General features: G+C 47.6%; 2 protein-coding genes across 5 annotated transcripts in view; both read right to left on the reverse strand.

Moving 5' to 3' along the window:
* Disp (RND transporter family member dispatched) overlaps window positions 1-44,710 on the reverse strand; it is a 260,112-nt gene extending 215,402 nt beyond the window's left edge. For both annotated transcript variants that reach the window (XM_077674488.1, XM_077674487.1), the window contains exon 1: window positions 44,590-44,710. The gene's annotated coding sequence lies outside the window, so the exon portion shown is untranslated. The remainder of the gene's footprint in view (window positions 1-44,589) is intronic.
* A 5,461-nt stretch (window positions 44,711-50,171) lies between these two features.
* Window positions 50,172-120,886, reverse strand: LOC144142775 (uncharacterized). Of its 3 annotated transcripts, none has more exons than XM_077674490.1 (35): window positions 120,121-120,886; window positions 117,822-117,931; window positions 114,450-114,560; window positions 112,726-112,941; window positions 110,563-110,653; window positions 108,828-108,925; window positions 104,555-104,887; window positions 103,992-104,085; window positions 102,861-103,084; window positions 96,533-96,655; window positions 94,145-94,300; window positions 92,989-93,245; window positions 90,638-90,812; window positions 89,423-89,611; window positions 88,443-88,856; window positions 85,683-85,883; window positions 83,148-83,404; window positions 80,150-80,271; window positions 79,820-79,918; window positions 78,196-78,318; window positions 75,458-75,650; window positions 74,420-74,666; window positions 73,536-73,721; window positions 68,015-68,242; window positions 66,865-67,022; window positions 66,013-66,133; window positions 64,023-64,201; window positions 62,722-62,796; window positions 60,547-60,654; window positions 58,350-58,619; window positions 55,858-55,959; window positions 52,624-52,663; window positions 52,466-52,528; window positions 51,174-51,291; window positions 50,172-50,287 (listed from the first exon to the last, which is right to left on the reverse strand). In XM_077674490.1, exons 1-35 carry the CDS (start codon window positions 120,737-120,739, stop codon window positions 50,232-50,234), a joined length of 6,156 nt encoding a protein of 2,051 aa, XP_077530616.1. In that variant the 5' UTR covers window positions 120,740-120,886; the 3' UTR covers window positions 50,172-50,231. The 3 variants fall into 3 exon arrangements, with proteins under 3 accessions (XP_077530616.1, XP_077530617.1, XP_077530615.1); XM_077674491.1 differs by having other exon boundaries at window positions 62,722-62,793; window positions 112,726-112,944; XM_077674489.1 differs by having other exon boundaries at window positions 112,726-112,944.
* Window positions 120,887-121,896: the final 1,010 nt, after the last annotated feature.

Consider the following 121,896-nt stretch of genomic DNA (forward strand, 5'->3'; position numbering starts at 1 on the left):
GTTCCTTGTACAACGATACCACAGAAAATGTTTCCTTGTTCTGTTGACCGAGCGACGGGCAGCTGTGTGAGAAATGGAGGGGTGCCATTCCAAGGCAAGCAACGGGAGATTTCAGCTTCGATTATAAGTGTGCGACAGTGTGTGGAAATGCACTGTGTGTGAGAATGGAAAAAGCAATGTACCCTTTTGAGTGCATCGTGGGCCTAGAATTGTACAAGGCTAACTTAAAGCCGGATTTTTGTCATATCAGTCAGGTTGTAGCGGTGCTACCTGTTTGCAAACTTGTATTACCTTGCGCTCAGGCTCGCGTGTAAAAAAGCTTTGGGACATCTTTGTGCTTTTACTTTTCATATTTATATTTCCGCGAATTATCCCTTAGGGTTCGTTTTGTTTGTTTTGTAACCGCGCGTGGCCGATTCCGGTTTCTTATCTGGCGTTTCAACCGGAGCGCCCGTTTGCTCTTTTTGTCGTACGTCCCATCGGGCAATATTGTTTGATATGGAAAGGGTGCCACCTTGTCGCTAACTTGATTTTTTGTTTCTTCGACAATGTTCTCGATCCTATTTCCATGAATCTGAAATTAATAACGTTCCAAGAGTAATGCATGCATAGGAAACGCCGCGCAACTCACTTTATCAACGTTCATCTGTTCACGTCACACTGCGGACTGCTTCTTAGACGTTTGTGTTTCATTCTAGTCTTTTGTAGTGCAGGAGATCGCTAGCTCGCTGCGTTCAGAAAAGCTTTGCGTCGTTCTTGGCTACGTGGGAATATTCTGTTTCCTCCGTGTGCTGCACATCGCAGCGCGAAAAAATAAATTTTTGTACGCTGGACCACGCTCTTTTGTCTCCCTTCGTAACATAGAAATTTTTTGTTGCGTGTGATAAAATCAGTGTCATTGTCCTTTTTTCGCTTCCTGTTTTTGCAAGGATTGCAAAGCGTGGAAGCAGAAAGACACATGGAGTAACATATATCTCTTCATGTTTTGATCCTTCGCGTTTCTGCAGCGTTTTTAGATGTTCTCAAGTATGTACCCACTCACCGAAACGACAATACTATTGGGCTATCTCTTTTAGCGTTCTGTGCATTACAGAGCAATCAACGGATTCATTAAGCGTAGTCTGAACGACGCGTACTCGGTTTCTTTCAGTTTTTTATTGTATTATCGATAGGCCCGCAGCAGTCCGTCACTACACAGCTACCGTATGCGTGGTATTTACAACTTTGCTTTAAGAAAAGAAGCAATATAGATTTCAAAATCCGTAAACACGACGGCGCAGCGCTTGTGCCAGAGCACGCAGAAGCCGTTGCCGTTCGCGGACGACGTCTACGGTAACTTACTTCGAAAAATAAAACCCCATTGAAGGCAGGTGATAAACACAATTACTGGACTATTCATCGCTAACTACTACGAAAAAAAAACACACTTAATCAGCGCGCAGATACCAAAAGCAGCGAGCGTTTGCACGGCAAGAGCAGGCAAATACGCCGCACGCGCGGCGGCTGGATGACCTTCGTGCGGCGGTGGTGCCTGTAGTGGCGCGCGCGGTCCCTATATGAAGCGAGCGCCGAAGTTTCGTGACCAGTAAAGCATTGAAGGACTCTGGTCATAGCCACGGTCGTTCCAGCACCGGCCAAAGAAATAAAGAATACATCATACGCGTTCCTCAGACGTTTCACGCAATTAGAGAATCAACCCAACGGAAACACCAAGTGAACCCCCAAGATGCGTCGCATCTCCACAGGGTTCCCCTCGCGGGAAGGTGGGGTAATTTGTCTAATGAAAGGGGCTTTGATTTTTTTTATTCGTCTCCGAATTTGCTGATTTCAACCTACCATGGAATCTGCCTTTAATCCTAAGCCCCTCTCCTAGTAAGCACTCTTTTACCCTGATGCTCTCCAGCTCGTCAGTTCCCCGCAAATGCACGCTAGCTTCACTGCAAATGACGTCGAAAAACGACAGCGTTCCGGCCACCACTGGCTTTGTAGCACCATTTTATTCCCGAACTCGGTTGTCGATCTCGCGTTCCAGCGGCACGGTATTTAAAGGAGCCATGAAGACAAAATACAAGTTGGGTTTATTAGAAAGACTGCTTAGTCCCGATAACAATGATACCAATATCATCGCAATCTTCGAAAAAATAACGGAGAAATGGAAGAAAACGTGTGAAGCACTCGCGACCCCCAAGCCAATGTACCGAAAGTTTTCTATGACGTCACGGAACTTTGTTAGTGCGATTGGCGGCCGCCTAATTGACTTGTCGCGACGACACATGACTGGACGTCTATGGGGCCTCTAGTTCCATTTGACCGCATCACTTGAATGCTAACGTGCAGTTCACGCACTGAAAATTATGTGTTATTGTTGGCCCGTATGACGTCATTCTTGCTTTTTTTTGTTAAAAAACATCTTTTGTGGCTGTAATGGAGCTGAGCGAGATATTGAATCCTAGTTCTTTCAAATTAAACGAAGTTGTATTTTCTCTTCATGGCTCCTTTAAAGGGACAGACAACCATTTTTTGTGGAGTTCACGGTCTCTATCCCAAGTGAAAGGGTATCATCGCTTGAAACATCTTGAACCGACACGGTTTTCCTGATAGGGCTGTAGAACGTTTAAAAGCGGAATTTTTAGATCTGACAGCTTTGCATATGCTGCCAAAGCGACTGCTGGCAACCATGAGAACGAGCCATGCGGAAACATTTTTTTAACTGCACGTGAGATGAAAAGAGGTAGTTGAAAAATCCCGGGCCACCTTAACTAACGTGAAACCTCGGGAGGGGACGAAGCATGCAGTGTGCGCCGGTGTTTCCCACAGCAAAACCACTACTATTGGGCAATTCCACGCCCATCACGCGCCGGTGGGAGGAGCAATCGCGCACTTGTTGAGGCGGTGGCGCCCTCTTTTGCGTTGAATCGGATTTAAGCAATTAAATAAGAGACAGACTGGCCGTAAGTTGTCTTCGTGTCACACGCCGCAGCATGCTAAGAAGTATGCCTTACAGGAGAAAACCTGGCGTTCAAAACCAATTCCAAGACGGAATTAAAAAAAATTATGTTATAATTGCAAATAAATCCACCACCTTTAAGACTTCCGAAAGTTTAGCGCCAAATTAAAATTATCTCCGCCAATTCATTAAGAATTTCAAGCGCCAAATGTTTAGACAGGGGACGCAAAGGACAGAGACATGCGGTATCACGGATTACAAACTAGCTGGAATCCGAACGTTGGTAAGTTTATCAAGAGGTTTCTTGTCGTTACCCCCCCTGTCCCATGTATATAAACAGCTGGCTTCCATACGAGCTAGATGAGATGGACTCCGCAAAAATTGGTCGTCTGACCCTTTAGAATTCCGATTTTGTTTCTATTTGATGACCTCATTGACAACGGTTGAGTGGTACTGCAACTGCTGCGGCGAAGTTGGAGAAGTGTGGGTGCCGCAAGTTGGCTGGCGGGGCCTTTACTTCTGTACAGCGTTCACCAGAGGCCCCGCTCATAATGAACAAGTGATTGGGTCTTCCATCGTTTGGTTATCACTGGTGACCACCAAGTGATGTCCCGCGGGTGAACCACTGGGTCACTAGCGGGTGGCAATCCAGTGGGCACCCAGTGAGTCAATAGTGGATAGTGACCCACTGGGCGCGGTGGTTCCCAGTGGGTCACTTGCAATGTGAGGGTGAATAGGTTTCTAGCGGGTCTGTTTGAATATCACTGGTCACCCACGAGTTATGACTGAAATGTTGGTCAACGCTGGTGCCCTAAAGAACACAGCACGCGTCATATAGGACTACTAGAGAACCCCACGTTGTCAGTGGACCACCAGCGAGCAGGCCTGCCAGTATCCCGCCAGTAACGGTTGAATTTTTTCTGGCTGATTCGGGGTTGACGGCCGGACGGACAGAAACCACATTTTTCTTGCGTCTACCTTGTCCAAGAAAAACCGTCGTCTTTAAAGCTTTACTTTTGAGGCTACATGCCTTATAAACGAAAACCGTTTCCCAATCATTCGCCCTCTTTTCGTGTCGCTAAGCAACAAAATGCCGTGTGGAAGACATACTAGCTTTAAAGAGACCATTAATCCAAAATGCAAATATACAATCATGCTATTTTGAGCGTAAGCTTTAAACATTAATAGCAACAGCGCAAACAACACGAGATGAAAAGACGGCAAAAGCATAGCGCTGACTAACAACCGATTTTTATTGCTTATGCCAGCGTGTAACGCGTAAGCACCCCTTCTATTGCCCTCTCAGACATGAGTGTCGATTCTTGGCGCAGAAAACCCCACCCTGTTTATCAATGTTTGGTTTCCAAACAGCTCATGCGGTTTTTATAAGGGATTGTGTGTTGTGTCGATTGTACGTCTTGCCCCGTAAGTAGATTAACGCGCAAATAAAATGTCAAGACATTAACACGCGACGCTCACACCCTCTCAAGTGTCCACGTGCTAGATTAGTGTTTCGTTCATTTTCGTTTTTGCTGTTTTTGCCCATGTGTATATAAAACCACTGGAATAAGCAATAAAAATAAGTTGTTACCCAGCGGCGCGTTTGCGCCTTTTTTTTTTTTTTTGTCTCGGGTTGTTCGCGCTGTTACTATGAATATGTACCAACTCTCCCAATCGCCCGTTTAAACTTCGAACAGTTAAGACAGACGGTAAAAAAAGCAGACGACAGAATGGCGCCTGACCAGGCATTTTCTCGCAAGCCTCCTACGACGTCAGTGGGACTCATTTGCGTAACTTACGACAAAAGCTATCTCCAATAAACATGGTAGGATCAATTGTAGCGGCGCCTCTGGTTTGTCTATCCGCCGGCTCAACGCTAGCGTGGGTCAAAACAGTGCCTCTTCGATTTAGTCTCCGACTCACCGCGGATTCCCCGAGAAGCAGTCCGGCATTCGACTTTCCCGTGTATCCCTATGGCTTCGGGGAATCCTCGGACTACCCGCGGGCTACCCGCGGGCTACCCACGGTGAGTCCGGGACTGTAAATCGAAGCGCCGCAGTGATTACGCTGTTTTTGGAACATTCCCGGGGACAGAACTGCGGACGTTGCGCGGCGGGAAATCTGAAAGTTTGTTGATATGAATGATTTTGTCGGGAAAGCAATGTTCTCGGCCGAAACGGAGCTAGCGAGTCATCACAGGCTACTCCTTCCAAGCGAAACAAGAATGTGTTTTGTCTTCATGGCTCTTAAGGGCCAACTGCACTCAAATTTTCGACAACGTAATAAAATTAATATCGTCTAATAGTACGCACAAAAAGAGTACGAAATCGAAAATACTGCGTTTCAAACATGAATGCGCGCGACGCAAACGGATGGTGATGTTTGGCGTTTTCGGAACCGAAACTGAAAAGAGGAGGCGGCCATTAAGGGCGGCCGGACGTGACGTAGGTGATAGAACAAAAGTAGGCACGCGCGTACCGGCGGCAGCTCGGAGCAGCCTACAAGTGCGCGTGGTATGGTCGCGTTTCGATTTGTTATTCCCATTGAAGAACTTGCACTAACGTTTGCCCAGGCTAGAGTTGGGCGCAATTCCGACATCGCATTGCTATCAATCGATATGAAGTAGACCGCCCGGCAGTTATTTTTGTGTCGGAATAACTGCCGGAGTAGCAATCCCTCGCATTGCGAGTAAAAAAATAGGGTACATATTTACAAAGCTATACTTGCTCGTACCATATCGAAAAGCAGCGTTCGTTAGAGGGCGCCTCGGCTGACATATCGCTCTCTTTGAAGGAAACAAACCGCGCACGGGCGGAGATCAATTACGAGCTATTTTTACGATATCATTACGTGCAAACAGCTTCGGGAATTTCAACCCAGTATTTTTCACCTGACTGCATATCGAGGCTACAATTGTAAAATTGGTCTGAAACCATATGTCACCTTCGACAGCTAGATGATGGACTAAAACACGAAAAAAAAAAAATCCCGGGCCATTTCCACTAACGTGAAACCTGGGGAGGGGCAAAGCATGCAGTGTATATAAGTGTATTCTTGGCGCTTTGGCGTTTTTGCCAACGGAGATGAAACCGTTGAGGGGTAGAGGTATACAGCTTTGCTGTAAAAGTCTCTTGTCTTTGAAGCACGAAGCACGAAGCTCTCTAGCGTGAGGAATAACCCAGTGTTTTAGTACGCCTTACGAAGCGCTCCAGCGCGAGGGGTAAACGAGTGTCCCGGTGTTTTTTAGTACGTGTTACGTTCTAGCGCGAGGCGTAAACGAGTTCCCAGGTGTTTTAGTACCGTGACTACATGAGACGAGTACGAACGACGACGACAGGAGACGCCAACATACCCAGCCCATAAGGGGCTTCACCCATAAAAGTTATCTATTGTTACGATTCAGAGCGCCGCTACCCTGCGCGGGCGTGCTGAAAGTTTGGTGTAGTGCGGGGAAGCGTCGTGTGCTGCACGAAAGCCCGCCCTTCTCAGTTAAATTACGACAAGCGGGGTCGTGTTGAGACTCAACTCTACGAACAGACTCCGCGCGCCGAGATCTCTTCTCTACTTTTTTAAATGCAGAGCATTTCTTTAACTCACGATGTCACCCGTTCTAGGCGTCCGTAGTAGTCCGCATCGCTCGCAGGTGCGCCCTCTCGGCGCGATCGTGGCGTGATAAAGGCGGGTGTCGGCGAGGCTGGGACGCACTCATCGCCGCGTTCTCTCGCCAGCCCCGCTCCTCCTCGCCTACTCTCCGCTCGCATCGCGCGCTCTCTCCGCGGTCGGTTCGCGCCCAACAGGTGGGGGCGCGCGCGTCGCGGGATCAACAACATATCTGTGGCGCGATCGTGACGTCAGCATCACGCGCACGTGGCGCGATCGTGGCGTGATAAAGGCGGGTGTCGGCGAGGCTGGAACGTACTCATCGCCGCGCTCTCTCGTCAGCAGTTGCCACAAGTGCAACAACATTAACGTAACGCAAACTACTTAACGTCGTGCGCCCCCGGAAATGCTCTGCATTTGATCGTGTCCTTCGCGAGGGGGATGTTTCTTCCATCAGGAAAACGGCTACCGCTGGCGGGAATCGAACCCGCGTCCTCGGGCACAGCATTTCTTCCACCCGTCGTCTTGTCATCATTCACTCAGTTAGGACGGTGACGCTGCTGAGCCCAGAAACGGCCGCCAAAGGGCTGCGCCCTAAAATAACAGCGTCAAAATTTTTAGACTCAACCTGCGCCGGCTATCACGAGATCGGGAAAGGCTGTTCTTGTGTGTCTGTACTTTGTTCGTGACGTGTGCAAGCGTTGGAAGGCGGCGGAACAGTTGACGCTTCTGTGCACTAATTCCTACCTTTCGGTGGCTCGTATCAGTAGACACTTGGGGCTGAACTAAGAGCGCGCTCTGCCCCGCGACTCCATGCTGTTTCTGTATCGCCGCTGTTCGTCTTGCCATGCAGTAAATCTTCTAAGTTTTGCTCCCGGCTCTTATTCGTCAACACCAAGGCAGCTCTTCTGCTCGTCACTCGTCCACTACGCTACCACTACATGACGGAGGCGACGGAGCTCTGTACGGGGACTCCCTCGCCAATGTAACACTATCTACCGCTGTTTTCCACTTTCACAAGAAAAGTGTGCTGTTGATAACATTTTACTTTCATGTAAAATGAATCAAACGCTCTAGAAAAGTAAGTACTTCATTCCGCGGGATTGCAAGAAATGTAGTTTATCGCTAGGGAGAGGAGCAGGTTTGTTAGCTTTTGCACTTCGCGAAGACGGCGGCCGGTCTTTGTGGGGGTGTATTTATTAGCACGAAAAAGGCGGATTTTGGTTCGCTTAGCGAGTGAGGCAAGAGTGGCACAAATAGTTACTACGCCCGCGCGTAGAACAACCCTAGCTAGGTCACCAAATTTTGGAGAGGTGGAGTTGGGCCAACTCAAATACAGCAAATATTGGGCGCGGAAGTGCAAGTCGATAAAAACATATAAAAGAGCATTTTCTTTTCTGTGAAAGATGCCGAAGGGATGACAAATGTACAGCCAAGTGCTAGCGCTATTCTTTTGGAGTAAAAATATTGTTTTATTTAGGAAAAAAAGTTTTGCTAACTTCAGAACTATTGCAACGGTTCTGAACTATTAGCAACGGTTCTATTGCAACGGTATACGGTTTGTAGGCTTCTAATCTCTTTTATTACCTTAAAAAATGCAGGACATTGGTATACCTATTGCTACCTCAGTTTCAAACACTCGATGCCGATGGCGGTAGAGCGCGGTGGTGTAGCAGAGAAACCTCCGACGCATTCTGTGACCGGCAGAGCACTGCGCACGTCACTGGAAAAGCACAAGCTCCCACGCGACGGGTTCGCTTCTGCGTCACAAGCCGATCGGAACTTGTTTCAGCATCTCTCCGCCAGGTGCAAATGTCGTCTCCTTGGAGCTTCTTAGAACGACGATACCTATATTTCGCTCTGTGCGTACAAGGCTTAGGATTTCCACGGTGATTTTAAGAACATAAGCTTCTTATTTGGATCAAATTTTGGGCAAAGAAATTGAGTGGAGATGGCTTTTAAAGAGGGAGCAAAGTGGCGCTTGGACGGCATGTATTGCGGCGTGGCGCTATCGTCAAAAGGCGGCCCGCCCAAGTAAGATAATGGGTGCCAAGGAACTGGATATCAAATGTTCACACCAATAAAAGGAACAATAAAACAAGACAGTTACGGGGACCCCGTGTCTTGTTTATTGTATACCTATATGTACAGCAGCACTCGTGTGGATATTTCGCAATGCAGGAACTAGCCAGATTCTGGATTTATTGAAGGGATGATAAAAGCCAAAACTCGCCTTTAGCATTGTCGATAACTGAATGACATTCTTTACCAGATAATATTGCAGCTATAACAGACTGTTCATCTTTTCTTAAAGCATTAAAAGTGTTCTTAGAAATTCAAATTGATTACTGCAGTTATGCGGTGATGTTACTGATGTTATTTATTTGGTTGTTTTGTGTGTGTGTGTCGTTTGCGCCTACACTTTTTTACCTGGGGCATATTGTATTGTTGTCAACGTGCCTCCTCTCGTGCACATAGTTTATATGAATGCCTTTTTTTTCTTATTCCTGGCTGTTGTGTGTACTTTTCCTCCACTTCAAAATTTTAGCTTTATATAATGATTTCTGGCAACATTGAGTGTATTGTGCAAGCGTAATGCACTGGTTGAATATCCTCCTAATCCCCCCCAATGTAATGACCTCCCGGATTCTTAGGATAGTAAATAAATAAATAGATAAATAAATAAATATAAATAAATAAATAAATAAATAAATAAATAAACCGGGTGGAGGGATTAGACGGGAAAATAAATTATTCGTGTGGCGCAAACTAGGGGAGGCTGGAAGCTAATCCGAGAAGCCTTATAGTCCTGCAGATAACACCAGGAGAACGACAACGACGACGACGATGATGATAGTGAACGCATAAATCGCGCCTGCTCACCGATTGCTTGGAAAGAAGCGCTGAACCTGATTTGTTTTCCCCGTTTCGCCTCGGCGAGAAACAACGCCGTCGCGGCTGACAAAACAAACCTGCGACGACGTCGACCCTCATCGTCTTAACGCACCAAGCCACTAGGCCATTTCGGCTCGTCGAGCATTACGCTCCGCGACCGATCGCGAGAAAGGTCATCGCGACCCAGCGCGACGGATGTGCGGTAGCAAACACAGGGCACTCGAGCGCATCGCGAGTGTTCCCCGCGGCGTTCGATCACGGAAGGAAGAACCGGGCTTCCGAAGCCCGTTGTTATTTCGCTGATGGCCGTATACGAGACGCCCACGACTGGGGGAACGAAAATTGAAGCCGAAGTCAAAGCAAGCCACGCGCTCAGCGAAGTACTATATTTAGCCACGTTTGGTGCCCTCGCCTGTTCACGCATGCGCTCTTCCTTTAACGGGGCTGCGTAACGCGTGCTTTCGCGAAGCAGAAACGAGGTCTGCGGCCGGTACGACGCGAAAGGTCAAGCACATGCTTGTTGACATCGATGGTGAATAATGAAACACGTTAATGAACTACTGCAGGAATTTTCGTAGGCCTTTAAAGGAAAGCTGCAAGCATCACATTTTTCAACTCTTTTTCGAAATGCTAAATGCTCTCAGGACGCAGTCGACAAACACATCAAGAAGTTATAGAATGGGAGTGACAAAGTGCCGCAGGCAAGAATTACTGCTCTATGACCATCAGATAACTTGAAAACCTTCCCAAAACATGTTTCTCTCTTTTCCGAGTCTTGGCGTTCTTTGAGCGCTCAAATTCCTGGTCGCTTCCTTTCTGTTTCAGCAATAAACGCATTCCATTGGCACTTTACGAAAAAGCCACAAAGCAAAGCAGAAACGGAAGGCGGATAGTTCTGTTGCAACGCGCAAATCACGCAGTGCCGCTCCGTGCTATCAGTAACTAAAGCTTTGACAATGCTTCCAGGCGCGAAGGAAAAAGTGAAAGCGTTATTCGGAAGGGTTGCAGGGTCCCTTTAAGAATCCATGGTCTTTTGCACAATTTGCTGACAGAAATTCGAAAATTATTTCCCCGTGCCGTGATAAAGGGTCATGTTGTTTTATTTCAGTGGCTGCCAAGTCACTGTGGAATAACCAGCAATATTCTGGCTGATGCAGCTGCCCGGACAGGCCACGACAGTGAAGGGACCATCTTGCTTCCGCTTTCAAGGACTGATGCCGCCACGGTGCTTCGGCAGTTAGCTCTCAGGACCGCCATTACTCAATGGAATACACCGGACTTTGTGCATCCGCGCCTCCACAACCAGGGTCCTCTACTCCAGCGCCGTCTTCCGTGTGGGCTGTCTCGATCACAGTCGACTTTACTGTGTAGGTTGTGGTTGGGAGTGGCCTTCACGAAAGCCTACTCCTTCCTCATCGGGATGGCCAGTAGCGCCCACTGCGACGCCTGCGAGGTTCAAGAGACAATCGAGCATGTGCTTTGTTGTTGCCCCCAGTTTTCATCAGAAAGACGCGTTTTGGCCGCCGAGCTCAGCCGATTGGACAATCAACCGTTCAAAGTAGAGACTATTCTAGGACATCCACCCCCACAATCCACTTCGCAGAAGGCAACAAAAGCACTTCTGCGTTTCATGAAAGACACACGCTTGGATGAAAGAATATAGTGCCCACAGAGGGACTAAAGTGTGTGCGCGGCCCCGTTCCTATCCCCTTTTTTGCCTGCCCTATTACCCCTTTCCCAGTGATGAGTAGCAATCCAGGCAGCCTAAATAACCTCTAAGCCTTTACATTCGCTTTTCTCCTCCTCCTCATCCCTTTCCCTCGCGAACTCAGCCTCATGCGCAAGTTTTGTTCCAGCTCTAGAAGCCCGCAACAGGGTGTTCAACGCACGCTCCACGCACACCGCAACAACCGTGCTTTGCCTTCTCACCGCTTCAGTGGTCACGTTTGCTTGCTTTACAAGCGGCGCTGGTTGAGTGGCGCTATTTTTGTTGTCCATCAGTTTCGCCATTTCCTCACTGTCACTCTCCCTCCGCGTTTTCTTTCCGCCTACGCGGTTCTGAACTAGCAGCGGATTCTATTTACAACCCGCACAAGTGGTGACGCAACGAGTAGGGAAGCCTGACGACGGGGCGTCGAGCGGAGGAAGGGCGAAGTTCCAGCGGTGCGAACGTCGCGCCACCGCAGCCAATGCGGCCGCCGGATATGCTGGGCTCTGACTGACGTCACCCCTCTCCGCGCGCGCTCTGTCGTTCCCTGTTCGTCTGTAAATCTCCGTCCACGAACCGACAGTGCAAAATTTTACCGTCGTGCACCATTTATAGCTCGCGCAAGGATAAATAAATATGCCCGACCACACTGTGGCTACGTCCTGTTGGTGTCGTGCATAGAAATATACACGCGTTGCTTACAGGACAAAATGCGCCACGTCGGCGGGCATATGCGCATAAAATCCAACTTGTATTTTTTTTTAATGTTTCACTAGTAATGTTCGGGAGGGTGAAAAGTTTGAGGCTTTGTTTGAACCGAGCAGGAAGGGATGCTGTATCACACTATACCGGACGTTGCGGGTAGTGGTGTTACGGATAATGAGGCGAGGAATAAAAAAATTCTGGCCAGCCTTTGTTAACCGCTGTATAACTAGTTCGAACAGAAATTAAAACGTTAGTTTTTGCAGCTACGCCGACAAATACAAGCAGCGGACTCTATGAACGTCCGACTTCGCTAACCCGGCGAGCAGCCAAAGCTTAAAAACAAACCAACTAACGACTGTATACTGACATTGGCCAGCCCCGCAGCAATGTCGGCACAGGCCTATAGTCACGCTAGCAGCCAGGAAATGAATCTTCCCAGCCGTAGCCAAAAAGGTCGACTGCCCGAGCGAGCACTCCTTCAAATGAGCGGCATTGAAAAGAACGCCAGCGTCGAAAGACGGGGATTAGGGCTCGAGAGAGCAGCTCCGTGGTTGATTATCGAGAAAGCATTGCTTTAGCCGGCATGTAACCGCGGTCGCCTGTCCGCAACACAAAAGGACCCTCCGATACCAAATGGAGCCCTTAAGAGCGCTTGGGCAAGTCATCAGAGGACGGTGTACGCTAATTAAGATCCTATGAGTGGAGTCGCTAGCCACACTGCTTTCCTGTGGTAAGTGATGCATCTGCTTCAACGAGCGAGCCCCCCTTGCCATACATTTGCCTTGTTAAAAGGACTGTTCATCCGTGCAGACCCGTAACATTTAGGGGCGAAGCCCCATAGGGGCTGGGGCCATTGGCGTCTCCTGTCGTCATCGTAATCATGGTCTCATGTAGTCACAGTACTAAAACACCGGGGTATTCTCGTTTGCGCCTCGCCCTAGGACGTAACGCGCACTAAAAAAAAACACCGGGACACGCGTTTACGCCTCACGCAAGAGAGCTTCGTGCTTCGAAGACAAGAGACTCTTACAGCGAAGCTGTATACCTCTACCCCACAACGGTTTCATCTCCGTTGGCAAAAACGACAAGGCGCCAAGAATACACTTACACACTGCATGCTTCGCCCCTCTCCAGGTTACACGTTAGTGGAGATGGCCCGGGATTGTTTTTTAACAGCAGAGAGAGAGAGAGAGAGAGAGAGAGAGAGAAACTTTATGAGCAAAAATAAATTGTGGGGTGGCTTGCTCAGTCCTGGCTCTGTCCGCTCGGTCAACCAAGATCATCTGGTCGTCGAGGCTCGAGCTGGGCTCTCCCACTGCTCACGGGAAGGGTTGGAAAAGGGGGGAATTAAGGTCGGGGTTTCGGTCGCACTCCCAGACGATGTGGTATAGTGTGCCTGAATTGCCGCAAAACGCACACTCCGGGGAGTATTGTGTGGGGAATAGATGATGGGAACGTGTTTGTTTGAATTCGTCTTAATGTAAGAGCTGTTTTTTAAGCTGGTTATGCCGTAGAGCGTCACCAGAAAACTCGGCCCAGCCGAGCGCACGTGAGCGTGCGCTTTGTGAGGAGCGCCCGGCGTCGTCCCGGCCTGCGCGTGGACTTGCGCCGCATGAGCAGCTCGCAAAAAATACCAAGAAAAAAATGGCTGGCGTTACGCCCTTATGCGAAATTTGTGCGCAGCGCAAACTGCAGTCTTCTCGGTCACGGCGCATAGCGGCTGCGTCTCAGGAAGTGATCGCGTGATCAGCGAACGCACAGCGGCACCGCTACCACGCCGTTATCTCGCACCGCGTCGTCGCCGCCGCCGAGCATGTCGTTGTAATCGTGTCTGAACCTCCCGCGCAAACGTCGCGTGGTTCGGATGAGCCACGCAACGCGGAGGATGCGAAGCACATCCACCGGTTGCCTTACTCGTTGTTCAGCACTCACTCCTGAGCGCTGCAGTGCGCAGCACTCACTCGTAACTTCTCTCGACAGCAGCGACGGTAAGCCTCTGCGTCGGCGGCGCGAACTGCGTCTCGAAAAGGGATAGCGAACTGCGTCTCACGAAGTGAATGGACCTCTCCCTGTATGTAAACAACGTGACGTCACTAAGCGCACGTGCGCGACGGGTGGCGCCTGCTGGCGGCCGCGAAGTGAGGTGGCGGTTGGCAGAAAGCGCCTGCGCCGACGGCACGGCCTGGCCGCGTGGCGACCGAAAGGAACGATGTGCCGTTGGTTCGGGCCGTCACTGGCTTCCCACATTGCAGGGGGGGTCTAGCTATCCTAGCTGTGGCCGTCGCACCTCCATGTGGCTTTCCGCATCTACAACCTCCGCAACACTTTCGTTTACCGTACGGTCAACTGAACGGCGACGCTTTCGGATAATCAGTGCGGGGCAGAACAGCCTAAACGAGTCATTCTGATGGTTGGTGCTGTTGCGACGCATCCCAAAATGTTTTTGAAGATTCTTTGTGTTCGGACACATACCAAGGAAAGCTAATTTATTGTTGCTTTCGAGGTCCGCTTAAGCTAAGCGCGGTGCCTCAGGCAGCTAAACGCTTCCTGTTCTTGGTCTCTTTGCGTCGCCCGGAGACAGTGGCGTACACACGATTTCATGTCGAGGGGAAAAAGGAAAGGTAAAGCATGAAAGGATTAAATAGTAAAATAAGCAGCAACAAAACAAAAATATGAAGAGCAAAAGGCAAAAATTATTCCAATAAAAATATCGCGATGATGTCGTTCTCTACGAGATTTACCGATTGTTTGCTTACCTTTACCCCAGTGAAATATCGAAATGGTTCATCGTCATTGTGAGAGTAACATAGCAGCCACATATGGTTAGTGCGTATATCTTGCGACAGTGCACTGAAATATTTTCGGTAGTCATTATTTCATGATAGTTAAAGTTAGTGTCCATGTACGCCCGCTGCATACGCCAGCGTCGGGAGGCCGCAACAAATGAATACATTCACTGAGTCTGCTCGCTAAGGGCAAACACATTTTTCAAGTCGCGTGAGCGGCCCATCTCGCCCCGAAGGCACGATGCTACATGTGAGCACGGCAAGCATCTCAGTTTTCCGGCATCCTCAAGGCAGAATATAATTGATCAAGGTAAAAATTTATTGTACTTACAAGCAATGAATTTCGTTCGTCTTAAACAGATCCCCCCATAACAAAAGACCAAACTTGTCGTTGTCGATCAGGCGGTTATCGCGGATCCCTCGTCGAAACATTTATTTCGCGTCGCCTAAGCAGGTTAGGCATTCATTGTGTTTTTAATACAGTGATGTATACCTCCTCAAAACATGACAATATTTCCCAGCAAGAAAATTTCCGTCTGCCCCCTCTTCCCCCCCCCCCCCCCTATTTCACTTGAGCAAATTTCTGCTGGCGCTGCATGATAGCAGATGGTTGATAAACAGTATCATTTCATTGCACGAATCAGCGCGGACTGCCAATGTAGACGGTATGACTGCGCTTTGGAGAACAGCTGAAGTTCGAGAATGTGAAATGTTGCTACGAGTAAGAGCAGACTATGTCGCTGCTTCGGCTGCCAGCCTCTTCGGCACATTGCGCGCATCCACAATACATGCCGAATTTACCTCTGTGGGGACTCCGAAAAGTCTGATGCCGCTGATTTTGCTCGCAAAATTTGGGTAGCCGAGAGCACAGCAGCCCACCGGCATCAGAAAAGCCAACACGTAAACAAAAATTCCACTTTTGCGCGCGTCTAATGCAGCCTCACTGCATACGCGCCGCGCGCCGGTCCGAATGTTTTGCCAACCACCCTCCCGGCCACGCCCAGCACGTGCGATTTCCGTGACGTCACGGCCGCCGCGTGACGTACCCCGGGAGAGGTCCATTAACGCACATCATTGCCAAGCGCATGCCGTCACGCGCTGTTATGGCGTCAACTCGCACCGCGTCGCCACCGCCCGACATGCCTCACTGCCTCCCCCTCATACCTTCGCCAAGCGTCGCCGCCGAAAAGCGTTTGTGCGGGCTCAGCATACTGCCCTCCCCCTCACACTTTCGCCACACTTTCCTCCGCCGTTTTCTTTCTGTCTTCGTTCACTCGGTTACGACGCCGGCGCCGATGTCAAACCCCAGTACCAGTCGCCAAAGTGCTGTGCACTAGAAATACCGAGCGCTCGTGAGCGTGCGCCTCGTGAGGAGCTCGCTAAGAAGTACCCAGAAAGAATACCGAGCGCACGTGAGCGTGCGTCTCGTGAGGAACGCCCGGCGTCGGCCAGCTCGACCTTCGAGAACACTGTGGCCAGCGTTCGTGGCATGGCCTCTCGCGTGCTGTTCTCCTCGCCAGATCACGTGCGCTCGCGCCTGAAGTGGCCGCGCTACAGACGCAGAGTTCGCGAAGACGGGTGCCGCAGCTTCAAGCGCATGTTAATGCGGTCCATTTTGAGAGAGATGTGTGCGGACGAAGCTATCCGGGCCTTCCAGTGACGGAGAACTTTCGATGGCAAGTTTGGAAATCCATGTGAGGTGCAACATCCGGGTCTCCGACGAAGGGAGAGGGGCCGCCAGCTCTGCTGTTTTTCCAGCCTTGCCCCACTAACTCAAGGTGCGCCATTTTTTTTTTTACTTGCGATGGTATACCTTATGACATAAGACCCGTAACTAAATCCAGTTGCACACCACAAAAAGTAATTGGTTCAACGATATCGGGAAACATCAACGCCCTGTGGGCACCGCCTCATCACGACGAACATTTTGTGGGGGTATTTCTTAGTGTTTTTTTCAGGTTCGGTATTCTTTAGGGCCATGGACAGTTGGCGTGAGTTTCAGTTATAATTGTCTGCATGAGTGTTTGTTCGAGAATATATATTTTGTTACGTAACAAAAGCCTGACCAGGGCTTGTTGGTTGAACATACCGAATAACTTGAGGCGCTAAACAACGGGGACCAGAAGCAACACGTAGACACAGACGAGGCGCAGACCGCCTCGTCTGTGTCAACGTGTTGCTTCTGGTCCTCGTGTTTAGCGCCTAAAGTCATCCAGTATGTTTTGTTTTATGTTCTTTGGAAACGCCCTCGCCTGGTTATAGGCACATGTGACAAGTCCCAGTCGCAACCGATATATATATATATATATATATATATATATATATATATATATATATATATATATAGATCGTCACAATATATATATATATATATATATATATATATATATATATATATATATATTGTGACGATCGAATTCCACAAAGAGAGAAACAAACCAGCCACATGGTAATGATTGCACCACAGGGCCTTGATCCTTCCGACAACCGTCTACGGGGCGTTGAGAACAGCCCCGCGCTTTCTTTTTCTCTCGCGGAAGAAGCCGAACAGCCGGCGGCAAGCAGGCCGAGCGCGATACCGTAAACGCGGCAGCATCGCGGCAGCCTCCGCCGCATCCAGCGGAAGGACATAAAACAGGGCCATGGCCGCCGCCACGACGAATCGAGTTATCTGTCACGGTCCGCGCGACGCCGCCGCGGCCAACGAAGAGACGGCGGAACGCGTAATCTCGTCGACACACCGCGATCTCTTTATTTATGCCCTTCGCCCGGTGCTCTGCTACAACGACACACGCGGCTTCTGCCATAAGACCATTGCCGCTGCACTCTCCGTCTACCCATTCCTTTTTTCTCTTCCGGTAGCCGTTCCTTCGTTTCCTGAGCCTCGTCCATCTGTATGGGTTCCGGCGGTACGTATACAAAGTCAGAATGGCGAACGCCACATTTCATTAGGGGACAGGAGGGGGTTATCGAGTTGAGACGCTGCTCGCTCGAGTTGTTACTGAAGATCGTGAGCGGCTCCGCGAGCATAGCAGCAGGAAGCGCTGTTTTCGTCACTCCCCCAGAAACCCTTTTAAAGACAATAGTCTTTCTTAGGCTACTGGAATGGGAAAATTTTGGTCTGTCTGTCTGTACGTCTGTACGTGCGTCCGTCCGTGCGTCCGTCTGTCTGTGTCCGTCTGTGTCTGTCTGTCTGTGTCCGTCTGCCTGCCTGCCTGCCCGTCCGTCTGTGTCCGTCTGCCTGCCCGTCCGTCCGTCCGTCCGTCCGTCCGTCCGTCCGTCCGTCCGTCCGTCCGTCCGTCCGTCTGTCTGTCTGTCTGTCTGTCTGTCTGTCTGTCTGTCTGTCCGTCCGTCCGTCCGTCCGTCCGTCCGTCCGTCCGTCCGTCCGTCCGTCCGTCCGTCCGTCCGTCCGTCCGTCCGTCTGTCTGTCTGTCTGTCTGTCTGTCTGTCTGTCTGTCTGTCTGTCTGTCTGTCCGTCTGTCCGTCTGTCCGTCCGTCCGTCCGTCCGTCCGTCCGTCCGTCCGTCCGTCCGTCCGTCCGTCTGTCTGTCTGTCTGTCTGTCTGTCTGTCTGTCTGTCTGTCTGTCTGTCTGTCTGTCTGTCCGTCCGTCCGTCCGTCCGTCCGTCCGTCCGTCCGTCCGTCCGTCCGTCCGTCCGTCTGTCTGTCTGTCTGTCTGTCTGTCTGTCTGTCTGTCTGTCTGTCTGTCTGTCCGTCCGTCCGTCCGTCCGTCTGTCTGTCTGTCTGTCTGTCTGTCTGTCTGTCTGTCTGTCTGTCTGTCTGTCTGTCCGTCCGTCCGTCCGTCCGTCCGTCTGTCTGTCTGTCTGTCTGTCTGTCTGTCTGTCTGTCTGTCTGTCTGTCTGTCCGTCCGTCCGTCCGTCCGTCTGTCTGTCTGTCTCTCAGTCTGTCTGTCTGTCTGTCTGTCTGTCTGTCTGTCACTCGATTCAGCCAACCGGCTAAAGTGAAAAAGATGCTGCGCGATAGTCTTATACACTCACAGCCAAATCTAAGCGTCGAAGTCCGGTGGCAATGTTCATACTTGTCCGCATTGTTGAACGAGAACAATGCGTTAGGCAAATATAAGGCAGAAAATCAATACACAAGGAATATTTACAGTGTTCCTTTATGAATGCTTGATGTTTGCGATAGTAAATGTCCACTGCAGAAAAAAGAATTCCCACTGTCGCCTGCTGTCGCCCGCGCCACTATAACTTCCGGCGGCATTTTAAGAAATCAAACGGCAACAGTTACGAAAGGTTCCACATTCCGCTTGGAATGTACGTGAAGTAAGGAAATATGTGGGTCTATAAACGTTGAAGTAGGGCGCCTCGATTCACGCGCGTCTCCGCTGTACGGCAGCGCTGGCATGGAGGCACCCGGCTTGGAGCAGAAGAACTCGGTAAATTTAAACTGATTTGAGCAAACCTCTGGCGTGTTTATCCGGCAGGAGTGCGACGGTAGAGGAACAGCATAAGAGGTGAGCGGGAAAGCAAAGGGAGGCATTTACTTGGCAAATTTCGACGAAAGACGGTAGCTTTCGTCGAAATTTGCAACGAAAGGAGCAGATACGCGGCCAAATTTTTCTTTGCATTTCACGGCAACAGACAGACAGGAGCGCCTTTTACACCGCACGTACGCGTTTGTGCATCGCAATGGGGACGTGCAGTTTATAGTTGAACGTCCAAATCCCTTGAAACACTCGGGAAATCATGACCTCACTAGTGTAGAATGGCAGTGTGTAAATGCCAGCGCATGAATGTAATTAGCTTGATTCGTGTTAAGTGTTTACTTATTTCGCCTCAACCATCACACCCCATCTCCTCTCGGGAAAAAAAATGAAGCGAAAACGCCAAGGACGCGTCTGAAAACCGACGTCAACACGTATTACCGTCAATGCCTGAGTAATCCATTAATTACTCTAGACGGTACCGATAACGTACGCCGAACGTACGCCGGCTGTCCACCGTCGTGATCTAGGCTGCCGATCAGCGCATTGGCCGAATGAATGAATGAATGAATGAATGAATGAATGAATGAATGAATGAATGAATGAATGAATGAATGCGAGCATTTCTATCTACAAGGTGCATCGAATCTTAGTGCACCAAAGTAGGCACTTTGTCGCAGCCGTGAACACACGGCCATAAAAGCGGAGACCGTTTGCTCTCAACGCACGGCAGCGGTACCACGAAACACTTCGAATATAGCGAGATTTCAAATAAAGCGACTTCGTTGTAACGATCCCATTTTTTTTCTTTCATGTCCTAATGGCCACAGTAGATAGATTTGTTGTTCCCGCAGCGAAAGCTGTTTCCTTTTGTTTTTTACCGGCCACCTTTACAAGCGTTAAGCTTTCCACAGTGGCAATTACTACGAGTCTTAAATCTAAGTCCAACGCTTTTCGCTAAATGCCGTCGGAACCATACGCGATACGTGTTTCGCCACTCTTCGTAATTCCTTAGCGCTAACAACGCAAGACTTTCAAGCAGGAAAAACTAAGCCTTGCCAATCAATTAGATCGCAGCAACAAACGGCACCACAAACAAGTCGTCCGCATGGACCGGCCCCTACCCGGTTGACCTTTACGAAAGGACGTCCTGCGCCTGTAAGTCATTTAGGCGGCCCGCTGGAAATGGAGACAAAAAAATGGAAGGATAAGAAACACAGGCGGGAGGGGGATAGAAAAGACACGGAGATCGAATCAATGTAGCAAGCCGATCGGATCGAATCCGTGTACGTATATAGACGGCCAGCGATGGCCGGTCGCAGATGTTTTTTGCCGCAAAAGAGGAATTCGATTCGACCTCCCCAGTTCCTCATCTCGAAGCGCGGCGTTGCTATTTCGGTGCTACGGGGAGCACGGAAGAGTCACCGGCGATTAGGCGTCGCCTCATTAGACGGAGTCTTGCAACAGCGACGGTTGGAACTTCGGGCAAAGATGGCAGACGCGGAATCAGACGACTTACGTAGCAGACGTGTGAAATTTGCTCTGCGGACGACGACTGACGATGAGAAAGATGTTTACACCGCCGCGCTGCTATACCGCGGATGATGCCGAAACGAATCCTGTTACAACTTTACTCAACCGAGGAGAAACAACTGTGTGTGTGAATTCAAGTGACGTAGCATGGGTAATCGTTGTGGGTGTCGTTTCCAGCTCAGATTTCCAACCACCTTCCCACGGTGGATTGACGCGCATTTTTTTTTTTTTTTTACGCTTGACTTAGACGTGCTACGACAACATGGTCTGAGAACTCGAAGGCTGAGGCGACCCAGTTTTACGGGCTTCTGCTTTTCAAAATGACGTAGCCCAAAACGTTTAACGTCAAAATTCAGTTGAGGGTCGGCACCCGCTTTATGCTATTCCTTCGTCCTTTGGTACTGTTTTACCGTAATAAACCTAGCATCCGCCTCGACAATATCATCCGCCTTACTTTTTCACGAGTAAAGGTAGCTCGTGAGGAAGAAATAGGAAAAAGAGATAAATCACTGTAATGTCCATAATGTCATTTGGTAATAGTCGTTAGAGCGTCGCTAAGAAAAGTAATATCATATCTTGGTCAACAGCACATGACGGCTACGTTGAACGGCATGACCGCACCCATGGTGAGCGCTGTCTTCTGTTTGTGCGCCGTGTGCGTGATCCTGCATTTGCCAGTTTGTGTGCTTATTTGCTTTTGTAGTGTCTGTAGGAGTTTTTGTATCTTCGTTTCCCTTCACTTTCGCACCTCTCATGTTCATGTGGAGTAGCAAGCCAAGCTCGCTTGCCAGGCTGGCTTCTCTTCATTCATTAAAGGCATTCCTCCTGCTTCTCCCCTTTACGTTATTCTATTTTACGCCCGAACGCACAAACACGCATCACTCCCCTACACTTCTCAGGAAAATCAATACATTGATTGATTGATTGATTGATTGATTGATTGATTGATTGATTGATTGATTGATTGATTGATTGATTGATTTTAATGTTTAACGCGCCGACGCTACACAGGCGATGAGGCACGCCGTAGTGGAGGGCTCCGGATTAATTTTGACTACCTCGAGATAAAATCAATACAACCCATACGTACGGCAGAGCATACGTTGCCCTTCACGTATACTAGTAGCGCAATTTAACTTGTACAATACAAACTGTTTGATGCGAGGCGTCCAAGTGTAAATAAGCAACATATCGCGCAAAGGGATGCGAAATCTCACCTTTTAAAGCGAAGCTTTCTACGCCCAGCTGATGGCGTCGTTCGTCGCGCAAAACGCCCTACAGGAAATCCAACATTACACTTCGCTTTAACGCACATCAAGCGCCTCAACGAAAAATTGATAGTGGCTTAGCTCGGCTATGCCAGGATATACATAGCGTGAGCTAAGGTTCAGCACCCGTACTCCAATTGGATTGGATTTCAATCCAACACAATCCAATTTAATCCAATACAATCTAAATCAAATGCAATCCGATCCAATCCAGTCCAATCCGATCCGATCCGTACCAAACCAATCCAATGCTTCTCGCGCTTGCGCAGGACGGCCCTTCACGGCACGCGTGAAACCGCTCAACCTCGGCCAGTGTAGCTTACGCTACAAAAACGTTTCCCGTGGTCAGAACCAAACTTGGGTCCCTCCTCGCGCTATGAAGCTGACGTCTACCGGATTGCGCGATTACGACACGGTCGAAGCAGTTTGAATTTTGGACTTCGCGCAGGTTGCATGGAAGAAAGCCTCACGTTTTAACCATATTTCTCGTAGAGGGGCCATGCAGACAAAACACAAGTTTGGTTCATTCGAAAGATTGCCTCGTTCGGATCACACTGACACGACTTTTAAAGGAGCACTGACACGAAAATTTTATGTTACACTTTCATTGCTTTTATCGATGCTTAATGGTCTGGCGAACCTGAAACAGCACTTGAAATAATTGAGCGCACGATAGTTAATTACATTGAACGGCCTGAAAATCGTTTGTTTCAAATTCCCGCGCCTTCATCCCGAACGGCGCATATGACAGAATCCCGGCCTGACCTCACCGCTTTGTGCGGACGTCACCGGCGCCCGCGTGAGAGGGCGTTGCGCCCGCTCGCCGCCAGTGGGGCCACGCGCGTGAAGTGACGTCACGAGTTTTTGACGAGCGCTTGCGCGTCACTTCTTTTTGCTTAACGGGTTGATGTCACGCTATAAATGAGATCCAATTGAACTATGTTCTTCGCGTCGCAGGCCGCTCATATTTCAGCCAGGGTATTCTGTTGAGTGAAGGAAGCGAAGTGTTTTAACGCCGAAAATTGGTGTCAGTGCTCCTTTAACGTAAATTTCGCTCAAATAAGCTACATAATTAGGAAAAAAGGGAATCGCCATGCAGCCTACCACCTCATTTCTAGCAACAAAATTTATGACGTCATATGTGGCAGCTCTGCGATTGGCTGAGGCCGGCAAAAGCAAACGCAAATCAGGCAGGGCTTTTAAGCTTGCCAAACGCGCTATTTGTTCTCAAATTTATGGTACACCCTTTTTTTTATAGCACTAAGAATGGTGGGTGAATAATTAAAGTTACGAACGAACACGTAAACATAGAAGAAGTGCGTACTGCAGTTGCTACTGCGCGCACTATGCTTGTTACAGCTGAACATCAGTGCGGTGCTTTGGGGTTGTCTCAGACGACACCGACCGATTGGCGTAAGCGACATTGTCTTACGTGACCCTGTTTGTCGAACATACCCCAGGTTCGACGAAACGATTACTACCTACTGTAACAAAAACAAGCCAGGTGCAAATAAGGTCAAAAACAGATCGAGGACGCATAGCGGTGCTGCTGCTGATGATGATGATTGACAGTGGTATCCTTCTTGTAGCGGGGTGATGACGCGTCATCTTACAAAAAAATTACTACAAGTTAATATATGTTTTACACTCTTTGTTTAATACTAGCGCAGCTCTTAGGGCAGGCACAAAAAAACTTATTAGGCACCAAATACTCCTCTTTTCTTAGCGGGGCAGTATTGTGGTGCCATCTAGTAGGACTGACGGTAAACAATGCTCCGCGGTGCGTGGCCTCCGCGATTTGCTGCCGTCGGCGGCGCGCCGCCGGTAGCCGATCGCGGAGGCCACGCGCGGTGTCAACACAGCACGCCTCCACTCTAGCCCGGCCGTGCCGCAGTCCGCCACAGGCTGAACAGCGCACTTGAAGTTCGTTTGAAGAACCTTCCTTGTGACGTCATGGCAGACGTCACGAAACACACAATTTGGCGGGAGAATCAAAATTTTAAGTTAAACTTTAATTTCTCAGCATCACTTGCTGCCGGACAAGCACTGGGGGCACTATAAAACACCAAATCTTTCGAATAAAACAAACTTGTCTTTTGTCTGCATGGCCCCCTAAAGAAAAATGTTTCGATTTCTCTCGTCTCCTCTTTTTAAGAAGCCATCGAAAGACGTAAACGGAGCACCACATCCAGAATCGCGTGCTTCTCGCAGGCCCGCCCTCTGCGTTCCGCTTAAATGATTAAGCGTAAACTAGCCGCCGTGCCCACGGTTCGCCAGCTTCACAGACTTCCCTTTCAACGCGCTCGCTTAATTAGTTTATGCGCAAACGAAAGCCGGAACTCAATTAAAGGGTGCTTGCTAAAGGTTGCCAGAGCTTGATATCGCGGTAATTAGGCGCCCCTGGATCGAACCAGCGAGCGGCGGGCCACTCTAAAAACAAGGTAAGAAAAGGAAAAAAAAAAAAAACAACAAGGAGCGCCCCCCCCCCCCACGGAACGTTGTTGATGACGTCAATCGTACAGAAAACAAGAACCCAAATAGCGGCGAAAAGGAAGGCGCTGAAGCGCAATTCAGCGGCAGTTTGGTTGCTTTAATCGAAAACACCAGATGACGTCACTGAAGTCAGTTCGACCGCCCTGCGCTCATCAAAGGAAACCGTTGAGTTTTAGGAAAGCTTGAGTTGGAAGTACAACCCTTGCCTGTTTTCTTTTTTATTAGGGAAAAACTTTCCGACGCTTTCCGTAACATTTCACAAACTATAACGTCCAACACTACAGTAGTTATAAACAAGAAGGTGCACCGCCATTCTTTTGACACAGAGCGTTTCTATGGGTATCTTTTGAGATACTTCTGCTGGGTTAAGTAGAACGAATGGCTGGTCAGGAAAAGAACAATGCACATCGCGCTAAGAACGCGGATAAAGTCTTCACTAAGGCGCTGGATTTTGTTCATGGAGTTCTTCGTACCGTGCAGCCAATAAATGCAGCGATTTGTACCGTCCTGTGTTTTTTAATACATTTATAGCCTTCCGCCGGTATGTATCCAAGCCTCAAGGGGCACCAAAAACACCGCATTCTTTTCTTAAGTCGCGCTTACCTGCTGGTCTGATTCGTTAAAATTATTCCCCTTCGTCAATAATGATGGTCGACGTCACGTGGCCTTAAACGGCCATGCAGACAAAACACAAGTTCATTCAAAAGATTGCCTCGCTAGAATCATACTGACGCCACTTTTAACATAAACTTCGCTCAAATAAGCTATTTAATTAGGAAAAAATGGAATGGTCATGCGACCTCCCCAACTCATTTCCCGCCACAGAACCTATGATGTCATATGTGCCAGCTCTGCGATTGGCTGAGGCCGGCAAAAGCAAACGCAAATTATTCAGGGCTTAAAAGCTTGCAGAACGAATTATTTTCGCTTAAAGGGACATACAACTGATTTTAGTCGAGTGCAAGAGAACACGTCTTGATAAGGCTATCACGATGACGATAACGATGATGATGAGAGTGGTGGTCTACGGTCCTATTGTCGTAGCCATATAACGCGTACCCTCAAGAGATTGGTCACTCTGGATTGGCCATGCAAGCTATGAACCGTTAACTTTTGTCCTAAATGTTTCCTTGCCATCCCACGTGTCGCCTCCAAGCTCAACGCGGCCGTACGCCCTTTAGAAATAACACACCCAGTGCGGCCGGCTGCATCAAGTTTATTCTCGCTTTTCTTTTTGGTTTCCCAAGGTTAATTAATTTTGCTCCAAGCAATTTCCTCAGTACGCACGCGAATGAAGACCCACACTTAACCTTTAAACTCCGTCTAAGCGATTTCGATGCGGAAACAAGCCGAAATTTGTGGGGCCTCCCTCGATGAAATTTGGGGATTCTTTTTTTTTTTTTTTTTTTTCTTTCCCGCCATGCTCCTAGGAGTCTTCCTCGCCGACGCTTCACTCGGAACAGCGGACACCATTTGTTGACATCTATCTAGCTTGTTCAGAAGCGCCGTGAGGAGAAGAAAAGCTTCCCGCAGTACTTTTTGAAGCTTGTCAGTTTTTTGCTGTTTAGGACATCGTTCGCAGACTGTTGCTCAGAGTTACGATACCGACGGCGATAACTTCGAAGAAATAATTTTCATAAGAATCCGCCCCGCAATATTTACGAATAGCGCCGCTCGACTGAGCTTCCAATAGTTTTTCAAAGGCTTCCCACGCCGCGCAGTACACTCGCTTCCCTGCAGTGCCAGCGGTGCTAGGCCTATTTTGTAACGCAGTGGCAGCTTTGTTGGTGAACCGCCCCCGTCCGCCGTCTATGACGTCAATGCTGATGACGTTGATGGTTATGCTGGTTACGTCCGGCGGCGACTTTCCGTTTCGTCAAACGTACAGAAGCAGAACTTCCTGTACGGCGGAATGCATCAATTAAGCAGGGTGACATGCTGCACATTTCGCTCAAAGCAATTTAAAACATAGCGAACTACTGTTATTCCCCAAAAAAGTGGGTACAAGTATTGATTTAGAGCATTTTTAAACAAGTATCGGTCGGATTGAAAAAAATACTATACTCGGTGACAACTTAAGAACGGCACCGGAAGTTGCCGCTGTGCCTTATCACCGTAGCCGGATGTTTCTCCGCGCGGCGCAAGTAGGGCGTTACTGGGAATATTTTGAACATGGCGTGAGCCGTTCCCGTGATTTTTTGGACTTAATATGCTTATAAAAGACACCAGTGACGACAAAAAAAAAAAACCTGCGTGAGACAAGGCAGACGATATCACGCATTCATAGCAAACCCCTTTCAAAACGCGCGCGCACTGACGTCACGGGTCCGGCGCTTTGGCGGAGTGATACACTACATGAGGTGGTGCCGTTCTTGAGTTGTAACCGAGTATAGTAGGATTGCGGGGGTTCGCACCCAGAACGTTACAAGCATAATACCGATATATACTAGAGAAACATGAGACGCTGCAGTAGCCGGCCGTCATGGGCGCCGCCATTCTAGCTAGCGACGTTCCTCGCCTACTTCGCTTGGCTAGTCACAAGGCTTCTTTGTTGTCTCGAAGCCAAACTCAACAAGAAAGGGTAGCATCTTTTTCTCGTTGGTCTTGCATGAAACTTCTAAATAACCCCTAACAAATAAATATTTAAGCATAGCTGCAATTTTACAATAACAAAACGAATTTATTTATTCTTTTACAGTAATATTGTTGCTTTCTTGCAGCCAGAGGCAAATTTTCACCTGTTCATGCATGCCAAGGACAAGTGGAACGTGCCTGCCCGAAAACATAACGGAACGCTGGCTGAAGCGGCTGCAGTGGCGCAAGATTTCCCTCTAATATATATATATATATATATATATATATATATATATATATATATATATATATATATATATATATATATATATATATATATATATATATATATATATATATATATATATATATATATATATATATATATATATATATATATTAGCATGAAACCCTTTGGTTAGAAGTAACTAAAGACCCCACCTCAAAGCCACTAAGTTCGAACAGACGGTCAAGCTATTTAACAGTTGTTCAAAAGAATGTCGCTAGTGTTGCAAGCGACCCGGTAGATGGCGCTAGGTGCTTTCACTTCTGTATCGCATACGAAACGGAAGGACGCGCACGGTACCACACAACCCCAGTGTCCCGTGCCACTTTGAACGGTCACCCCTGGATGGTCCGCAAAGTGCTCCTTGCTATTTTATTCCCTTCAGGAGCGCCGACCACGCACTACTAAACCCGTGGAGGATCCAACGGGCGATCGAAAGCAGCACTACTAGGCCTACAAGCTCGCCATCTCCGTCTTCCCTATAGGCACAGTATGGATCCGCCTGCGCTTGGAACGTGTATCGATATGGTCTTTCGGAAGGCGCCAACGTAAAGCGCATCGATGTCTTCTTCAGCGACCGCACGGCGCATTTGTCAGAAGAGCACCCCAGTCCCGTCACGGTTTGGAGCACCAAAGTAAAAATGTCCAGACGACACGTTTGAGCATCCGCAACATCCCGTTTTGCTCTTTCTAACTTCACGCGGTATTTGTCCGTTCCTTGATCTTCTTTTGCCGGTGCTGATGGAACTGGCCTCTTGAGGACGTGCGGACACGGTGTAAGCCGTCATCGATTATATATATAGACTACACGTGTAACCCCTTTCCTCCACCCACATGGACTTGATCGAACTGATCACTTCCCACATTGCTCCTCGATCAGCCTCAGCGCTTATCGCCCGCGTGGTGGGAGTTGAACATAAACGTTGGTTTTCCCCCAAGCGAGACTGGCTGCATATTCGCGGGGCGTCCTCCCTCGGGAAATACGCGAGAAAGCGGGGCAGTCGGCCTGCCATCATGACGGCGTCATAAGACGCAAAAAAAAAAGGTGCTCCAAAACGCTCAGGCCGTCCGAACTGAATGGTCTATTTTATTTGTCTGTTGTCAAGAGCAGTTCGGAGCAGGTCGTGGGCAGTCCTGGACTATTCTCAGAATAGAAACTCAGCGGGCAAGAACACGCGGAGCTGTTCTGGGGCAGTTCGCAGCTGTCTAAAGTGACAAATCGAAGAGGCCAGAACATGTCAACGCCATGGGGACACCCCTACTTCTTTCTGAAGAAAAATTAGGAACGAGAAAACAAGATGCGTAAAAATAAGGGAAAAATTTTGATGCATTCCCTCGCGCTTGAATTAGGCGCATGCGCAGAGAGAGCTGCCATTTGTTTTAAAACAGACGCTGTGTCACATAAGCCAAATCTCGTACAGCAAAAGGTCACAGAGCGTGACGGAAAAGGGACGTACTCCCCTGTCAGGGAAGTGCCACCACTGACCATTTCACGCTTCAGTTTATGTAAAAAGCGGCAGTTTGTGTAAAAAAGCAGTTTGTGTAAAAAGGACAAGCCTAAAAGACCCTGGCAACACTTAATTATACAGTACGATTCAATCAGACCTTATAGGCGTCTTCCAGACGTCAAGAATAACAAATTCAAGAGGGCTGAGCCAAATTACTACAAAACGGTAAGCAACACCAAGTTTGCACGGGAGCTGTCAGCTTTATAACTGTGCGATTACGTGTGTTCATACGGATAATTGGCCAGTAAGGTAGGCATGCTTAATTTGCACCATAAGTGATACGCAGCCCTTTCCGAAATTTTGTAGGTCAGGCTTCTGGACAACAAAGAATTCAAAGAGTCACCTTAACCCTAAGCTGTAATCAAATTATTTTACGACAGTGAGCAAGGAAGGTGTTTTCTCTACCTTTCCGGCATGAACGCTTCAGCCTCGCTCGAGAAATAAGCTCTGACACTGAATTTTTTTAAGCCTACGCACTTTCGTCATGGCCTACAAAAGTTTGACCAAGACTGTACGTGTTCTCATGGAAGGAAGGAATTGATTCGAGCGCGTCTACGGATTGTTGCAAGACAGTGCGGCCATCCTTTAGCGGAAAACTGGACAAAAGAAGTGCGCGTCATGCTACCGCAACTCTTCCAACCACCAGCTCCGCCTGAGCACCCGCCATGGATGTTCCCGACATTAAAAACCCCGACTGTTCCCGGCATTACGAGAAACGAACACGTTCCGGCTCTCGTCCTGAGGTTTTTCGCTCTTGATTATAAAGAACGCACTCATCTGCACACTGATTCAACGGTGTCATCCACATCATCCGCTATCGAGGTGTGGACATCGTTATCACGCACCACGATCAGTGCCATGCTACGAAAAGTTGCGGGAAATGAGGATAGATGAAAATGGAACAGGCAGCTTAGGAAGCGACCCCAAGCGGCTTACCTTGCACTTTGGAGGCGCAACCCGGAAAAATTTAGAAATAGGTACAATCGGAGGAACTAATTTGAAGAATGAGCAGTTAAAGATAATCGCTGATAGAATGGAAGATGAAATCAAATACCCAGACACAGACAAAAATTGGGATTACGACGAAATTATTGCGTTCATAAAGGGTGAGATGAATGAAGCAAAGCAACGAAACCGATGGAAAGGGAAGAGAAAGCCGAGGAGCTGGTGGAATAAGGAATTAAAGAGGCTATTGACCAGCGAAGAAAGGCGTCGAGGGAACATAGAGAAGCAAAAAGAACGGGTATGGAACCGGAGGTAGTGAAGGAAAAATGGGATATCTACCGGGGGAAGAAACTAGAAGTGCAGAAAATGGTGCAAGCAAAGATCAAGCAGAAAAGCGAACAATGGATGGCAGAAATACGGAAGAGGGAAAAAAGCGCATCCAAGAGGTTTTGGAACCATGTAAAATTACTAAGCTCGAAAAACGATATCCATCAAAATTTCTTGATTGATGAGGAGGTGAAACATTTAGAAGGAGAGCACGCGTTGGCGCATATTCATCGAGTGATTAGTGAGAATTTTGGGGCAATAGTGGTAGGGAAGCCTGCACTGATAAAATCAGCAACCACAGAAGACTGCGGAAAGGGAAATAAGTTTGAGCAACCTTGATTGGAAAAAAGCAGAGCCAAAGGTTTCCCCCCAGACAGCAGTGGGCCCGGACGGGATACCAATGGAACTGATAAAGCTGCTTGGAACTAAAAGTAAGGAATCGTTTATGAGGGCAATATATAAGGTGATAGAAACCAAAAAAATACCAGAGGACTGGCTGGAAAGTAGGATGAATTTAATATATAAAGGCAGATGAGAAAGCCAGTATTGATTCATACAGACCACTCACAGTAACGTCAGTGGTGTATAGATTCGTAATGCAGGCGATAAAATCAGAAAATCAAGCATGGATGGAAGAAAATGAAATACTTGGGGAACTGCAGAATGGATTTAGAAAAGACAGGCGACTGGATGACAATTTGTTCTTGATAACGCAACGCATTGAAATTGCAAAAGCACAGAATAGACCACTATGGATTATGTTCTTGGACATTAAAGGGGCATATGACAACGTAAACAGAGAAGTGCTGTGGAGAATGCTGAAACTCCAGGGATTAGATGACGAGTTAATACAGTTCCTTATAGCAATCTATAAAGACAATAGAGTGCACCTTACATGAGAAGGACAGAAATGCGCCCAGCGGGTCAACACCCATCGGGGACTGAAACAGGGATGCCCTTTGAGCCCAATACTGTTCATGCTTTACATGGCAGGGTTAGAAAAGAAACTGGAAGAAAGCCAAGTAGCCTTCAGCCTAACACATTAGCTGCAAGGCGAAGTGGTACAACAGCATATGCCAGGAATGTTATACGCAGACGACATTGTTCTTTTAGCTGATAACCGGACCGATATGCAACGGCTGATGCAGCGGCCAGGAAGCAACCGACCTCGGGTTAAATTTTAGCGCAGAACAATAGGGAATAATGGTTTTCAATGACGCTACCACTGACGCAGTGTCTATCCAGCACGGCGAATTACCCAGAGTTAAAGAATATAAATATCTGGTACTGTGGATAAACGTAGGGGATAACTACTTAAGAACTCACGAGGAGCAACATAAGAGTAAGTGAAAGCGAAACGCAGCTATAATGAAGCATAGAGCTCTGTGAGGGTATACCAAATATGAAGTAGTGAGAGGAACGTGGAAAGGAGTAATGGTTTCGGGTCTCACATTTGCGAATGCTGTACTCTGCTTAAAATCAGACGTTCTACCAGGCCTGGAAGTAAACCAGAGAACGGTAGGACGTTTGGCCTTAGGCGCGCATGGAAAAACAACTAACGAAGCAGTTCAGGGAGATATGGGCTGTGCGTCGTTTGAAGTTAGAGAAGCACAGAGTAAAACATGCTTTGAGATGAGGTTGAGGGCAATGGATCAACGAAGGTGGGCAGCTAAGGTTTTTAGGTACCTATACTTGAAAAACGTGGACACACAGTGGTTAAGAAAGACTAGAAGGCTAACGATGAAATACGGAAAGAACAGTGGCCAATCCAAACCAGCCAAGGTAACCAAAAAAGAGGCAAGGCAGATTGAAACGAATAAATGGAAAGAAAAAATGGCGCTAAAACGTCGTTAGAGATGTACACGGCTGAGAAATTGAACATCAGAAAGGAAAATTTCTACGATAATTCCCAGGGCAGTGCTTTGCTTTTTGAGGCTAGAGCAGGTTGCTTGCTAAATAAGAGCTTTGTGGGGAAGTATTCACAAAATGATGGGGTATGCGTGGTCTGCGGAAAAGAAACAGAAACTATGCGGCACATAGTGTTAGAATGTGAGGGTATCCATCCAAATCTACATGAAGGGAATATTGGGCTTCCAGAAGCCCTAGGATTTAAGGGTAGCCCAGAGGAAGTTAACTTCAAGGCTATCGAGGCGACGAAAAGAAGATTAGAATGCTGGTGGACGGAAAGCAGAGAGGGGAATATTGCCTAGGACAGTTACCACCTGTAAGAGGGAGAAAAAAAAAAGTATTTTGTGCCTAATAAGCTTTTTGTGCTTGCCCTAAGCAGCGCTAGTATTAAACCAATCGTATAAAACATAGGTATATTCGTCCTTTTTGTAAAATGACAGGTCATTACCCCGCTACAGAGAAGAAATCAATAGCAATCATCATCATCATCATCGTTGACGTTTGTAAGTTGCACCCAAGTACAATGGGGAAGCAGAACGGAGCAGGGGACCGAGCCCCCCGACGCACACAAATTCAAATGTTGATCCGTCCGGCCCTCGGAGACTGCACCAAGGTCGTTACACCCGACGTTACACTTGCGCCTGTTACGGACTCCGCGGGTGGATTTGCGCTTGCAACGATTAGCCCAGCCCCATTCCAAGAGAGGAAGGGAGGGGGGAGTGAGAGAACTGAAGAGCACCCACTGCTTCTAGCATCGAAACGAAACATCACCCCACGAGAGATCTCAGCTAATCCACTTGGAACCCAGCGATTCCCCGCGGAACTACAAAACCGATGGCAACAGCCTCCTAGTAAGGTCGATAACGTCGTCGGCACTGCCGCGCACTTCGTCGGGGGACAGAATGAAGAGGGTAAACAGGTTGGAAACTGAAAGGAGGGGGACGTTGGCGCGCCGAGTCCTTGCAGGTGATCTCGTTAAACCTGAAAGCGTTATACAGAGATAGACAACCGCTTCTTTTTGACGAGTATATTTTCCTTATCCGGAATGAAAGTGCGTCAGTTAAAACACCTTAACCCGAAACAGATTTGCTGATAGCGCAGTTGGACTCCTGAAATCTGAATTTTGAAATCTGCCAGCCGTACGTGTCCCGCCAGAAGGAATGCTGGCAACCATGACAGTTGGCCGTGTTGCAACACACTTTTAACTGCGGGTGAGATTAAAAGAGGTATTTGAAAACTTGTACCCGGCTAAAACAGCAATTATGTGCATGTGCAAGCTTTCCTATTCCTTCATGCGGTTTTTTAATCCCGCGTTGAAAAAGACGGAGTTGTTTGGACACGTACGGTAGTGTCACGTTTAGACACCGCGTGTCGCCACCTTTCTGCCTACCGACATTTTAGTGCAATATTAAAATGATTTCCGCCAGTTTATTTAGAAATTCCTTGCGGTTTGCCCAGTATATAAAACGCTGGATTTGCTATGAGCTAGACGACATGCACTCAACAAAAATCGGTTGTCTGTCCCTCTAAGTTAAAGCGTTAAAGGAGCCCTGAGGACAAAATACAAGTTTTGTAGCGTGAGCTACACTGGACGAGGTTGAGCAGTTTCGCGTGGCTCCTGGAGAGCCGTGCTGCGCATGCGCGAGGAGCAGTGACGTCTCACGGCGCACAGCTAGCGCGCCGGAGCCGCCGCCGCCACTGCGACTGGATTGGATTGCATGGATTTGAAATCGTTTTAGCATCAGTAAGCACGATAATCAGCTAATCCTAGACAACCAGGAAACCTAAAAATAACCAGCTGAACCTTAGCTCACTCTACGTTTACCTTGGCATAGCCGAGATGGGTCACTGCTAATTTTTGTTAATTGGAAAGACTGGTGTGTCCTAGTAACGACGACGTCAATTTCATCGCCAACTTCAAAAGAATAATCGAGATATTAGGGAAAATATAGAAGCAGAGGTCCTCGACTCCCCAACCACTGTCCGGCAATTTTCAATGACGTCACAGAAACTTGTTTGTGCGATTTGCGGTCCCCGACAGCAGCCGGTGCCAAGCAACATGACGGGGTAGATCTCGAAATTCCCCTTTCAAACGTTCCAGGCCCCATCAGGGACACCACTTCGCTTCAAGGTGCTTCAGGCGATGCCCTTTCATTCGGGATAGAGCGCATACTCCACAAAAAACAATTGCCTGTCCCTTTAAAGTTTACACGACTATTTCCCAACGTGACAATCATTTGAATGAACCAAAACAGCAATGCCTCTCATCATTCCAATCACCACATGTCAGCGTGGAGTGGGTTACAGTGAAAACTACGCGGCGTGGGGTACAGTCTTTGTCAAAATTTTCTAGGCCAAGACTAAAGTGCACAGGGCGCAAAAAATTCAAAGTATACAACCTTACGTCTCGAGCTAGGCCAAAACGTTTTATGCCGCAAAGCTAGAGAAAACACCTTTCTTTCTTGCTGTCATAAAATCATTGTGTCGAAGTTAAAGGTTAAGCGTATACCATTCGTGGTCCGGAAGGCTTAGGTTTAGCCTAGCAAATTTTGACAAAGACTGCACGCGCAGGATGAAACGACAGGACGCCGCGACCGTGGCGACGCCATGCGGGCAGTACGGTCGACGATGCGCCGCACTCGGAAGAAACGCGCCCTCCATAAAAGTCGGCACTCCAGCTGCATTAACGTAAATGCGATTGGGCGCTGGGAGTGTCCTTGATTGGGCTCTCAGAAGGCCCCGTTCTCGGGAGAGGACACCACGACCGCGAGTAGCCACCACAGCCCAAACAAGACGGGGCTTCGCGACGGCAAAAAGGGGAAGTACTTTATATGGCCCGAGAAAGACTATCGGAAGCTAAGGACCGGACATTGCCTGCGTACTAAGGACCTCTTACTACGGACACGCTCAGCTTGTTCGTTCTGGCAGCGGCCTTGAGTGTGCTGGCGGCGCGAGAATTGGCGCAGCCGACAGGATCGTCTCTTTTGCGCATGCGCAACAAGGTCCAGCGCATATCCGGATCTTATTACAGTTTAAAGGAACAGACAACCAATTTATCGCGAGTAAATTTTCTTTATTAAAAAAAATACCTCAACTCGAAACAGTTGACCTGGTAGAGCCCTAAAAACTTTTGAAATGTGAATTTTCACTCTACCAGCATTACGTATCGCACCAAAAGGAGTGCTGGCACAGTAAACCCGCCGCGGTGGCTCAGTGGCTAAGGCGTTGCGCTGCTGAGCACGAGGTCGCGGGTTCGATTCCCGGCCGCGGCGGCCGCTTTTCTGATGGAGGCGAAAAGCAAAAACGCCCGTGTGTACGAGATTTCGGCGCACGATAAAGATCCCCAGGTGGTCAAAATTAATCCGGAGCCATCCACTACGGCGCGCCTCATCGCCTGCGTTGCGTCGGCGCGTTAAACCCCACAATCAATTAATCAATCAACCATGACAGTAAGTTGTGTGGCAACGTAATTTTAACTAACTGCACGTGAGATTAAAAGAGGTATTTACAAACTTGTCCCCGGCTAGAACAACAATAGTGTGCAACCTTTCCTATTCCTTTACGCGGTTTCTGAATCACAAGTTGAAACCGACGGAACTGTTTGAACACGTAACGTAGTGTCACGTTTACACGCCACGTGGCGCCACCTTTCAGACTTCAAAAATTTTAGTGCAAAATAAAATTTATTTTCGCCTGTTTATTTAAAAATTCCCGCAGTTATGCCTTCCACCCCACGTCGTGCAACACACCAGCCCCATTCTTTTCAAAACGCACGTCGAAGAACGCCTGTAAAAATGCACACCACTCATGTAACACCCCGCACTGGGCTTTTTGAAGTTTAATAAATAAATAACGAAAGAAAGAAAGAAAGAAACAAAGAAAAATATACAACACTGGCTTTCATGTAAGCTAGACGACATGCACTCCACAGAAATCGGTTGTCGGTACCTTTAAAGGGGCCATAACTCAGCTCCACTCTAGCCATGAAAGACGTTTTTAATCGAAAAAAAAAACGCAAGTAATCAAAAACTTTCAAATTTCGCGCTACAGTGAGGTGTTACTGACAGGAGTGCCGTCTATGTGCCAGCACTATAAACGTAATTCTCAGAGTGCTAGCTGCACGTTAGCATTCAAGTGATGCAATCAAACGAAACTAGACGTCCCATATTACAATCTTCCATTCATATATGGTAGCGGTGGTTCGTTCGGCAGCCGCCAATCACGCAAACAAGATTTTGTGACGTCATAAGAAGTTGCCGGAAACCGGCTAGCGGACAAAGCAATAAGTTCTAATTTACCAAACTTGTATTTTGTGTTCACGGCCCCTTTAAGGAATAAAAAAATTGTGGTCGATCCCTCTTTCATAGGAACCGGTAAAACACGAATGTGAAAGGTGCCTTCACAGGAGCAGTTGGATGTTGAAGGAACCTCCTTCATGTGCAAAGGATTCGCGAGCCTGACCCCGCCAGACGAACTGACGCCGACACGCAAGAAACAACAACAAAAAAGAAATAACCGGTCAAAAATGACATGCACAAAAACAGCAGCTTGAAACAGAACGGTCATGAGAACAACGCGACTGCGGAGGGTGCCTCAATTCACGCGCGTCCCCCACACACGAAGGCGCTGGCATCGAGGCGCCAACTGTCGGCGCTCATTAGCGTCATGATGCACTACTTCGCTTCGCCTCTCCTAGACGGCAGCACCATCTGAATGAGTCACAGGGAAGGACATAAGGCGCGTTCGTAGAGCTGTTGACGTCTGAGTTCATAGCGCAGATGGCAGGGCGCCTTGTACCTCCCGTTGCGGCGAGAAAGCTCGTGGGCTCGTTTCCGGGCGCCGCCGCGTCAATGGCACTTTTTCTGGCGACGTCATTTCCGTGACGGATATGACGTCAGTGAGATCTTAGTGTACCCCAGCATAAAACACTGTCGTGTTAAAATTATTCGATGATACGCTGGTATCTTAAACAGTGCGTGTGCATCTCGTCCCTCTCTGGACCCTCTCCCTCTTGAACTTGAGGCTCGGCGATTTAGCTTGATGTAGCTCCTGCCCTTCAAAACTGTTGTTGTCCACCAGAATCGGCATTCCTTCGCCGTAATGCCCATTCCTCCTTCAGCTTCCGCCCGCACTGGGTGCAGACTCTAGAACGCGTACAAGAGATGGCGGGAGTCGCGAGACCCGTCGAGGCCGAGCTGCAGCTCGCGATCCGCGCTTCGACTTGCCGTCTCCATGACAACGAGGCCAGCATTGCGAAGACGCCTCTCTCCCCTTTCAAAAGCAGCTCTCTTCGCGCTACAGCAGCTCCTGCAGCACAGTGGAATGGAACGGTGGACGCTCTCTACGATCATCCTGCTCTCCGCGCCATAAACATTCCCCACATCTTCCCGCCTTTGGTCCCACTCTCTCCCTCACAAATGTGGAATAGCTGGCCAGAAAACTTTCTCAAGACGGCCTCCCCGTTTCATTAAAGAGATCCTGCAGCGCTGCCGATAGGCACTTTCCCTCTTTGCTTCGTAACTGGAAGCACTTCGAAAGCTCCTCGATCGAAAGCACTTCGAAAACCAGCACACAGCGCCACTACGTGGTTTGCGAGCCGTAAAAGATACGTTTTTCCAAGTTTCGGCCTTGCTTTTTTTCTCTAATTTCTTTGGAGTGGCAATCCGATGCGTTTATTGCTGCAACTGCAACTAAGGTGCCCAACAGCCGCAACATCGCTCGAGTGACGTCATTAGGGCACGCAAAAAAGAACAGCCCAGACCATGAAAAACAGAAAAATGTTACGCGGCGACAAGACAAACGAGAGAGAGATAGCTTTTATTTTGTCAGGAGGGCTCTATAGGTCGCGTGGGGGAAGTTGTAGTCGAAGGAGGGGAGTTTGTGGCCTGGGACATCCTGAAGTAGGATGTCAGTTCTAGCGGAAACAGTGGGCCCCTCGAGAATACGGGAGAGGCCGCGTTGGCTGAAGAGAGCAGACTCACGGCTCTAAACTACTCGCGATAGACCGCTTTCGATAGAATAGAGTACAATTAAAGTCATGTTGAAGCGGTGTGTTTACATGATGTTGGCCATGCATCCATGACAGCATCGACGCCAGGTATACGTGCGACGCACTGATTATTCGTCGTCAGAGATGGATCCATTTGGCGATACGCGCCACTGTCAACTTCTTTTCTCGCAGAAATACCGTATTTTCGCGCGTATAACCCACACCAAAAATGCGAAAATGTCATTGGCAAAGTAGGGGTGCGGATAATACGCGGGGTTTTTCCGTAAGTGCAGCTTCACGGCAAGGCGCGTTGTGCCGTGAAGATGGCCATTTGTAAAACAGTGGGAACTGCGGCTCAAGTGACAGCTCTAGCGAGAGCAGTGACACTGAGAGAATTGTGACTTTCTCCTTGCAGTCAGTGCATTCTACTTGCCAAATGTACGCTTTTTTTTTCTGTCTACATAGTGTGTGATGTGCTGCGTGAGCAGTGCCTTTGGTGCAGCCTTTTATGTACCAAATGTGCGGGCAATATGCGAGGATTATTTTTTTCTTTTCCGGCGGGCTAAAAGTGGGGGTGCGGATTATATGCAGGGGCAGGTTATACCCGCGAAAATACGGTATTTCGGGCAAATTTCTTTATCTGACGAGTGGAGAGCAGCATTACTCAACTGGGGTATTTTGTCGCCGCCATGATGTAAATACTGGATGCGCTTGCTGAATTTGTTCTGAAAGCTTTCTGAAAGCTGAAAGGTTTCGAAAAAACGTTTATGAAATTGCTTGCACGATCCTTTTTACTTTGCTTAAAGGGATCGGGAAACAAATTTTTCAACTTATAAACTGCGATATCTGTCAGGCTATCTAGCCTCCTACGCCGAGCTTCTACCACCTGCTTGCCTGTAAAGTGTGCATCCCAGCACAAGGGGTATTACTAATGGCGGTGAAGCAAATGTTAGTATCACCGAGAAGCATGCTTCGAGTACCCGCACTACAGGATTCCTTTAAGTTTTTAGGGCTGGCCCATATGACGACCCTCCTGCTCATAACATGTCACTGTAGCGCGAAATTTAAAAGTTTCCCTATACTTCTTTGGTTTTTTCGATTAAAAAACCTCTTTCGTGGCTGGAATGGAGTTGAGTGAGGTACTGAAGCGCAGTTGTTTCACATTAGACCAAGTTGTACCGTATTTGTTCGATTATAAGGCGGTCACGATTATACAAGGGTGCAGTTAGGAGAGTAAAAAAAATAGCCATATAAATATACTGAGCTTCGAATAAAAGGCGGGGTATGACTTTGAGACTAGGGTTTTCGGAAGAAAAACCTAGCCTTGTATTCAAATAAATACGGTATTTTCTCTTCGGAGCCCCTTTAAAAGTGCACAGCTCATGGTAGGAGAGCGCATACGAGAGAAACAGACATGAGCGGCACGAAGAGACAACATTCCGGCCCCTGCACCACACAGAACTCTGGCAATCGGTAGCTTGGCGTAATTGCCCCAGACCAACAAGTTCCCTAACCTTGCAGCCTACAGCCGCTGTTACCCGGGGCTGCACCCACGCTGGATGCAAAATTTGTAGAGGCAGAGCGGACCTCCAGCACATGGTTTGGTCGTGCCCCCCCTCAAAAGCAAACAGGTACAGCAGAAAGGATGGCTTTTCTCAGACGTTATAACCGTAGAGCCGTGGGAGAGTGCACTGGCCAGCTCCGATCCCGAAGTGCAAGTCCAACTAGGTAGTCCGGATGGCTGAAGACGCCGCCCGGGTCCAACGACTCCTGGCTGCCGCCTAAAATGGAGAAGAGGACTGAGGAGGATCCTCAACCTCTTTCTTTTCCCTCGACATCACACCGGGCACAAAATCTCTCTCTCTCTCTCTCTCTCTCTCTCTCTCTCTCTCTCTCTCTCTCTCTCTCTCTCTCTCTCTCTCTCTCTCTCTCTCTCTCTCTCTCCTGGGCGGCAGCGGGTCGGACGGCGCAGCGGTCTAGCCCAACACCACCTAGGTGGTGTTGTCTAGCCTCGTCGACGCACCGCCAACCCGCGTTTTGGCGGCCCCGTCAAGCTACGGGCTAGTGCCTTCGTGCAGCGACAGCGCAGCGTCGACAGGCGCTTCGACGGCCCCCACCTTGCATGCCGACGCTTCCGGAACCGGGTGGTGCCTCCACAAGTTACTTACTTGTCGTCACCTCTGTGTCCTCCTAACTTGAGCCCCGCGAATAAATCCTTTCTTCCGTCTTATCCCGGCATTTCTTCATCATGACCCTCCCATAGGTGCTTCTCCTGCGTCTCTTGCGGAACGTTGCCCGATTGGTCACGCCACTGGCCCCACATTTGAATTTTCCATCTTCGTCGTTCGTATATAGCTCTTAGAGTCAACTGGCATTAATGCCATCTACCAGGTTACTACCTGCCACGTTACAACAGTCAAACCCGATAAAAACGAACCCGGATAGAGCGAATTATGCTATACATCGAACAAATGCAAATCCGTTACGAAAATGCATGCGGAACGTACATATTCGTTATAACGAAGTTCACATCGGATATATCGAACTCAGGGCGCCACAATTGCCACCGAAATGCATGGTCAGATTCAGATGCATGGTCAGATTCAGATGCTGATTGGCCATGATTGAGATGTTGAGCCTCGCGTGGAGCGACGTAACGCCTGACACCTTCCGTAACTGTTCCCGGCACACGGGATTTCCGACGGAGCACATACAGTCTGCGAGTCCGGACCAAGACGGCATCATCGGCAAACTGCGCGAAGAGCTCGCCAACGTTCCAGATGCTGTGTCTAAAGGAGTGTCCTTTGAGAGTCTCCTGAGTGTCAATGACGGCTTTGCCGTCCCTGTGAGCGCCACAGGCACAGACAGCGTCACTATGTCACGGCAGCTGCTGCTGCTGCGGCTGAAAACATCGAAGAGACTGAAAATGTCAAAAGGGACATCCTCAGTCTCTTCGGTGCTTTAATGAAGGTTAATGAAGCGCTTTCGCCAGTCGATGTGCTCTGCCAATATTACTTCGATATTGAAGAACACGGCCTTGAACTGGCGAAAACGACGCCTCCGCCAAAACGAAAGAAAAAACAAAAATCACCGCTCTTTTGTGAAATAGGCAGTTAAGGCGGAAAGTAGCTTTGGTGCATGCAATAAATGGATTGTTTTGTGTAAGGTAATGACATAATTTATGCGTTTGTTTCTCTACAACGTGGGAATGGCAGGGGGGGGCCCCGCGTACTGCGAACTCGTCACAAGAAAATTCGTTATAGACGGGTTCGGCTATATCGAACTATTGGATATATCGAAGTAATCGTGGTGCATATTACAGTTCGCTATAACCGGGTTTGACTGTATACGCTTTGAACCCCGATACCGTATATCGAATTCCAAAAGGGTACGGAAAAAGTTCGACTTATAAATTCTACCGGTAAAATAGTGCTAATATAAGACCTAAAAGCAACACCTTCTTCCACGTCATTTTTTTTTCTATTGCGACAAGATCTAAAGAAACTCAGAGAACAGCTAAGCAAGAAATTATTTTGGCGAAGAAAAAAATCCGGCCACGATTAATCAGTTCATACATTGCCGCAAATGTATATTCACGCGCAGTTGCGTAGGTTTGATGGAACGAGGACAGGAAAAATATATTTAGTCCTCACTGTACAAGGCAGTGTATCCATGCTTAGTTGCATAGGTTTCATGGAACAAGGGCAGGGAAATGTATTTAGTCCTCCCTGGACAAGGCAGTCTATCCATGCGTCGTTGCATAGGTTTGGTGGAATGAGGGCACGAAAATTATGTTTAGTCCTCACTGGACAAAGCAGTCTTTCAGCGGTTAAAAGGGCATCTGATCAAAAAGGACCAAAGCTCAGAACGGCACCAGCAGGAGCACTTTGTACACAAATCAATAGGCATAAAAGCCTTCAGCACGCTGGATGACGGAAAAGGCAGTAATCGAAGATCTACGCCGGTACAGAATTGAGACTATAGTTTGGCAAAGCCGTAGAAACATGTAGTAATGTGGACAACAAGACACGACTTGTCCTTTCACCCGTTTATACCATGGTCAACTTCATCGCACTGTGGCGTTCAATTACTTTGCATGTGTTGTTGTCACTGGCGTTCATCTATTTATTTTTCTTGGGTTGGTGCTATTACTCTTTTTTTTTTGCGTCATTTACTTTTAATTTTGTTTCAGTGTTTGCATTAACGATTCTCTTTTCAATTGTATTTTTATGCCCGGACTCTGCTGGCAGCATTGTCTTGTTTTTACTTTCCTTTTTTTTTTTTCAACGCTTCATGTCTGTCTTCTTCCTGCTGTAACCCTAATGTCTGATATATGCACCACTCATCAAGGTAGTCACCCCCCATCTAGTGTAGCAAGCCTTGTGCATAGCAGGGCTGACCTCACCAGTTCCCATTAAAGAGCTTTCTCTCTCTCTCATCTGACTGCTGTCAAACGGTCCCAACAGTCCAGCTTGCACAAAACCGCGACGCCGGGGTCATATGCATACGCGGGGTTGTTCGTTATCGGGTAACCCCTGATTTACCCGTACACCCCGAACATATTTCAGGAGAATAGGGTCAAACCCGCTTTATCCCCGGATGGACCTTTTCAAAGTAGCGCGTTTTTCCCAATCATGCACAAAGTAGCGCTTTGCACAATCATTCTCTACCAGTACTTGCTGAAAGCAAGCCCCACAGACACAGCTTTCGAACTCATCGAGTATTGGCATGACTCTGCCGCTGGTGAGGCCGAAGCCGAGCCCGAGCGCACGCAACCTCTTGACACCTACCAGGAAATCACGCCCGTAAAACCTACTCTTCACCCCACAAATCGCTACCGAGGGATCAGGAAAGATTACTGCGTGCCCTGCAGGTCAACACCTTCCCACATCCCACCAGATTTCACCTCTCTGACCGGACACACTTTTCTCCACTTTGCCGCTTCTGTGTCTGAGAGCGTGGGACTCTCAGACACATAGTGGGCGGCTGCGATAAGTCTACCCTAGACCCCCCTAACATTCACCTTTCCACGGAGATTTGGGAGAGAGCCTTGGCCAGCTCCGGCCTCGAAGATCAGCTGCGCCTGATCGAAAGGGCTGTCGACGCGGCCCGAGCTCAAGGCATCCTGGAATGAGGACGCCTCTCTGAAGCATTTTCGGGATTTCATTAAAGTTTATTCTCTCTTTCTCTCTCTGACGCTCGCTACCCCAGGCTGCAAATGCTGTACTGACATTGTTGTGCCGAGTTATCGGTTGCCGCGTTGTAGAGAGCTTTCTCCCAGCTGAGACCGACATGTTGCGCATGCAGATGATAATGCATGTAAACAAGGGATGTGCAAAAAAAAGCGATCACCAGTTTTTTTGTGAGTATTCCGGCACATTTTCGAGTATTTGCTAGAAAACCCCGATTTCTAGCTTGAAAGTAAGAACAATTTGAACGCGTCAAAATTAAGAGGCTCGTAATACCTTCTCATAATTGTACATCTGCAGATTTAAGCCAAAAAAAACCCGGATTTAGAAATGGTTTTACGAAAAAAAAAAAGGACGACTTCTCCCCGATTGTCAGTTTGGAAAATAGCACCCGAGTCTCATCCCCAGGTTTTTTTTTTTTTTTTTAATATATAAACCCCGCGGAAACGACCGCCCGGATTCGCAGATTAAAGGTTGTCTTCAAAGCTATAAATACCCTTATCTGGAAACAATCTCCTCGGAGCTAAGTATAGATATTCCATATATCGGTTGCCGGCGTTGACACAAGTCCGAAATAAGCGTACTTTTCGAGGGAATTTCGGGACCACTCGATGGGGCTCTTCGATTTACAGTCTCGGACTCACCGCGGACTCCCCGAGAAGCAGCTGTCCGGCATTCGATTTTCCCATGTGTCCCTATGGCTTCGGGGAATCCTCGGACTACCCGCCGACTATCCGTTGTGAGTCCAAGAGTGTAAATCGAAGAGCCCCTACGTAGACATAATTCGAAATATCCGGGTTCGATATAAGCGGTTGTCTGCCCAAACTGCTCTAGCAATTCAACCATCTGCGTCATCCAACCCAATGCAACGTCAAAGTTCGTCCTATGCATGCGCGGTAATTCACACAGCTGTAGTCATTCCGCAACATTAATCCCGCTTGATTTAAACCGATCCGCATCAATCGAAGCGCGACTAGATTAATTGCGCTCTGTCGCTCAAACAACGTGATCAGAACACCTGTCCCTAAACGCGCGCTATTTATCAATTCAACGGCTCGCGTGACGAAGCGGAAACGAGCTCGCTCGCCTCGCACTTTTTTCCGCTACATTATGCGTCCCGCGTGAGGTGCTCTTGGGGCTGGAAGCGATGACAGTCGAAGAAGTAAACGAACACTGCAAACGGGGGCTCGCGTGCATTTGCGTAATTGATCACACGCGCTTTTAGAACGAGATGACAGCAGTGTACTTTCCGGAGCCGTAACGCCACTGCAACACGCATCCGGTCGATGTCGGACGGCGTGACTATGCAATCGGTGCAAACCCGAATCGCCGAAACTCTACCCCGTCGGCTGCCCGGGTTTAGTTTTGTCTGGTGAGCCTGTCGAAAATCGATCTATCGATAACGCACGAGGACACGCGGTTGGAATCGTAACGCAAAACGAAGCTGCCATCCACAAAGTATGCGCCGCGGCACTCTGACTTACCGTTTCTGCGCGCTCTCTTTTCTAGAAGCTCTGGAGGATCACTTGCACAGCTGCTGTCGCTTGGTGATGGAATATGCACCTCAGCTGCGCCGACGGGCCGGCTTGTCGGCCGCAGTGCGCGCTTTCCTGCTGAATCGACTCAGTGCACACGGATGCGGCGCTCTGTAGCCGGGTCTCTCGAAACCCACGGTCACCAAAGCTTGCGTCATTTTGCCGGGGCCGAGAACCCGGGGTGCAAAGCGAGGTCGGGTGAGCGCACCATGTCACAAGCGGCACCCTGCAGAGTGCTCACTGCACTGCCTCGCCGATCGGATGGACGGAAACGCTTTTTTGGGAACCCGGAACGGTAGCGCCATCTACGGAGCCGAGGCACACCGAGCAGAGTTTAACCACGGCCTCCGCGATCGGCTGCCGGCGGCGCGCCGTTGCTCCGGCCGTCCCAATCGCCCGAAGAGAGCGTAATTCCGAAGAGGCCGTTTCGCCGTTTTCCGCCGCACCGCGGCGCGCGGAGCCGATGGTTGAAACGAAAGCCGGGTATGCTGCAACGCTTCTCGAAATGGCGTTTCGTCAACTTTGGCGCTTCGTATCGCAATAAAAAGAAAGCATATCTGATGTTATGGATGCAAAGCGACTCATAGAACCTGATAATAATGAATTTATTTTACCTACGATTGCAGCTATGCGACTTCTTTAACATGTGCCGCATGACGCCTTCGACACACGGACAATATTCCCTACTACCAATGGAAAATTTCTGGTGCTTAAATAACTTTCGGTTCGCTAAAAGGTGCTTATTTTTCAGGTATTTCTTATCCAGGCTTACGTACTTTATATAATCTGCATGGTCAATGCAGTTCAGTAGAGCGCGGGGTGCGATCACGTCATACGCACGACGGATGGCTGCGCTCTTATCTGGCCTTCGAATTAATGCCTGTTGGGTGGAAGCACCCGTGATATTTTTAGGATTAACACGTTTAACGAGTATTACGTTGAGCGATAGCCTCAAAGGTATGGCAATCTGTTTTACACATGTGCGTTAAGCAATTTACAGTTTCAATTTCAGTCGCAACAAATAAAACAACTTGAAGTCAGATGCACCCCGATTTCATTGTATTCTTAAACGTATTTCGGTGACCACAGGCAAGCCCAATTTCCACTGTTTTGGACCCAAGACTAAAGACATTTAAATTTTCAGTTACTGATATCGAAGCCCATCCATGTGTAAAGCAATGATGACAGGTTTCATGTTTGCTTTGGACATGTACACACTGCAGATGTTTTCAGAGGCCCGTTCTTCCAGACGAAAATACGCGAGACTTGTCCGTATGAAAAAAAAAAAAAAAAAAGGTGGCGACAACAGTGTTCGCAAAATCATTTTAGTGTGACAGCGCACACCCTGCATAAAACTCCTCGTAAGATTTTCTGCGTTTTGGGGGGCAACCAAATGCTTGTAATGCTGCTTTCTTTAGATAGTGACAGTGTGTCTTTCGTTAAGAGAAAACTGCATAAAGAAGGAATAACACCATCGTAAACGGCGGCTAATCGAGTTGCACGCCGCAAAAAGCGAATTTAAAATTGAAATCTTGTAAATTAAAAAAAAGGCATGTGTGTAATAATATTATAATCAATAGGCTGCATAACAGGTGTTCCTTCGATGAGGTATCAAGCAAAAATAAACAAATGTTCAACTTCTAAAAATAACTGGCAAAATCAAACACGGCGCCAATATAAAAATGCAACCACTGCGCTCGATTGTTGTCCATAACCCACCCTATGCGGGAACAAAAATATAACTGCTGTTCCAACAAGCAAGCACACGATAATTCTGTAGCCGAGAAGTTTTCGCACCTAAATATCCGCGCACCTGAATGTCCGCACGGAAATGTCCTGCACCGATCAAGCGCAGCAATCACAGCGCGATTAACTTTTCAGTGCTGTTCCTCAAAGCTTCTGAGACAAGCGGACTTCATGACCCGGTAGTTCAGTTTGTCAGCTCAACAAAAATAAAGCTGCAACACAGTTACGCGAATTCCGGCCGTGAAAACACGCAGCAACTCAGGCCCCACAAAGCCGGCCAGGGGAGTCGGTGCAAGCTGCCGAACCATCGGCTAACACCGCCACCTCGCGGCGCGTTGCGGAATTAGCCAAATTACATGTTTTTTGCTGGGGGACGCGCCGAATGGGACGGCCGGAGCAACGGCGCGCCGCCGGCTGCCGATCGCGGAGGCCGTGGTTTAACTAAACGCAAATAGATGGCGCCACTAACCAAAGTACAATACTGTCATCATTGTTATTGTAATTAAAAAATATTTCTTATCCAAGTTTATAAATGTTTCATAAAACCATCTTTACGAGAAATAAATATGACGTTTCCAGAATTAAGTGCCCATTTTTTTTTTTAAGTACTATTGGATGTGCTCGATTACTACGCCCAAACGGGACTTTCTGTAGGCTGCCGGGGACTTGCCTTGAACAGCACTCTTTTCTTCAGCACTGTTCGCCGCCGAGCGTTACCAAAAAAAAAAAAAAAACAAACAAAATTACCAAGAAAAAATACCGGGCGCGTGTGAGCGTGGGCCTTGTGAGGAGCGTCCGGCATCGGCCAGCTCGACCGTCGAGGACACTGCAGCGTTCGTGGCGTGATCTTTCTCGTGCTGTTCTCCCCGCCAGTTCACGTGCGTTCGCGCATGAAGTGGGGAGGCACAGACACCCTGTTCGCGACGCCGGTTGCCGCGAGTTCTGGCGCGTGCGAATGCTGTCCACTTTGGAAGATGTGAAAGCCTGCGGACGAAAGGATCCGGGCCTGCCAGTCATGGAGACGTTTCAGCGGCAAGTTCGGAAAACCATGCGAGGTGCACCCGCCGGGTCTCCGACGAAGGGTGGGGCCGCTAGCTCTGCCATTTCTCTAGCATTGCACCACAAGTGCAAGCTGCCCCCCCCCCCCCCCTTTTTTTAAATGCAGAGCATAACTCACGATGTCACCCGCGTTGACGTCCGTAGTCGTAGTCCGCACCCCTCCCCCTACACTATATATAAAAAAAATACTATCCGGCGCCTGGTTTCGATCCCTCGACCCCGCGGGCGGAACGCAATGTACATGGTGCTCTACCCACTGCGCCATAAAGCCGACACAGAATGGGAGGCTACGAACGCGCCTTATATCCTTGACTCATTCAAACTACGTCAAGAAGCTGCTGATACAACGCATTCACTACCACCAACTCCCCAAACACTAAACGTTAACGCAATACACCCACCCCCTATGCGACGCATTTACTCGAGTCCCCCTCGCGGGGAGATGGGCCCAATTTTTTCAACTCACCTGTAACCTTTAGTACTTTTATTGCACTCTTCAAGGCATATTTAGATGGAATGTTTCAACATGCTTTACCTACGTCTTACTTCAGCTTGGTGGTTCTTCCTTTCGTGGTCATCGTATCGGACAGTCGACAGTCCTGAAAATCCTGCAAGCCTTGCTTAGCAGCTAGGCCTTTCAGTGATGCTGCACCCACCACCTTTTTATAATGTCCTTGCATTACAACGTGCAGTTTTGAGAGGGTACTACCTTGGAAGGGGGGAGGGAGGCACCCCCCCCCCCTCCTCTACCACCCGCGTAACGGGCGTGGACAAATTAAAAATTCTGGGGCACCTTAGGTGATTGGAAGCAAGCAATAACTTCTACAATAAAAAGAAGTATCTGGAGTTACTCTGCAAAGAAATTTTGAAGAATAAGAAAAGCGCAATGACCGCTCTAACGTCTAACGTATTATGAATAAAGAAAGGCAGGAGTTGGGAAAACTTACTTTTCTCCACATCCTTTCGAGCTGTATTTTACTATGCTTCGGCATGCAAACAGGCATTCATTTCAGATTGGCGAGCATTTTACGTGAATTAGTACCACAGACTTCCTCCTACAATGCTCAAGACTGCGAAGGCGTATTCATTTTAGGTTTATTCGCATTTTTCATCAATTACGCACTGCTAACAAAAACTATATGCAGCTTCATTTTTAACCATTAGATCTGCCATACCGTGAAAGCTTCGTGTAAGCACTGGCGACTCTCTGCAGGCAAACCTTAGCAGCAAGGTGCCATGGTTTACCACGCAGGACAAAATGAAGACACAAAAGATTTACAAACATTTTTTTTTTAATTGGCACAAGAGTAGACAAAAAAAAATGAATACAAAGGTACTCTGGGATGACCCAAATGGCCCCCTGCCTTTTTTTTTTCATAGAAAAATCAATGGGGAAAAAAAGACAACATCCAAAGTGCTAATTTGGCAGCTATCACTTTAAAGTGTGTTTGCATGGCACTTAGCTTCAAAGGAAGAAAAACTTTTTCGAACAGCTTAACTAAAAAAAAAAAAAAAAAGAAAATTACACAATATCGCATTGAGACAAATGGAAATGACTAAGACTTATTAAACAAAATTTACTGGACTAGTTAACCCTTAAAATTTATCGAAGCGTGATAGGTACCGCTTCGAAGTGAGACTTGCACGCTTTATTTACACTTCCGTCAACCCATTCACTCTCATTTGTCGAAAAATGGAAAGCTGGGTGGCAGCAAATCTGGCAAGGGAAGAGTTGATTGTCACACTTATATATATAACTGCCATGCAATCACACGCACAATCTCGCAGATGAGCCTGACGCGCAGCATGAAAAATGGTTGGTGCCGTCCGGAGAGGTCCGCTTGGCGCAGTGAGTCCAGTATTTTTATATATATATACACGGCGTATATGTATATATCACAGATGCACTTCGTTGAAGGCTTCGCCGCAGGTCCAGACGTTGATCGCCGACAGCCGGTGGCATCGTCCGCTTTGCGTCCGCGCTGCATTTTTTTTTTTCCTCTCCGTCTGAGCCGCCGCTAGGGTCCGAATCGCCCCCACTGTCCGCGTGCTCTTGTCCCCACATTTTCTTCTTCTTTTTATTCACAATTTAATCGTCCACCAATGTTTTTTTTTTTTTGTTTTCTCTGCGATGCAGCTCTGCCTTCATCCTCCTCCTCCTCCACACTTTCGCACGACAAAATGCGCGTATCAAAGATGGAAGAACGCAAAGAAAGTGGAAAACGACAGATCCGATGCACTTCCAGAATGACAAAAGATCACGAAAATTCCTCTTCCGGAGGACACGACAGGCGCGTATAAAAGAGGAGAGGAAATCGGAAAGGAAAGGCGGTAGCATCAAGGCATGCTGGGATGTGTGCACTAAATTGGGCATAAACTTAAAGTAGAAAATTAAGAAAAAAAAATGCACATAAGTAGACAAGAAAAACAGAAGTCAAGGGAACTGCAAACCATCACCGCCGCTGATAGCCAGAACGACAGATTGGACAGGGATCCCGGATGCCGACAGTGATAAGAACGCGACCCAGCGCAGAATCCATTACCAAGGGAGCTTTAACTACAGGGAGAGGGGGGTGTGTGGGTGGAAAGGGGTGAGGGCGAGGGAGAGAGGGTGAGGGAAAGGGGGCAGTCTCTGTGCAGCTAATCTCGTCACAACGGGGGGGTAAACGTACTTACGATAGGCCGTCTCTGAGGGTGTCATGACATTGCCCCCAGCAGACGACCGATCTGCGGACACCCCCGCAGAGGGAAAGCTCTCTTGTGGCGCGGCCACCGCCGCGGGCCCTTCACGGCGGCAGTAGGAAAACACCGAGGCGGTTCAGGGCTTCCTCTTCCGTCAGTTCTGAAATCGGCAAGACGGTCACCCCGGCCTCAACAGGGAGGCTCGTTCCGAGCGTCCATGACAAATAAGCGCTTTCTTAATTAAAAGCATCCCCACAGCTGCGCACACTTCCCAACCCAGGTAACCCTTATGTTTCACACAGACCACACAGACAGCGTGGTTAGCTCTACTCTATGTGGAAACTTTCAATTAACCAATAGATAGAACTAAGTAAAAGGAGTTTTAATCCTCCCCAATTTCCACAAGACTGCGGGTTACGCAAAAACTTTTGATAAACCAAAAAAATCAAACTTAATAAAACAAGTTCTAATCGTCCCCAATTTTAACAAGATTGCGAGCTATGCAAGAATCTGACAAACCAAAAAATTAACTTGCCTAACAAAACATGTTCAAATCCTCTCCAATTTTCACAAGATTTCGGGCGATGCAAGAGCTTTTGATAAAATAAATAACACTTAATAAAAAAAAATTTCACAAGATTGCGGGCTACGCAAAAACTTTTGATAAACCAATAAATCAAACTTAATAAAACAAGTTCGAATCCTTCACAAATTTCCACAAGACTGCAGGCTACGTGCAAACTTTCAACCAGGCAATGATTCAAAATAAACTAAATAAGTCCTAACCATCATGGTTATACGGCACCCTGTTACTATCACAAGGTTCTTTCTAATCATTGTCTTTTCCACAAGCTGGCAGGCAGTTAATTCGCTGGTTAACGTGAAAGTTTCGTGCCTCACGCGTAGAGACCTCAAAACGTGATGTTAAGCCTAACTATTGTTCAACGGAGTCAATTGGCAGCGAGCCAAGCCACTAATGAAGTCGTGATGCATCGGTTGCTGTCCTGCTCCCGCAAGCAAGTGCGTCCCAGCAGACGACCACGAACCTTTAGCGAGGAAGCTGTCCAGTATCTCCTGGGTGCCCGGCACTTGGTACTTGGAGGCCGATTCGACGACCTTGCGAGCGTGCTCCTCGTGACCCTGAGTCAGCTCGTAGATCAGAAACTGAAACGGCGGCAGGGAAGTGAAGGCCCGGGATTCCCAGGGGCGCACACAGGACATGCCCGGTACCCACACAACTCCCTCAAGCCCGTTTGCGCTATTCCGTTTCATAAGCAGTACAGAAGCGAAAGCACCTACCGCCATCTACTGAATTGCTTTTAATGCTAGTGACATTCTTTTTTAACAAAACTCCGAAAAGGATCCGTTGTTCGAACCGTGTGGCTATGACGTCGAGTCTTTGGTTTGTACTGAAAAGGTCAGGGTTAGAACCCCTACCGTCGTGCATGTTTTTTTCTACTTTTTTCAGCCGAGTGATTTCCATGAAAAAATTTTCTGCAGCAATAATTGCCCCATTTTTTTAGCAGGTAAAAGTGGTGTGATGTGTATTCGATTGCCTTAGGTGCAGTCAGCAGCCTAAGCGATTCAGTAGAGGGCGCTAAGTGCTATCACTTCTTTACCGTATATGATACGGAATAACGCAATCCGGTCAACATCACTGCTCGCTGAGAGGGTGGATAGCAGGATGGTGCCGTAGGAGGGCTTTCCAGAGGGGACAGTTCAAAGTTGACAGACACTCATGTCATGGTTAACAATGTTATCAACACTGTCAATAAATGCACTGGGAGAAAAAGACAGCAGGGATGGAAGGAAGGGAGCGAGGAAAAAAATACATCCGGGAAGAAACAAGACACAAAGGAAAGAAAAACGAAACAAGTGAGGTGAGGCAGTAGAAATGAAAAAAAAAAAAAAAAAAATGAAAGAAGGAAGAAAAAAATGAGCAAGAAGAAAGGAGTAAAAAAAGGACGAATGGAAGAGACAAACAAGCAGAACAACACAGGTAGAAAGTAACAAAGAAACCACGGAAGGCAGAAGAAATGAAAAAACAAAAAAGGAATAAAAAGGACCAGAGGAAATGACAGAAGCAAAAAGAAATTAGGAAAGGACTAAACGGAAGAAACACAAGGCAAAACAAAGGAACGAATTCAGGAGGCAAAAAGCAGCGAAGAAACCACGGACATCCATGGACCTCCGGAGCGGACGTCCGTGGGACATCTGGGACGGACGTACGTCGGACATCCAAAAGATGTCCCGTAGTCGCTTGGAAAGGAAAATGAGAAAAAGGAGGAAAAGAGCAAAAGGAGGATTGAGAAAGGATGGCAGCCGTCGGGCTACTTACGTGGCACCACAGGTCAGCATGGTAAGGCATGCTGAGCACAGCAGCCTCAAAGAGCCGATGCACCTGTAAAGATAAAGGTCGCGACCCATGCCCCCTCCTTGCAGCAGTGCCCTCCTGCATGACAGTCAATGCGCACAAGGGTCAAAGGGTAGACCAACCTCGTAGCTGTCCCCATCAGTGACGGCCAGCTGGATGCCACTGTGTGTGCCGCGGTGGGGTGAGAGATCACGATTGGTGGAAAGGGAAGAAAAGAGCGGGAGCAACGGAAATTTTAAAAACAACACAAGCATCACTGCCAATCACAGGTTGCCAGGAAAGGGACAACCTTGCCATAGAAGGAAACAAAACGAAACAAAAACAGGAAAACAACAGATAGCCTGTTAATTGAACAGGTTAGGGGAAAACCACACAGTTTCTGCAAAGGGAAAACTTAACCTTATTACGCAGGCGAATGGCTACAAAGGAAAGCTTTACAGCTTTCTCAGAAACTTTGCAGACGAAGAAAAATTTGTCTTGGTTCAGGATTCAAATCCAAGACCACCGTGATCCCGGGTAGTTAGAGCGTTGGATAGACCTAATCTTTGAGCAATGTAAATGAGGCCTAATGAAACCTTAAGCCTAGTAATAAGGCACATTAGGTCTACTGAAACAAAACAGCAATGTCATTTCGTTTCCTTTTGCCAGACGGAGGCAAAACGAAAAAATGCGTGTTTCGATTAAGTTGGTCACAAAAAACAAATCAGCAACGAATTAAATCAAATAAAAAGGTAATGCTTCCTTATTAAAACTCGACAGTAAGAAAAAAGAACAGCAAGGAGACAAATGCAATGAGCCGATAATGTTAGAGCACTTCAGTAATGTAATTTAAGGGAAAAAAAACTACTCCGAAAAATTTGGTTCAAACAAATGCGTGGGAACAAAGTTAAACCTTCGAGGTTCAACTTTAGTTCAGCTTCCACAGAAGCTTCAACTCTGCTTTTTTTTTTTTGGTAATTTCTTCAAGATTCCGGGCATGATTCCTTTACACCTGAAGGAAAAGTGTTTAAGGAAATGACAGCACACCAGAACAAACACTTGGTTTTGTTAAAAAGATACCTCTGTTTTGTTACCCACACTTTCCCTAAATTAGAGAAACGATTTCAAATGCACTCTGTGGGAAGAGCTCTCTGCCAATGAACCGTCCGATGACAGCGTAATCGAAGCCGACAACTGCTGAAGCGCACGGTGTGATGCAAGTAGATGTTTTCGTGGAGTTTGCCTCCTCGTATTTTACGTGGGCAAAAAGTTTTCTTCTGCTTCTCACTGTCCCCAAATCTCACCCCCAAAATATTTGTGGGTCCACATTATATACGGGTTCTTGCGGATTGTTTACAAAAATTTGATCGTACAAAAATTCAGCATTATTATTGAAAACACTGGGAGTATGGACAATAAACGCTTTTGGGATAAATTAACCAAGCAGGCAGTGCACGGTAATTTAAGGTCTTATAGATCAGTTGACAAAAAAAAGGCTATAAAGCATTTTTAAAGCATTAATAAAAGCTTTGCTAAACGATTTTCATCCTTTTACTGCAGCATTGTCATAGCAACAGTTTAGAGCCTCACGCCACCAACCCTTGGCTACTTGAAACCCCAAAAAATATTCCGGTTAAAATTTACTTCCGAGGTAAAAACTCCAGCAACATACCACAGAAGTTAATAAGAACAGCATCACAAAAGGCCCTCATCTCACGCGGCTGCCCAACACAGAAGCAAGATTCTCCCCGCTAAAGCAGAAATAGAAGTATTTTACAGCGGAAAGAAAACAGATGGCACACCACACGAAAGGTGCAAGTGCTAAGTTCCGAAGTTTATTTAACACTCAGTAATGTACCGAAATTTTGTGCAGGTAGAATTGCTAAATTTTCATGCATTACCGTGCGAGCCACATAAAGAGCCGAGAGTTTTCAGTGCTTATCCTGTGGCTTTCGTCTGGTCTGCCATCTATTTTTTTTGACAACCATACATGACAACCGTATGTGACCTGTAGTCCAGCCAACGGCCAATTTTCTTGACATCATCATCGTCCGTTGAAGCTAAAGGTTGACAAAAGACTTGCATAAAGCAAAGAAAAACTAGTGCAATGTTTTCACTATAGAATGCTGCAATTCAACGTGGCAAAAATGTCCCCCTAGCACCCTAACCGGCAACCTAGAACCATAGCAAGGAGGAGTACGAGAGAAATAGCACCAGAAGTACAGTGGGCTTCTACAACCTTCGCAAGCTAGACGGCTGCGAAAAAGAAAGGCAGACATTGTAGAGTGTTTGTTTTGTCTCAATTGCTATCTGAATGGCTAATCTAGTAGTAAACAAGGCATGGCCAGACATTCCAAACAGGCTAGCTGCCAAGACCTTAGCAAGAATTTTCTTTTTACGAATAAAGCAGCAGTCGTGACTGCATTTAGCGCAAACGAAAGTGATCAGTAAAAATAAGGCAAAACAGAGGCAGGTCAACAGCGAACCAGAATACGGGCAGTGGGCTCACATGGGTCAACTGCCAAAGGGGGGACGTGGCAAGTAAAACTATATTTGTTATTTATGGACCAAATTAAGTCAAATTAGGAGAATTCATGCAGTTGACTAACCTAATAACAAAACCTAAATCAGGTTAAAAATATCTTCTTTACTTTTCGAGTTACGCGACTAATTACCTTACTAAGCTGCTTTAAGATTAACTAATCAGGCAAGAACTCAACAAGATTGTTATGTCAGCACGATCAGGAAGGTCTATTCTGTGCAAGGAAGCTATTAGATTATTGTTTTATTTGTTTTAGGTATCCAAAAATAAATACAGAAGTTTCACCTTCTTTTTGACATGAAGCTATTTGTGATTTTGAAAGGAAGGTGAAACGTTTATTGTTCGTTCTTTATGCCTGAAGGACATAACGCAATAGCCTAATAGCTTCCCTGCACAGATTAGACATTTCTGATCACACTGATGGTCCCGCGAGTGGCCACCTTGTTGACTTCTTGCCTAACTAGTTAATTATGCTGAACGCAAGTTTCAGGTAATTAGTCTCCTAACTTAAAAAGTATAGAAGGTATCCTACAGCCAATTGCTGTTAGAATGGTTAGTTACATGAATGTCCTAATTTGATTCAATTTGGTCCATAAGTAAAAATGTCGTTTGACTTGCCACGTCCTCCCTTAATTAAGCAAACAAACTAATCAAAGGCCAACTCCAACCGGAAAAAGTATTACGCTGAACAGGCCAACTGAACACACCCCCTTCAAAATAGAGGGGCTGCCCACTCGCATGGCCAAAGCACTTTTACGTTAACCGAACCAATCGAACACACTGCCCGCGCTATCTGGGTCACTGGAATGCTGAGGAGAGGGTGGGGAGGCCTCACAGTTGCCAGAGCCGCTGTGACTGGAGGCCCGGGACCAAGGCTGCCCGCAGCACCGTCTCCGCCGTGTCCCGGTCGTCGGCCTCAAGGTACAGCTCCACCACCCTGCAGGGGACGCAAGAAGAAACAAAAACAAGAGCGGGCAAAGCATTCCCCCACGAACATAGCAGCTCCCCGTCGAGCACACACGCGACGCAGAAGGCACACGGAGACTCGCTGATGCAACAGTGGGCACCCATTCATGAGTACCGTATTTACTTGATTCTAAGCCGATACTTTTTCTGAACAGCTGGATAGAAAAGTTACGGGTCGACTTAGATTCAAGGATTTATACTGAAACAGTCCAACTACTCCTCCAAATTTGGAAAGTAGTGTGGAGTTAGCAATGCCTGTAGGCTCTGCTAAAGAAGGCATTGTAGTCAATAGCATTCTCAGCTGTAGCCTACTAAAGGGGGGACACTGCTCCTAGAACAGCTTTCTTAAATTGTGAAGTAAACTTTGTGAAACTTGTCAGTCTTGCTGCTTTTCCCCCACTAATTTCAAATATGAAATTATGTTTTCAGTCAGTCAATTAGTTACCAAGATATTTTGAGGTAATTAGCCACTTTTCGTCAAATAGACAAAACAGTGTTGGCCATAAAACTGTAATCTTCATCGTATTTTCCAATACTACGAACCCTGGTGAGTGCAGTACGAGAATCGATTTTTTGATGCACCACTTGGAACTAGTTTTACAGCTTATAAAACTTTGGCGTTTGAAATGGGCACTCGAAGTGGTTCCTTGCCACTGATGCCACCAAGGTTCGAACTCGTCGAATCCCCAGAAAAAGCGGCAATGCGGCATATTCGAGGAATTCTATTTTCTTGGTTTCTGAATTTCGGAGATCGGCTCTAGAATCAGGGCCGGCTTGGATTCGAGTAAATACGGCAACACGAAACAGTCCCAGTTTCATACTAGTGCCCTCATTTTAGGTTTGACCACCAGCAATCCGTGCGTTTTCTGCGAGAGTGCAGCTTCGAGCAGTGGGAGCAAGACCGACCGGCCTTGAGCAATCAAGCCCTGCCGAGAAGAGTGCTTCACTTCAAGAACAGGGCTTGCGAGGAAGTCTCGACCAGCCAGTGAAGCCTGCAAGTACGGTGGCTCATACAAAAACACGTCCCAGAGGGTGCGTGGGAATACATTTCTGCGAAGACAAATGTTGCCCTAATTCGTTTTAACAGAACCGATTGCACCTTGAAATTAACTGGCAGACATCGAAAATGTTGACTGCATCAGACAATCACAAGTGCGCAAATAAGAAGGGGGGGGGGGGGGGGGGGGCTCATAAATAATTAAGTAAATAAATGAATAAATAAATAAATTAATTAATTAAAATTAAAAAAAAAAAAGACAAGAAAGTTTGGCATGCAGAAAAGCCCCCTTTTCAATGCCAACACTGCCGGGCGAGACACAAAGGAAACTGAACGCAGGGCATCAATACAATTAGTAGCGGCAGCTATGCTGTCACAAGGAGGAAATTGGAGACGCTACCATAGGAAGAGAATGGAGACGTTCCGTGCTAAACACCTGCAGGGTGAAGAGGGAAGTGAGAGTTTGCTGCACCCTTTCCCTGCCTTCCCACACACAAGCACACCAGTGGCAGGCAGCAACAACCTCTCCGTTTCCGGGTCTTCTCATGTCTTGTACAGCCGTGCACGCTTGTACAGCCGTGCGTGCAGCCGTGTCTTGTACAGCCTGTACAGCCGTGCGTGCGTCTTGTACAGCCGTGCGTGCGAACTGCCGACATGGGCACTTGCAAGCTGTCCCTGCCTGTGAGTACGTATTAAAGACTATAGTCCTTTTTGGGCTACATAAATCCAGAAATTTTGGTGTGTCTGTCTGTCTGTCCATGTGTCCCTTGATTCTACCGCCCAGCCAAAAGATAAAAGAATTGTGAAACAAGAAGCTTATATAGGGAAAAATTTCCCAATCCACTAAATCAGGACCCACGCTTCACAATTGTCAACATGCATCAACATGCAACAACAACAACACCAAACAAAAAAAACCATTAGGCATATTTGAGCCACAGCCCCAAAGCACAGCTTGTATTCGCAGAGTTCTTTTAATTGAAAATAGACGTGTGCTTTACAGCTGTGAGAGCAAAAAAATACATAAACGTTAAAACCAATATTTTGGCCCTAAAATACAGAAAGAGCTCACGCAGGGGCCTTTCCATGCTTAACAACAAAAGGTTACAAAAGATGGCACGCAGGTAGTGAAAAGTGGGAAACCTGAATTTTCTAGAACAAACCTCCACCTCCACTGTGCTTATCCTGAGAGGAGCAAGACAGAAGCGGAAGAGCATGACAGGCGAGCAAAAAAGAGAAGGGCGGCATTTACGTGGCAGCGGCGACATCTGCAGCGGAGTGAGCATAGTTGCAGCCAATTTTATATACACACACACAAGCAGAGACCCACACAGCTGTCATATATGCGGTACACATGTACACACCTCTGGACCAGGGCAGAGTTGGGCTTGGCCCGGTCGCCGCCCAGGTAGGAGCGCAGGAGGTCGGCGGCGTCACGCGGCGAGGTCATGTGCGCCGCCAGCAGGTCGAGCACGTGGTTGGCGAAGCCGTGGTCGTCCCACGTCTTGCGTGGCTCTGTAGGCAGTGGCCTCCGAGAGGGCGTGCTCTCCAGGCAGCGCTCTACCAGCGCACTCAGGGCAGCTGCCGCCCCACTCTCACGCCGAATGGCACCGTCAAGGCGATAATTCAGGTACCTGGGGGAAATTCGAAGTTCCTGCCTTACACTGAGCTCTTTTAAAGCAAAGCTACTCCAGGTACAGACACAGGGAACGACTGGCAGTGTCCCTCTAACACCCAAGCTTAGACAAGGTCACGCAAGCATCTCGTGCGATTTCGTGGTGCAGATTAAAGTGACACTGACAATGCATCCGCAACCGACTAAACCAATTCCTAAACGTGACCAATTGCGCTTTGGCCACCAACTAAACCAATTTAAGGCGCTGACGGAAGTGCCACCAACCATGCTTCGGTCGCTGCCTCAACGAATTCGCAGTACCAATGGGAGCGTTACCGACTGGGCTTCCACCACTGACTAAAGCAATTCATGGTGATGACAGAAGCGCCACTAACCACCGCTTTTGACACAGACTAAACCAATTTATTTAAGATGTTGACAGAAGCACCACTGACCACGCTTCCGCTGGATGGAGCAATTAGCAGTGCTGATGGCTCTGATGGAAGCACCACCCAACATGCGTTAAACACTGACCCTGCTTCCGTCCCCGGCCGGACCGATTCACGGTACCGACGGAAGCACCACTGGCTGCACTTTCATTGCCAGCACAGGCAAACACCTCGAAAAGCACCGTGTGAGCGATGAAGTCAAACAGCATGCAATTGAAGCTTCACTTCACATCAACCTCCCACCCTTGTGTGGAATTCATTTTTTTTTTTTTTTTTCCCAACTGAGACTTGAGATTATTGTGTTTGGCCACTCACAAACACAGCAAACGCCCGGAACTGTCTCCTCTGCAGTTCAGTTGAGTTGTAAGCAGCCTCAATCCTTCACTATTCAGAAGCCTACAGTGGAATATTGATACGATTCTGGGTGATACGAATTTCAAGATGATACAAATTTCTGATATGTCCCGGCGAAATTGCATTGTTTGCAATTGGAAAAATTTCCGCTCTTATGAACGGACCTGCGCAGCTCAGAGGATGAAACGAACGAGCCCGACTGCTGAACTAGCAAGCGACGGTGACGTACGGGCTCTCTCTCCCCTCTTTGTCGCTTTTTCTCCAGGAACGGCCGGGCTGTTTTCTGCTCGCGAAAACACGCCGCCCACTCCACAGGCGAGTTAACGCCGCCACGAAACCACCAGCACGCTTCGAGGGGCGCTGGCCGCGAAGTGGTGCAGGGCACTCGAGCAACCACTTCTAACCGCTCTTAAAATGCCACTTAAAGCATACACGAAGTATCTTGTGCACGAGCTATCTTGAAAGTCCAGAAAGGACCGCTCGGCGACATGGAGGTTAAAAAAAAGCAGAAAAACTTCACAAATTTCTTCACGCGAAAGTAAGAAAAGAAATAAACGAAAACTTTTTTTTTACGCTCAATTTTTTTGTCTTTGTTGGTTCATACGAATTTCGGATGATACGATTATTTTTTTGCGGTCCCGCGAGATTCGTATCATCGAGATTTTACTGTATCCAACTTCACATAACCTCTTCTAACCCACTCATATATGAAGCAATCTTCAGGCAACCAGAGTATTTAACGAATTCCCATGCCATACAATACAAAAATGTTCATCCAGTCCCTCTGTTCATCCAGTCCCTCTGTATTTCACGAATTCCCATGCCATACAATACAAAAATGTTCATCCAGTCCCTCTGTAGGCCAACTGTCATGCACAAATCTTGCTCAGCTCTTTGACTGCAATGAGTATATGTTTAAAACCATGTCAAAAAATAAAGCAACAACGCTTTTAAAAGAATTCACGGTTCCAAAAGAAGCTCTCCGGCTCTTACGAGTACCCAATTAGCTTGCGCAGACCATGGAGAATGTTTTGCTGAAACACCCTACTCATTTCCCATTCACTGGACTTCACGGAAAGCGCGTCAACGATAGAAAATTCGTCACGGTGCCCTTAATTCCCCTACAGAGGACCCCAAACTCACCACCACCAGGCCAGTTGCACGTCGAACGTCGTGGTCGCGGCTGTGACAAGAGTTTCGTACAGCTCGGAAACATCGCTGGAAGACGCTCCGGACAACTTCACCAGTTCACTGCAGAAAAAGAGAGCAGAGAACTCACGCTGAGCACACCTAAATGCACACAAAAAAAGTACCGTACTCGCACGTAAAAATAACGTGACCTCGAATATCATGCAAGGCAGGCACGTTTGGTCTCTATGAAAAAGAAGGAATATATTCAGTGGAGTCTCAATGATACGATTCTGGATGATACGAATTTCGGAATGATACGAACTTCTGAGAAGTCCTGCAAAATTTCTTATGCTACGAACAGACCTGCGCGGCTCAGCGGATGATTCGAACGAGCCATAGAAGCGCCTGACCGCCGAGTGAGCAAGCAGCGGCGACTTACGGGTTCTCTCCCCCTTCTTTGTCACTCTTTCTCCAGAAACGGCCCGGCTGCTGTTGTCTGCTCGCAAAAACGTGCCGCGCATGCCACAGGCGCGCTGATGCCACCGCAGAACCACTCGCACTCTGCGCGCAGCGCGGTCAATGGTGGCAACATAGCATTGTCAATGGCCATGAAGTGGTGCGGCTTGCTCCAGTGGCTGCTTCTAATCGCCCTTTAAGATTCCACTCGAAGCACACATGAAGTTGCTTGTGCGGTAAAGGAGCTGATAACGTGGGTGAAAACGGTGCTATAAAACATCATCCGCGTCGCTAGTGAAAGCGCCCATGAAATATCTGCCGGGGTGGTAAGCCTAAGCATCTCCGGCAGAGCCAGCCGGCTGTCTCGAGTGATTTGAAACTGCTGCCATGAGGTGCACGCCTCCCCATTAGCAAGTCGTCAGGGTTCTCCCTGCCACAAGTGTCATGCGTAATCTTATGATCGAGGCAGAAGCTGCCGCAGGCACGGAATCATGGATGCGGGCGTGAAAAAAATCGCAAGTGCAACGCCAACACGCACGAATCGCGCGCAAAAACGCACCGTGCGGTTCGTGCTTTGACTGCTGCGGCTTGTAGTGAGCATGGGCACCGTGAGTAATGAGACGAGTGCTAAGTTTTACGCGCTCCAGAAAAGACTGCTCGGCTACATGGAGGTTAAAGAAAAGTAGAAAAACATCACGGATTTCTTCACACGAAAGCAAGAAACGAAATAAATGAAAACTTTCTTTCAGTGCACAATTTCGTGGTCTGTCATGGTTCGTACGAATTTTGGATGATACGAAAATTTCTCGCGGTCCCGAGTGATTCGTATCATCCAGATTCTACTGTACAAAAACCCATACGAATGCATAGCAATGCTCCCAACAGCCTAGTTTGCTTATTTTAGAGATAAGTCACCTCTGTACTGAAATAAGAAAACAAAACTCTTGCTTGCTTGATAGCTAGTGCCACCTAGTGAAAAGTGCATAAAACTAAAATGAGTTTCTTGTTTATTTTGCATCTTGGCAAAGAAGTGATACTGTATTTTCGCGCGTATAACCCGCCCCTGCATATAAACCGCACCCCCACTTTCAGCCCACCGGAAAAGAAAAAAAAAATCCTCGTGTATTGCCCGCACATTTGATACAGGAAAGGCTGCACCAAAGCTACTGCTCAATCAACACATCACGTACTACGTAGACAGAAGAAGCGTATATTTAGCAAGTAGAATACCCTGACTGCAAGGCGAAAGTCCCAATTCACTCAGTGTCACTGCTCTCGCTAGAACTATCACTTGAGCCGCAGTCCTCACTGTTGTACACAGGGTTGTTGCAAGGTTGTTGCACTAAAGAAAAAACCCCACATATTATCCGCACCCCTACTTTGCCACTGAAATTCTCGCATTTCTGGTGCGGGTTATACGTACGAAAATACGGTATATTTCTAAAAACTAGCCCATTAGGAACATTTATAGATTTGTAAAAGCTTTTGTATCGGCACACGATGCTTTTTAAGCCCGTGGGTCATTTACTAGTAACCCCCAGAGAAATGCAATCAGGTGAGTCCCGCCTAACTTCTTGAAGTTCCGTTACAAACCGGCACGGCTGCCCGTTATTCTGACAGGCAGCCTTTGAAATGAGCAAAAGCTCGTATTCAGTATATGTCTCTACACAGTGCCTCCACTAATGCAATGTCACACACACATCATAAGTTAGCAGTTGAGACAGCACTCACATAAAGTTGAGCCGCGCGTAGGTGGCATGGCTGTCGTTTTCGTTGACAAGCTTCGGGAAAGAGACAACACTGCTTCTGAAAGGAAACAGGCAACCCAGTCACAAACCCACCGCACGCAAAACAGTTTCGGTTAAGTTTTCTACTAGGCACCTTCCCACTGCCAAAAAAACAAGTGCTTCCCCTAAAGAAAGAAAAAACGAAAAGAAGAACAAGAAAAGTGGAGAGAAGAAGTCAAGAGGCTAAGAAGGTTCACCAAAACTATTCACAACCTTGTTTTCCTGAAATTCCATAGTTGAAGGGCTGGCTGTGCTACACTGCATCAGACGGTTTCCCAGCTGTGCCCCAAAAGCCATGCACAACTAAAACTAATGTTGAATTCCAATGGCAGATCCAGAGTGGTCACTGTGCTCCTCCGCTGAGCGCGCAGACTCTTCGAAGAGCAGATGCTCCAAAAGCTGCCTTTGGAACACAGCCGCTCCCGCCAGAGCAAAATGCAGGAACCGTGGCCGGAACAGGCAATCCCTAGCATCCTTTGCACCGCGCATTCCCGAAATCATCTGGTTCCCGCGGGCGTGCTCATTTTACGCTGATTTTTTCCGATCGCTGTGGATCTTCTGTTGGCTGCCGATACGGACCTCACGCATGCTGTCAGTCACATCATCGCGTCAATGCTGCAGCAAGCCACGCAAGCTCCCCAAGGTCAGTCCACGACTAAATGTACTAGTCCACTCTGCTGCAGCAATGGAGTGGGTGCCATGGCTGAAGGAGGCGGAGAAGCGCGCACTGGCCGAAAGCAGACGATGGCAACATTGGCAACGTCACGCAACAGAAGTAAGCGCCCTAGTGAGTTTCGGCCGACTCTGCCGATTTTGGCGGAGCAACTTTTCTTGCTCCACGGAGCGATCTTAGCTGCGACGGCGCTCCCGATCTGCCATTGGAACAACAGGATTTGGTTGCTCCCAATCTGCCATTGCAATGCGCCCTGCTCCAGATGGAGCAAAAAAGTTGCTCCGAAAGTGCTCCGGATCTGCCATTGGAATTCAACATAAACAACCGACTGGTTCACTTACAGACCGGACAGAGAGAAAAAGAAAGAGGAGAGAGAAAAAAAAGAACGAGAAGAACAGAAGAGAATAGATAGAAGCAATGGAGAGAGAGAGAGAGAGAGAGAGAGAGAGAGAGAGAGAGAGAGAGAGAGAGAGAGAGAGAGAGAGAGAGAGGGGGGGGGGGGGGGGGAAGAAGGGAAAAGGAGGACACAGGAGAGAGAGATGGGTATGACTCAAAAGAAGAGCACCACGCACTCTCTGGCCCCGTCTCGCTCCCCTCTGAGTGGATTGTCCTCGTCGACGTGGAAGTGGTGGACCACAAAGTTGTCCAGCAGCTGTCGGAGGACGATGTCCGACATGCCAAACTTCCCCGAGGCTGCCTTGAACACGAGCCGGGCATCCGTCGGGAGCTGGGACAGGCCTCTCTGCAGGGCCTGTAATGATGATGATAAGGTAAATGAGAATTATTGTTGCAGAGGATGATGATTATGGCGAAAAGGGTGATGATTATGATGAGGAAAAGAAGGGTGATAGGGCAAAAAGGAGGATGGTTATGAGGAAAAGGAGTACAATGATCAGGAAGTTGATGATGGTGATGATGAGGTACCGTAATTACCCGATTCTAACGCGCACCCGATTTTCCTGGCAAAAAAAAAAAAAAACGAAAAAAACTTGCACCTCTGATTGTAACGCGCACGGAACTTTGAGCAAGAAAAACGAATGCGAGAGAAACGGGCGATTTATTTCCCGAAGTAATCTCACTCATCTCACTCCTCGTCGCTCTCCACTGACCACAACATTTTGTCCTCGGTGCCATCAAACACATTCGCAATGCCACACTTCTGAACGAATGTTCAACCATGGTCAATGGGATCGTGGCCCACGCCTCGCACGCCCATCCCGCGAGCTTCTCCAGAGGCGCACGCTTCAGCCGACCGCTCGTTTTGAACGCGAGGGAGCCGCTGCTGCCATTGCTGTTATCAAGCGAGCAAGTGGAACGATTTGACGATTTGTGTGAACGCCGATAGAAAAGCCTCGGCGGCTATGCTTCCTGCGTCCGAAAAATTGTTGCTAAAAGCTTTGGCGCCATCTGAGATGGCGATGGCGATGGGTGGGACGAAATTTCTGCTGTTTCGGCAGTTTCGGTTTCGGATCCGATTCTAACGCGCATGCGATTTTTCTACCTATTTTTCTGGGAAAAAAGTGCGCGTTAGAATCAGGTAAGTACGGTAAATGAGAATTGTTGCAGAGGAAAGGGATGATGGGGAAAGGATGATAACTAGGACGTAAAGGTGGAGGAAGGGAGGATGATGGAGCAAAAAAATGACAATTATGAGGATAAAAAAAAAGGATGAGGAGGAGGAGGAGAAAAAAGGGGGAGAGCGATGATGATGAGAAATGACAATTTTCCCAAGGTCAAGTATTCACCCCAACAACACCTAATTAAGGCATGTGTATCCCCTGTGAAATTCTGGACACCACTGAACACATTATTTGGACATGCCCTCCATTTCAAACTGAAAGACAGGTTCTCCTAGACACCCTTTCCCGCTAACTTACGACCAAATTCCTTAAATGATCTCCTGCGTCCGTCCTACCCACCTAATTTAGCGAAGGCAGTGTGGGAGGCTCTCCTGCATTTCATATCACAACCCACTATTTTTCCCTTGCTATTTCCCACCCATACCCATCGTGAACCTTAACTCATCGCTACACCTATGCACTAGCAAGAGACCCTCGGGTGTTTTTTCTACAATTCAATAAATGTTGGGAAAAAAAAAAAAAACAAGAACCAAATCCCAAATCCCCAGTGCACGCTACAACCGTGCGGTTACAGCTCTGCACTAAGCTCAGTAGGTACAATAACACCAATTTCCCTTACGCAGTTTCATTGCCAGCAGCCAAACCTCCTCACACTAATGCAATCACAAATTGAACCGATTCGGCAAAAGCAATAGAGTACAGCGCTGCAGGAGCGTCGATGAATAAGAAGGAGAGTCCATACTGCCAGCTGGTTGATGCTGCAGAAATTTCACGTGGCTGATACACCCCCCCCCCCCCCCCCCCCCCCTTTTTTGCTCTCACCCCCCATGCATGAAGGGCAGGATTTAACTAGATGCCCATCAATGTCCTCTTCCAATGTCATATATTTTTCCATGGTCCACCTCACCACTCCCTTTTCCTTAGAATTGAAAAATAGAAATGCAGTGGAATAGAGCTGGTAAGAGTGAAAGCAACCGCTCACATTGCAGGCTTCCTCGAAGTCCCCAGACTTTAGGTGTAGAGCCACCAACTGAAGCCAGCCGTCGGACCAGGATGGATTCTCTTCCAGGGCAGTGTTGCACAAGAGCACTGCGTCCACAACCCTAGGGAAGAAAGGAAAGAGACCCAAGCTAGTGTCAACGTTTTGTGGGCTAAAGTGTCTCCAGAAGCACTCACAGAAAGAGTTTGAGGTCTCCGTCTGTTCACATATCCGTCCCAAAAACACTCGCTTTCCTTATCCCCCTCCCCAAGTAATTAGTGAGAAGCGTTCGACATAGTTTAGGTAAATCATTAAGTGATACATAGCTTATGTCAAAGGTATGAGAAGATTTTATCTCTCTTGAGCGCTGACAAGTCATCCCTAAGAAAGACACATACACACACGCACAACTTTTATTGACTCTACTGATCTTGCAAATAATACCCACTGATAACCAATCTATTCAAAATGTATAAGATGAGATGTATAAGCTTGTGGACTAAGTCTTGTTTTGGTTTTGAAAACAATGCCTGTTTTTAACTTATCTACTCAAGATGCCTATACAACGGGCGTAGACTGTATAAGCTTGAAGTTCAAATCGTTCTGAATGGTGTGCTACTTTGGCGGGGACTGCAGACCAGTACCACACACATTTGGACGGTTGTTTTACATTGCCTCGCACTATAGGATGGCATGCACTTTAAAGACATGTAGAGCCTTGGGAGTTTTATGACGAATATGTGGAACCCACGCCATACAAGCTTCCCTTACAAAATAAACTCCCAAAGAGCTCATAAAAATTCCCAGATATTCAACGGTGTATCAACCTGCTTGTCACAACTGCAGAACACTTACTCTGCATGGCTGGCAAGGAGATGGAGGTGGCTAGCGAAGAGTGGAACACACTTCTCGGGTCCACCCAGCTCGTCCATGCCCTCGTGGAAGGCACAAACCAGGGTGTCCAACGACTGTGTCAGCGTTTGACGGTCACCCCAGGGAATCTCGAAGCAGTCCTGCACAAAGGAACCCACCTTTCAGCCGACTGGCAAGAACAAAGTGTACTCCCCTTGTGTTAACTGCCAACCATACAAGTGTAGTGATCATAAATAATACAATAACAAGTAGTGACGTGGGTAGACTTATGGTCTTATAGCAATGAGGTGAGTCCTTGCACAGGGCTGCAGGTGGTTAAAGTTGGACTGTCAAGGGTTAAAAGCTGAACGGCCTAGCATCGCCGGTGCATTGACGATTGAATGCACTGACATCTTTCGTCCCGTGATCAAACTGCCTCCACACTTGGTTCATTGTGTGGATGGGGCTTCGCAGCAACAGTATGATGTCTGTACAGAAACATTCAAGACCATGCCTTAGGCTGAGTGCAATACCGCTATCACAAGGGGGGAGAAAAAAAAATGTCAAAAGGTGTGCGTAGTTTTGTAACATCTATTTTCTTGTGCAGAACTAAATCTAGCTACTAGAGTAAAAAGATAAAGAGACAACCGCATGAATCAATGAATCAATTACTAAACTGAGGTGGAGAATGTTCTAGTTCATAAAAAGTGTGGTAGAAGAAAAAGAAGAAGAGGAAAAAAAGCAAGGCCACACACAATGGGTGAAGGAAGAAAGAACACTGTGTAACAAGCAAAGAGTAAAGAGAAAAAGAGTAAAATAAAGAGTAAAACTACAGCTCCCGAATGACAAGACGTAAAGAGTGAAGCACAACGCTTGGAAGAGCGGTGTAAAATGATGGTATTGGGTGTAAGGAATGGCTTCTCCCAACACACGACAAACGCGTTTGGAGGCAAGTTGGAAAGGCCTCCATTCTGCAGTCGGTGTTCAAAGGACAATGGCGACGACGACGATGATGAAGACATGGACAAGATGAACAGCCACAAAAGCCCTCCCTTTCCCAAAAAGCAGAGCGCCACGTTCCCAAGACCCTCCAGCTCTCGAAAGACAAAAACCCCAACAAACCAAGAGCGAACCAAAGGTCCAACAGACATACCGTGGAGCAAAGCCGGCCAACAGATCCGCGCTCGACGCAAAACAGCCCCGTGGGCAGGGTCCGGAACTCAGCAAAGTGCAAGTAGCAGAGCCAGAGGAAGCAGAGGTCGTCTGGCGAGAGCAGCATGTTGGCACACTGGAGGATGTCACGCGTGGTGGTGTCCAAGAGCTCTTCGGCTTCCCGGGCGTCCACGAAGTACTCGAACTCGATCGCCGACTTGCACGAAGTCTGCACACACCGGCCCAACAATGAGTAGGAAATTACGTAGGACAAACAAACAGGGCGGCAACACGTAGAAGCACTTTCCGCACTGCGACATTTTGTTTCGCGGTGGGTACAATAGCTTGCTTTAACGCTCCTTCTATGCTTTTTAAAAGACAACTGAAAGAGCGCCACTGTTCCGCCTCGATAGCCTAAGGGCAGAATCTCGGGTTTTGGAGTGAATGGCCAGAGTTCGAGCCCCAACGATGTTAACATTTTCCTTAGGACCCGTGTATTTACTTTACGAGACAACATTCTCTTAGCTCAATTCCATGCATCGTTTTCATAAATAAAAGTGGTTTGGTATTTTTAAATGCGAATGCATTTCTTAGTCGGGGGTTGTCGTGCGTCCGTTGGCCGGCGTGCGCCCGCAGGTGTTATCTCTCCGCGCTCCTCCTCGCCCCTAGCAACAGCTGTGGCGCGCCTAGCAACCGGAGCAGGTGGTAGCTCGGGCGGGAGTAGCGGAGGGCAAAGGGAGAGGAGGAGCGCGCACGGGCGTGTGAGGGCACTCGCATCGCGGAGCTCGGGCGGAGTAGCGGAGAGTGAGTGGAGGGGAGGAGCGCGCTCGGGCGTGTGAGGGCGCTCGCATCGCGGAGCTCGGCGGAGAGAGCTCGCGCGCGGGGCGGGCGTGTTGCGCGGGTCTCTCTCTCCTCTCCGCGTACCCTCTCTCCGCTCGCTGCGCTCGGAAAAATATATCGGTGCACCCAATGCATTCGCATTTCCGCACGATCCCCTTCGGGGAGGTGGGGGGAGTTTTTAGGTCAGCTTAGAGGTGGGGCGTGGCATATCAACACGTTAAACCTTTTGCATCGCACCGCAAATATCGGGCTTGTACCACCTTGGAACAGAACATTGCACGAGGCGATGCTGCAACCTCTTTCAGCACTGCTGGCACACCGCGTGCTTTCCATTGCCCGCTCAAATATGCATGCCCGAAGGCAAGGTTTCTATGCTATGAAGATCCTGATATCTGTGGCATCTTCCTAGAAGCTCGCTTCATTCATCCCCGTGCTGTTTTAAAAGTGATCTTTGAAAGAGCACGGCTCTTATCTGCTTCAGCACTTTTTTATCGGTCTCCCAGCTCTCTTTCTTATCTACCCTTTACCTTTCCCTTTCGCCTGTTGTCGTATCTGCTTTTGGCCACAATGAAAAACAATATTGCCACCTCCTCACGCATGTTTCTTCCCAAATAGTGACACCATCAGCACTGTACTGGAATGGGCACGTGACACAAATGATGAACTAAAATCTGCATTCCAAATATTCCATACAATCTTTTTCAACGTTTCAAACGACAAACAAGCTGGCATGTTGATCTGTTGATTCCGTAGGAAACAGAAAGACCAGACACTGGCAATACATTTACACAGAACTTGGGTTGCTGGTTTCCTCGCTGGAACACACAGGGTTCTGAGCTCTGCTTGCGCAATTCCGGCCCAGTAGAAACCTCCATTAGAAGTTCACCGTCCCAAAACAAGAAGTCCACAGATACAGGATTACCGGTTTCATACTGGGTCAAACGGCGATCGCTCTATTTCCGGTTCCCGTTGCACCGAATCTAAAATAGACAAGTGTTCGTCTTCATCTGCTCCCCAAGTATGTCATTAGAGCAGCTCTCAGTATGTCATTAGACTTTTTTTTAAGGCACCGATAACCCGAAATGCAAATTCAACTGAAATGGAAGCATTGGTTCCCGCCAAACAAGGCGTAGCACAGCAAGACGTGCACCCCCTTTTCGAATGGAAAGTCTGCACCGTCTATTCAAAGCCACTGGGTGAGCTTTCATCATCACAATCATCATCATTAGCTTGCCTAAGCCCACTGCAGGGCAAAAGCCTCTCTTATGGGTCTCCAGTTATCCCAGTCCTGTGCTAACAGTGACTAATTTATCCCCACAAACTTCTTGATCTCATCTGCCCATCTAACTTTCTGCCACTCCCTGCCATGCTGGGCTTCCTCTAAGGATCCACTCTGTTGCCTTTAAGGGGGGACGCGGCTTTCAACTTCGGAAAAATGACCAAAACATCGTTTTTTTGAAACCCACATATTCGGCTTCTATGTTTCCTATTCTATGCGTCTGCAAAGTTTTTAGGCTGAAAAGCGTCGCAAAGTGGCATAAAAAAATACTTTTGTCAGGCGCGGTGACAAACTATCAGCGCAAAAGGGCGAAAAAACGGAAATTTTCGGAGCGCTCTATCTCCGCACCGGTGCCACCGGGCGCGGCCATTTTGATATGGTTAGATTGGCCGAGCGATCGTCTTTCCGGTTCTGCTCGTCTCTTTTATCTTCGTTCATTCACAAACGCACAAATGGCAGAAAAGAAACGACGCACAAACGAAGCTAGAAATAGATGCTGAAGCGCTATTGGTCCTCCGGTCGGGGCGCAGAACAACGACCCTCCTGATTGGATGTCACGGGCGCAACGCAAGATGGCGGCCGCCTGAGCTGCGTAGCGAGCGGTTTGAGTTCATTTTCGCCGCTTCGCTCGGCCGAGTTTCTGTTCAATCTATGGCATTCAACACGGACGTTATCGCGGTGGGAATGCCGGAGATAACGAGCCAGATTACGGGAAGTTGTGTGGCTCGAAAGGAGGAGGTCATCGAACGCTTCGTGGTGCGCGTGACTCTACCGTCGCCAGACCCCGGAGGGTGACGCGGTGTGCGCGCTTGCGATAGCGGTTCGTGAAGTGAACTTTTGGTCGGGTTTGCGATGTTTACACGCTTAGTTATTGCTGTGTTTTGACTGTGGGCTCGCTAGCCTTGAGAAAGAAACGGTCGACGCGTCAAACGCTGCGGCGCGCACGGCATAGCCGACGCGCATTGGAGCAGCACATGACTGGGCAACCGGTTACGATTGAACGCCAGTAGTTGTAATTAATGCCTGCGACGTTAGATTTAATCTTAAAAGCGACCTGACCAGCCATATCAGCTATAATCAAAGTTCGATATGTCGCGGTAAGCGTGCGCTGCGATGCGCGCGAGCCATATCGCCTTTCTTGCGCAACGTTTCCCGTGCACTTGTAATTTTCATGCAAACAGGTTTGAGTTAGTAATATAGGAATAAAAATATGTTCTCTGCATTAAAAATGTACGTTTCTGTCGCAGCATTTAACAGTGATTTTTTAGTGAAATTATTGATACCATTGCTTAGGGCATACTGGCTTTGCTGCGAGAAATATTGGATGCCTTGAATGTCAAAAGTAGTAAAAAAATACCGTATTTACTCGCATAATCCTCGCACTTTTTTTCCGGAAAAGTCAATGCAAAGTTAGGGGTGCGAGAATTATGCGGGAAAAAAAAAAATCCGGTGCACAGTGTTGCCAATTTGTCTTATGCCAATCCCGCTAAATGTAGCGGTCGTTTTTTGTATAGGTAAGCTCAGTGTTGCCAACAGCAGCTATTTCTTTTTATTTTATTATTTACAACGTAAACATTCTCCCGTCGATCAGCGATCATGAAATTGCCGCCTTTGCTTTCTGGCGCGCGCCTTATCTCGTCGTCGTATGTGCGTGCCCTACTCCAGTAACGCACGTTGAAGTCGGTGACGCCGAAGTGCCTGCATGCGGCACGTTTGCCGTGTTCGATCGCGTACTCTTTCGCTTTCAGTTTGAAAGCGGCAGTGTAGCTGGCGTTCCTCCCCATGGCGAAGCGGCACCAAGCACAAAACAATTAGATCAAAAAGTTCTCAAAACGGCAGCGAGCTATCCACCACTGACGCGAGTGACTCACTGACTGCTGCCGCTCAACGGCGGGACCACGACGGCGACACGACGACACGACAGCGGGCTGCGCGAACACCGACTAGTTGCGCGCACGCGAAACATGCGCGAAACCGGCTAAAGGACAGTGTGAGTAGCGTGTTAGGGCGCCTGTTAGGGAGTAGCCATGCAGGTTGTTAGGGCGCCTGGATGGCCTTGGATACACAGCGCTCTCCGCCGAACGGAGAGGCGGCGGGGAAGGGCGCGCGTTGGAGAGCGCGTGCACCATGCGGGTTTCGCGAGCAGGCAACTTTCGCCGCTGCAAAGTTGGGGGTGCGAGGATTATGCGAGGAACCAAAAAATTCAAGTTTTGGTGGCTCACATTAGGGGTGCGAGGATTACGCGAGTGCGAGGATTACGCGAGTAAATACGGTATGCTCTTGCATTGAAGTTGGGAGTTATGCAGAATAATCTACCAAGCTTCAAAGTAGCTCATTTTCATCCTTGTGGTATGCAAAGTTTTGGCAATGAACACCTGCACGTATGAGTACTAAGTTGCTGTGCCAGGCAAGATGATAAAACATAAAAAAAAAGCCAAAAATGTTCAAATTTAAGTAAAAAAAATGCTTAACTTGTTGCCATGGTGACAACACTGCAAAAGGAGGCTGTTCAGTGCGATACAGCCAACCAGCTAACCTACTTTGCATTGAAAGCCCATTGAAACCCATCTCCCCCTTCATTTGGTCTGCAAAGTGGGTATGTACTCTTCACAGAGGAGCTGAAAATGATGTTTTCTGGAAAGAGAAAGGCTGTAAAAGGCACTCCAATTTCAAGGCAAGGCATTCCAGAAGCCCCATGTTCAAAAGGACATGAAAGGCTACAACCGTGACGACTTTTGATAAGTGAAACCTATGTTGCAACTTTGGAAGCCGTTTTCTCAAAACAGTTTTTTTTGCCACCTGTGTCGCTTGTACCAGGGATTTCTTTGTGACCGCTGGGTCTATTTTGATTCCGTTTCTTGCATTACATTCCTTGATGAACAGTTCAGGTCGTGACACTCTTGGTTTTCCAGATTTGTTTTTTGTGATTTTTTTATTCAAATAATCGTTCACAGTCAACATGCCTATTGCACATTAACCTCTAAAAAAATGAGAACTAAAAAACATTGTGTTGTAAAAAAAAAATTCTAAAACTGTCACGACCTCGTCCATTCATTTGGGAATGCAAAGCACTTTGAACAAATTTTCTATCATGTTTTATAAGCCGCTCAAGCTCGGTACAAGCGGAACAAAGAAAATTTAATACATAAAAAAGTTTTCAAAATATTAGTTTGAAATTTTTATGGTGTTATCACGGAAGCATTTCCAGTTGCTGTGCCAATTTTCATTAAAATCCACAAAGAAATAAAAAAGTTGATTTTGAAAGCCACGTCCCCCCTTAATGACCAACAGGTATCTTGCCTCTACTGTGAGCTTTACCGTGCACCAAAACCACTTTAAGGAGGAGGAGAAGGAAGAGGAGGAGGAAGAGGTTGGGGAGGAAGAGGTGGGGGAGGGCGCATACCTTGAGGATGAGGAATGCAAGTGGCATGTTGCCGGCAGTGGCACAGATGCGAGCCCAGTAGAGGATCACTTCAAGGATGCAGCGCGAGTCCGGCTGCTTGCCCCCCGACACGCCCTGGGTCAGGTTGTACAGCTGCTGCTGGCACAGCTGGCACTTGGACGACAGGGAGTCCACCAGAACTGCACACTGCGCAGCAGTAGGGAAAGGGGGGGATAAACGGCAACCAATAGGACCAACAACACTATCAGCGAGACGTCAATAAATTTAAGATGGCAACCACGTGGAGCATTTTTCTCACGTCTAGCGGCCAAACGTTGGAGAACACAATTTACCCCACCAACAACTGCCAGATTGGTTTGTTAACTAAAAACTGCCTCCACCAGATGCAAGCAAAACGCTCCACATGGTGGCCACTAACTTCACTGCCGCCTGTGGGGCAAGACACAAGTAAGTTCCTTTATGTTAACTACCAGGTCAGCCGATGCAACCCTGCCCTCAGCTGACCTCAAGCTGTAGTCTTCCGGGGAGCCGCCTACTTCTGGTCGTCCACCAAACCATTTTTGTTCCAGAAGTCGATTTAACGCGTGCCCTTCACACTCAAAAGTTCCCTGAAAGTTCCCAGCAAGTCCCCTGAGCACCAAATTTGGAGTACGAGTCAATGGAGCTGTGAAGTTAATTGTCCAGGCATCCTATCCATACGCCTGCAGCCACTCATACTTCCTAGCTCTAATCTGTCCAACCTCTGACACACTCTTCGTGCAGTCCAAAAGAGGTGAGCAATGCAGTCATACTACATCAGCAAGAAAAAGGGTCGCACAGTCACGGGGCAGGAAATTTTCTAGCGGAGTACCCCAAGGCCCAATGCTGTGTCCCCCCCTGTTCACCTTCCACCAGACGGCGTTGTGGCTGCAGTAGTCCAGGGCCTTGCGGCACAGGTAGTCGAGGTCCTGGCACTGCGGGTGGGCCGCGTACCAGCCCAGGTAGTGGCGCCACACCTCGGGGCTGCTCCGGTTGTTCTCCAGCGCCTGTGAGAACACGTTGAGCGCCTGGTCCAGACGGGCCTCCGGGTCGTCTCTGCGACCACCTTCTTTCTCCTCCTCCTTCTCCTCCTCCTCGTCATCGTCGCCGTCCCTGCAGTCGGCACAAGTCGTTGTCAGTGTTGACCGCATCACGAACCAAGAACCGCATCAAATGCGTAATCTGGAGTGAGGCCAGCCTTTAAAATTGAGGCGAAAAAGCTGACAAAACTGCAAACCATCTGCAAACTTCCGCTTGAACAAAAAAAAAAAAAAAAAAAAAAAACCCAGGATGTTTGAAAGAAACACAGACACAAAGCATTGTGTCTGTGTTTCCTTCTAAGATCCTGCTCATTCGTTCAAGCTGGAAGTGCCAGTAGGTGCCGGTTTGCAGTTGGTATGAACCAATTCGCCCAATTTCAATAATTTTCTACAAAGCAACGCTTTGTGCAAGGCTTATCAGTAATGTGGTTTCATCACTGGCATTTTTGTCCGCTTGAATCCCTTATCAGTGCTATCGGAACTTTCACTCAAAGGGCAAAACCCTTACAATTCATCCGGCAGCCCACCCAAGACCTAGAACCTGGAAGTTCACTTCAGCGCTCATGATCACCGATGGCCTCCAATGTGAGCAGCAGCGATCGGGCAAAAGCTGAGAACAACATTTCCGCCTCATTCTTTATTTCCGGGTGCCCCTCGCGACATCCGCGAAGGTATTTCGTTCAAGAGCAGCAGTACAGTGACTTTTATATATAGCCCCACCGCATCGAACACCGTTATCAAAAGCAACATCACAACTCCTTAATTAACATGGTAAGCAACACCACCGCTGAGATGGGGAGTCTTCCTACGACACCAAGCGAGCGAAGGTGCCAAGAGCACGACCCTCCCCCCTCCACAACTCACTTTTTCCGGCCATGGAGGTGCCGGTAGGCAAGCCGTAGCCAGAGCCCCACGTTGTGCGGCTGCTCCGACACAAGGGCCTCCAGGGCAGCCGTGCCCAGGTGCGCCGAGTCGAAGTACCGGACCTCCGGGTCCAAGTCGATGAGCTCGGGGTCGTCCGTATCAACCCGCTGCTGCTGGAGCAGTGACTGCCAGTCTGCGTCCAAAAGGGAATTTTCAGGACTCCATGCACAGCGCAATTAGCTAATGCTTATACCGCTACTATGCACTTTTTTCCTCGCGTTAATTTGGGTCACCTGTACTAAATGTTTAACTGCACTCTCTAATTGCATGCACAGCTACCACGAAACATAATTGACTTTAGGCCACGCACTAATTACAACTAGTCGTTCTTAGCTTTTCTTGCATCCATTCTCCAATCCTGAATTGGATTCAGGGTCACTGAAACATTTGTTCGCTTAACCCTTTATGGACGCCGCTCACTATTTCCCCCTAAAATTTTTTTTCTGTTGTTTTTATGCTCTGTATCTCACCAAATAAGATGAATCGGCAAGTTACTGACACCAACCAAATATTAGTTTTTTTTTTTTTAAGTCATGTACAGAATTGTGTAGATAGCGTCACAGAGGTCAGGAGCGTCAAGTAGCGCTGATTTTTTCCCCGTACGTATATATTTGTGTAATATACATTGTTTCTATATTTTTAGGACCGCAAGTCTTTAAAAAAAACAAGGAGAAAGAGTTGAAAAAGCCCACCCGCTAAAGTCGTCGCCTGCGTGACCATTTTGTTTGTTTACGGTTAAATTAAACTTACTAGCCACCTGATGGCCCTAAAATCTTCATCGTTATACAAAGGATACAAAATTATGCTAAACTAGCGAAAAGTTTCAGTTCTGGTATTTATTTTTGCATGAAACCACAGGATTGAAATGTACACAGTTGTGTACATAGCGTCTGAAAGGGTTAACGACAAACTGTTCTAAAGCCAATGCATGCCTTGAAGGCCTTCTCAAAAACTGTGAATCACCTCCTAGGGGTGCTGCTACAAAAACAATTAAGAGACCTAGAGGCAACCCCTCCGCATGGATAATCTGTGGCCACGGAGAAGGCCGTTTGTTGCCACGCCTGCCCTCTTGAAAAAGAACATGGCCGGCTCCTCCAATCGGTTCTTCAAGAACTGCAAAGTGACAGTCCGAAGCAATCGCGCCTTTGGGCTAACTCTGAAGAGTTCCTCACCAAGAAACGGTGAATCCGGAAAAGTTTGACCTCAGTAAAACCTCAAATACGCCAACATTCCAAGTCATACCGCAACCAGTGGCAGCAAAATATGAGCTGGAATTGTAATGTTTTTAAGGGTTTACATTGGGAACCCACTCTTCTGACCACATCAGAAACTAGATCTGGGATTTCTGCTAAGCAGGCTATTTTTGTTTTATTATAGCTGGCCCCGGTTTCCCAAAATGAAAATGTTCCTTAATTAAATAGGCAATTAAAAGAATAACTAACGAATAGTCGTTAATTATGACTACTGTAATTAACGCTTGATGTTCTGGTGACCACCGAAACATGTAAACCCTCGCACAAAGTGAGACGTTCTGTCCCACAAAACATCCGTGGTAATGTTAGCAGGTAGAAAACAGAAACTAATGCATTCTACGTTAAATTTCAATCTGAAGCAAGAATTGATAAATTTCAGCCTGAAGCAAGAATTGAAATGTTAATAAAAGTGTTAGCATTGGCTGTTTTCTCACAACGGATTTTTTTCACAGGTGAGTTTTAAAGAAGATAAAAAGAATCTGCTAGCTAGATTTACGCATTTCTTTCAGTCTGTTCCCAAACAACCTTGCTGCGGCAAGAAAACTTTTTTTTTTCTTTCCCTCATATAAACAGTGTCCTTCGACAGGCAAGCATAAAAAAGTTTTGAACAAATTAAATGAAAGCTCATTCTTCCCCTCCGGCCTTCCTCAAGGAATTAACTAATTTCAGCTCCTACTACATTTTGGAACTTCTCCACAACTTCTTTGAAAAAAACATGCGTGCTCTGTGATTAAAGTAGCACTGACACCAATTTTCGGCGTTAATATTATTGCACAGTTTGCTTCCTTCACTCCAACAGAATACCCTGGCTGAAATATGAGCGGCCTGTGAAGCGAAGAACATATTAGTTCAATGGGATCTCATTTATCGCGCCGACGGAGCAGCGCGTGGAGCGGCACTCAGCAAATAGACATCAGCGTGACATCACCCCGTGAAGCCAAAGAAAGTGACGCGTCAGCGCTTGTCAAAAACTCGTGACGTCACTTCACGCGCGTGGCGCCGCGAGCGGCGAGCAGGCGCAACACCCTCTCAAGCGGGCGCCGGTGACGTCAGCACAAAGTGGTGAGGTCAGGCCGGGATTCTGTCATATGCGGCGTTCGGGATGAAAGCGTGGGAATTTGGAACAAACGATTTTCAGGCCGTTCACTGTAATTAACTATCACACGCTGAAGTACTTGAAGTGCTGTTTCAGGTTTGCCAGACCTTTAAGCATCGATAAAAGCAATAAAAGTGTAACATAAAATTTTCGTGTCCGTGCTCCTTTAACACAGAAACTGATGTGCCCAACACCTCTTTCAAACAACCCAGCCAACCTGATGTTAGCACTCTGAGAACCCACCTTGAACCTTTCACTCAGATATACACTCAATGTGCAAGAAGTCGGGTTTCAAGGGCAACCTCCCACCTTGTGTAAGAACCACCCACCTTTCTCGGTGGTCAGTGGGGCCGGCTTCTCCAGTGCCTCAAGCGCCTTCAGCACGCGAGACGAGTTCTGTGACTGTTGCGGAAACCATCCGCGCCGTTGCACGGCTGTGTAGTATGGGGCAGCTGAAAAAGAAGACCGATACACGCATTCTCTTTAAAAATATGGCCGTGTAACTGCTTGTTTCGCTGCAAATGTCGTCGAAAAACGACAGCCCTCTGCCAACTCTGCAACGTAAATGCCTCTCCTGTCTCATCTGCCCACCTCTCACACGATGTTCCTTTTCTGTTTTGGTCCACCCATTAGAGGTTTGCGAAATTCAATTTTTCCCTTCGCGCTGCTAGTGCACCATTCGTTTGGACTGTTGGGACTTGATTGACTGTAGGGTTTTAACGCGCCGACGCAACGCAGGCAATGAGGCGCGCCGCAGTGGACGGCTCCAGATTAATCTTGACCACCTGGAGATCTCTAATGTGCGCCGAAATCTCGCGCACACAGGCGTTTTTGCTTTTCCCCTCCATCAGAAAAGCGGCCGCCACAAGGACTATTGGGACTTGGCACTCAAGCCATGGATGGGCACAAGTTTCGGGTGCAAACCTTTTTCGTAGTTTGTGGTTAGAACATTCCTTTCGATGAGCCATGGATAGGCACAAGTTTCGGGTGCAAACCTTTTTCGTAGTTTGTGGTTAGAACATTCCTTTCGATGCATTTTCTTTTTAAAATTTGAAAATCTAGCACACACCTATTTTTTAATAAAATAATACTGCAGGTACAGGTTATGTATTGATGATGTGCCTAATGTGCGTGGGCATTTTTTTTTTTTTTTATTGACATGTTGACGAATATGGAGAATGTTTTCCAGATTTAGTGGATTGAAAATGTTTTGCCTGCATAAAATTCTTGCTTCAGAATTTTATAACCTTCGGCCCGGCAGCTGAATCAAGGGCTAGACAGACAGACCAAAATTTTCAAATTTCACAGTAGCCCAAGAAAGACTATCGTCTGTAAAAAAAAAAAAAAAAAAACGCCAGTAACAGTGATAGAAAAGGACTGTGTCTTTCCGAAGACCTTACAATTCTTGCCGCAAAACTAATGTGCACAAGGACGGGGGTACAACTGTCACCATAGGAAACAGAATGGCACAGGTGCCGCACTTTCAAAACAGACAGCTGGCAAATTCCCATCATTACACAATTCTAATGAGCCTTTCACTGTATTGTGCACCTACGTTCAACGCACAAATATCCGGAAATATTGCTTGATGCTGGTTCTACCAAGCACGCAAGAAAAAGTGAGCACGTGCCTACGTCACACACAACCAGTAGGCCACCAGCCACCCATACGTGCTGTAAAAAACACGTCTCATCGACCTAATTACACCCATAATCGGCAGCATGCACTACAAGTATCAGAAACCACGTGTTCCTGCGTTGCTAACAGTTGCATGGCTCGAACACACAATTGAGACATATGCTTTGCTAACAGAGCCGCCAGTTTGAAATATACTCAAAGCTTAAATTACTACGGATACGTTACTCCCAGAGAAAAACACCGTAGCTCAAGCGTCAAATTAAGAGAGTCGTCTCTTTCGAGAACATCAAACCAGAGACAAAGAGACGAGCGAACCTTTGTTGAGGCTTCGGTTGACGTCGGTGACAATCAATCGGCACAAGGCTTCGGTGTCCAATCCCTGGTGTTTCCGCTTCATGTTTGCCACGTAGATCTCTGCACAAACGTCAGAAGATGCAACCTGTACACACCTGCAGGTTGCATAAATCGCATTCGGACTGCAACAGCACAATGGACTACTTCTCGCCTCATAGTCGCAACGCTAGAACAACCAGCTCAAAGATCAGCTATCGACAGAAGGGATTTGTGGCGTTTCCTAATTGACAAGGCTTTGATTCCAGTTGACAATACATGATGCTCGTTAACAAATAGTAATAAGCCACCTACCGGCCTTCTGTTTCCACTGCTGAGGCGAGTCCGAGGGAGAGATCTTCAAGAGCGTCGGCGAGTACAAGGCCAAGTCCATCAGGACTTCGTCTGGGGTGCACTTGTAGTCCTTCTCATGCTGCCTGCAAGACCAAATCGCCCACAGATCAGGCAACACTTCGGAAACATTTTTTAAGGAAAGAAAGCAAAGCCACTCAATCCTTAACTCTTTCAGGACCGCTCCATAGGCCATCGATCACATATGATCGATGGTTTCGCGAGCCTGCAGAATACAAATTTTCGCTCGATGGAACACCTAGCGACATCTAGGAGATAGTTTGAAAACTTGAGTTTTCTTTTTTGTGAAGTTTCTTTTTTTATCGCCAGATGGCCACGCATCAGATATTTTATTCTGACGGGCAGTGGTTTCAAATGTAAACAAACATGGCGTCATACTTGTGCGAGTGCGATAAGAAATCCGCCTCGCCTCGCCTCGCATATCTTCGCCTTCTACTGTGGATTTTAACGATGAGAGGGGCAGTGAAGAGTTGGAATGCGGCCTTAGAGATCGGATTTCAGCTAGAGTGAGGATTCGGGTGTCGATCAGCCTGGAACATCAAATCGCGCTCAAAGGTGGGTGTTGGTTTCGGTTTCAATTGGCTCTGGAGTAGGTATGTGCGCTCGAAATATGTTCTGGCTGGTTTATATTTGTTCGCTAGGGTGTTAACTGCCTATGGTAGTGATCTCCTGCCACCAGCGCAGAAACGGATCATGTTTTCGCCGAGATGACAGCCCGGCGTGTACCTGGGCGACGACATAGCCATGGCCCTAGTACCAAAGAGATCACGCACAAAACAAAAAACCAGTTACACCTAGCCGCATCAAACTTTCACGATGAAGAAACAAAGCATTGCGTTAGATTTTGTATATCCTGAAATAATTTTATTCTTTTTTAATATTTTTATATTTACGCTTTTGTTCTTACTTTCAGATTTTTTCATGGTTCTATCGTCAGTGTTGAAGTATAACTTGGTATTGTATGTCAAAGAACATATAATTAGCTGCATTTTGGTATGTGCTAAGGCAGGATGGTGCCGTTGCTTTATGTAATAAAAAAATTTGTACCGAGACCTCCCTTTTTGATCACTTTTTCCGGCCGAAAGAGTTAAAGGCCCTAACAGATTCTGCGCAACACTGTCGTAAAGAATAAACTCTTGTGCTACATTATTATAAAATGCAAATCGCCAAGAATAGAAATCAGCAAGCCACATGACCACCCGACTATATCCACCCAGTGCTGGAAATGACCTCATCGTGACCAAGCCTTCCAAGGCCAAGCACGATGGTGACATCTGTTTTCCACCCCCGTCGTGCTTGATGCAGCACTTGTGGGAGCATGTCATGACCAGGCTTGACAAGAATGAGGAGACTGGTAAAGACCTCCTCCCAAAGGCTGGTTGCCCAGTGTAGAGCCAGAGTCCTTCAATGCCTTTCTGATCATGAAACTTCGCCGTCACGCTATGGGAGATCTTCGTATGCTGCCACGCCGCGGCGCTGGTGTTGATCGGAGGGCAGCTGGGGGCATGGTCAGAGCGCATTTGGCAGGGAACGGACCACGGAGTAAGATAATACAGACGCTCGCCGCCTTATCAGCAGTGCGCTTTCGCTTTACGCGTCGTGGGCCGCTCAAATGGACGTATCATTTTGCGAGTGGCGAAAAAATTTGGTCCGAACGGGCATGCTGCTACTGCGTTCGTGCCTGCCGGTCTGGCTACAGAGCAGCGGCGGCCGCCCGATGCCCTCCGATCGGCGGTGGCGCCCCTCGCGGTAGCCTTTGTCCCCGTACGAAACTTGGCCGGGAGTTTCATGACCAGAGACGCATTGAAGGACTCTGGTAGCGCTCATCGCAGCCAGGTCTGTCACGCTCGTAACGCAATCACCAAGCCACGTGACCCCACTGCCTCCACCCTGTGCCTGAACTAGCCCGTCCTGACCAAAATGGCAACCCTGGTGTGCCACCCGTTCCAACTTTCTTTCTCCCTTTTCCCTCCCTCTCTTCCTCCCTTTCAATCGCCACCCAATGCAGTGCTCGCCATAACAGACCCTGTCGTGACCGTATTGCAGACCACCAACCAACATGACCCCATCGTATCTGCCCAGTGCCAGAACGACGTTGACCCAACAACCGTGACATGACCCTTGCCAACCCCCCCACTCTATCTCCTTCAAGCAAGATTTCATTCCCTTGTAGGTACAAGCCCAGCACTTCCAGTACGCACGCAGCACCATCTACTAGTCTGCTTCAAACACTCCTACTGTTTTGAGCAACTTCTACAAGAGCCCGCTACTTGGCCTCAGTAGCCTTGGAGGCAGAATTACAGGTTTAGGCCTGAAGAACTCCGGTTCGAGCCCAAGGCGTGCCAAAAATTTTAACAGGACAGGCGATTTTTCTTTACTGTAAAATGTTCATTTGGCCCAGTTCTGCGCATTATTTCTGTAAGTAAGGGTGGTTTGGTACCTTCAAGATTGGTTAAGGTGCGGAGCGCAGCATACCAACACATTTGACTTTCTGCATTGCACCGGAAGTGCCTGGCTTGTACCTATTGTGAAATGGAATATCGCCTCCCTCAACACCCACCTGGTGCAGCGGGCATCACAGCAAACCCCTTCGAAGTCCTGCAGCTCGCCCCCTCCCCCTCTCTTCTTTCCTTCCCCCTCTCCTTCACTCTCATTGTCCCCTTCTTCCTCTCTTGTTCCCACTCTTTTCCCTCTTCTCCATATCTCCTTCTCGCTCCGCTTTCAACCCCCATTCCAACCTGGTGCAGCAGGCATCATAGCAGACCTCGTCAAAGTCACGCAGCTCTCCCTCTCTTCTTCCCACTCTGTCTTATTTCCTTCCCCCTCTCCTTCACTCTCTTTGTCTCCCTCTCCCTCTCTTGTCCCCACTCTTTCTTACACATCTCCTCTCTCTCTCCTCCATCTCTCTCCTCCCCTCCCCTTTCCAACCCTTGTCCCCTACCTGTTGCAGCGGGCGTCGTAGCATGACCCGCCCAGCTCGTAGCGGCAGAGGTGGATGCGGCTGTGCATGCGGTGCGAGTAGGAGGTGCTGTCCAGCGACTGCCCCTCCTGCTTGAGGAAGTTGGGGTGCAGGCGGTAACCCCGCAGGTGGAGCAGGGGACTGACGTACGGCACGGACACGTCCACACACCGCTGGGGGGGGCCCCGCAGTGCCACGCCGTCGTCCCTACGATGCCGCAGGAGGCACAGCTCCAGCCTCTGAAAGATGCGGGGGGAAAGGAGAGGCAATTGTGCCAAGACTCCTTTTTCCAGTATTAGCCAAAAGTTTATAGGCCATGTAAGAAATTTCTGGGTCACAGTGAATTCAATGCTTAATGTTCAAGTGTGGCCGATGGGGTTGGAGAAACAATTAAAGGAGGATTCCTTTTTTCCACTAGGATACAGTCTTTGCCAAAAATTTATAGACCATGTAATAAACTTCTGAGTCAGAGAATTCAATGCATAATGTTCAAGTGTGGCCGAACTACTTTATGATGGTGGGGAGGGAGAAACAATTACGCGAGGGTTCCTTTTTCCGGTAGGATACAGTATTTGCCAAAAGTTTATAGACCATGTAAGGAATTTCACGGAGAATTCAATGCTTAATGTTTAAGTGTGGCTGAATTAGTTTGTGATAGTGCAAAAAGAGAAACAATTACGTGGGGGTTCCTCTTCTCAGTAGGATACAGTCTTTGCTAGAAGTTTCTAGGCCACATGAGAAATTTCCAGGCCATAGAAAATAGAAAGCGGAATTTTAAAGTGCGGCAGAACTACTTTATGACGATAAAAAATAAAGAGGTTTTTGCCAGCTTTCTGGTGTACAACATTTCAGTCTCTTTTGAAGGTAAGCTTGTGTGTTGAATTCTTTCATGCGTGTTAACTCTTGGCACGGCCTAGAAACGTTTGACAAAAAACGTACCTAACCTTGTTGCTGGTTGGTACAGTTGAGAAAGCGCATGCTTTTTTTTGCGTGCTTTGGGAATGGCGTGGTCGATTTGTAATGTTTTCTTTTTTATTTTACTGTTCATAAGTACCGATGTGCAGCGCACCTATTTTTGTATTCATGCATGTAGCGCGCAGCGAGCGCCCACTTTCTGCAAGAACCTGACAAGCCTTACAATATTGATAAAATAAATAAATAAGATTAAACCTAACAAGACAACCAAGAGGAAATGGTATAGAGATATAGTAACACCAATGAGTCTCACAATTTACACGCACTTTGCCATTTTTTCACTGAGTCTTATTGCTTGAAAAGGTAAAACCCGAAATCGCGAGCCTATCCAACTCACTCAGTTAACAACGAAAAGGAAGTGCCATGCCGTGGTAATTATAGCATCAGTCACAAATAAAATTTACAAGCAGAAGCACCGAAAGCTCCAGTCTCACAGAATGCAACACCTTACGCGGCCCACTCCCCTTTCCAAACACCCATAACATCGGTTTACAAATGCTCAATACATCACTCTCGAAGGATTATAATCATAATAAAAAAAAATTTGGTTGATGCCTCTGTCATAGCAATCGGTAAAACACGAAAGTGAAATGTGCACCGAAATCTGCAGCTGAGCATGATTTGTGGGTCGGCGGCTGTCTTGTGGGTGTGCTTGGCGAGCAACGTCCTACTGGCGGGTCGCTTCGGCAAAGGTGTACTGGCGTCATTTCCATGACAGATATCATGTCAGTGAAATCTTGGTGTATCCCGGCATAAAACACTTTCGTGTTAACATATAAAACCCGAAAACGAACAACCTTAAGTATAATGTACTCTGCAGTAGTAAAGGTTGCTTCCCCTCGAGAAGACCCTATGTGCAGGGGTGCACCCTTTACAGGCCGCTTGCTTCGTTGTACTGGCGTCACTTCCGTGACGGATATGACGTTTCTCAAATGCTTGTGTACCCCGGAATAAAACACTTTCGTGTTGAAAAAAAAAAAACAACACCAAAGTGCCTCAAGCGAAATCTCGTGAGTACATAGATATCTGAAGCTAACGTGGCCACAACGTTCCCAAACATCAGGAAAAAGCACTCAGATCAGGCAGACAATGCCGTTATCGACCAATGGGAGGAAATAGGTGACCGGTAAAAAGTGCAAAGGCTCATGGGTGCATTGTCTGCTCCCGCGGAGTCCCGCCACTTCCGGTTCGAAAGCTCTCCTGGCTCCCGTAGGCCAGCGGCTTTCACGCGAGAGTGTGCTGGTTGTTTATCTTTTTCCGGCAGGGGAAAAAAAAAAAAAAAAAAAAAAAAAAAAGCTCATGCATCGCGCATTTAATGAATAACAACGATGAATCCTAGGGGCTTCTCTTAAAGGTAAGCACTCTGTGACGAATAAACAACATGCACAAGCGCGCGTAAAAGCCATCGGCGTACGGGAGGCCAGGCGAGATCTCGAACCGGAAGTGGCAAGAGCAGACGACGCCCCCATGAGCCTTTGCGCTTTTTACCGGTCACCTATTGTCAAAAAAAGCATGCTAACGGCAGAAATGCGGCCAACTCACCGTCATTTCGTCCTTCTGAGGCAGCACAAACTCCGACGACGGCAACAGTGCCACCTCGCTGCACCGAGCCCGCAGCTGCTTGGTGCAGTGGTCTAGGAACATGGCTTCCATGGCCGCCCGATGGTGACTACCCAGAGTGGGCTCCTCCGACGCTTCAGTTGGAGGCGGTTGCTCCGACGGAGGTTCTTCTGTCGCCTGCACCTGAGAGAAAACATTCCCGCATGTTTCAGGCAAAGATTTACCATCCATCCCTTCCTAAAGAAAGTTGAAGGATGTACAAAAGCTAAAAGTGTGTCCAACCGATCGTCAAACCATCAAAGACCCAAATAGAAAACAAAGAACAAAACCGCACGACGATTTTTTGTGCACTAAGTAAACGCATCCACAAATGATCTAAATGTACACTGATACGTGGTTTATGAGATAAAGGTATAGTACTACTTCTTCATGATTGATGCGTGTACCGTCTCGTCTACAACCGTTCCTTTTTCGCGTTTTTCAAGTCACCGATTTGGCACAATGGAAGCCCAGTTTGATGCATGCGCTGTGTGTCCAGAGAGCTAATCGGAGCTCTTCAGTCGACCAGCCAATATGCGAAGAAATGAATTACCGTATTTACTCGCGCAATGATCGCACTTTTTTTTCTCCAAAAATATGATGCAAAGTTGAGGGTGCGATCATTACGCGAGGTAAATTTTTCCGGAAAAGAGTTTCAGCGCAGAAAATGAAAGTTGCAGGTCAGAATGTTCACGATAAGTGTCAGGAACATAATAAACATAACAAATAAAACCATAATAAAATCTCCACTGACCACCGATGACCACCGAGTGATGCAAAATGCAGTGTTTTCATAACGGAACGCGCCGGAATTACGGAATTGCGGAACGAGTTTGCTGTGAGGTGAGAACAGGTCGACCAATAAGTGGCTGCTGCTGTCACAGTGTGGGACATCAAGACACGGCTGCCGACACAGCAAGCCGAGCGCGTTTTTTTTTTTGTTTTGTGAGTACATTAAGTTTCTTTCACACCAGTAATGAACTCACGCACGCTCGCCAATATTGCTAATATCATCAAGTCCGCGGCAATAACGTAGCCATGTCCGCTTTGAAAGAGAAGGGAAGTAACGTAAGCACAACCATCGTCGTCTAGATTTGGCACACATACGACGTATGGCTGCGGCAAGTTCAGGGCGCGATCACTGCGCGGGAAATAAAAAAAGTCATATTTTGACGACGAACTTCAGGGGTGCGATCATTACGTGAGTGCGATCATCATGCGAGTAAATACGGTAGCTTTTTGACAGGACACCTTCGCTACAACTCAAAGCCTTTGCTTAAAAAAAGAAAGAAAAAGAAACGGCACCTAATTATGTACGATGCTACCTCGAAGCTTCCAAACTGTTGCACATGTGAAGAAAACGGGCAGCCAGTCACAGCTGCAGCATCGGCGTGGCATGCAGCGGGTAAAATAGTAAGTTTGAAAGATGCCAGAAAGCCGAGTCAAATTCAAGACGTGACCATTGAGGTTTTTCTCACGCTTGTGGCACCAAAATTTAATCAGAAATGATTCTTCGGAAATATGTCGAGCACCCCCTGCCACCCGTCAAAATCACGAAGATCACAGGAGCGTAGCCTACGCCTGTGACAACGGATCCAGCTTCAACTGGCTTACGTCCATTACAGACCATTGCTCCCATCCCGATTTGGTCTCTATATATTTTAAATAAAAACCGCTCCAGCGATAATGAATATATGTTTAACAAGCCATCAATTACAGCAGACAAAATTTCATGCAGGACGTGACCATTGAAGCCCTGAAAATAACAAGAAAGTCTATTTTTTAGAAACCTTGTTTTTGTGTAAATATTTCACAAACTGCTTTTCGTGTAATTATCAGCGCTTAGATCACAGGAAAACATTAAAAAAAATTTTGATGATTGGGTGTCTTCAAAATAATGAGACGACATGAAAATCAAGCCAAAATTCACACTGTCACCAGTACTTCCCCATACAGCTGGTGGCAAACATTGTGGGTGTGGTCTTGAACGTAAACTCTTCTTTTCTCACTTGAGTGCTTTCAAAATGACACCAGCAGCATGGTTTGTGGCGTGGCAGCCATTTTCTTGTGATGCAGTGGCATGCTGCAATTGGTCAAGGCACACCCTTCGTGTGTGAACTGCTGGTTACTGTGATTACTGCTGGTTACTGGTTACTGTGAACTGCTGAGTGCGAACTGGTGGTTACTGCTGGTTTGTGTGTGTGTGCTGGTTACTAGATGCTGGTGTGAAAATGCGAACGTGGAGTGCCTGCCTACAAGTTTCTCACTGATTGCAATGATAGAGATGGTCTATAAACTTTTGGCAATGACTGTATCCTACTCGAAAAAGGTACCTTTGCATAACTGTTTCTTCCTCCTCACCGTCATAAAGTAGTTCGGCTCCATTTGAACAGTAAGCATTGAATTCTCTGTGACTCAGAAATTTCTTACATGGTCTATAAACTTTTGGCGAACACTGTATCCTACTCGAAAAAGGTACCTTTGCATAACTGTTTCTTCCTCCTCACCGTCATAAAGTAGTTCGGCCACACTTGAACAGTAAGCATTGAATTCTCTGTGACTCAGAAATTTCTTACATGGTCTAAAAACTTTTGGCAAAGACTGTATCCTACTGGAATATGGAAATGGAACCCTCGCGTAATTGTTCAAACCAGAAAAGCGATACCACCACCGTCCGCCTGAAACAGCCTGAAACAGACTTACATCATTGCCGACCGTGATGGTGACTGTCACGGTCGGTGCCGAAGTCACCGTGCCGCTGCCCACATCCACCGCTTTGGCCGCCACTGCTGCAACGTCCTTGCCTCCGGTCGACACCACGACCTTTCGCGACACCGCCTTCGTCGCGGTTGACGCCGACCCAGCGGAAGGCGACGTGGGCGCCGTCGCGACGGTCTCCGGAGCGATCGTGGCGGAAGACTGGAGCGGGGGGGGAGTTGGAGCAGACGGAACAGAGAGTGAGCCCTGCTTGAGTTCCTGCAGGCGAAGACGCATCTCTGCTTCGAGCTTCTGCAGCCGGATCTTCTCCGCGAGAAAGGCCGCGTCGGTCCGCCTCGTCTGCGCAGTCGCTGCTCCGTCCGTGGAGTCCGGTCCCGTGATACGCGGTCGCTTCTGCACCTGAAAAATTCAGGATTCAGAACGTTGGCATCTAATGCGCCAAAGATACGCCTATACTATGAGGCGCCAGAATTCATATTACTCTGGGACAGCTCAGTGAAACGCTTATTTGTTGCAGCCGTAAGCTGATTCTCATTATCCCCTGAGTTCAGAAATAAAAAAAAGAAAAAGAAAACGCAAAGGTGGACAGTAATTGCAAATAGGTCAAGCTAAACCTCCAAATGTGCTCACTTTCCCTCATGTAATGCAAACTTAGCTCATGAATAATGCTAAAGCGTTTATTTATTCTGCTACAGCAAAAAAAAGAAAGAAAGAAAACACCTCGCACTTCGCAACTACAAAGTTTTTGTCGTAGCACTGAGGGTTTCTGGTTTGATGTCCCCGCAGCGACACGAATTACAATTTTCACTCCCCCTTACCCCAACAGTTTGATAAATGGCAGACCAGCCCTTATGCAGTGACGATGCTTTTAATCAAGTAGTGCTTTGCCCTAAATTAAGATGACGCGGCTCATACCACAGATCGCAGTTTATCCCAAACACCCTCAAATAAAGGAACGCACGTACCTGTTGCAGAGAAGAGATTGATATCTTTCGTTTCGGCGCCCCCGGTGAGGAGCCACTGGCCAAAGCATCGGCCGTCTCGGGAAGCTGGTACTTGGCACCGTACAGAATCTTCCCGTGAATCCGGCACTGGTTCTCCAACTCCGCAATGTGGCCCTTCCGCTTGTCCACGGCTGTCTGCAGAGTCTGAAGCTGAAGGACAAGGACAGCCAGTCAGCCGATAGACCTGGCAACCATCCAACGTTTTTCAGCCGTGCGGCAGAAGAATACTGCTGCGGTCAGGGCTGCAACCCAACTTAGAATTTGTCTTTCTTTGCAGGATCCCTTGTTACCAGAGGAAACATAAGTTCCCAGATCACACCTTCATTAATGGCCAACTGCACTCAAATTTCACCTCAGCCAACTTTACTTTGAACGTACAGTACGCACCACCAAACCAACTGAGACATGAGTGGTAGCCCTGCAAAATGCGTGGTTAATTATTTAGAAGCGTTTAAAATAGCTCCGTTGCAGGCGATGGTGCACCTGCCAACGGATCACGCAAACAGCATGAAGCGGAAATGACACAGCAGCCGGCCCTGCGCTTTTTCCTATGGCCAGTCAGCAAAAACCGGTCGCACTCTACTGGGTGTGCTTCTCTGACTAGGGCTGTGGCGAGGGCGAAGCATTGCGCACAGGTTTGTCTCGGCCGGTTGGCCGCGTGCGGCCGCTCGCTCGCCGGCTAAGCTGGCTGGAACGTCACTTCAGCTCGGCCGTAATGGCCGCACTCTTCTCCATTTCGGTTTCAAAATCTCCAATTTTTGATGGTTGTTTGCGCCGCGGATACGCATATTTCAGCAGCCGTATTTTGTATCTTGTGTCTTTAGGCAGGCAATACAAAAATGACGCTTTCAAGAGGTTGAAATTTTGAGTGCAGTTGGCCTTCAAACCCAACACAGCCACCGAGAGACATCGTACAGGCTCATTAAAGCAGGTGAACTGAAATAACAGGTCAAAAGACCTTAATGTGGGCAAATAAGCCAATTTCCGCTGCCTGCATTCCTGAAGCCCGTTCGCACAACTGTTCAGTGGTGCATCTTCATATCTTAAAAGTAGCCCCATCATGTCTCCCCAGGAAAACAAAGCTAACTTTCTCCCTACCCTCATCCTTTCACAAACTGTACTACAATCTCCTCCGCCTTGCATGCGAGGTCGCTCGTCTCATCAAACACGGCATACCTGGACGTTGGCCTTGCGTATGCCCGTGGCGTGTCCAGCCACCAGGCGTTCCAGTGTCGCCAGTTGCTCGCGGAGTCGCTGGATGCGGACCTGGGTGCCACGAACCGCGGACTTCTTGGTTAGCACCTCCGCCCTGAGGGTGTTCATGCGCTTCCCTTCCAGCGACAGAGCCTTCCTGCTCGCGGTCAAAGAAGCAAAAGCACCCGCAGTCAGGAACTGTTAACACTAGTAGCTTGTACAGTAAAATCTCGATGATACGAACCTCGCGGGACCGCGAAAAATATTCGCATCATCCGAAATTTGCATGAACCAACACAGACCAAAAAATTGAGCAATAAAAAAACTTTTCATTTATTTCTTTTCTTACTTTCGCAAGAAGAAACCCGTGACATTTTTCTGCTTTTTTTAAACCTACATATCGCCGAGAGAGAGAGAGAAAACATCTTTATTTGTCCTGCAACTTGGAAGCTGCCTTACGTCGTGTCGGACTGCCGCTCGTTGTCAGTCACCTCTCATGCAACGCCTCCGGTGGAGACAGCACTTTCGGGGCGCTGACGTTTGAGGGCGTCCAACACCTGCTGGACGGCCATATGTTGTGTTTCAAAGTCCTTGCTCATAGCCACACTTGTTAGAGCAGTCCTTTCTGGACTTTTGTTTCCACACTCGCGGTTCCCAAGCTCGCTACAGGTGCGTTTTTGCATGCGATTCCTGCGCGTGGGCGTTCCGCCCGCGATATTTTCACGCCCGCTTTGGCGACTCCGCGACCGTGGTCACCTGTGCCTCAATCAGAAAATGACGCGCAACGCGCGTGGCAGTGGGAGGAGCCTGATGACTTGCGCCAATGGGGAGGCAAGTGCCTCATGGCGGCAGTTTCGAAGCGCTCGAGACAGCCGGCTGGCTCTGCCAGAGAAATTAGGCTTAACACCCCGGCACATATTTCATGGGTGCTTTCACTACCGGTGCGGATGACGTTTTATAGCACCATTTTCGCCCACATAATTTATTAGCTCATTTAGTGCTCACAACACTTCGTGTGTGCTTTGAGCGGCATTTTAAAGAGCGGTGCCTTCGCCTATCATTATCATCGTTCTGTGAAACCCATTGTGTAAAGTTGGCTTTCCCGCAGTCCATTCCTGCTTTTCGAAGCTGTTAGCGAAACATAGAACGCTTCGCTTCAAAAAAAAAATCTCCTACAGCTGTCTTTAGACGCGAGGCCTTCGCTAGCCTGGGAGAGTTACTGTTACCTCACCGGCATCAACCAATACACGAGCCCTGGACGTGAACGAAAAATAAAATGCAACCGGCACCAAATATGATGAATTTGAGCGTGCTTGTGATACGAGGCAAGAAAGATGGGTCTTTGAAACCGGGATTAGTAGCAACTGCAAACAAACACTTCCCGTTAAAACCTTTCCCCCACAATCCGCAGCAAAGAAAAATTGTTCCTCAAACCACTTTTCACGTCAGTGAAAAGCAGGGGAAACAGCACTGGTCCCTCTCAAAGCCAGAACCGTTCGTGATCATCATTTATGCAAACAGAAGAATTCATCCTTCCTTAACCACTTTTCATGCCAGTGAGAAGCAGGGCGAATAACTGGTCCCTCTCAAAGCCAGAATCGTTCAAGATCATCATTTATGCAACCAGAAGAATTTATCCTTCCTTAGACCACTTTTCACATTGTGAAAAAGCAGGGGGAACAGCACTGGTCCTTCTCAAAGCCAAAATCGTTCATGATTGTCATTTATGCAACCAGAAGAAGAATTCACTTATCCTCGATCCACTTCGACCTGATTCCACTCATCAGTACTGGCCCCAAACATCTTTGAATGTCATTACTTTGATGCCAGCTTATCTGGAAACAAACAATACCGGCAAGTGCCTACTCTGAAAAGCAGCGTAGCGTAAGTACCAAGTCGGCTGCCTCAAGTTTCATCCCCTCACAGTTTAGTCTGATAACATAAAAACTGACACTGCGAGGTGAGCCAACGAACACCAATATGGCTGTTGTGAGTGTTGTTACTCTGAAGTGAAGCTTATACCCCTGTCACAAAGCATATCTAATGTCACTCAAAGCGAACAACATTACCTGTAAATGACATATGGTTTCACTGTGTGAGTCTAGACGGCGAAGGAAATGTAAACTGATAATGATACTAGTGATGGTACGTGAATGAGTCGAATTACTAGAGAACATAAACGTGTCCTTGAAGTTCTTTTACTTTTAATTTTGGCAAAACAAGCTGCACTTGCGTGTCGCGTACTCTTACAGTGGACTGCCCGCGCCAACTAAATGTCATTAGATTTTTCCACGTGACAGGGGTATCGCTTAGTGACAACTCGAAAGGCATACCGTTCCGTGTGCAGTGTGTTCTCTAGCGCTTCCAGGGACCGCTTTGCCGACGCCTGCTGCTTTAGCCGGCGAGCGCGGAGGATTTGTTGCTGTTGCGCCTCGCTGGTCGCCCCGACGATCGAGCGCAGCTCTCGGCGAGCGATCTCGGCCTTGAGGCGCCGGTACTCCAGCTGCTGGGCTTGGGAGAGCTTCATCACCGAGACCGGTGTGGAACCCAGAGGTGCCGGAGCAGCCACAGCTATCGGCACTGCCGGAACCTGGAAACAGACACGTGTGCCACAGCAGAGAACTGTGAACCGGAACAGACACGTGCTGCCGTTCTTTTCAAAGACAATGATCTTTCTTAGCTACCCAAATGCAGAAATTTCGTTTTGTCACTCAATCCAGCCACTCGGCCAAAGTTAAAAAAAAAGTGCTTAAACATGAAGAATACAGTAAACCCTTCTTTGACAAAGCCCTTAGGAAACTGACATCGTTACAAACGGTACTTTGTCAAAAGTGGGGGTGATTTGCTCTCCAAGCACTCAGTTGGGACTGTGAAATACGTCGAATGCAAGGGGACACCGAACAAAGCGATTGAGTCCTTACAACGAGGGTTTACTGTGAATAGACAGGCCATTAAAATTACTAAAACTGATGACACGGCTCATACATTACCCCATTATTCAACACAAAGGACGCCCCGGGAACATTTGAAGCAAAATCTGTGAGTACATAACTGAAAGTACCAGTTTTAATTACGAAAACACGTTGCATTGCCTTTTACAATGGCAAATGAAAAACTACATGTTGAAAATAATGCTGAACAGACGCAAGGTAGCAGCAAACATGAAAAGAAATGTAGATTCATGCTGTCTGAAACAAAACAAAAACAAGACAAACACACACTGCTCCAAACAAACGGCGCAAAAGCAATGCAAATGCGGAACATTTCAATTGAATTACGCAAAGCCCCACTGCATTCATTACGACACGCATGAGAAGAGAGGGAGTTAACGCAACAGGGGCAGTAGAGGAGTATCGTTTTTTCGAGACATTTGCGGCAGAGCAAGCAGATACGCAGCAACTTTTTCTATTCCCGCCAATTTTAGTCAACTGCGGACATTTGTGTTATCAGCATTGCTTATGTCAGTCCCCTCTTGAGCGGAAACTGTACCTGAGATTTCTGCCTTGCCTCCTTGAGCAGCCTGTCAAGCCCAAGGGAGAAGCTGTTCTCCATGGCTGGCTCAGGCTCTTCCTCGTCCTCTTCTTCATCCTCCTCCTCCGAAGTCGTGTCGTCCTCACCGAGGTTGATAACCAGCGGCTCGGTTAGCTGCATTGACCACACGCTCGTAAGCTACACCACCCTTGAAATATCATTAAAACACAGTTTCTCTTGTTACTAGCCATAGAGTTTCCTAATACCGTATTTTTGCGCGTATAACCCGCACCAAAAATGCGGAAATTTCAGTGGCAAAGTAGGGGCGCGGATAATATGCGGGGTTTTTCCTTTAGTGCAGCTTCACGGCCGTGAAGCTCCTATGCAGTAACACTGACTAAGCTTTCCGTGGCAGCGACTGCGCAAAACATAGAAGGACAACGAAGAAAACGCAACATGGATAGAACCAAAGATGACCTTGTGTTCAACAGTGAGGGCTGTGGCTCAAGTGATAGAGCGAGAGCAGTGACACTAAGTGAATTGTGACTTTCGCCTTGAAGTCTGTGTATTCTACTCGCTAAATACATGTTTTTTCTGTCTACATAGTATGTGATGTGTTGCTTGAGCAGTAGCTTCAGTGCAGCCTTTAATGTATCAAATGTGCGAGCAATACGCAAGGTTTTTTTTTTTTTTTTCCTTTTCCGGCGGGCTGAAAGTGGGGGTGCAGATATGCAGGGGCGGGTTATACACCCGAAAATACGGTATATGCCAGAGGGAAATCTGGCGCCAGTGTCTATGCGAGACTGCCAAGACACTGTGCCATCATGTACAGTGGAGAAGCATTCTACCGTTACTTGGCATGGCCCATGAATAAGCTCTTAAGTTGCTTGTTGCTGCAAAAAATAACAGTATTCTTAAAGGATTATGTAAGCGGAGCTCCAGAAGGTTTATCTGCCCGGGATTATTTAGAATTTCCAAGCAATACGAACAAGAAAATAGCCTTTTTCATTGATTTCAGCTTCAACAGCGAATAGAAGCTATGCAGTTAGCCAAGCCAAGTGAGAGAGGAATGCTCCCAGTTACAATGGCAACGCCCACGACAATGGCGCACGATTGGAGAAACAGATTTTTCTCCAGCGAATATTAGTATGAAATTTTATGCTAATAACGACTGTTGCTTGTTACTTTAGGGACTGTCTGCTCTGTACTGTTAAATTGCCGTTACCTTTCCTAGCCTGCAGCTTTTTTTGAAACCCCAGGTGGTAGAACTCATCTACACATTTTTGAGGACGGGGTGGCTTATGCAAAGGTGTCACTTAGCTACCAACCCTTTAAAATGGAATGGGCTGCTGTGAGGTGATGTGGCCTACACACTAGTGCAACCTGTACGCCAGAAAACATGGTACCTAAAATACAAGTGCTTGGTTAGTTCATCCAAAGCAACACCTCTCTACCATAATGCTGCTTATGCTGTTGCAGTATGCTGGTTGTTTCAACTGCATTAGGATAGGTCTCTGCCACTCCATTCCCTTAAGCCAAGGACAATATTTCTTGCACAAGGAACAGGTGAGACGTTAATAGACACACTTACAAAATCCTGAAACATGACAAGCCTCTCAACTCTTTACAAGAGTAAGTTTTACCTCTTGTGCCTTTGCTAGATTCATCGATCAGATTCACCTGAAAGCACATGACACTAGGAAAACCGTAAATAATGAAAGCCGTTCCACTCAATGTGATAGCTGTCGGAAGTGCAGAGCAGTGATTCGCCATAATGGGCTGTGGCGCCGTTATCCGCTCACTGCTACCACCCAACATGTTTCAAATTTCCCGCCTTTGCAGTGCTCGCGCACCCCCTGCCTAAAACTGAGCCAGCGGGAGTTCTCTACTTTTTGTGCTTGCTTTTCCTCCCACACGTGCCGGCGTTGCACTGCAACTTTTTTCGCTTATTTTCGCAAAAACCAACCCAACGAGCATTCCTAACTAAATGAACACAGGCGGTGCCGGTTAACTGCGTATATTTTGCCTCAACTGTACCTGCAGTTTTCTTTGCGCTAAACAACAGGGAGATGTATAAGCGGCAGCGGTTCACGAGTTTCGAACACTTATGACTATATAAACCGTGTGGATTTTAAAGCCTCTGGGTTACACCGCAATTACGGAACGCCGTGCGGCTCTACTTGGGTCCAGCGAGCGAGCTACGACGACAAGGCGAGCCCTTAAAGTGCTCTGCACTTAAAACCAATCCAGCCCTCCTAAAGCCTATTTCAAAAACACTCAATTGCTTTTATGATCTCGCAGTGGAACTATTCAAGTCACCCACAATAACAAATAGGCAGGCAGTGTCCCGTACAACCCTCTTTGTCAAAACGGTTGTTAGCTTGTTTTGGTAACAGCAAACAGCACCTTTCGGGTGTCAATGAATGGAGCTTCCGCCCCCTTTGGCACCTGATGTCTTGTCTTGGGCGTGGTGAAGGCGCCTGGCTGGGCAGCTTTGGGTAACCTGGCACCCGTCGCTTCGAGCAGTTGCTGTACCAAGAACAAAAATGAAATAAAATGCACAATTAAAGGTTCCCGATCCTCTGGCTAATTTTAAACTTCCTTTCAGAAAAGAGCCAATTCGTGCAGTTTTTCAACTCGAAGAAATTATACACAACACAGGCATGCTCAAAATCCAAAATCGTACGCCAACAAAAGAAAGGGATAGAAAGACAAGGAATGGACACAAGAAAATGTGCTGCGAAATTTCTGCGAGAAAAAAAAGTGCTCAGAGTAAGGCTTGTCCGGCAGCAAACGACGCTTTATTGGCCGAAAGAATCAAGCAATTTAAGAAAACTTTACAATTCTCACACTGTATCGCATGTTTATTGCATAAGCAATGATGTATTAGAGGCAAGGACTGAAGAAAACTTTCAATTTTCGCACTATCACATGTTCATTGCATCAGCAATAGGCAAGTACTTCAAAAGGACAATTAGTACGTTGACACTTTGTAGCATCCAAATGCTGCAGTCAAATAGGAATCAAAACTGCTTAAAAAAAATCCCGGGCCATTTCCCCCAACGTGAAAAACTAGGGAGGGGCGATGCATGCTGCATGCAGTGTACAAGTGTATTCTAGGAACCTTCGCGTTTTTGCCAACAGCGATGAAACGGCAAAGGGGTGGGGGTATACAGCTATGCCGTAAAAGTCTCTTGTCTTTGAAGCACGAAGCGTTCTATCGCGAGGCGTAAATGAGTGTGCCGGTGTTTTAGTACCGTGACTACATGAAACGATGATTACGAAGATGACAGGAGACGCCAACAGTCCGAGCCCCTAATAGTAATTTCTACTACTACACCCATCATCAAGCCTTCTCCTACTACGGTAAATGCAGCTTCTAAACAAGAGCTTACGCTTGTATTTGATGATTTTAAAAGTGAACGATCGCTGCCAATAAAGCATGAGTGTGTAGAGTTTCAAAATATGAAGGTGGATGGGAAAATGGCGAGCCCACAATGACAAACACCAAGGCATTGGTACCGCGTGCGACATATGAGTCGGCAGCAAGTGGCAATGTAACCAGCTCCATTGGATAGCCTAGTGCAGCCTTTTGGAAAAATGTTACGCCCTGTCCGAATTCGCCAGCAAAATGACGATTTAACACATCCGATGGGGCAGTGGAAAGGTGCAAATGCATCCCCAAAACGCGCCCGTTGGTTACCATCGACCTTGCTACATACCCAGCGATGTCCTCAGCCACCACTCCCGCGCTAAGTTTATCGTATTTGTACGATTCTAACGCGCACTTACTTTCGCTAAAAGTAGCCTTCATAATTTGTGTGCTCGTTAGAATCGGCCTCAAAAGCGAAATCGACTGCCAAGCGGCTAGCAGTATCGCCACAGACACCAAACCTTCCTGAAATCCAATCCAATCCGATCCAAAAGCTTCCGCCAACATCACGCAAGTAAATTATGGCCTGCCTTAGTGAGGTGTTGCACAGGGTGCTTTTACTGCTGCAAATAGCCTTTCATTTCAGTCATGGTTTGGAAAAGGTGCCACTCGAAAGCACAATTCGAGAACAAGGTTACTTTACATGCACTGGGGGTGCCAGAGAAGTGTGTGCGATTGGTGTAAACATGGGAGAGTGAAATTCTCATGCAAGGCTTCGAGGAAAGTATTCACCGGTCCAAGTGCACACACTCTTGAGAACTTGAAGACACGAAGCCAGAATTGGTATAGCAGCAACAAATGAGCCAACCGCCCGTAACATCCGAAATTCGAAAGTCCAGACGCTTGAAGTAACGCTTCCAACGTTGCTTTTAGGCCCACAGGAGCTGGATAAGCAAGTTTATGAAGTGCGAAGGATCTTCAATACCACAGTTGCGTGCATTAATTAAAATGCCTTCTGCCGGGTACGTGGTACCACGCTTTTCACATTTGCATGGAAAAACCGGCATCAAATTATTTTTTCGAATTTTAACCAGCAAACTTGTGTTACACAATCGGGGTTGCGTCAGAATTTCTCAAATACGGTACATCGGGTCAGACCTGTATGTCCCTTATTTCGTTTCGGTTGAGCATAATCGTTTCGTGATTACTTGGGTATGACTGTACAAACAAGGTCACGCAAGTAGCAATGCCGCATATGCAAGTTGGCCCGTGTCGCGTCGGACATGCCGAACACGTGAACGCTAATCTCCGGACAGAAACTACGACGAACTTCGAGCGTTAAACCAGGTGCTGCTCGGCACGGCCTGTTGTTAATGCGTGGGCGTACCAAGCGAGGTCTTGGATGAACCAGGACGGCGTGCGGCACACTTCGTTGACCCCAAGGACCCGTCGCGTGACCGAAAATCGGTTGCACGACAGCCGAGTGTCGCAGAACTGGCCGGCAGTAGTTCCATACGTGGTGAGGCTGCGGACACGTTAAGTGTTCGTTCCAAACTCCTACAATCTACGCCACTATTCTCACCGCTATAAAAAGAACACGCACTGAACTTCCCAAGCAATTATAGCCGGTTTCGCAAGCTTATAGCCCCTGTCTCATCAGCGTTTCATTTTGTAAGCCTCAGCCAATCGTAACAAGTGCTCCGCAATGCGGCGTAGTTCTAGTACGGGAAAGTAGCCAGTCAACAGCCTGCCAGCCTGCCTACAGCGGTCGCTGTAAGCAATATCGCACTATAAACAAAACATTCGCGAACCCAATCACATCACTATCTGCCTTTCAATCATTCTTTGTTTATCATACTGAAAGGAAGGCCTCTTTTAAAAATAGCAGCGTGGTCTTTATTTTGCAGTTCCCTGGCACCACAGTAGTCGAGATAATGGCGCGTGAAAGGAACGACTGTGTTAGCAAACCGTCGGTCGCGTTATCTGACCATGAATTACATTTCCTGCAGTCGGTCGCGTTATCTGACCGTGAATTACATTTCCTGCAATGTGATGCCATACGCGACAGGCCACTCCGATAGTCAAAATGTTTGGCGCGTGTTGAGTATACTCGCTCTTTCTTTGTCAGTATTTTTTACTTTTTTATTTTTTGTTGTTTTGTTTTTTCCCCTTTTTATTGTTCCTGCTCAGGCTAAGCAAATATATTTGCCGTCATGTGAATAATCAGTTGGAAGTGAGCACTCGTCCGTGTTTATTCTTTCCGTCCCGTGTGTTTCTGCTGTGCTACATTTGATCCCTATAAATTACCAACTATCCCAGTCTACAGCTTTACTTTATTTTGCCTTTTTTTTTCCACACAAGACACTAACTGCAGGGTTTACAAGCTGTGGCACGGTCTTACAAACAGTGATTGCGGCTTCGCCTTTTTGTGTTTGGGTTTTGAGGGAACGAGTCTACGTTTCTTAGCATCTATGAACAGATGCCGCGGGACGTGATAAGAATGTGAGCACAATTTCCTTTTCTTTCTTCTTATCCCCCCCCCCCCTTCTTCTTGCCTTCATCAGAAAAGCATCCTTGACGGCTGGGATCGAACCCACGTCCTTGGGCTTGGCAGCAAAAACGCATAGCCAATGAGCGTGACATGCTGCGTCACATGTGCGGCCTGACGTGAACAGTTCATGCGGCCGAGCCGTTAGTGCAACATGCAGATGCTTACGTCGCAAACAGCTCCATTCTCAGCTTTCTCGGGCATGTCCAAATTCAAATACGTTATCGGAAAACAGTTATAGCTCAAACTTCCTGGAAGGCATCTCCACATACACAGGAAGCTTTTTACGTTGTTATACACGGTCAAAATTTCATGTCAGTACTCATTTAAATATGCGTGTCAGACACTGCCCCCAAGCTACCTTGGAGCACGTCCCACTTCGGCGCATTCGAACAAGGCCTGCATACGGAAATACAGTGTAGACCATTTATAACGTAACCGCTTATAGTGCGGGACCGGATATAACGCGGGTTTTTGCGACCACCGGTTTGCCTCCCATAGAACTCAATGCATAAGCATACCGCTTAAGATGCGGTTGGCCGAAGCTCAATACCGTTTATAGTGCGGTTTTTCGGCGGGTCTGCTGATCGACCGGCACAGCTGAGGCATCGTTTTAGGGTAGCAAAAGAAAAAAGAAAGGATGAAATCGGCCATCTAACGCAGCGTGCACCCCTTGCCCTCCTCTAACGTAGACACCCAAAGAAAAAAAATAGGCACCCTTTAGTTCGTGCGCACCTGATAACCACAACTGACCTTGCTTGATGCATCTCGGAAGATAGCGACAGTCTCCCCATCCGCGCGCGGCAAGTTGATTTTATTAATCGTGAACCGCAGGCCCGTTTTCGCGCACGAATCGTCCACATCAGCGTTGCGCATGAGGGTTTTTTTTTTTTTTTTTTCGTGCTCGTGTCGACGATTCCGCGCTCGCGGTGGCTTCTTCGCGTGGCAGTGGGAGGAGCCTGACGACTTGCACCAATGGGGAGACGCGCACCTAATGGCGGGAGATTCGAAGCGCTCCGAGCCGGCTAGCCGCGCCAGAGATGTTTAGGCTTACCACCGCGGTATTTTTTGATGGGCGCTTTCACAAGCAGCGTGGATGGCAGTTTATATTCCACTTTTTGCCCACATTATTAGCTCCTTTCTTGCATGAGCATCTTCGCTTGCGCCCCGTGCGGCATTTTAGCGAGCGGTTAGAAACGGTCGCTGGAACTTACTGGAACTGCCTGCACCGCTTCACGGCCAGTGCCGACGCCATGTTGCCGCCTCTTACCGCGCCGCCCACACCACGCCAGTTGTATCCGCGCTGGCGTGCACTGCACGTTTTCGCGATACCAAATCTACCACGCGGTTCACGCTTTAGAACGTTGTTGCTGATAAGCCACCGCTCTTTCCCTTTCCGAACATTCGAGCCGCGTGAAGCCGAAGATTTCCGTTGCCCTGATAAGCAGCCGCCTTCGGCATCGTGAACACAAGGTGGGGTAAAAAAAAAAAAAATCCCGCTGGCGGTCTTATCACGTCTTGCGGCATCTGTTCATAGACGCTAAAAACGCAGCCATGGTCTCAAAACAAACACAACGGAAGTTAAAGCCGCGCTCGCCGTTTGTGAGACTGCGCTTTTGCCCTGCAGCAGCAGCTGATGTTAAAAATAACACGAAATATAGACCGTGCCTTCGTTTTTAAGTGCTGTGCGTTTCAGTGATGATAAATATAGGTTGACTTGAGAAATAGGTGGCGATGTGGTTGAATTCGCGCGTGTTTTGGTTATAGTGCGGTACCGCTTATAGTGCAGATTTTTGCGGCTCCCGCGACATACGTTATAAGCGGTCTACACTGTACCTACTCTAAGAGACCGAAAATAGTTGGCGAGACAATCAGCTCCCTCCCAGCGCGAGCTAAGGTTTTAGTAAAACTCACAGAACGCGTTACATGAGCCCAAGCGACCGAACCGTTAGGTTTGGTTGCCCTGTGATTCCCGAATACACTGGCTCAATCCCCGGCTCCAAACTCAACCCACGATTGCGACAGCAGAGCAAGACGTAAAAGGAAACCCTCTAAAGAGATAAATGCCATCACCATCATCATCATCAGCCTGTCTACACCCACTGCAGGGCAAAGACCTCTCCCATAGATCACCAATTATCCTGGTCCTGTGCTAACTGCGACCGATTCATCCACACAAGCTTCTTGATCTCATCTGCCCATCTAACTTCTTGCCGCCCCCTGCCACGCTTGCCTTCTCTAGGGATCCACTCTGTTGCCCTTAATGACAAATGGTTATCTTGCTTTGTTATCTTTCCCTGCCCACGCCAATTTCTTCTTCCTAATTGCTACTACTATGTCCTTAACACGCATTTGTTCTCTGACCCACTCCGCTCTCTTTTTGTCCCTTAATGGTACACCTACCATCATCCGTTCCATTGCTCGCTGAGTCGTCCTCAATTTAAGTTGGACCCTCTTAGTGAGCCTCCAAGTTTCTGCCCCGTAGGTGAGTACCGGTAAGATGCAGCTGTCATACACTTGCCTCTACAGGGGTCATTATCTGAGAATGTCTGCTGTATGCACTCCAACCCATTCTTATCTTTCTAATTATCTCTGCCCCACGGTCGGGATCCGGGGTCACAACTTGGCCTAAGTAGACATATTATATCGCTTACAACTTCCACTGCCTTGCCACCTATCTCAAAGAGGTTATTGGGCATTACTTTAGTTTTCTGCATATTAATTTTCAGGCCCATGGTTCTACTCTGCTTGTCCAGTGCGGTTATCACGCTTTGCTTTGCCATGCAGTGCCATACTGGGGGGCAAAGACTCACCCCGCCGAGCGCAGATGCGTTGTCCAATGGTGACAGGGGTGTGCGGTGGTTGGCACGTTGCTGCTGCTGCTGCTGTGCCGATTGCTGCTGATGTTGATGGAGTTGCTGCTGCTGCTGCTGGGATTCCGAAGAGGTCCTGGGCTTGCGCCGCTTCTGAAGCACAGCCTGCAGCAGCTGGGCGCGCAGGGCCTCCTCATCTTCGTCCTCACTTGTGCCAGCCACTTCTGCAATGAAGGGAGAACAGGCATTTTCGGTAAAAAGACGGTAAAGTGATTTTTCCTTTTAATTTAGGTTGCCCTAGCTCTTTATGCGCAACCTCTTATACCACTAATTTATTCCATGTTGCAGAGCCTTAGCTCCCTTTTACAGCCACACAGAGAAGCCTACTGCAACAAACGCGAACTGCTTCATCCTGCAGCTCGACGCTACCGCTGTCTTTCTCCAGATTCCCTTATTCTTGTATTCGACGTTTGTTCAGACCCGATTTCCGCCACGCAAACTCGGTCGCAGTTCATCAGATGTAACACCATGATTTGGCAGGCGTCACCACAGCTGGATAACAAACAATAGACACTTTTTGTTGAGCGTACGCAGAGTTACACACGCACGTAGTGGCAGCGCAGCGCGCGCAGCAAAGTTTTCGCAAAGAACCAGTTTTAGTTGACCGCACGCAGAAGTTGATGCGTGGATAAACCAGTAGCGCTGAAAGGCGCGCTTTGTGTGTCATGCAGCGCCACTGAACGCCAGATTGGCGAACGAAACATGTGGTTGTCGGCCAGCGCCAGACGTAAACCTAGCCAGAAGAAGCCGTAAACCAGTTGGTGGGGAGATGCCATTCCTCTGTTCCTTTCGTTCACGGGCAAGAGAGACCGGAAAAAGAGGAAAACCCGTAACGCAAGAATCCCAAACTTGCAGGTGCACACAAAGCATGCGGCTGCTGCGTACGTACTGCGCATGCGCTTTCACGCCTCCGCAAGTTCTTTGCATTCGCAGAGCTGCTCCGTGCGCTCAACTAAAACTGTCTAATGAAACTGTTGAAACAACGCCTAATCGCCTTATGAAAGCCTTTGATAATCTCCCCACAGGGCCAATGTGCAGAAGAAATGCAAAAAAGGGAGAAAGACTACACACCTAACGTGGGCGGTTGCGTTCCGTCATCGCTGTCCACCTCCATCTCTACCGGTTCGTAGTTGTCCTCACTTTGGGGATTTGGCAGCGGGATGCTCTGCAAGCCAGGCAACACCACACCATGCAACTCGTCAGCACAAATATCTTATTTGAAGTTCACGGTTAGCACTGTTGCTAACACTAAAAAGTTGACACTGTTAAAATAAGCTTCAACAAGTCGCAAAATGCTAAAGAACAAACCTTATACATAGCTGCATTGCCTAATAATGCATTTAATGGCCATTTGTTCTTCACAGACACATTTATGTACCAAATACACCCCTGTAATTACGCTACATTCAAGCTGCAGAAACTTGCAATAAATAAATAACTATGCACCAAATGCTCCCAATAATGCCATCTCAACAACACTAAAACCACTCTAAAAGCTTTGTATGCAACCATTACTCAGCGTTTTCGATTGTGCAGATTTTTACTTTTGTGCACGTTACATTGTAAAAGGGCCTGTACATAGCTGGCACATTCTTGAAATAAATAAATAAACCTATTCGCTCTCCCCGACTCACATCAAGAGGAAGCAGGACACTGTCGCAGGAAGACTCAACACCGTCCGAGACCACAGCGGCTGGAACCGCGGTGCTTTCAGGGACGGCCACCTCGGCACCATCGACCGCCGGTGTGGCGGCGGCAGCCTCCAGGGCTTCGGCTTGGCTCGTCTCCTGAGCGTAGGCGGTGCGCTTGCGCTTGAGCATGCGCGTGTACTCGCGCTTCAGGGCCTTGAAGGCCTCCCAGTTGTCGTAGCACGGGTGGCGCTTCCACTTGTGGTACGCGCGGTCCTTGCGCCGCATCTGCTGCGTCAGCTCCCGGTCGTACCAGGGGTGCTTCTGGCCTTTCTTCAGCTGCCGTGGGGAAAGGTCAAGGGGGCAAAGGTCAGAGGTCAGGGACAGTGGTGAAAGGTTTCATGAATGAGCGCAACGTCAATGGCTAAACCAGCAAGTAGGGAGGTAAAGGGGTACCAAAGATGTGCCTGGAACTTGTTCAGCCATAGGAAACAGTGAGGGGTTCAAAGGTCAAAGACGTTTAGAACGCTGGTCAAAGGGTTGATGAATGCAGGGGTGAGACAGCTGAATCAGTTTTGGGAGCAGTTTTTGGAGCAGCGAAATCTCGATTTTGGAGCAGAAGAACCTTGATTTGGAGCAGACATTCACTATGTCACCTTAGGAGCCTAAAAATCAAATCTTTGGCAACTCGGGGGGAAGGGGGAGTGCACTTTTTAATTGGTTTTGAACGTACATAACACTGAAACAGCCTTTCAATGAAGTTTTTCCTAATAGAGTATCACAAGGCAAGAACTGTACTATCTTTTTACAAGCCATTTATAAATTCTTGGGCTCTATGCATAGATAGCATGGAGTGCCATTGAAAACATCGAATCAAAAAACTAAGCAATCGTAAGGCATTTTCATTATCATGTGAACGCTGAAATTATTATTTTTGTAATCCCAGACTCAGCTTTACACACAATTGTAGAGGCATGGCAAAAGTTGCGCAAAGCGAGGTGACAATCTTTGCTCCCCTCCGGCCCTCCCATTTCAATCCCCATGGTGCGCATTCACTACGATCGCAATTTGAATAGCGTTGGTATGTTTAGCCAGCTCCCTCTTGGCATTAAATTTCACTTCAGATAGATAAACCATTATTACTAGCATGCAATAATAGCCCGTCCCGCTATCGGCCACTGCTTGAACATTTTGCGGCGATGTAGCCTGCGCCGCGCCACTTCTGTAGTGTCGATCGTCCCATTTCCGCCACTCGCAAGCTTGCTGTCAAAGGCAGCAATAACTCAGCGTTTTATTATAACACCGCAATGAGTCTGAAATTTCACTTCAAGCACGCACCGCGCCTCTCACTCGAGGCCGAAACACGGCGAATTCACGGGCCCCACGTTGTTTTTGATGAACTCCCGTTCGAGTCACGCAACTTCCCTCAACAGATCAAACGACTAAATGAAAACCCAGCCACCCCCATAACCAAAACCACAGTAGAAATCGGCACAGAGCACTCTGCCTGAACAACGAGCAACTCCTTCGGCTGCTTCGCCCGGCAGCCATGTTTTCCAATATTCACCACACCAAGATGGCAGCGCCCAGTAATGTCGTTCTGGAGATACGGCGCTCCGAAAATTGCCGTCTTTTCATCAATTTTCACCAGTAGTTTGTCGCCTGAGTACACATACGTATTTTTTCTACAGGACTTTGCAATTGTTTCCCATGGGAAAACTTTAAAAAACTCACAGAATATAACATGTGCAACCCGACATGGTGACCTTCGAAAAAACTATGTTCGGGACAATTTTATGCGTTTTTTTTTTATTGAATGGTCAATCAATTAAACCTTTACAAACAGGATCACCTTGGGCGTGCTGGAAAATTATGCCGTGAGTAAGCATTTTTCCCCACTGAAACTCGCGGGAGCGTTAAAATCCTTGGCTCTCAGACTGTTTTGGAGCAGTTTGGCGCAATTTTTCCAATTTTAGAGCTTTTGGAGCAGCCTGGCGCAGGAAAGTAGGTCTGTATCAAAAGTGCGCAATATGCGCAGCTGTCTCACCCCTGTGAATGAGCACATCTGTGGCTAAAGCAACAAGTGGAGAAGCAAAGGAGTACCAGGGGTATCAGAGCAACATGCAGTCATCACATACGGTACAGGGTCAAAGGTCAGAGACAAGGGTAGGGCAATCAAAGCACCCTGTCCAAAGGTTTGGCAGATACACGCAAGTTCAGAGGGTAAAACAGCAAGTAGACAGGTAAGAAGTCAAAGGTCAAAAGTGACTTTTGAAGCACTGTGGTCAAAGGTTTGATAAATTAGTGCGACCTCAGTGGCTCATGCATTAAGTATAGAGGTAAAAGAGTACCAGGGGTGTGTCTAGCGCCCGTTTGCCAAACCACTAGACAAGCAGTAACTACCGTATTTATTCGAAAATAGGTCGAGCACGAATATAGGTCGACCCCCTAAAAATTGAAGTCGCCGAAAAAAAAAATAATATATTCGATTATAGGTCGACCCATACTTTTAAGAAAAAACTTCAGGAAACTTTTTAAAACTCCCATTTATTTACAACGCGGTGACGCGGTCACCTCACTGGTCGGAGCCACACACTGCGTCGTCGTCGAAACTTGCGACGCATGCGCCGCAGTTCATTACCCACCCCCGCCCCCGACTGGCTTTGAAGGCTGAACGGCCAATCCTGCCTCGCAGCGCTAACTGTTGAGCTTTGGTCTGAATATCGCACGCTCCTCTTCCACGTGCAGCCGGAGTTTTTTCTCGAGAGCACCGTGCCTCCCAATTGTAGGGCCACGAAACGCACGACGCAGTCCCCTACAAGCAAAAAGTCCGTCCCGCTGTTTCTGCCATCCCCTGATCAGCTTTTCATTAACGTCTAACTCTCGCTGAGCGGCGCAGTTGTTCAAGTTCTCAGCAAACAGGATCACCCGCCGCTTAAAGTCCGACGTGACATCGCGAAATGCGCACGAGAAAAACGTTATGTGCGGAAATCACAATGAAGCAAACACAAAGAAAGCGCATGAAACGGAGAACGGGAGATAGTAGAGACAGCGAGCGAAGCAGGCAACGCCGTTCCGTTCACGAGGTGGCTACGCTAGGTGGCGAAAGTCACCTTTACCCCCACCTCGCGCTAGCCGCTACCGCGGCTCCGAAGACACCAAGCCAAGCCAATCTGCATGCCAATCTGGCTCTCTAGCCAGTACGTCAACTCGCTCGTGTCCGGTTCGGCCGCAGGTAATGCGCGATAGCCGGCAGTGACTGTGGGTGGTTTTCTTACGGTGATTGTTTTGTTATTTTTTCCTTTATTTTCTTGCCTGTCTTTGTTCTAGATGCTCCGCGCTGCCGCCTCAAATTGAGGAGCGCCGGGCGCGACGGAGAAACGGATCGCTCGGTGCGCTCGCCATTTTTGATCACGACTATAGGTCGAGGTTCTTCGGTCACGATTATAGGTCGACCCTCAATTTTTAAGCACATTTTCAGAAAAAAAAGGTCGACCTATATTCGAATAAATACGGTAAGTAAGGAGGTAGAGGAGTACAAGAGATGTGTCTAGGCCCCATTACCGCAAGTACTAGACAAGCAGTAACTAGACCAGAAAAGAAAAAAAGAGTACTGGGTGTGCTTCTGACCTGTATTTAGCCACCAGGGGAGAGAGGGAGGGAAGCAGAGGTCAAAGGTCAGGAGTGAGTGATGCAACATCAAAGGGTTGGCGTCACACAGACAGGCGGTGTCAATATCACGCGCTAAGCACACAAGCATGCAAGCAATGTCCCAGGGGCACTCCCGGTTTGTCGTTCACCTGTGCAAAGATTGGAGGGAGGGGGTGGGGGAAAGGTCAGGGCAAGGTCAAAGGTCAGAGGCACAATGGGGTTTGCAACCAAGCGTTCCATACAAAGGTGAATCTTCCATACAAAGGTGAACCATACACAGAGGCCAAGGGGCAGTTAAAACAGCAGGTAGAGAGGTTGGAGAGAGAAGATTGAGGCAAGCAGCACACCCTACGAGGTCAAAACTCATTCCACAAATAGAATTGACCGGCGGAAAAAATGCCAGCCCAAAGAAGCACCTAAAGTAAGGACTACAAAGAGGCAGAGATTGATGAAACAGCAAATGGGCCGTTGAAAATGAATACAAATCGTCCCAACTCTGGGCAAGACTGCTTTGCAAATATTCTGCAGCTACATAGACAACAAGTCGCTCAGCTACAGTGATTTTAAAATGTAGCTTGGTTGTTCACCAGTCAGCAAGACGACATGTTGCAAGAAATTGAGGCCCCACCTGTTGCTTCTCTTGGACTTCCTGAATGGGGCGGTCCGCCTCCAACAGATCCGACGGAAGAACCTCGAATGGAAGAACCGATGCGCTCTCCGCATCTTCTGCGAATAAAAATGGCACAAGGCAATGAACCTCTGATCCTCTTTAGCCTACTCACTGCAAGCCGCTTACGCCTAACGTCGTAACTAGTCCCCAAAAAAGTAACCGTAATAACCTCTTACACAAGAAAGAGAACTGCTTCGCTAAACTGTACCTGGTGAAACCGAAAATGAATACCGTATTTTCACGCGTATAACCCGCCCCCGCATATAACCCACGCCTCCACTTTCCGTCGCAGCTACTACTCAAGCAACATTACACATTTGTTTATGCAAAAGAATTGACCCAGCCGACTACTTAACTAGAAGGCTTGCCACGTACATTTTTTTCAGGTTGGTATACTGTTGAGCTGTGTGCGTGTGAAACAAGCACTGTCAATGGAATAACAGTGGCTCCGTCACTATTACTGCTGTAGGGGCATGATGGCCCAACGCGCATCGGGGTGAAGCTGCACCAAAGGAAACACCTCGCATATAATCCGCACCTCTACCTCACCCCTGAAATTTTCGCATTTTTGGTGCGGGTTATACGCGCGAAAATATGATACTACGCTAAAAGAGATCGTTAAGCTGGGGTTGTAAATAACGGCTTGGTAATTTGACATTACTTCATCCAACTACAGCTTAATTAGGTGGGTACGCACTAACGAGTTCCCACTGTACTCAATGCCAGCGTCAAGATGACGCATTAGAATAACAGCAACTTACCTTGTTTACTGTGAATGTTATCACTACAAACCTCAAACAATACAATGCAAACAATAACAATTTACAATACAAACTTTACTTTTGCACGAAACCATAGTCTCGTCGAGTTAGTGCGTTCCCACTGACATTGAACATGGCAACGCGTTTTTCATAGGCTCGTGCGAATAGTAACATTTTAGTTCGAGGCGAATTCGAAGCGAACAGTCCTTCGGGTCGAATACTTGCGAAGCGAATTCGAATAGTTGTCAGGTGTCACTGAGCTTCCTGTCACTGAGACATTGAGCTTCCGGGCCTGGCGCGACCTTCGTAAAAAAAAGTTCTATATCAGGTTGGCACCCATAGACGCAATAACAATGTCACCTGACTGATTGAAGCAACTGACGTCCACTGAAGTTCAAGCGCGGAGAGCGATCAACACATGATCACTGCACGCGTGCCGCACAATAACCAAACAAATTGTTTCGTTACCGTTTCATTGTTTGAAACAATGTTTCATTGTCTCCTGTTTCGTTGTATGAAACAATGAAACAGGAGCCTTGACTACCCTGATGAACGTGCGCGCGTAGGATGGCTACGACAACGCTCGGAATGTGGCCCAGCCTCTGTTGACTCTACAGGTAGTCAGGATGTAGGCCTGATGTCAATGGCACTGCAGCTTGCCTAACGAAACCAAAACTCCTCACAGTACTTTAACGCAGTTTTGATATTCGTTCCCCGCAAATACTTTGAAATATCGGAAATTTTAAATTCGGGTCGAAGCGAATTCGAATACTGTATTATTCGTTCGAATATTCGAAGTGCTCGAATATTCGCACAAGCCTAGTTTTTCACGCCTTATGAAAACAGTGACAGACCCTCCCACAGTCAAAAGACCGTTGGCAATTCCAGCTCCAGCCAACACCACAGGGAGTTCGGACCCACGGTGAAATTACCTGCTGGCTTCTCTTCTTGAACCACGGGTGGTGCTTTTGTAGTCTTGATGGACTCCAGAGCTCTCCGACGTAGCTCGACAAGATCAAGGTCCTGCAATATTCAAAAGCGAAAAATAAAAAGTCAGGCAAGAAAAATGTTACTGATTTCTAAAATACTTCAAATAGCAGTTTTTTTCCCCCCTTTATAAACAGGGCCAAGAGGTTTAACACAGATGCAATATAAGATTCAACCCAAAGCACAGTCTCAAACACTTCACATTCCTGATGCCTTTTCTTGTCACCAGAACTATCAAGTCTCGAAAGATCAGTTCAAATCCCCTGCTATTGTTTTTTACGGATTCATAAATGCCCACCGCAAGGATAAATTTGTACTTTTGCCTACCAACAGAAAACAGGTTCCCCATACTTCCATCAGGCATGGCATGGCATGCTATTTAAAGGTTAGTGGCAGTGACAGTTCAGTTGGCATAACAGTGGATGACCGAACCCTTCACTCCACCTATGTTTTTTTTTCACGGAGCAGAGCTGACGCAGGACAAAAAAATGTCAAAGCTAAAGTGTCACGTCACAACTAGGAATTAAATTTTTGGGAGAGTTTGTTTCACAGTGCCAAAGGATGAAAGCGCAAATTGAGCTCGGTCCCTAGACAACCACTGTGATAGAAGCCAGATAAAGTTCAAATGGGTATGCACAATAAGACCTCGTTACAAAAGACACCCTTGTCTCTTGTAATCAAGGTCTCTTGTATGCAATGTTGCCAACATGGCAAACCTAAGAAGGCCGACCAAACCGTCTTACTTCAAGTGTCTCTTATAACCAAGTGTCTCTTGTAACAGAGGTTGTACTGTATTTGGCTGCTTATAGCAGTTCCACTTATAATCACCTCACACCTATTATAAAATAATTGCTGCTGACTTGCGCACTGGCAGAGTTAGTGCACTTATTACAGACTCTGCATCTTCACAAGTGAGTGACTATTAGGTTAGTCATAAGCACACTAAACTACTTCAAAGCGTGCAACCTACAGGAAGCCTAGCAGCAGCTCAGGTACTTTGAAGTTTAAAAGCCTTGCCCTTTCCATCTCACTGTACCACTTTCGACTGATCAACTGCTTTGGTAACAGCAGGAAATTAATGCACCACGCTGCCTTGCTTAGCTCTGTTCCCAAACATCACCTTAACTTCCCCTAGTATAGGCTAGGGATCCCTATTCTAGGGATCTATACTATCCCTAGCTGCAATCTTAGGTCCCTTTTCTCAATCCCTTTGCCACTCCCTCCAGAAAATGCAGATCTAGTCTAACAAAATGCCCCCAAAAGAAATAAAAGAACCTTAATGGGCATTGTCAGCGGCTAAAGATTAACAATCCACACACTACCCGTTGAAACAAACAAGCTAAAGAAAGCAACATTTTAAAAGATATATGCCCCAGGCACTGCACCCCACAGACGAAATTGCGGATGCCACTCTAAACAACGAGCCAAAATCTCACAAAAGCTCTCTCCGTCTATCTTCCCTTGATGTCCGTGCTACCGTGAAATCCATCCCACTTGGGAAATTGAGCTCTGTATATGATCTTGTAGACAGATAATTAGAAGGTTTAAAAGAATGGGGTGGAGTGCATTTGGCAAGCATTCTCAGATAATGAATGGCAGCCTACCATTGTCCCTGAAGAGGAAAGTGTGTGACAGCTGCATTTTACCCGCACTCACCTACGGGGCCGAAACTTGGAAGCTCACTAAGAAGGTTCAACTTAAATTGAGGACGACTCGGCGAGCAATGGAACGGAAGATGATAGGTGTAACATTAAGGGACAAGAAGAGAGCGGAGTGGGTCAGGGATTAAGGGTTACAAAGTGGATCCCTAGAGAAGGCAAGTGGGGCAGGGTGCGGTCGAAGGTTACATGGGCAGATGAGATCAAAAAGTTTGCGGGGACAAATTGGTCGCAGTTAGCACAAGACCGGAATAATTGGAGATTAATGGGAGAGGCCTTTGCCCTGCAGGGGGCGTAGATAGGCTGGTGACAATGATGATGATGACACAATCTCGTCTCGGCATTCTTCTCACAGCCTCTACACTAAGTACACCCGAAACCCACAAGCTGCAGTCGTGCGTCAACACCACTCGATACAAAATGCTGAAACCCAAACAGCCAGGAACTCACGTCGTCGTCGTCATCGTTGTCTTCGCCAGCGGCATCGCTGGTCTCAGGAAGCACAGGTGGTGGGGAAGCCGAAATCTCTTCCAAAATTAACGGGGAAGGATGACTTTCTACGTTTACGGAGCAGATCACCGGAATGGGAGACGCCTCGAGCGGCGGTGGAACCTGCTCCTTGACTTCTTCGGCGCAGGCTTGTCTCGGCTTGTCTTCGGATTGGCTCTGCTGCATTTGAGACAAAAAGGTGAGAATGACTTCTTGAGGGAGAAAAATAAAGTAGTAAGGTCAACAGCAAGGGTAAAAAATTAAAGCCGTTCCACTCAACGTGAAAGCTGTCAGAAGTGCAGTGCAGTGATTCGCCATAATGGGATTTGGCGCCATTATCTGCTCACTGCGGCCAACAAACGCAATTCAAATTTCCTGCCTTCGCAGTGCTCATGTGCCCCCTGCCTGAAACTGCGCAGAGGGATTTCTTTTCTTTTTGTGCTTGCTTTAATTTCGTATGCTGGAGCTGTTTTGTGACATTTAGAACGCGCCATTTTTTTCATGCATCGCTGGAGCCTTTCTGCGTCATTTCAAAAAATGCGCTATTTATTTCTTGCGCGCCCGCTTTCTTTCGCTTACTATTGTAAAAATCAACCCAACGAGCATTCCTAACTAAGTGAACGCGGGCATATTTTATTTTGCCTCAAATATACCTGCAGTTTTCTTTGCACTAAACAATGGGGAGATGTATGACCAGCGCCAGCTGTTCATGAGTTTCAAACGCTTATGACCATATAAACCACTTGGCTTTCAACGCCTATGGGTTACACAGCTACGACGGAATGCCGTGAGGCTCTACTTAAGTGCAGTGAGCAAGCTAGGATGACAAGGCGAGCCCCTTAAGTGCTCTGCACTTAGAAAAACAAAGGCGAATAGTTAACCACCAGCGCGCCTAGGAAACATTGTGGCAGTAACCAGTAACCTCAGGACTGATTCCAGAAGTGAATAACAAGTAGAGACCACTGTTCAGCGCACTGTTAGTTGCAAGTCGCACACTGTGTTTTTCTTGATTAAGAACACCCTTACCCCAAGCACACCTGCCCTGTTTTTAAAAAAAAAGATGTCTAAGAAAAAGCTCAACATTTCAAACCAGTTAAGCTCTAAATCGAAGCATGCATCACCATTCAGAATTCACTTCGTGTGAAAAATAAAAGCAGGTATGCTTAGAGTTGACAAAATACAGTGCATTACCGCAACTTTTCAGGACAGTTCTAACAAAACATTGTGGGCCGGATAATTAAATTTATCAGTCAGATCATTAACTGAAATGAAAATAGCCAGATTTTTATGTTCATTTAGAACAACTTCAAAAGGTTGCAAGGTTAGTGAGGAAGGGAATGCATCAATCCAGCACGTAAATGAATGCACGAATTGACACATTTCCAACGACTACATTCACAAAGAAAAAAAAACGGATTCAACGGCAGCGTTCTGGTGGCCTTTCAATAACTACAGCTCCGTTGCATTTTTCGGTGGTCAGATCTCAGCAAGCTAGCTTTGAATCCGAGACTTTGGCGCTTCGGTCACCTTTACCAGACATGGTAATGCTGGAACCACTTGACTAGCAGACACTGACTAGCACATGTAGGCTTAACGTTAACATTTATTTTGTATCGACCTTGGAAAAAAAAAAAGAAGACTCATTATGGCGACAGCTTTAAAATGCTCAAAACCCAACACCGCACCTTTCGAGCTTTCCGGCACTTGGGTTTGTGACTCTTCTTCTTGGCATCGTTTTTCCTTGAGGAAGACTTTTCATGACTCGATGATGGCGTTGACTTGTGCTCTTCAAAGCTCTGTAAAAGCAAAAAAAAAAAAAAAATGAAAACAAGTCTCTGGAGTAAGGAAACTTTCAATACTGCCTCAACAATGCAGGAGCAGAATTGCACCAGCTAGTCATTACACGTGGTTGCAAATTATCCCAATCCATTAACGCAAACATAAGCAGACCAGCTCAACAAAGTCGACCGTGCCACAACTTTATGAGTAAAAGAAACAGTGTGAGCTCTAAACTGACACACAAATACATAATACGGGAGACTCACACTTAAAAGGAACTGCTTTTTTTAGAAATTCAAAAGATGTCTCCACGAAGAGTATCCCCACTTTGGAAACAGATGCATTACAGCGTCCCTTTCCCTTCAATGGTAAGCTCAACAATTGATGATTGCAGGGTTTCCCGCGCCGACGCAACGCAGGCGATGAGGCGCGCCGTAGTGGAGGGCTCCGGATTAATTTTGACCACCTGGGGATCTTTAAGTGCGCTGAAATATCGAACACACTGGCGTTTTTGCTTTTCGCCTCCATCAGAAAAGTGGCCACCGCGGCCCGCAATCGAAACCACGACCTAGTGCTCAGCAGCAAAACGCCTTAGCCACTGAGCCACCGCGGCGCATTTCGCGAACTTAAGGCCACAAAAGGCATTTCTTGCACCCAACTTGCACAGCGCGCCAACTGTGCTTTGCATTCTACTGTCTCAGTGGTCCCGTTTGCACGCTTCAGCAGCGGCATTCCCTGGTTTGTGCTCCCGTCCACCAGTAATCGGTATTTCATCGCTTTCATTCTCGTTCCTTTGGATCTTGCCCCCTCACCCTCTGACATCACCCTCTCGACACACACTTTCGTTCTGTTGTCCTGTCACTCTCTGTCCGCGAATCGATGGTGCAAATTTCTTGGCATGTGGCCCATCGATTGCTAACGCAATAGCAAATTATTTCCTGAAAAGGGCGATATCCTCCAGAATTAAGGTGCCATGTCTTCAAAGTGCAGCTGCTTGTTCTTTCTTTGCTATTTGAAGATCCCATTTCCTTCGTGTTCAGTACATCTGAATTACCCTGCAAGTCTGACCTGACATGACAGCTTTCGATCGCTTCTTTTGCATAGCACACATAAAAGAGGATGGCAGAGTGGATATTATGAATGCAGACGCCCGCAGACATACACGATAAAGAGTATTCTGAAGGCTACTTCGATCATTTTCCCTTTCATCAAGCCCACGAAATTCGGTACGCACGTTTTGGTCCCATTCGCAAAGTAATGAGATCGAGATTAAGCGGTGATTTACTCTATGCGCAGCTATAACCGTTGAAAATCAAACACAAGGGCAAAAGGACACCTAAATTGAGAGTTATGCGACTCAAAATTGTGAATTGCGAGCTGTGCCTGTACTTGCACTCGTGGAATAATACTCGTTTCACATGCAGACGAAAAATGACATTATGCGTTTAAAGGAGCCATGAAGAGAAAACACAAGTTTGGTTCATTCAAAAGATTGTCTCGTTAGAATCATACTGACACCACTTTTAACGTAAACTTCACTCAAATAAGCTACATAATTAGGAAACACGGGAACGGTCATGCGAACCACCAGCTCATTTCCCGCAACAGAACCTATGTCGTCACATGAGCTAAGCTCTGCGATTGGCGGAGGCTGGCAGAAGCAGACGCAAATTAGGTAGAACTTACAAACTAGACGAACGAGCGATTTGCGCTTAAATTTAGGGCACATTCTTTACAAAGCAATAAGAATGATGGGACAAACAGTGGAAGTTACGAAAGCACATGTAAACATAGAAGTACTCATGCGTTCTGCTGTTCGTACTGCGCACAGCATGCTTGTTTAGCTGCACAGCACTACGGGGCTTGGGGTTGTCTCAGACGACACTGGCCTATTGACGCAAGCAACGGTGTTTTACGTGACCCCATTTGTCGAGCGAGCACTGTTTCAGGGAACGAATATTTTCTCCCAGAACAAAAACAAGCCAGGTTTAAATGCGGGCAAAAACAAACCAAACGCTTGCCACGGTATGGTGGCGCCATCTAGGTTACGGAACGTAAAGAAACGCGGGAACAAACCAACACCGCTGTACAGGGTGGAGACAACCTTTGAACGGTCCCGTGCCGCCGCAATTGGGCCAACGGGCTCAACGCGTTATTCTTTTCGTTTCCCACGAGACCTAGCAACGCGAAACAGACAATATGATTCAAACTTCTTCAGTAAACCGCGTTCCGGCGATAATTTTAGCGCGGTTTTGACACAATGACTTGCTTCGGCGGCGAGCGAGCAACCGAAAATGGCGGCGCCAGCGTATACGTGTCTCTACCCTGTACGGCGGATGCGTGAATGAAGGTACTCTAGGCTGCAGAGCGGTCGGTTCCAGTGATGTCACTTGGGACCACGAAAACGCACGATTGAGCGGGAAAATCAAAATTTTAACCTAAATTATTTAATTTCTCAGTGAATAAAGCACCGTTTGTATCCGGACAAGCGCTGGGGGCACTATAAAACACGAAATCTTTCGAATAAAACCAACTTGCATTTTCTCTTCATGGCTCCTTTAAGGCCTTAAATACCGAATGACATTATTTGGGTGGGCCGTGCTATACGCGAAAACATGCAGGCATTAAATGTGATAGGCATGATGGTGATAATGACCACACAGAGAAATGCACTTGTAATTTAAAAGCTTATAACATAGAGAAAAAAGTCTTACAAGGGTTAGAATTGTTTTTTGTGAAATAAAACGTTATGACAAATAATGTTTTCAAAAAAATAGTGTTTCTAAAAGTGGCTTCGTCAGCTGCCGTCGCCTCCCAGCAGTAGCCGAATCCAAAAAAATCAAACTGACTGTTTTTCCGCTGTTTTAGTAAACTTCATCTTCTTGAGAACTTCATCACCAAGAGTGCACAAAAAAAATCGTCTTATTTCCAAGTTCAGCTAAGTTTTTACATCAACACTCCGGTGCTGAGAGTTTCGTTGGTTTCATTTGGTGCTCATCGCGTTCGAGAGTAAGCAGATTTAAGGCATTCGTGACGGCGAATGAGTTGTGCGGAACTCCTTAAAACAAAGATGACATTAAAGCGAATGGCATTACACTTTTGCATGTAGCAGCTATTAATGACATTAAAACTTAATGCATTAGGCAGTTAATGCCATTTTTCATGCACATGTGGCATGAGATTGCAAATGAGATAAGATTACAAACAAGCGGTCACTTGTGGTACATGCAGCTACAAACAATGCCAAACAAGCAGAAACTCCCGTCTCGAACACTCACGTGCTTGTTGAGATCTTCCAGCTGATTCTGAATGCTCCTGTACTGAGCAAGCAGGTCTTCATACGACGGTTCATTGCTGACGGAGTTCTGCAGGAACTTTGGTTGGGATTCTGGAGGCACGCGTAAGCGTCAAGGGGTCTTCCAAGGTGCCAGGTGACAAAAATGCAAACAGGTTTGGTGCAACACAAGCTCTTCAAGCAGTCCTGGCTGATCGAGATTGGCCGTTTCTTCTGTGTCTATTGAATTTGCAATGGCGGCAGCAGACTTGTCAACCTGACTCACTTCATTTTTGAACTCCCGTTCCATGAGCTGTTGAAGAAAACAGCTCGACAAGAAAAAAAATCAATTTTTGTTTATTCTCAAACTACTACTGTTTGCTAAAAAGGGTTTCTAAAAGCTTTAAAGTAGTACTGACACCAAAAATTTATGTTCCTTTTTTATAGATTTTATCAATGCTTAAAAAGGCCTGGCGAACACAAAACAGCACATTAAATACTTGAGCGCACGTTAATTACATTGAACGGCATGAAAACTCCGTTTTGGTCTCCCACGCTTCCAACCCGGAGGGCGCGTGTGAAAGAATCCCAAAACGACCTGACGTCATAACACCGCATAGGCTGGAGGAGGCATTGTTTCGACTGCCCCGCCCGCCGGAGCTGAGCGATGAGCTGCCTGGAGGCGTTAGGCCTAGCATTCTGGCGCAAATTTCATGACCGCTTTCAATAAAAGACCAGATGGCCGCTTCTGCTGCGATTCTGGGCTTTATTATCGGCTCCTTTCCCGCATGTAAAACTTTATTTTTGGTAAGAGCATCTTTCTGGGCAGCAGTTATGCCTGTAGCTCTGGTTACGCGCATCACATAGTGAATGCGCAAGCGCCCAATCGCAGCTCGCCGGACCGCGCGCGTGAAGTGACGTCACGAGTTTCTGACAAGCGTCGGAGGCAGATGGCCACGTCACTTCTTTTCCCTCTCACGAAGTGATGTCGCGCTGATGTCCATTAGCTGCGTGCTGTTCCGGCGGCGTGATAAATCGGACCAAATTGAAGTATGTTCCACGCCTCGCAGGCCTCTCATATTTCAGCCAGGGTGTTCTCTTGTGCAAAGGAAGCGAACTCTGTAATAATATTAACACCAAAAATTGGTGTCAGTACTCCTTTAAAGGCAGCATACGTGGCGGCAATATGGATATGATTCGCTGAAACTTTAACAGAGACCTGACAACAAAACATGATCTGCTGCATAAAATCCAGGGTGGAAAAGAAAAATGAAGTTAAAGTGGCGTTTGCAAAATATTCCTTCTCTATGGGTTAAATGAATGGGGGAAGCACCACAAATTATAAATTAAAATTGTCCCCCATCAAAAACATGAAAGCTAAATTGTACTTGAGATGAACATTGTGACTAAGAAGTTTTATAAAAAAATGCTTTATATAACCCGAATGTAGTGGTGTTGCGAATGATAATTCTGGCTAGTTACGTCTGATGACTGAAGCTTTATGCTACAGTGGTTTAGGTTGAAAGGAGCACACGACATTTTTTTTTTGTAAGTTGCCAGCAAAGCACTAAGTACATGCCACATTTACCGTATTCCTTCGATTATGAGGCGGTCATGATTATAAGACGAGGGTGCAACTTTAGGGAGTCAAGAAAATTGCCGTGTGTATGTACTGAGCTTCGAATATAAGGTGGGCTATGGCTTTGAGAATACGGATTTTGGAAAAAAACTTGCCTTATATTCGATAAATACGGTAGTTACGAGACAATGAAAAAAAACAGTGCTGCTACATGCCATTTTGTGCACGACACAAAACTTGAGAAGAGGAGTTTTTCAATTAAATTTCCCTGTATGACGTGTCGCTCGCACATGTGACGCACAGACTTGTGCGACGAGCGACATGACGTGGCCGTATCTTCTGTCTAGGGGGCCCGTCATAAATCAAAGCAATGCGAAAGGGCACCCAACGTCACGCTCTTCCACTATGGCTGTCAATACAGCAGTAACAAAACAGCGAAACCAGACATACGGCTAGTTTTCGAGAAAAAACGCTGGGCTAACCAATGTACGCATAATAACGCTGGTAGAATTAAGTTTCATGTATCGTGTGGCTTGTAATATTATGTAGCTTAAGCTTATGAAGTTTTTAATAAGTAGTAGCCTCCTTAATGGGCTGTGGCGTTGTTTTAGAGCGACTTGTGCGGCGGCTCGAATAAATCTAACAACTGGCTGAAAAACAAGCACCACCAAATACACAAACCACCCCAGGCCACGTAGAAAAACCAGCAGCTATCGTAGGATACGGTTTTTCCTCGTGCTCGAAGAATGCGGAGTCTTGGGCGAAGAGCTTCGCTCGGGCCGGGACCTCTGTGAAGACGGCAGAGGCGGGGGAAACCGACCATGGGAAGACAATTTTTCGGAGTCCCGGGTCGAACCCCCACCGCCCGACGACGACCTCCGGAACCACGAGTAGTGGTCTAGGTGCGACGTCGTCCGGCGGTTGTTGCGATCGTCGGCGGCGGAAGTCCGGCTATCTCGCACCACGTACGACTGCAGGGAAGAACCGCCGCGAACCGGTGACGGCGGTGGCCCCCGAAACATCACGGCGGAACGTAGGGACGGACGTACGACGCCGTTGGAGGCAGACCAAGGGTGTCCCTGGCCATTTCGGTCGTAGTGACTCCCGTTCGGCCCGTTGAAAGTGACCAGGGGCTTCTTGTAGTAGCGTGAAGGCGGCGGGGCAGAATTCTTGGCGCGATGGCGCGGCTTGTGCGTGTGCTGCGAAGACTCGACGACAATGCCGAAGGGTTTGGCCGGAGGCCTAGGCTCCCGAGCGGTCCGTGCATCGTAATCGCCAAGCTCCTCGGCGTCGTCACTTATTTCACCTTCTTCGAGCTCGCAGGTCATCTCGGAGGAAGCCATGGTGTCGTTTGAGACTTCGTTGTGCCTACGGGCCCGCCAGGAAGAGGTTTTCCGGCAAATGGAAGCGACAAAGATTATCAGGACTGCATCCGCGACGTAATTCGCCCTCAGCGAGGCGCGGCCATTGTTGTTGCAGGGGTCGCACTTACCTGCTGCCAGGCGGCGACACATGTAACAACTTCGTCGCTACCATCATTATCATCATCATAGAGTTCGTGCGGGATGTTTAAATGAGTTGTCGATGAAAGGCGCACTGGAGTCTGGCGTGCGCAACGTTTTTAGAACAATTCAGTTTCACAGCTCCGCTCCCGAGGCGGCCGTGGTGGCGGTCACGCGAACTAGTGGCGCTGCAGTCACGCTTTTCTTCACCTGCTCCTGCATGGGCGCGCGGACAGGCGCGCGCTTTGGCGGGCGCGCGTCGTTCGAAGCGATTTCGTTCCCCACTCGTGCGCGTGAATTATCCGGTTTCCGAATGTTTGCTTTTGTGTAGTGGAAATGCCTTCGTGTTTTGCGCCGGGATGTACGAGTGGCTACAGAATTGACGCCGCAAATCATCATTTTTTTACCCCACCACGTAAGGCCACGGAGTTTAAACAATGGGAACAATTGATTGATTGATTGATTGATTGATTGTAGGGTTTAACGCGCCGACGCAACGCAGGCGATGAGGCGCGCCGTAGTGGAGGGCTCCGGATTAATTTTGACCACCTGGGAATCTTTATCGTGCGCCTAAATCTCGTACACACGGGCGTTTTTGCTTTTCGCCTCCATCAGAACCGCTGCCGCCGCGGCCGGGAATCGAACGCGAAACAATGGGAACAAATGCTGCACCGCAAGGACAGGCGGCTTACTCAAAAATCCAAGGTATGTGAGAGACATTTCGAAGAGCAAGACACTGTAAAGTATTTCAAGCATGTTGTAAAGGGCCAGGAGGTTTTAATTCTCCGTGGTAATCTGGAAGTTAGTGCCAGGAGCGTTGCCGCGTCTCTTTCCTGGCTTGCCGGAGCGAAGCCAAGAACGACGACATGCACGCGAAAATCACCGAAAAAGCGGCACGAAATCGGCTTTGAAGCATCGGCGGAAAGTGCGTCTTGTTCGAGTGACTCGTGTGGAGAGGCCTCTTTGTCCTTAGGCGATGCGCTCCGAGCAGAGGGCAT

This window comes from Haemaphysalis longicornis, unplaced genomic scaffold (genome assembly GCF_048455015.1).
Source record: "Haemaphysalis longicornis isolate Haplotype H1 unplaced genomic scaffold, Haemaphysalis longicornis Haplotype H1 scaffold_6, whole genome shotgun sequence".
Lineage (NCBI taxonomy): Eukaryota > Metazoa > Arthropoda > Arachnida > Ixodida > Ixodidae > Haemaphysalis > Haemaphysalis longicornis.

Bases quoted from the DNA above. Each gene is read 5' to 3' on its own strand.
- LOC144142775 (XM_077674489.1), bottom strand. From the start codon at position 120,739: ATGGCTTCCTCCGAGATGACCTGCGAGCTCGAAGAAGGTGAAATAAGT. The intron at 90,813-92,988 runs GTATGCCTTTCG...GACCGCGAGCAG, and splicing joins AACACACTGCACACGGAACG to GAAGGCTCTGTCGCTGGAAG. The intron at 50,288-51,173 runs GTTCGTGGTCGT...TGCCGATTTCAG, and splicing joins GGACAGCTTCCTCGCTAAAG to AACTGACGGAAGAGGAAGCC.